Here is a 142,693-nt window from a genome sequence, read left to right as displayed (position 1 = left end):
AATCCAATCCCAGCAATCCCACCCTGTGCCTGAGAGCATTGTCCAAAAGCTTTTTAAATCTGTCAGCCTTGGGGCCATGACCATTCCCTGGGGACATTATTCAGTGCCTTATTCTCCAGTGAGGAACCTTTTCCTAACATCCCTCTAACCCTTCCCTGACACATTTCCAGCTGGTCCTTGGGTCCTGTCAGTGGTCATCAGAGAGCTCCAAGCCAGGAGGCCACCACTGAACCTCAAGGTTGTAGAAGGCTGAGGTTTGTCCCCATTTTGTGTGTGCCTTGTGCCATTGAGTGGTGGCCATGGACGCACTCAGAAGACACCGGGGGATGTCTGGCAGAGCAAGCACCAGGCCATCCATGGCTTCCCCTGGTGCAGGTCCACCAAGGAGACGAGTTCTGATGGCATGACAGTGTTTCCAGGCCCTGTGTTGTGTCTTCCAAGGCAGAGCCATCAAGCCTGGGGAGTTGTGATCTGTGGGAAATGGCAGTAGGTCCAAGGACGAGTTGATGAGGTGTCAGATTAAGGTCAGGGCTAGCTGGGAGGGAGTGTTGCTTTCCCACCATGGCTCCTGAGAGGCTCGGGGGGATTGAACAGCGCACAGAAGCTGTGGGATGACACAATGCTCTCAGGGCAGAGGTCCTGGACAAGGGGAAGATCTCCAGTGGCTACAACTCCACCCACTCTCTGCCTCTCTTCCTCTCGCTGTGTTTGGGCTGGAAAAAACCTTTGAGTGCAAGAGGACCCTCTCAGAACCCTGCCAAGATCAGGGAGGTTCTGGGCCAGGACAGCAGCTGCATCATGGGCCATTCCCACAGTGATGATGTCCTGCACAGGAAGGTGTTTGGGTCCTGGAAGGGCTCCTGGGGTCTCCAAGGTGAGCGACAGGCCTGGCCAGGACCAGCAGGAGCCCTCCCTGCAAGAACTCTGAGCTGCTTCAGCCCTTCTAGCAGCTGAAGAGTAAGAAATGAAATGAAATGGGCACAGACAAGCACAGAGATCAGAATTCAAGGCTCTTCGGCGCTTCTGGCCTGGGATTTGCAACAAAACCTTTTCTCAGCTTTGGCTTTGAAAAGGAAAACCCACACAAGTTCCTTTTGCTATTCAGCCCAAACACAGGGCTGCTACTCATTCGAGCCCTCTGAATGTTCCCTCAGCTCCCGGGTTCCTCGGGCTGTGCCAAGAGCACAAACACTGAGGCCACTGGCTGTAGGTGGGCAGGAAATGTCAGCAGCACAGCAAAGCATTTTCCAGAGCAGGGTAACCAGAGCACATCCCAACACTCTCATCCCGTTTCTTGCTGTGGAAAACGGGGAGAAGTGGTTGGGAGGACATCCTGGAGGCTGCTGGGTTTCCTCCTGTCACTGCTGTTAGGGCTTTGGCTTGGTTTGCAAGGAGAAGCCAAGCTGTTCATCCTTGTTCTGTTCCAGCAGGAGCGGGGCCAGCACTGAAACCTTTCACCTGGGCCATCAGACAGGGGCTGGGGGCTTGGCCAGAGCAGCTCCAGAGCTCGGCTGTTTGGAAGCTGCCCACTGCTGTATGTGCTGTCTTCATCTGCCAGGGAGGCTTCTTGGGAGGAAGGCATGGCACTGGGATCCTCTCCCTGGGATGCACAGCTTGGCTGTGCCTCAGTTTCCTTTCAGCCTCCATCCCTGCCTCACTGGGCTGCTGCATATTTCATGAACTGATCTAGTGGAGGAAAGGCTGGAATTAGGCTCAGCCTAATGCTGAGTGCTGATGTGCTCCAAAACTGTTGCCATTTGATTTGATAAACTGTATTATTAAGATAGTAGCAAACGTTAATAGTTAGCATTAGTTGACATTAGTAGTAGTTATGCTAAGGCTTGGTAGGCCGCAGGTAACCTGCAGATGAACTGTATAGCAGATATTGCAATGTAAGCAGTGTAGCTAGGAGATAATCTAAAGAATGTACCTTTTGGCAAAACTTAAAGGTCAGGGAGATAATTGTACCAAGTAGTGAAAGAAAGTAAGAAATTGTTATGATGAAGAAATCATGTAGAAAACATATAAAAACCCTGTGATTTTTCTGTGAAATGGGGCTCTGTCTTTGGATGCTAGTCCACAGGCTCCCGGGCCCTCAATAAAGCACCACATAAACGACTTTGGTTGTTTGTGTTTTCTTCGGATCGGGCAACAAAACCAGGTGAGGTTTTCAGCTCCCCTGCATGCCCTGGGGAGGTTGTCCTGCCTGGGTTCCCCCCAGGGATGAAGCCATGGAGTGGTGTCCCCTGGATTGTCTGGGGCCATGGCAGAAAAATAAATGGGATTTTAAGCATTGCCTGTGTTTTCTATTCTGCTCAGAAGGAGATTTTGGCCCATCCCCATGTTTTGTGGCCACCTTCAGGAACTCCTGGATGCAGCTCCAGAAACGCTTCCTGGATGTTTTGATTTTTAGCCCAAGGAGGAGGACACAGCTTGTCCTCATGGCTGGGTCAAGGAGAAAGTGTCAGGCTTTCATCTGTGCTCCTCCTTTTGCTTGTCCCTGCAGTCTCTGTGCTTTCCCTTTTGTTATGAAACAGGGGTTACAACACTCCTTTTGCCTTCCTGAAAACCTGTGACCTTCTCAGAGGTGTGTTGCCACATAGGGATTTGTTTTAGCCAGCACTGAGGATTTTGCTCTGTTTTCTACTACAAAACAGACTCCAGGTATCTTCACTTCTCCATTGTCCCAGCTTATCCCAAGGAAATTCCCTCAGAAAACCCCTCCTGCCCTGTAAATGTATTTTCTTTTGATCCCTTCCTCTGTCAGGCATCATCACCTTACAGCACTCGTGCCAGCGCTGCTTACATGTGATTTTAAATCCCGTTTTAGCTAACAACACAGGGATTTGAATTTCTAGCTTGTGAGCATGGATCATGCTAGGAGGGCTGGTCATGCCAGGAAATTCCTTGCATTTTCTTGGCCAGTTTGTTCCTCTGTGCCTCCTTGCTGGAATGGGCTCTGATGCAGCTTTTGTTTGCTGCAGCTGCTGGAGAACAGAGCAATCATGGTTCCTCTCCTTCGTGGGCGAAGCTCGTTGTTTTGGAAGGAGAGCTGGCATTTTTAGAAACCTGCTGAGTCGGCATCCTGGATCCCAGAGCTCTCTTGGAACAAAGCCCAATGGATGGAAATGGATGCTGATATTTTGGTAGCTGAGTCCTGCCTCTAGATTCCAGGTGACGAGGATTTCACCTGTGAACCTGAAGCCCATTCCTGCTGACTCCAAAGGACCTTGCCCACTCCAAGCCCTGAAAGAGAGGAAGCGTTTCATGGGGCTGCTGACACATCTCAGGAGGCTTTTCCTACCTGTCATAGTGCAGGTGACCCATCCTTACTGCCTGCTGTAGATGATCCTCAGCTCACTCACAAGATGCATCCCTTTGGAAACCTCTGTCATCCCAGGAGATGCTGTGACCTGTCCTGGTAGAGGCCTTTGGACAGTGATGGAGGGGGAAGATAAGCAGCACCATGTGCCCTTGTGATGTCTTCATGCACAGAGGGCAGCAAGAAGTGAAAATTCACTTAAAATGTTGGGTGAGGCTTGTTTCACTCTGGTTCCCTTTGGCAGCCGGAGTAAGCTTGTCAGGGATAATGAGGCTAATAAATGTTGCTAAGCAATAAGTGATTCCAAATCAGCTTTATCAGCTCAGCCCTGTGGGGAGGAAAAGGGATCTGAGCAGGGAAGAGCAGCAGAAAACACCTGGTAAGGGAGTGGAAGACACAGCCTATGTCACCTTGGGGACAAACCTGTCCCCATGGCCCTGTTGGGAGAGTGAGGGCAGAGCCCAGATGGGCTGTGGTTGTGCTGGTCCCAGCTCCAGCACCATGGAGAAGCGCAGGGTGACCAGTCCATGCTGACCAGCCCTGAGTGATCCCTGCCATGGGCAGTGCTGGCCTCTGGAACTGGAATGTTGTCATGGGATTGTCTGGTGTTACCATCTGTGACCCTTCATGGATGAGGGGACAGAGAACCTGCAAGAGGCAGAGGCCCAACGAGGTCAGAGCTAGTGGATATCCAGAGAGGTTTTCCTGAGGAAGAACAACACAGGAATTGACCTCTCCTGCTTTTCCGCTCCTCTCGGGCCAGCCGGCCAGCTCTTCCCACTGCCATGAACTCACACTGGATGTTCCCACATCGTGGGGCAGGGAGAGCACTGGGGGTCACACACATGTCCTTGAGAGCTCTGTGATAGCCCAAATGCTTTCCTGCCCTCTCCTGCACTGCCAGAACCCTCCAAGCTCCCAACTTCTGTCCCAGAGATCTTGCTGGAGGCTTGTTTAGCTGTGACAGAGATGCATCTGTGCTCACTGGCTCCTTCCTGTGCAGGTTATGGGGCCAGGAGCGAGGATGGGTCAGGCATCTCCATCCCCACCCCCATTCAAGGCACATTCCCTGCTGCTGAGTCCCTTTCTCCAGGCCTTTCCTGCTGGGATAGGTTCACTCTCGGGTGAAGCTGTCTCCAGCACGGGTGAGGTGCCAGGAAATCTCATGCTGGAATTAAGAACACAGGGGAAGCATTGGAACAGCTTTGCTGTGCCATGGATTGGCGCTGTGTGCCAGAGGAGCTGGAGCTCAGAAAGGTCTGAAAGGACAGTGAGGAAGGTGGAAGCAGGGAGATATATTCCCATGAGGAATAGCCAGGTACGTACTTCTTGTCTGTGAAAGATGGCTGTGGGAGGACACAAGAGCAGTTTATAAACTCATGGATAGTCTGAAGAGTGTAGATCAGGACTCTGCCTCACACAGCTCAAGAATAAGGGGTGATCACATGAAGCTGACAGGACAAACACTTTAAATTCCAGGAAATCCCAGAGATCATTCCCCCACCTTGCTGGTGTTTCGATTACTTGCCAGCTTTTAGAATGAGCCTGATGGTTGACAGGCATCCCATACAGCATCATCCACCTGGCTTGGAACTGCTCTTCCCAGTGGGAAATCTTTTGGGGATGGCTGCAGAGGACTTCACTGTCACTGTGCACGCTGCCCTGTGTCACTCCTCCTCCTCTGTCACAGTTTGGAGTGCGGCTCTGAAGCCTCTCCTGGCTGTCCACAGTGACTCCTGATGATGACATCCTGCTGATGCTGCTGGTGAGGGAGGAATCAACCCCACAGGGCTCCACTTGATCCTGAGTGATGCAAGACATCCGAGTTCCTCGTTGCCCCTGGGCTGCTGACTTCCTTTTTGCCTTCCAGTTTGATTCCTGCTCTGCTTTGCCCGCTCACACAGGAGCAGAGTGTGTTTGTTTCCCAGCAGCACCGCAGGGTATTTTGTCTGAAAACATTTACACTCCTTTCCCTGGCTGATTTGGTACAGCTTTAGTTTTGGTCCCAGCCCAGCACCCCGCTGGGCAACCTTCACGTTGTCCAACACATGTTGTGGGGGGACACCAAAGCTACCTGGAAACCAAGCCCTGGTTCCATGGGATGCCCAAGTTACCCTCACAGATCCTGGGGAGAGGAATGCTGTTCTCAGTGGTGTCATGTTTTATCATCCTGAAGGAGTGCAGGACATGAGAGCTCATCCCTGAGGAGCTGCACTGTGCCTTCCAGCCCAGCAAGCTCTCCCCTGGGTGTCCATGCCCAGCTAATTTGACATGTGACTGTATAGCTGTAGATGGGTTGATTTACATGGAGTTCTCCAGGAGAACAGGCAAAAATCATGGAATGGTTTGGGCTGGAAAGGACCTTAAAGACCATCAAGTCCAATGGGGAGGGAAATCTTCCCCTAGAACGGGTTGCTCCAAGCCTTGTCCAACCCAGACACTTCCAGGGATGAGACACTCAACAGATAGATGTCACTGGATTCCACAAGTCCACAGATGGACTCCACAAAAACGTCTGAGGATCAGAATATTCCATTTAAAAAAACCCCTGGAAATATAAAAAGAAGTGCACCCAAACAAACCTGGTGGGTTTTTTCCCTATTAAAAATACTTGATGTCTACCTGGTCTTTTTGTGACGGTGGTGCCATGTACTGACAAAGGCAAATGTTTAGCTGGATCACAAATCAGGATGAACTCATGTGATCATCGTGGGGAACCTTAATTTTTGTATTTTTTCCCTATATTTTGAACACACAGTCAGTGAACTCTTGCACTGAGCTGCTGCAGATGGTTGGCAGGAGGGAGCAAGATTTTCCACAAAGGTTTCTTTGTGCTCCTGAGTCAACCTCTTACCACGGAGGGATAACCCATGGATGTTCAGGTAGGAGATGTCTCTGTGAAGGAGTGGTGGCCACTAGAGGGTGGCCATGCCATTGACAGCACTGCCCTTGGGGACAGTGACTTCCTGGGGCAGCTCCATGAATCAGGAGCCTCATTGGAATAAGCTGGCCTCTGGCTTTGGGTGTGTGACCTGCCCAGGTACCACATTTCTGATCTGAGTGAGCCTTTGTACACCCTGATGGCTGATGGACAGGCATCATTTCTTATCATGTGTTAGAGGAGGCAAGAGGTGCCTGGATATCTGGGAAGGAAGAAGAGGAAAGGTGTGAGCATTGGGTGGTTGTCTAGGCAAGGCCACGAGTCTCACAAACTGCTTAAGTCAGGGGCACCAAGGTGACTCTTCCACCAGCTCAGAGCTGAAATGCCAGTTTTTTTATGCTCCAATTTTCATCTGTTTGCATCACAACCTGACTTCACACCCAGGCCAGTGCAAACTCTGCTTTCCACAATGGTGTCAGGGAATGTAAGGAGCCTCCAGCCCTCAGTTATTGCAGGTCTCTAGGTAGGACTCGTGCTTCTGCTTGTGAATACATTGCAGAACCTGAAGGACATTGTCCCTTGGCTGGAGGTGGCCATATGCTAAGGCCATTGCTGAAAGGGGACAAAGTAACTTCTCAGTGCAGGGCTCCCTGCAGGTCCCCCAGGCCACCCCACCAGCCCTGGCCACTTCCCAGCCTCCTCTTCCCCTCCTCTGCTGTCCTGCTGTGGGATATCTCGTGATGAAGCTGATTTCCTCATTCATCCTCCCCCCGTTTTGGCTCTCAACAGGAGCTCTCTGTTCCAAGGAGACTTTGGCAGATGAGCACATTTCTTCCTTTCCCTCCAACAGCCCTTTCCTGCCCCAGAACTGTCCCCACCATCCTCCTCACTCTGTCACCTGATGCTCCCTTTTACTTTGGCTCTCTTTTTGCTTACCCTTCCACTGGCTTCTTGTTCTGCTCCTCACAGCCCAAACACATTTTAATCTTTCCCATCTGAAACAACCCTCCCTCAGCTCTGATTTCATCCCATTGCCACTTCTGTGCACACACCATGCCAAGACCCAGCTCATGTCTTCACTAAAGCCTTGGCCCGTGTCTGACAAGACCTCACGGATTTTGGGTTGTGCCCAGCATAGTTAATTTGTTCCTCCTGTGCTTTCTTGATGCCTGAGAACACCACTGGGTCTGCTGACACAGTGAATTTGTCCCCTCCTGCTTACACAGGTCTTATCCCAGCCCCTGAAATCCTGCTGTGTCCAAACCCTGATGGTGCTTGCTGTGCTGTGTCCATCCCACCCCTCTGCACACCCACAGCCCTGGGCACCTGGAACCTTCCTCACTGCATGGATTCTCTGTGGCTGGCCACTGCCTTTCCCTGCAGAATGCCTGATCCCAGTTTCTGTCCAGCCCATGGTGTCTGCAGCCTTTTTGCAGTCCAGCTGGGGAGAATTTCTTTTAGTCATCCTTATTCTCCTTAAATATCTTCTTAAAGCACTACAACACTGGGATGGCAACAAAATGGAAGGTTTGGGAAGACCCAGAATTATCTTTTTTACTTCTTTAGAATTGGTTTTATTCGTATTTATCAGCAGGTGTCTGCTGATGGTATCTGACAATATCTAGCTTAATGTGGACTTGTGGGGTTTTAAATAAACAGGAATTTGAATGCCTGGAATGACAAAGTGAATTTTGGTGGAGTTGTGACATCAACAGCAATAACTTTCATTTCCTGGGGGGTCCCAGGTAGGCAAATCATAGAATAGGAGATCATAGAATATTCCATGTTGGAAGGGACCCACGAGGATCAACAAAGTCCAACTCCTGATAGGCAAAGGTGTGGGATGCTGCCCAAAAGGACATGAAGGCATGGCCTGTTATTGCCAGCCAGCACCAGCTGGTCCCAGACAGGATCTGCTGGTGATTTTGTAGTTCAGTTTGAGCCTCTAAAAGGCTTTTCTGCATTCATGGAAGGGGCTGGTTGTGTTTGAGCACCCCTGAACACTCTGCAGGGCTGAAACACTCTCTAGATATTCTGCTTTTAACAGAGAAGCAGGGAGAGGGGTGAAATGATCTCACACCAGCTCTGCAAGTTTGTGATCTCTGTGATCAGGGCAGAAAATACTCAACAAGCTCTCTTACACTTCCACCTTCCCATGCTGTGGATTGAGATCAAGGTTCCTCCTGCCTTGGCTGTTAAAGGTTCCTGGTGTGTCCATGTCTGTAAAACCAGCCTGTCCCTCCAGGGCTGGTTCCTGTCCCTGCAGACTTTGCAAACATCAGTCAGACATCAGTGTTTGCCCAGTGAAACACGTGTGGGATCTGCCCTGTCCTGCTCTGTGCCGTGGAGACGTCGCTTCCCCGGCACTGTTGGGGCTGGAGAGGCTTTGGAAAATGCAACTGTCCAAGACCATTTGCAAACGCTGTGTGCTGGCTCCAAAGTCCTGAGGGGAGCAGGAAGAAATGTGTCACCAGAGCTGGTGGAGCTGCTTTGGCCTGGTGGGCTTCCATGTTCCAGACTGGGAGAGCTGGGGTTGTTCAGTCTGGAGAAGAGAGAGCTCCAGGGAGACCTTCCAGCACCTTCCAGTGCCTAAAGGGTGATTATGTAGAAGAGGGAAAGGGGCTTTTAATACCAAAGATCTTGACAGGAAAGGGAGAGAGGCTTTAAACTGATTTAGATCAAAAATTGTTCCCTGTGTGGGTGGTGAGGCCCTGCACAGGCTGCCCAGAGAAGCTGTGGCTGCCCCATTCCTGGAAGTTCCAAGGGTTTGGAGCAACCTTGGTAGTGGAAGGTGTCCCTGTTCATTTCAGGGAGTAGGACTGGATGTTTTTTAAGGTCCCTTCTAACACAAACCATTCCATGATTCTATAATTCCCTGCTCCCATGCTGGGGAACCCCTTTGTTTTGAGCCTGCATAGGATAAGCAGACCCTCATGGAAAGAGTCTTCAAGTTCTCATGGTCCCTTTGAGGCAGCATCTGAAAGATGGTTCCCAGGCCTCAAAAGGCAGGAGAACACAAAGGGAACCTGGAAAAGACCCAGGAAGCCAAGATGCTCAAAGCTCATCAGGCTGGGAGGGAGATGGATCAGAAGGGTTGTGACAGAGGACTATAAATCACTGGGTGGTGTGGGAAGGGTGGACAGGAAGAGTATGTTCCCTGTCTCTATCTCTGCAAGAGTTACAGGACATCAGAGGAAACCAGAAATTGTAAATCCAAAACAAACAAGAGGAGGTGGCTCTTCCCCCAGTGTGTAATTAAGCTGTGGAACTCCTTGCAACAGGATGTTGAGAATCGATGGGGGTTCATAAAGCAATGAGATAAATTGATGGAAGAAAAATATCATTGTGGGTAATTAAATATGAAATCGATCTCTGTGGTACAGGAACCCACAAATTAGAAGTTGACTGGATATTTTGGGGAATTATCTCAAATTATTTGCTGTACTGTGGCACTCTTCTCTAGATATCTGTTTCTGGCTGTAGCCAAAATGTTATTGGGGTGAATGGAACTTGATGGGAACTGTTGGGAACTGTTCTGCAGGTCCCATATTTTTGTGCCTGTCTTCCTGGCAGTAGATTAAGCCCCCCCACCCCATTTATTTTTTAGGTCCCAGGAATTATGAGGATGCTGCAGGAGTTTTGGTGGCTTGCTGTGATCATCTCTTCTGGTACATATGACGCTAAGATAAATTACAAGAGGTTTTCCACAGGTAGAGGTTTCAGTCACGTCCACAGGGACTGTACATAAAATGGCTTGGGAACTGTTTGTGCCATCCCTGTGTCCTTAACATTCCATGCTCCCCATGCTCTCCAAACCTCCTAAAACCGAGGTGCTTGTTTAGCTGCATCTGCACATCAGCTGTGGATCCTCTACAGGGGACCCTGGGAGCCATCCCAGCGTAGCAGCACCTCTGCTGGAGTTTGGTCACCTGCAACAAGGATGGCTGTGAGGAACATTTCATCATTTTCCTGATCCTAATTCAGAGGAGTAATCTCAATTAATTGCTAAGCAGGGCTTGGACTAAATTTTGCTAATTCTACGTATTTCTCCATTTTCATTTTGAGCAAACATTTGTTTTCTAGCCAAGGCACATCAGAAAGCTTTTGCTGCCTTTCCCCCAGCCTTGTGTAGACCAGCAGCATTGATCAGATCATCCAACACCTCTGGGACCTGAAGACACTTCTCTGCCCTTGTGTCTGCCTAGCCTGAGTGCCTCATGTCTTGGTTTCAGCTGGGATAGAATTTATTTCCTCCTTAATAACTGGAGCAGTGCTGTGCTTTGGACTTGGATAACATTCCTCAGTACAAGTAAAACACAAATATGCTTCCCCTTCCCAGTGCCCATCCCCATTTTTATCCCTGCCATCTCCTCTCTGTTTACTGACCATACAGAGATGCAATTATGGGAGCTGATCCACCTGAAAAATGTCTAAACATCAACACCATCCATGTGGTGATTTTATGGGTGGGGAAAGAGAGAGCAGCAATACTTTTGGCAGGTTTTTCTGCAAAGACTCTGTGCTGGGAAGCCTCAGATTCCAGGCACGTTGGCGTTTGCACAATGCCATCATCAGGGGTGCTGGTTTTGTGACCTCTGGCTCCGTCTGTCTTGAAACAGGACCTGTGTGTTGGTCAGGAAGAACAGGGGCTTGAGGTAGGCTTTAATTTCCTTGTAAAACTGGCCTCTGGGGGCCAATACAGAGGAATCAGCAGGAATGGAAATCACCACCCCAATTTCAGGAGGTGACCAAAGCACTCTGGGCCCTGCCCTGTGCTGGGTGCTGCCTGTGGTCCATGCTAGCACAGTTTGCCTCAGTGACATTTAGAGACACAGCACGTTCCCAGGGGGTGACCTTTTGAGCAAATAAAGAGGGTCCTGTGCCTGGGAAGCTCCAGGCTGCTGAGTTTCCCCATGCAGAGCCTGGTGCTCCCATTTCCCACGGATCACAAGGCAAAGGGGAAGTCACAATGCTGGCACTCGCTGTTTTGACAGCTCCGTTTCTTGGCTTTTCTGCCGCTGCAAATTCACGTCAGCTTCCCCATCTGGTTTCACTCCACAGGGCCAAGGAGGGCATTTCCAGCAAGCCTGGAACAAGCCAAAATATGCATCTTGCTGACAACTCCCTGCCCTGTTCAGAGCCAAATGTGAGAGGTGACTTTGTCCCCAAGTTGGAGCACGGGGCTGTTTAGTTATCCTCTGACAGCCTTGCAGATTTGCAGCTGGAGGTGAAGGCACAAAACACAGGCTGAAATTTGGAGGGCAGGAAGAATTTTTTACAGTACTTGGTGTCTGTCATGGCATTGGGAGCCTGAATCTCTCTGATGCCTCTGGGCATCATCAGTGAAGCCACAACTGAGCAGAGCTGAAGTGGCATTTCTTAAATCCCAACTATTCCACTGGGACACCCCAGCTTCATGTCCTTCTGTCCCTTAGGCTGCCAAAAACCCGCTTTGATACAGCAGTTTAATTCATATTTACCTTCCCAAGAGCTAAAAGGAAGCATTTCTGCCCAAAACTCTCTGTGCTGCTCTGTGCTGCTCAGACCAGAAATGACTGCAAATTCCCAACCCATTAACCTTTGGGGCAGGGCTGATGTGGGAGCTACAAATCCAGCAATCAGCATGTTAGGAGCTAAAGGACCTTATTGGGATTCAGAGGCACGAGGTTCAGAGGCCACTTTCATAACAGATGGAAATTTTGAATAGCTGCACATTGCAGCAAATGTTATATTTACTTATCATCTATTACTGCATGCCAATTTTAAAACTGAGATATCAGAAGCCTTTGTAGGAGGAGAGGTGACCCAGTGTGCAAAGCTGTGAGTTTCTGTGTATTCCAGACCCATTTCACCTGGCAGCATAAAACACTCTGGAGGTTTTTCTGCTTTATCAGGATGTGAACACCATGAACTGAGGACTCAGGAGTCCAGGATTCTGCACTCTGATCAGACTTTGGCTTTTCTTCTCTTCAACTTGTACAACATGTTCTGCTAAGTGTCACTAAAGAAGCACCTGAGATTGCTTTAATGAATTCTCTGATAGAAAGTTAAACCATCCCTCAAGTCCACCCCAGTTTAGTTGTGCTGCTCAGTCCATGCCCAGGCAGGACTTAGGGGGAGTGTCTGAAAAAAACCCACTTCCTCTCTCAGGCCACATTTTAATTTTGCATGAAACCGAGTCACCAGATTGACAAGAGAGGTTTGTGTAGGGCAGGAGGGACCCTGAATTGCTCTGAAATAGTGGTCCAAAGGCTGTCATGCTTTGTAGTTCTGACCTTTGCTACACACTGTGCTCAAAATCTGCTCTGCTTTGGTGCCCAAGTGAGACCCAGACCCTTCAGGTGATGCAGATGTCAGTGTGTGTGTGCACAGGGTTGCAAAAATGTTGATTCCTCACAAATTTGGCTGAACTGAGGTGGAGCTGAAGGATGGTCATGCCTCTCAAGATGGCCATTTCCTCTTGTTTTCTTTCAAAAGCCCAGAGGATTTGTTTTCACACCTTAGCCAGAAGCCAGACTGCAGCACCCTGAGTCCTGCCAGGCCCTGCCAAGGCAGATGGTACTATTTGACCTTCTGCAGTCACTTCCATTTTCATCAGCAGCTTTGTAAATGTTTCTGGGCAAAGGGACATAATCTTCTTCTATGATACCTGCCAGGAAAATCCTCCTGGAGACAGCCCCACATTACGTACCTGCTCCCTTGTCCATGCTGGGCTCTGCATTAGGAAAAGGATGAATCTGGCAGGTTGTGCATCCTGGCTCTTCCTGGGGAGCATTCAGCCTTTTAAACCTGACTTAACCACACAAAGTCACCCCAAACATGGGGCTCCCAACCTCCCCAGCCTTTTCCTTTAGGCTTATCCTAGTGTGATGTAAATAGAATAACTCCTGCTTCATAAGGCAGCAGAAAGATGAATATACATAAAAAGCTTGAGTAAAAAAGGTACTTTGTGGTAAGTACTTTTAATATTTACATCCAAAGACTTTCCATTAGGATTAATTTCCCTTACTTTGATCCTAAAATTGTTTAAGTTGGAAGGACCCTAAAGACAATCCAGTTTCAACCTTTGCCATGGGCAGGGGCACCTTCTGCTAGACCAGGCTGCTCCAAGCCTCATCCAGCTTGGCTTTGAACACTTCCAGGGACGGGGCCATACTTCTGGCCATATGAAAGTCAGGAATGGAATCTAAATGTTGCCCAGGCTCAGAGGATGGGCTGAGATTTACTCCTGTGCCTGAGACACTGATGAATCAATTCCCTGCTCCAGCTGTGGTCTGTGTTGAGAAGGTCTCTGCCGTGTCCCAGGTGTGTGTCCCACCTCTGACTGCTTGCTTTGGTCTGAGTTTGTCCCTAAGGAGGTGGAGGAAGGGGACTTTTCTCTTTCAACCCACTCACCCCTGGGACTACTGCCTGTGCTGCTGAACCCAAACAGCAGCCAAGGGTCATAGCCTCAGTCCTCAAATGTCCCAGAAGAGGAAGTGCTGTACATGCTGAAACTGTCTCCTTGACAAAACAGCAAGACCAAAGCTGCAGCTGGGGATTAAACAGGCTGACCTTGAGTAACACAGGCTTGGCAGCTTGAAGAGAAAGGTAAATGTATGATTTGGGGTGGGAAGGACATGTGGGAGGGAAAGTTTTGGCTTCCAGAAGGGCAAATCTCTCTGGATCTTAGTAAAAATTTCTTCACTTTAAGAGTGGTCAGTCACTGAAACAGGCTTCCCAGGAAAGTGGTGGAGTTCCTGCAGTGTTCAGAAACATGTAGGTGATGCACCTGGGACATGGGTTAGTCCTGGCTCTGGCAGTGCTGTGTTATGAGTTGAACTTAATGATCTTATAGGGTTTTTCCAACCTAAATGATCCTGTGATTCCGTGGTGATGCTCCACGTGGTGTCAGCACAAGGAGAGATGGGTAGGTGCCCTGCAGAGCACATCTGTGCCTTACATGGACACTGTCAGGACTTCTGGGGCAGCCAGGCTGGGTGGGGGAGCTCCCAGCAGTGGATGTAGCTACTGGATCCGTCCTGGGGGTAGGGAACTGCTCCCTGGATTGAGACCAGCAACCCACTGAGCATGGTGACAGCTGAGAGCTGCAGCTTGTAATGGGCACTGACACAATCCCTGGTCACGGGGACATGTCCTGGCCCATGCTTGTCAGCTCTGGGCTCATGCTGGGGCTGTGAAACCCCTGCCTGGGGGCTGTACACAGCCTGTGGCTTTATTCCATTCCTTCCTCGTTAGGGCATCTTGGCTTAAAGCATTGGAGTTGAAGCCTGGCTCTTGCCAACCCCCAGGGCTCTCCAGCACTACCCCAGCATGTCCTGCACCATCTGCCACGTCCATATGCCCAAGGTTTTGTCCAAGGGAACTCTGCACATACCCTGGACACCCCTCTGGGGGGTTGAGGACAGCTCTCACAAGGTCTTTGAGCTGAAGGAATAACAATATTTTCATTTTGTGCTCAAAAGGAGCAAGTGACCCAGAAGAGACATGCAGCAATCCCAGTTCAGAGTGGACATGGTTAATCTATTCCAGGCAAAAGCCCACAGCATTTAACCAGAAACTGCTTCCTGGGGAGGGTGGCTCTGGCAGTGTGACCATAGTCCTGGTTAATGAGATCATTTGTAGCTGGTTCAAAAGGTGTGAAGGACCTGCTTGACCTTTTGTCATGGAAAAAGTCCAGGGCCTTGTTTTACACAGTGAAATGGGAAGGTCTAAGCCCCGGGGAAAGTAGTTGCAGTCAGGAAATGTGACTGGACATATGGACAGGTGGCTGTAAGGACCTTGCTTGCAAAGAAAGGCTGGACCAGGGCAATGGACTGGCCTGGCCTGACTTGGTTTGGGGGTTTCTGTGTGCTGTCTTGTCCTGGGAGCAGCGGGAACAGGGGCAGGGCGGGGATTTCTAGGGGTAAAAGGAGAACTGACTTGAATGATTGCAAATGGATTTAGGTCTGTTTTGGTCATTGGGTTACCTGACTGCTGGGGCAGTGAAGCTCCCTACAGGGAAGTCCAACATCTTAGGATGGGGTGAATTTGTAGGTGCTCCAGGGCCATGAACTGCCAAGATGATCCCAGTATTTGTCCAGCAGCTGCAGGAGAGACTTTTGGAGAAGTCTTGAGCTCATCAAGTCATCAGCCTGGGCTCCTGCAAATCAACAAGCTTAGCTCCCTGGGAGTATGGAGGAATTGGTTTGTGAGGAGCTCCTCACACCATCCCATCAACTGGCAGTCATATTCCTGATGGAAATTTGTCCTGTCCAGTGGAAACATGTCCCTGGCTGTGCTGTATCAGAAATCCAACAAATGCAATGTGTTTTCTGTGGAATGTCCAGCATTCCACAAATCTGATGGGAAAAAAATAAAAATGTTTGCATGGAAAATTCCCAAGCATCCTGACTGGCCCCGTGTGGTATTAAGAAATGTGACAGCATTATGCTGTCCATCCCACCCCTTGGGTGTAACCTCATCCCAGACCTGAATAACCTGTCACTCTTGGATAAAGGCTCTGGCTCTCTGCCCTGAATCCCCTGTCCCCACTGAGCTTGTTTCCATGGATTTCTGCCATGAACTTGGCTTTATCTTGGTCTCCTGAGGAAACATAACTTTTGTGAGCACAGTTTGCACAAGTATGGAAGAGGCCTGGCTTCATCTGTGACCTTTGTTCTTTACCTTCCCTTGAAGCATTTGACCAACTTCACCAGATTTCATGGTTGACTGGTGGCTGCCTTGCACCAGGGTGGGATCACAAGGCACAAATCCACATGGAATCATTAGGCATTGTCAGCTTTGTTGAATGTTGAACTCTTGTTCTCTCTCCACTTCTCTTTTTGTCCCTGCAGGGTGAGGCTGAAGGGACCAGGGAAGGAGCACATGGCTGGAAAAAGGAATTTGCAGGGTTATTTCCCTTTTGTCTTCTGTTTGGGGTCTGTTGTAGCTCTCCCCAGCCCAAGTTAGGCTGGGTCCTTTTGCTTTCCCTGCTGGATGTTGCTCTGCAGAGCAGAGCCCATGAAGCTGCCCTCCAGGTTCTGCATTGGTCTCCAAAAGCCTCTGAGATTCAGATGCTTTATAAAAGAAGGAGAACTTAATTTTTCATGTTAATGTAGCATTTTTGACTTGGCTATCCAGAAGCCTAAAATGTGGAAACAACAAACATTTCTGCTGTAAAATTCATGTGCTCCTCGAGGGATCACAGGAGGCTCCAAGAGCAGCCTGCTCACACGTTTGGAAGTTGTAAGTCATCTCTCCAGCTGAAGGCTGGAAAATTCAATGGATTTTGGTGTGTGTGTGAGACTTGATAAAATCTGGGTGTCTCCACTGATTGAGTAACTGCAAGGGTGGGGTTTAGGAAGGGTGATGAAGATTTGGACACTCCTGATGACAAGGTGTGAGCTGGCGATGTCCCTTGTCCTAGAAACATCTCAGGTGGACAAAATGCATCAACACAGAAATGAGATGTTTTCTGGCATCTGATGAAACCTCTTAGCTCTGGCATCCAGACTCTGCCCTGACTGTAAAATGGCCACAGCCACCACCAAAAGCAAGTCATGTGCTGTCCACACCTACACAGGATGTCTGGAATAACCTCCAGGACTCACGTCCTACAGGGATGCCAGAGTCATTTGAGGATGGAGTCCACTCTGCTGGGAATGTTTGGGCTAAATGATTCCTGTCCCAGCTGCATGTTGCAGGAAAGAGGCCCTTTGTAATGGAGCAGCAAGCTCCATGCTGCCAGCCAGGGGCATCCTTGGAGAAATCCAGGTGCTGCCAAGCCACCCTCTGGCCCTGCTCTTCTGGAGACACATCTCCTTGCACTCCTGGTTTGGAATAGGAGTCTCCTCCCCAGCCACCCAAATATGCAGCTGTGGTGCCAAAGAGGCTTTCACAACCTCCTGTGTGACAGTGGTGGAGGTGGGGAAGGTGATGATGTCAGGGGTGGTTGCTGCAGCAACCCCAACCTCAGGGTGTGTGCACCCTTTCCAAGAATGTGGCTGTGGAGTGTGGAGTCACAGCTGAAGCCTTCAGACAAGGTGGACAGAACACAGGGAACAAATCAATATTAAACCAGAAAAAGCAGGGGGAGGAGAAGTGTAGGAAAGAGCCACAGAATTTGAGGGGAGCAATGGGAAAGCACGATTAAAGGCCTGATCCTGCTGCTACGTGCCACTTCTGGGAGAGGCCACCAGCTGACCTCGGTGTCAGTGACATTTTGACCACCAAACATTTGATTTCTTGCTGAGTTTTACCAGGCAGGGAGACCCCCATGGTGGAGGGAAGGCCACAGGCTGCTCTTGCACCCTTGACCTATGTCAAAAGCAGGATAGAGACCTCTATGTCATTAGAAGAGTTTTAATTAAAAAAAAATCCAGGTGAGGGACTCTGGTCTCTATCTGGGGGTTGATGGACAGGATCCCATTGGAAGGCAGAGAAAGACAATGGAGCAGCAGAGACTGGTGCTCTCTTCTCCTGGCAGGTTTGAATTTCCAGGTGCAGAGTGTGGTGGGCAGTCAGCACATGGTGATGGATAGCATCATTATGGATGGGTGGCATTACTATGGATTATTGTGGCTGCCCCATCCCTGGAAATGTCCAAGGCCAGGTTGGACAGAGCTTGGAGCCACCTGGGATAGTGGAAGGTGTCCCTGCCCATGGCAGGGGGGTGGAATTAGGTGGCCTTTAAGGTCCCTTCCAGCTTAAACCATTCTGTGATTCTAAGAATAAATGATTCTGTGATCTCCTTGATGGAGTGGCAGGTCTGCAGAAACATCTGGGGATCCTAAGGGATGAACCTTTATGCTTCAGGACCCCACTGCACCCCCTTCTCCTGTGGGAAAAGCACCTTGGTTGCCCTTAATGTGGAAAGGTGTCAAAATTCTCTTTTCACCTGAGGAAGAACCAGGCACAGCACTTACAAAGCTGCATAATTCAAAGAAGATCTCCAGGCTCTCCCCTGGACTGCAGCCCAGAGGTGCTTTGTCTGAATTTAGTAATGTTTTCTGATGTATGGGATTTAGTAAAAAAAAAAAAAGGACATGTATCAAATTCCCTGAGTGCAACAAGGAGAGGGGTCAGCCCGTTCCTGCTTCCCATCCTCACAGCTCAATTCTGTGGAACAAGGATGTGGGTTGGAATGAGAGAGGTGGGCCAAAGGATAGGCCACCAGGCTCACCTTGATTTTAAATCCCTCCATTCCCTTACAAGCCCAGGAATTCTCCAAAGGAATTCTCTGCCTTCCAAACAGACATGACCAACAAACTGAAAGACCTCTCTCTGAGTCTCTCCCAAATGAAAACTTAGCCAGATAAACTGAATATTCCTCCTTTAATTTAATTTTAATAGCCAAACCGTACTGAGCAGGCAATAGATCCGATGTTTCTCGGCTAGCAGGGACGATTAGATCTCTATAACTATATGCTACGAAGTGCTCTTGCTACAACAAATAAAGGTCAAAGGCAAGACACTTCCTGCTACTTTTGCTGACACGTGGCTGCCATTTAGTGATTCATAATCTCTACACACGGCTTGGCACACGCTGGGGATTTTTTTTTTTTTAATAGGAGCTGTTTTCCACTTGTGCAAACACAACAAAGGATTTAAAGGGACCTGCTTTGAGCCACCTCCAGCACCAGCAAGATTCAGCGAAAGGTAACGAAGATGAGCAGGATCATGGGCTGTCGGTTGAGCTCTGCACGAGTGGGAGCTGATTCTCTGCTGGTTTTTAGGGGTCTTCGAGCTGAAAAAAGCTTAAAGCTGTGCCTGGTTTGGATTTTTTTTATAGCTTTTTTATTCTGAATATCCCAGTGCCTTGTGGCACTGATGTGTCTGAGTGGTAGAAATCAAATGCTGGGAGATAAGAGAACCTGATGGTGTTTGGGTAGGATTGTGGTGGATCCTTGTCCCCAGGCTGGGATTTAGTCGTGACATGGACTCTGATGAGATAAATTTCATTATCTGGACAGGACAGGGGAAAAATAGTAGAGGAATTAAGTGTTTTGCCATTTTGGGTCTGCTCTGTGGTTTGTACAATGTGTTGGTAGCAGGCATACAGGGGCAATTGCAGAAAGATGTGAAATCCCCTTCATATTTAGGAAGAAAATCAGGCATAAGCTGCTTGTTTCATCCATCAGGCATTCTTAGTTCTGAAGGGTTAAGTTGCGTAAGACTGCGGTTATTTTATTCAAGACAACTTTTTTTTCTGTTTCTGTGGAAAATATCTGCAAGATTCAAACAAACCTGAAACGTCAGGACGTGGAGAGCAGCTGAGTATTTGGGTATTTGTCCTGAACGCAGTGAAAAGGAATGACTTTTTTTTAACACACTCTCACAATTTCTTAGACTGCACTAAAAATCTGCCTCATCTCCTGTTTTGATTTGTTTCAATGACCTCAGAAGATGTTTCCAGCTGGAGGTGGACTGGGAGATGTGCATCTGTGAGCAAGTAATTCCATGGAGGATTGTCTGCTACCTTTGGTGGTTGGTCCACTTAATTTCTTTCAGTAACTTAATTCTTCTACCGTGTAGAAACTTTTCATGAAAAGTTCAGGGAAGTGGTTTGAATTCTGTTGTTTGAGTGAATTGACCATGCAGTCATGGAATTGTAGAATCATGGAAGAGTTTGGGTTGGAAAGAACCTTAAAGACCCTTTTGTTCCAATCCCCTGCCATGGGCAGGGACACCTTCCACTATCCCAGGGTGCTCCAAGTCCTGTCCAGCCTGGCTTTGGACACTTCCAGGGATCCAGGGGCAGCCACAGCTTCTCTGGGAAACCTCTGCCAGGAACTCCCCATCCTCCCAGGGTCTATCCCATATCCCATCTAAATCTTCCTTATTTCAGTCACTTTGGGGTTTGCATTACAGACTGCTCAGCTGTGCAGCAGGAGCCGGGAGCCACAGCTGAGGGCACAGGAGAGAAAAAGCTGGGAAGGGCAGTCTGAGTGGGAGCCTTGCAGTCCGTGAATCTGACTGAATCATGCTGCTGATGTCATTTATTAGGGCTGTTTCCTGCTGAGGAACAGACTCAGCACCACACAGGTCTCCAGCCACTGCTGGCACGCTCCAGAGCAGTGAATCACCGGTGCTGTTTGCTGAGCTGAGTCACTTGCGTGGACAGAGACCTCACAGAAAATATTCCTTGGTGAACAAACTACTCCAGGAGCTCAGTAAAAAAAAAAAAAAAAATCCAGGTTATTTTTTGGTGTCCTTTGCCTGATGAAAGGAGAATTTCTCTCAGTGGAATATCTCTGCTCCAAGGTGGTGTCTGGGTGCAGAGTGACCTGTGTTTCCAGCTGGCAGAACAAAGGCAGGGATCGTGTTTGAAGCCTGTTTGTTCAGCGTCCCAGTAACAAGACTTTGGGCACCTGGGAACTTTGGCAAGCAAAACCCATATTTCATTATCTTTTTCTTTTTTTTTTCCTTCTGAATCCTAAAGAAACAGAGGGAGAAAAAAGGTTTAAGTTTTTTTTTCTTTTCAACCAAAAAGGAAATCGTGCAAGGAAGGGGGGAAAAGTTGTTTCAAGGCCAAATTATCACCTGCAAACTTTAATATTGGCTCAGATAAGCTAAAGAATGAAGGAGCACACAAAGGAGGTCTGGAAAAATCCTGTGCTCAAGGGACAGGGTAGCAAGGGAACACTGGGAACAGCCAGTGTCTTGGCTTTACAAGAACTAGTGGCCAGCAAATGAAATTAGTGGGATACATCCATGAAGGTGGGTCCTCATGCAGTCAGTTTCCAGCTGAGCTGGAAACATCTTTTTGAAGGATATTGTGGATATGAAAAGGTTCAGGAGGTAAATGGGCAACTGAGAGGTGATGGAACTTATTGAAAGATATCTTCTGGGATTTACTAAGCAGACAAATCCCTTTGGGCTCAGGACATCCCTTGAAGTGAATATAAAGAAGGCAAGGAGAGCTTTGGGGAGATGTGTTTTGTGTGTTTGACCCAACCTTGAGCAACTGCTCGTGGCCACTGGTTTCATTTTTTTTCTCATCACTTTAACCTGAAGCAGAAGGAAGAAAAATGAGCTTGGCCACTAAAGCCATGGTACTTTGCACCATGTGATCAGAGTTGGGAGCAGCTTCTCTGGGCACAAGGGGCAGGAAGGTGTCCTTTATGTAGGTAATCCCAGGTCTGAGGTGCCCCAAATGATACCAGAGAGTACCTTATGAGGATGCTCAGCTTTGTCTAACATTTTCTTTTCCAAGTCCCTTCCCACCTTCATCTGCACCAGCCAAAGCAGCTTCCCAAGCTGGATGGAGCCTAGAGCAGAGCCCTGTGGCTCTTTTTATTCTCTTAATGTGTCCCAGCAACACTGGGCAGCCAGCCTGGCATTTTGACTGAGATTTTAAAGGCTTGTTATTACCGATTTCTCTTTTTCCATTTCTGTCCCAGCAATACTGGGTAATTTTACCTTTTTTTTTCCTTCTTTTTCTTTTTTTTTTTTTGTTAAACTCTTGTTTTTCTCTTCATCTGGGGACTGGGACAAGGGACATAGCTTCTCAAAAATTATTTGGGTGCCAGATCCCTGCTAGCACCCATCACCAGCTGTAGTGTGCTGCTACCTCTCTCCCTCCCTGCCTCAGAGCCAGGCAAACACATTCTGTTCTTTTGGGATTATATCCTGGAGATCTGAATGTCACAGCAGGCTGTGCAGTTTAACACAGGAAACATTTGTGCCTGCTATTTAAGAGAAATAAGTTGCTCATGTTTCCCTGGGAACCAGCCCGTCAATCGGGCTCACTTGACTCCCCTGTTATTAGAATAAAATGTGAAAGAGTAAATGGATATATTGCAAGTTGTGAAAGGGCAAAAATGCTACCTGGGTGTATTTTGTATCCAAAATATGTGAAGAAGGAGCATTTTTTCAGCTTTTTCAGATGGATTGCTGTTCTTTTGGATTACTTTTGCTGGCAGTGCTGTGTCTTCACACACAGAGCTTGGAGCTGACTGTAAAAGAACCCCCTGTAGCTCAGCAGTTGTCGCATGACGTCCGTGTGCAGGTTATACACAGGCTCCCTGGCACCGCTTTCCTGGCTGCCTGTGGCTGTACCTACACCTCTTAGGCTGTTCCTTCAGAGCTTCCCCTCCACCCCAGGAGTGTTTCTGCACCTCATTTTGTGCGGGTTCATAGGAGGGTTTATCTTTAAGACCTTCCACTCGCAGAGGCGGCAGGTTATCCGTGGGGCAAGGCTATTTTTAGGGAGCGCAGTGCCAGGATGGCTCACAGCTCTTGGCAGCGAACGCGTGCAGAGCACAAAGGCAGCCTCTGTGCCCAGGGCTGCAGAACTCAGCACCCCCAGGAGCTGGGAGCCAGGCACGGGTGGGGAACAGGGCACAGCAGGAAAATGGAGCAGCTCTGGGCAGGGAGAAGGGCTGAGAGCTGCGAGGAGGCTGCTGTGGGCACTGCAGTGCCAAGGCAGAGGAGGAGAGGCAGGGATGGAAACAGGGCAGGTTCTCAGGATCAATCTCTGGCTTTTGCAGGCATCAGCCCTTGGCTTTTGAAGGGAAATATCCAAACCAGTGACATAATGCCTGGAAGAGAGAGATATATTATCTGAAACACCTGGCCAGTGCTGGAGATCTAATATGGGTCTACTTTGCATTTTTTCCACTGTGCTTTCCTCTACCTGCTGTGAGATAAAAGCAGGACCTGTACTGCTGTCAGTGGCAAAGCCTCCTCCCAGATTTCCACATTCAAACCTGTTCCTTTGCACCTGCCAAATTTTCATTTCCTGGATTTTTTTTTTTTGTGTTTGGAATAGTTGAAATGATTGTGGTTTCATGCAACCTGTGCTGAATTGGCAACAAAGAGGTGTAAACTTTCATAGCTGCTTTCACAAGAAGGCATGTTGGGTGAGATAAGACTGGATCTCCTGGGAATAACTTGTGAAGGATGTGCTAGAGGTGAACAAAATAGTGATAAATTGCTGAGAATCCAACTGTTCACTGTGTCACACAATAAAAGGACATGGGAGCATTGAGGGCTGGAGCACCTCTCCTACGAGGAAAGGCTGAGAGAGCTGGGGGTGTTCAGCCTGGAGAAGTCTCCAGTGAGAACTGAGAGCCCCTTCCAGTGCCTGAGGGGCTCCAGGAGAGCTGGAGACGGACTTTGGATAAGGGCATGGAGTGACAGGACAAGGGGAATGGCTTCCCACTGCCAGAGGGCAGGGTTGGATGGGATATTGGGCAGGAATTGTTCCCTGTGAGGATGGTGAGGGTGCCCAGAGAAGCTGTGGCTGCCCCTGGATCCCTGGAAGTATCCAAGGCCAGGTTGGATGGAGCTTGGAGTGACCTGGTCTCATGGGAGGTGTCCCTGCCCATGGCAGGATGTCGGAACAGGATGATCTTTCAGGTCCCTACCAATCCAAACCACTCCATGAATCTGTGATTCTATGATGAATGGAAAGAGCCAGCTCCATGCAAATCAAAGGATGTGTCATTGATACTATTCCTTGATTCACTGTCAATATTTACCTGAAGAGAGGAGACCAGCTCATGGAAACATAATCCAAAGAATGTTATTAAATACAGAGGAACCATGTGTACCCCACAAAGTCCCTGACAGAAAATAACTGGGAGCTGAGAGTGGTGAGTCCTGTTTTCCCACTTGTGGTTGTTCCCTGGCCAGCACACACAGGTGTGTGGAGAAGATAGTGCCACCTTTTAATCTGCTTTCTGCCTGTGCTCCAGGGAAAGCATTCCCAGTTTTCCTCATCCAAATGAAACCAAAAGGGCACTTTAGGTACAAGAACTCACAGGAATGGGATCATAAAGGCTTTTTAAATTTAGCAGACAGAAATTTGTGGTAAGAATAAGTAATTGGCACTTGAAGCTTGACAGATATAAGCAAGAAAGAGCAGCACATTTCAAGCTTTTTGGGTGTGTGCTTGCCAATTTATTGAGGATTGCAAAGGATCTTCCACACATGGATTTTTTTTCCCATTGTTGAGATTGGATACTTTTCTATATTCTTCCAGAAATCCATGTAGGAAAGTGTCAAAGCCTGCAGCTCTCAGGATATTAGAAGAAATTACCGCTTGAGCAGTCTCATTCCGGAAATCGCCTTCCTAGAAGGGAACAAGGATGAACCAACATGGGAGGGGAATTTCTCCTTCTCACCTGGACTGATTTAATTTCTAACCACAAAGGTGATCTGGGTGGTTGTTCTGTGTCCAGATTGCTCATCATGACAGGGAAATATTTATGAGAGAGCTCCCTGTCACTTGGACAGCCTGTCAAATGAGGACTGAACAGCAAAGGTCATTGTTACTCATTCCCATGAACTGCTGCAGCTACACTGGGATGACTGGAAGGTCACAAGGGCTTTTTTAGCAAAGGGCAGACTCTCTGAAGTGACTTTTGAAACTGCCTGTAACCTGAATTTACTTTCAAAGGGAGGCTGCTGGGCTTTCAGGTTCTCTTTGTAGTCTTGGTAAAACCTTTTATTGACTTATTGTCAGGGGACGTGAGGAAAAGGGGAAAAACACCCACAAGAGGCAACACTGTTTGATCTCTGTCCTTCCTTGTTGTGCTTGTGAGCTGCAGCCTTGCTTCAGAAAAAAAATTCTGGTGGGATTTTGTATTTATGTTAGGATGCTTCTGTCTCCTGCACTGGACGTGGGTTTGGTTTTTCTCCTGGGAATGTATGTTTTTGTTTGAGTGCTCAAGTGTTCCTCAAGTGGGTGAATGAGTCATGGAAATTCCATATTATGGATGGATGAAAAGATAATAAAGCATTATTTGTGGGCCCTCATGGTAAGTTTGCTTTGCCTACTTTGCAGGTAAAAGGTATTAGTCTTTCTCTAGTAAACAAACAGTGTAGAGGATGGAAAAGCCAGCTGGGCTTGTTTGGAGTTACTGTAGTTATTTAACACAGGTATTTTTTCAGACTGTACGTGGTGTTTTGCTTGGGGAAACACAAGCAGCTTTGTCACTGTGTGTCACCCTGCCCAGAGCAGGAGCCAAAATCAGTACCCAGGTACCCTTAGGATAATAATTCCTGGGTTAGAAAACTGGAAACCCCTCTTCTGACTTACATATTTTCTGTTCAAATCACATTTTAACTTCATGAGGGTCCTGCAGATACCAGTGTGCAAGTGGATCCCCCAAAAACTTGAGCCAAACTCATGAGGCCTTTCACTGCAGATTCTCTCCTAATGCCAAAGCCAAATGTTGGCAAGAGTGGGAAACCTCTGAAGCACAGCACACCCTGTGGCTCATATCAGGAGTCTTTGTATTGAGATTCCCAACTTCAAGTAGGAAACAGCACTTTTTCTAACATTTTTAAATCTGAGGATGAAAAATGCTGTGCAACAACAGTAAAAGGCAAAACCTTTTCATGCCAAACATCAGGAATGTGGTGTTTTGGAGCATAGAGGGGTAGTCTGTGCTGCCTGATTTTATTTGCCACTCCTGCTCTCTTTTTCAGCCAGCTGGATCCTTATCTTCCTAAAAAAAGCTTCATGCCAGGCTTAATGCTCATCTCACCTGACAGTTCTAGGAATGGGGCATTATGTTGATCAATAGGAATCTAGAGAACAATTGCTTAATGGCTTTAAGTCATTATTTGCTTGGCAGAAAATAAAAAAAGAGCAGCATCAGTCAATGCAATAGATCTCCTTGACCAGACTTCAAACATGCCCAAACCCAGAAATGCAGCTCCATAAAGTGCCCAGGTACCCTCCCACATTCCATGTCTCCACCATGAGCTCTCCTGATTTGTTTGCTGGAATTCCTTCCCCATCTGAAGGTGTGAGACCTGAGCTATTTCTGTCCTTTCTGTGGTACAAAAAACCCTTCCAGAAAGAGACTTTCCAGGCAATCATATGCTTTTCTTTCTTCACATCGATTATATCTCTGGATTGCAGCTCTGGGCAATCTTTTCAGGTGTGTTGCACAAGGTCTTTCTCCTCCCTGGTTTTTAGGTTAGGCTCTCCAGACTTTTACCATTTGCTTCACATTTCAGTTATAAACCTGTCCTTCACTACTGCTTCCCAGGAAAGATGCTTTATTCACTGTGTGATCTGCTCATGGAACACAAATGTCAAAGGCACAAAAAGTGCTGATTTTAGGATTTCATCAAATTTCCTTGGGACTACAGTCTGCACAAGGCACCAGCCTCAGTCATATTTATCAATTACCCTTAATGCATCGAACACTGTATTAAACATGGGCTTTCAAGGTATTTTAGCTTTATTTTCCCACAGGTAATTACATTTCTGTGTACCCTCAAAACGCCTCACAAGCATTCCTTGGGTTTATGGCTGACTCTGTTGCCAAATTTAAACAGGAGAAAGAGGGTAGAGCCCAGGGGACTCCTAATACCCAGAGCTTTCTAGATTTAGCTCAAATCCTTCACATTGCAGCCAGGCGAGCTCAGAGCTGGTGCAGCCCTGCAGCACAGTTGTTTATTTGCTGTGGAGGAAATAGAAGTGCCATTCAGTAGGAATTGGCTCACCAGCTTTCCCAGCTGCTGGATGACAAGCACCCCTCATGGTTCAGCTTCTCTGTGGGTACAGGGGGCACCAGTCTGTCCTTTGTGGCTCCTCTTTGGCTAGGAACAAACACGGCCTGGATTTGAGGCAGCCCTGAGGGGCAGGTGTTGCTCTGTGAGATGCTGAGGACTCCAGGCAGGAAATCCTGGCTTCCCCTCCATCCTCTGCAGATAAGTATCTCCAAGCTGGACCATCAAACTGTCCCTATTTCCTTATCACCTCCGACTTTGTCCGGTCTGGTGGGAAAGGCTGCTCTTTCCAGCCGTGTTGCCAATTCCTCTCTTTCCTGATATAACTGGTTAGAACAGGGATATGGCTCATTTCCCTGAAGTCCTTTAATTTTCAAAGCTCTGCTTCCATCTGTAGGCTCGGTGAAGACCCAGTGCTGAGGCTGTGAGGCACGTGTGGGAGGACAGAGCCCACCACCAGGCACAGGCTGGCTCCTGGGGTGTGCTGGATGGGGACTGGCAGGCTCACAAACCACTGCCCAAACAGCGCGTGGCCACAGAATCGTAGAAAATCCTGAGTTGGAAGGCACCCACAAGGACTAATCAGTCCGATTTCTGGCTCCTCTGGCACATGACAACCCCAACAATCCCACTATGTCCCTGGGAGTGTTGTCCAAACTCTCCTGGAGCACTGGCAGCCTTGGGGCTGTGCCCATTCCCTGGGGAGCCTGGGCACTACCAGCACCCCCTGGGTGGATTTTTCCCAACATCCAACTAAATTCCACCTGAAACAGCTTCATTCCATTATCATGGGTCCTGCCAGTGGTCACCAGAGAGCACAGATCAGAGCTGCCTCTCTACTCCCCTTCCTAAGGAAGCTGCAGACCATGGTGAGGCCTCTCTTCAGTCTCCAGCTGAACAAACTAAAGGACCTCAGCCACCCCTTGCAAGGCTTTCCCTCTAGACCCTTCCCCAATTTCATGTTGTTCCTTTGGATGCTCTCTAATAGCTTTATATCCTTCTTATTTTGTCTCTTGTCCTATTCTGATTGTCAAACATTACAGTGGCTTCAGCATCTGGGTGCTTTGAGGGGCTTTGAAGGGTTTTGAGTCCAGTGGTGATGGCAGCACAGATGGGCAGCTGGTGAAGCTCAGGGTCTGGAGGAAAACAGCCTGCAAGCACTGCATATATGAAACTGAAAAGTTTGCACAGCTGTCTGATACCTGATGGAAGCTGGGAACCCCAAATCCATGTTATTCTTGCTGTTTTCCCCAGATGTTTTGGCTGGCTCAGCAACCTCAGCCCAGCCATGCAGGTGCAAACCTCTGGCAGGCGGCTGAGTGTGTTTTATAAAACCTTAAAATGCTTGAAGGCAGCGTGCAGACATGACTGATTTCCATCCCAGGCGCAGTCTTTCCTCCAGACTTTCCCTCCAGGCATCCAAAAGCAGCTTCTGCCAGCATTTAATGGGAAGGCTGCGGGATGTCTGAGTGCTCCAGCTCCACGGTGGACCTGCATCCCGTGAGTTACACGTTGCTCAATCCAGGTCACAAACCTTTTTTGGAAAGAAGCTGTAATTTAATAAAACCTGTGTTTACAGGGCTGCTGCTTGGATAAAAACTGTGCTGCTTGGAGAGGAGACTTTTACCCTGCAGCTGCATGAAAGGCATCAAATTCAGAAGGAACAGGGATATCTTTCCTTTACTTTAGGGCTCTGAGTGCCATCTCCCAAATTGTGACATTGGAACTGGAATTTCTTGGCTTTCCTTTCCATTTGGAAGTACTGTCCAAGGCACAGGCTCTGTGCCCAGAGCCATTTAAAAGTATTCTTATATACAGAATTGCAGAATGGTTTGGGTTGGAAGGAACATTAAAGATCACTTGGTTCCAACCCCCTGCCATGGGCAGGGACACCTTCCACCAGACCAGGTTGCTCAGAGCTTTGTCCAAACTGGTCTTGAACATTTCCAGGGATGAGGTGTCCAATATACATTTAGTATATTTATATGCACACACACATGCAAAATGCTTATTTTTTCTAAATATATATTTATAAACAATTGTGTATTATAGTATACATATAGTGTATATCTATGTATTATGTATACATATATTTACATTGTATATATATTATATAATGTTTATATATATATATGCTGGAGAAGGTCCTTTGCTAGATTTTAGGGGCCTGCAAGCTGAAAAAAGTTTAAAGCTACGCCTATTTTTGATTTTCTATAAGTTTTTTTCCCAGTATATCACACTGCCTCGTGCAACTGCGTGGACACTGCTATCAGTGAGTGGCAGAAACCAGACGGTGAGAGATAAGAAAGTGTGATGGTGTTTGGGTAGGATTGTGGTGGGCTGTGTTTTTCTGGTCCACAGGCTGGGCTTTAATTGTGAGGTGGACTCCTATGAGATCAATTTCATTGTCTGGACAGGAATAGGAAAAAAACAAATGTGCAGGAATTAAGTTATTTTCCACACTGGGTCTGCTCTGAAGTTTGGTGAACGCCCCGCAGCAGGCGTATCAAAGCAGCCTTGAAGTACTGCTTTTGATACTTTGATTCTGCAACCGCAAAAGGCGAAAAAGACCCGTCCCGCTTAGGAAGAAAATTAGGTTTAATATGCTTGTTTCACCAAATAAGCGCTGATACCCTCAGAGTTCCACGTTCAAGGCGCCCAGGCTGAGGAGCGGGGCGGAGGAAGCGGCGCAGCAGACGGAGGCGGAGAAGGGGAAGGAGGAGGAGGCGGAGGCGGGGGATGCTCGAGGCGGAGCCGGGGCGGGCCGCAGGGGAGGCGGCTGGAAAACAGGCCGGCGCTGGTTCTCGGCCCGCAGTGCCCGCAGCCGCCGCTCAGCCGCGCCGGGAGCCGCTCAGCCGCGGGAGGCAGCGAGGCGAGAGCCGGGCGGGCGCCCCGACCCCGACAGTCCCCTCCGGCACCGCACCGCACAGAGAGGTACGCGGCGGGCGGCGGCCCCGGTCCCCTCGGAGCGGCCCCTCGCAGGGTCCCCTGGGCCCCCTCAGCCGGCACCTGCGGCGGGAGGGCCGGTGCCGCCTCGGCGGGGCTGCCCGGCTCCGTCCCCGCGCTGAGCGCCCGGGCAGCGGCGGGGAGAGGGCGGGGGGCTTTGTCTGGGGCACAGAGCCGGGACCCGTCCCACACACCTGCTCTGGGGGCCATTCCCTTTGCCCCGTCCCACACACCTGCTCTGGGGGATATTCCCTGTGCCCCGTCCCACACACCTGCTCTGGGGGCCATTCCCTGTGCCCCGTCCCACACACCTGCTCTGGGGGCCATTCCCTGTGCCCCGTCCCACACACCTGCTCTGGGGGATATTCCCTGTGCCCCATCCCACACACCTGCTCTGGGGGCCATTCCCTGTGCCCCGTCCCACACACCTGCTCTGGGGGCCATTCCCTGTGCCCCGTCCCACACACCTGCTCTGGGGGCCATTCCCTGTGCCCCGTCCCACACACCTGCTCTGGGGGCCATTCTCTGTGCCCCATCCCACACACCGGCTCTAGGGGCCATTCCCTGTGCCCCGTCCCACACAGCTGCTCTGGGGGCCATTCCCTGTGCCCCATCCCACACACCGGCTCTGGGGGCCATTCCCTGTGCCCCGTCCCACACACCTGCTCTGGGGGATATTCTCTGTGCCCCGTCCCACACACCACGCTGAGGGTTCAGCCCGGTGTCCCATCCCACACAGGATCCCGGAGGAGCCAGCCCTGTGCCCCGTCCCACACACCACCACCCTGAGGGGCCGTTCCCCGTGCCCCATCCCACAGTCCCACCTCCCCAAACTACTCCAGGGCACGCTCGCTCTGCCCCATCCCTCGCACCCCAAACCACCCCAGGAATTTTCTGTCCCTCATTCCTCCGCCCCTTGGCACCCCCAGCCCAGGTGCAGAGCAGGTGCCATCCCTACCGCTTTCCATGGGGACCGTGGGAGAAAGGATCTCTCTCGGCTGAGGGCAGAGCACGCACGGCTGTGTTGGGATTTTGGGGTGGTTTGGGTGTTTTTTTTTCCCCCTGCCGTGTGTTGATGTCGGTGGATCTCCCGCATGTGACACGAGCCCGCGCGTGCCTCCGCGTTCCCCGCCTCGGCGTTCCCGGGATGACACCGAGAGGAGAGGTTAAGTGGGGAAGTCACCGTGCCGGGGATGTGAATGACGAGCGGCGAAGCCTCGCTCCCAGCTTGTTTGTGTTTCTGGTGTTTGCGTGTTTATGCAAAGCTGTTACAATACCGGGGGCTTGGCGGTTCACACCGATCTGGCGTTTTCAGTCGAATCCATCGACTTCTGCGGAACTGCTCCGTCTTTGAGATCCGTGTAGTGGATGAGAGATTAGTCCTGAATGCCGGGTAGTAAAATGCACACAGCCAATTGTCAGTTACTGAAACTGACCTCAAAACAAAGCTTTTTTTTACATTCTTAACCCCGTACACAGAGCTGCTCTGCTGCACCCTTGCTCTGCTCATCCCAAAAAATGCTTTCCGTGGATTATAGACATGCTGTCTCAAACCTTGGTGCTGGGACCAGCTGTAATTGCCTGATATATTAGATGTAGACATGAGCTTTACATAAAAGTGAAACCATATGTATCGCCTAACACGTCCACTCTGTGATCCTGCACAAACAAAGTTGAGCCCAGAGCCCTGTCCTTAGCTCACCCTGTTGATCCACTTTTCCCGTAGCCTGTAGGATGCAGTCCCGTTCCCAGAGTTACCAGACAGGTTTAGTGGAGAACAAGAAATCAGCCCAGGAGCATTTCTGTGTGTTGTGCAAGAATGCTGTTATGTTCTCAGTCCTTTACAGATGTTGTTTTATTGACTTAGTGATAACATTTTGCTCTCCTAGGTCCTTTTCCCTTTCCAGATTGTTAGGCCAGCACTTACTAATCTTTTATGGCACTGCTGTGGAACAGATGTACCGTGTTTTTTAGGGAGAAGCAAGCTCTGTGGTTTCAGCTGGCTTTGCCTCTAAAAAAAGCCAGCACTGCCTTTCCCTCGTGCCACTGTTGTGGAGTGGGTAGCTGGACTAGGAAGCCTGTTTGGCTGACTACTGAGCTGGCAAAAATCCAACAGGCTTGGGTCTGACTCAGTGCCTGGATCCCAATCATTGTGTGGCTGTTGAAATGTTTACCTGGACTTCTTTGGGTTTGGAGCAGCATCCAGCTGGTATTTTGGCTGAGCTGTGTGTGGAGAGGGGTGTAGAGGTCTGAGGCTTTAAATGCTAAAAATGCTGGCTGATGTTGGGTGCTGGGTCGTTTATCCCTCTCCGTCCTTTGGCTCCGTGGAGCAGCGGCTCTGGAGCTGTTCCACTTTATGCCACGCTTCCTGAAACGCTGGAGTGTGTGGCTGGAACACCACAAACACGCTGCACGTGTCCTGGGATCCCGTGTGCTCAGCCCTGCTGCTGCGGGCACTCGTGGCTGTCTCTCTCTGGTTTGAGCTGGAAGCGCTTTCTCCCTGTTGTGTCTCTCCCACCAAAGTGTCACGAGCTAGCTGTGGTGTCTCTGAAACTCCGTGTTTTACTGGGATGGAGGAATCTCAGTTGACTTGGTGGCACTGGAGGGGTTGAGGTAGAGTTTGGAGAACTAATCGTTTGCATTCCTTACAGACAGCAGACACGGTGGTTTCTGGGCTCCCTACAGCATCTAAGAGGTGTGATGATGCTTTTACTGACCTCCACCTTAACCAAGTAGTGTAATTTGGGTGTTTCTCACTCATGCATCCTCAAAAGCTTTCAGACCCCTGCCTATCTTTGCCTCTGAAGCTTGGAGGAGTATTCCTGCATCTTGCTGCCAGCCTCAGGAGTGTATCTGCCTGTCTCTCAACCCCACTTCCGTCATTTCATGTTTTCCGTTCCTGTCATCTCACTGAAAAATAATCCCTTCTAATCAAATCTGGGATTCTCCAACTAAATTCCTGTTGGCCCAAGTGAGTGTCTAAGGAAAATTGTGATGCTGACTTCTGAAGTATGTGGAATTACTTTGTATGATTGAGTTATACAAAAAAGAGAAATTATTTTCTCTGTTGTTTTCACAAGTATTAAAGCACAGCCTGCTGTGTTTCGCAAATCTCTCTGCTGTCTCCTTCTCTCAGTAATTGTAATTAACAGACCAGAAAATGAAAAAATGTAGAAATACCCTTTTCCACTGGCCACAAACATTTGTCCTCTCTAGAAGTTAATGAAGTCAAGTCTATGGAAATTAAATTACTGTTTGTTTTTTTTTAGTTCTGTTGGTAAGCTAAAACATTGTGTCAGAGTGGTAAATATTAAAAGAGCTGTAAAGATCTCCTCTTGGAATTGATGTGGGTGAAGAATGGATTTGAACTCTTCTTTCTTAGGAGAGTCTAAACCTCTGGCTTTAAGGTGTGGCTGAGGGATCTGTCCTGCTCTGCTTGCATGCAATAACTGATCTAAGCACAGCAGTAATGTGGGAAGGAGATGGTAACCCACCGTGAGACCAGGGAATAGAAGCATAACCATAAAAAAATCCCAAATGCAACCAATTCATTAAATTACAGAATCCTAAGACACAAGTGGTTTTACAAGTGACACTTCAAAACCACCTTTGTGGTGTTTCCAGACTGCGTTGTCATCTTTGTTGTCTTCCTGTTGAGGGAACATGAAAATTTTCAGCTACCTTGATTTTCTGTCCTGTTTTCATTGGCTGTGTTGGTGTGTTGGCTTTGCTGTGTCTGGGCATTCCGTGTTGGGGGCACGTGGGTGTGTGCACTGTAATAAAACTTGAGTTTACAGGAGTCACCGTGGACATGGATTGAATTTTTTTTAAAATTTTTTTTTTTTTTTTATATCTCTAATATTTCAGTGGTTTCTTTTTGTTTGAACAAAAGATTCCAGAAATGCCGTGGGTGGGAACATGAACCACATGGAAAATAAATCTTTGTGGCAACTCCAGTTACCACCATGAGCGTGGTGACACCTGAGGAGCACATTGGTGTGGTGCAGGTGTTTCACGTGGTGTGTGGCTTTGCTCTGGAGAGTGGCTTTGAAGGAACCTTAGCTTGAGGTCCTGTTTTTGTGTTTCCACGAGAGCCAGTGCCCTTGAGGGGCTCTGGGAGAGGGCTGGGCTGCAGGCTGGAGGAATAGGTGCAGGTGGGTAGCTGAGAGAGCTGGGGGTGTCCACCTGGAGAAGAGAAAGCTCTGGGCATGCCTTTTCATCACCTTCCAGTACCTAAAGGGGCTCCAAAAGAGCTGGAGAGGGATTTTGTATAAGACCCTGGAGTGACAGGACAAGAGGGAATGGCTTCCCACTGACATAAGGGACTTTTAGACTGGATATTAGGAAGGAATTCTTTAGTCAGACAGTGATGAAGCCCTGGCACAGAAGCTCTGGTTGCCCCATCTCTGCAAGTTTCCAAGGCCTGGTTGGACAGGGCTTAGAGCAACCTGGGATAGTGGGAGGTGTCCCTGCCCATGGCAGGGGGTGGGAATGAGGTGATCTTTAGTGTCTCTTCCAACCCAAACCACGCTGTGATTCAGCCAGCAGCCCTGAGCTGTGGAGAGCACAGCACACAGAGTTTTTATAACAATGCATTTGCTGTCTGAGCCCGACAGCAGCATGACAAGGATGTTAGCTCTGGGAGATATGCTCTATATTCCGGTGACCTTTTCCTCTGGAAATCTTTAAATGCAGTGAATGTGGTGTTGTTTGGTGAATTTTAATCATGCCCTTGGCTTTAAGTGCAGTTTTGGTGTTATTTTTCATGGTGACTTGAAGTTTTTGTTTTGTGACATGTTGGGGCCAGGGCCGTGAGGTTGCAAGGATGGGATGGAAGGGAAGTTCTGAGGATGCAGCAGGGACTGGTTTGGCTCTGAGAAAGGCCTGGGTTTCTCTGATGAGCTCAGCAGCAGGAATGTAATGCAAGAGGGGTCAAAAAGCCCCTCCTTGCTTTTCCTGCTGGAGTTTGATCCCTGAGCTATTCTCGGGTAGTTCTCTGCTACCCTGCTCTGCTTTAAAGTCTCTGTTAAACAAGGCACTTATTGTTGGTGCTCTCTAATTCCAAATGATGGTGGCTGGCAGCTTGCTGGGTCTAAGGGAAACAGATTTTGCAGCCCCAGAGTAGTGATTTACACAGGGCTGTTGTTGGATATTCCCTCTCTGGGGCAGTTGAACACATCATGCTCTGAGACCACGTTTCTCTCACTTCCTGGAGCAGAGCACTGGGACGGAGGGAGCACTGGGGGGCCACAGAACAGATCCGTGCCAGAAAGGGAGCGAGGAGATCTCAGCTGTGGAGGGTCCTAAAGAGCTGAACTGATGTAAACCTAGACAATTTCAGCTTATAGGGAATTTTTGGTTTGGTAACTTTCGTTACTTTTATCCAATAGGTCTTTCAAGGACTGCAAAGCCTTTGTAATGGCTTGAAAAGTTCATTTAATTCCACTTTTAGGGTGTGTGCTTACTCACTGAGTTCAAAGGCAGGAACTACCTTTTAAGAAATAAGAAACTATTTGTTTTCCTGGCTGATGAAGTAGAAAACTAAATGAATGTACATAACTTTTGAAGAATGGATACTTAATTATTAATTTCTTCACCATTCATTATTCTGCATAATGCCAGATTTTCCTTAAGTGTGTCCTCTAGATTGAGCTGGGTGGCATGGAATAGTGTGGATTGCTGGCATGCTTGGAATGACTGAAGTATTGGACAGGATATGGTCATGTTTGCACACTTTGAGAAGGGGGGAAAAAAACCATGTTGGTTTTAGATCATTTGTATCGTGAAGTACTTACTCCAACTCCCTTGTAGCTGATGTAGGCAGAAAATGCCTCATGCTAAGTGAAGCAGATAGTCCTAGCCTATCCTTAAACTGGGAATTGCATAGGAAAGGAGTTTATTTTCCTTTATGAGAGTCGATTCAGTTAAATTAATTTGTAAGGGCAGGTGGGGAATGGGCTTTTTTCCAGAGAGTTTGAAGAGGTGCAGTATTCGAGCGTGCTCACCTGATGTTTCTGTTGGACAGGCATTTAGTCTGAAACTGAATTAAAAAGTCTCCTGTCCCATGGGATGCATGTTCCAGGATACAGATGTAAACTCCTGCTTTGATCTCCAGTCTTCTTCTAACAGGATTTTCTTTTTTGCAGTCAGTCACTGCTGTGATCCCAGAGGATTCTGCCAGGAAGATGTGCCTGGTAATCCTTTGCTTGAACTCCTGAAGCTCACAGACCCTTTGGGAAAGCCTGGCAAGCTGACACAAGGGTTGTTTTGCAAGAGCCTGGCTTTAGGAGTGGAGCTGCCCTGAGATGTTTTCTCTGAGCTGTCCTGTCTCCGACTGCTTGTTTCCTCTCTTGCATAACTCTTTCCCAGCCGTCAGAGCGCAGGCTGATGGGTGACTTGAATAGATTTAAGAAGCTACTTCTAGGAAAAGGGGTCATCCTGTTCCTGTGCATGTTCTGTTGTGACTCTGGGTGTGAGATCTCGGTCAGGGAGCCCACATACCTGGCAGAAGGTTATTATTTTTATGGGGTTATTTTTTAGCTGGATCCAATCCCTGGCCCGTCCCATGACTGCTGCTGTCAGCACTACACATACAGTCAGCGCTGTCCTTTAAGGACAGTACAAACTGGGATCTAAGTTTTCTGGGATTGCATAACTGTGCCCTCAGATGTGCCAGGGTGTGCTGACAAACACACACACACACACACACAGGTCTGGTTATAGCTGAGATGTGCTCACAGAAACTTAGCACGTGTGAGTATTTCTCCCTGGGATCACTTCTGTCACCTTCCTCTCTTGTTGTTCCATAGACAGAACTTGTAAGTTGACTTTGGATTTTCAGGAATGAGCCAAGAGGATTGTGGGGCAGCACACAAGGAAGCAAAAATTACTAAAACCTCTTTGATAGGTCAAGCTTTAACCCTGAGCTAAAAGTTGGTACTTGAGTTTGCAGTTTACACTCTGCGGCTCAGATGCTCTGACCCCACGGGACACTTTGTACCATTCATTAATGCTTGCAGGAGCATAAAGTCCTCCCAGCAGACTAAATTAAATGGCTTTTCCTAGTCATGGGGAGCTCACATCATTGCTCCAGTGTCACAGTGGCATCTGGTGTCTCTGTTTGGGCTTTGAGAGAACTTGACAAAGGGCAGAGTGTGACTGTGGGCTTTGGAGTGAAGCACCGGCTCATTATTCTTTTTGTCCCCTGATTCCCTTGGGGTGGGATCCAGGACAGGGATCCAGTCCTGAAGATCTTACACATGAAAATATTCCAGGGAGGAACAGAAGAAAGGCCTGAAGAGAAAAAAGAGAGAACTGCTCAGACTGCAGGGTGAGATGAGAAGGGGACAAATGGGAGGGACAGTCAGGACAGGCTCCTGTTAATAACTGTCCCATGCTGTGGGATGTGAGAGGGACTGTGCTGGGGAGCTCCTCTTCCCTTGCCTGTCCTGTGAATCCAGCTCTTTGTGTTCTCCCTGTATTGCTCCTCTAGGAATGGAGGGAGAAGGTGCCATGTGAGAACAGGCAGCTGCTGCATGTGGGATCTTACAGTGTTTCTCCAGTGTATGATGGAAATATTTGAGAGGCTTGCATGCTTTGGGGCTGCTGCTGACGTGTTCTGTTGTCATATTTCTGTTACAAACAAAGAGCTGCAGGGCTGGAAGGGACCTTAAGTTGTCTAATGTGACCTCCTGCCCCAAGGCTGGGTCAGATCTATCTAAACTTTCCCAGCAGATGTTTGTCCAAAGCCATCGTTAAAAGCCTCCAGTGATGGACTTTCCTCATCCTCCCTGGGTGATCCTTGAAAGTCCATCATTGTTCTTGCCGTTACCAAGATTTTCCTAGTTTCTCACTTGGATTTCTGTGCAGCAGTTGAGAATTGCTGCCCTCTTGCCCTTTTGTTACTGTACAGAGTGAGCTGTTCAATCCTCTGGAGCTGCCTTTGGGAATCTCTGGGCCGTGTCTTCCTTGAGCTGCAGGGTCCAAAGCTTGCCTGGAGTGCTGTGTCTGATACCTGTGTGTACTGAGCCAGCAAACACCATTTTGTGACTCTCAAGTAGACTTCTGAGGTGTGATGAATTCATTTTAGTTTTGGACAGAGCACTGGTGAAGTGTTTTGTCATGCAGAGTTTTATTGTGGCTTTGTCTCTTTACCAACTATAAAAACAGAGCACGTGCTTTCCTTGCCCAAGTGCTGTCTTTTCCACAGGGATGTGTTCTGGATCTCTGACTGTTCCAGAATAATTCCTTCCTGTTGTAAGGTGAAGGAAGTCCTTGCCAGCTGCCCTGACCGAGGCTTTCCCCTGATTAGCTCGATTACAGCTCAGCCATTGTGCTTTCCTGCTCTGATCTGCCAGCTGTAGCTCAGGAGTGACCTTCCCTTCTCCCTCCCTGCTGTGATTACACTCTGTGCATCTGATTTTGTACCTCCTGTCCCTTTGTTCCCCTGAAGGATTCAGCTATTCATGCATTTCTAACGCTGGTAAAAAGTGGATGTGAAGATTATTGTGAGAGGTAGCACTCAAATATAAAACATGACAGAAAACAGATCAGCCAGCACTAGAAGCATTATTTGCTAAGGAAAACTCCTTCACTTTATTTTTTGGGGGGAAAAAATCCCAAACTTGCCTTTGTGTATTGTTCTAGGTATTTTCTCTTCATCTATTAACACCTCTATTATACTTTTCAGTGGGAGAGAGTAGGAAGTGTGTGTGAAAGGTTTGTCTGCACACAGAGAGCCTTTGTCCTGAGACAACTGAAGAAGCTCTCACCAAAATGAAGGCTGGTCTGGACAGGTCTGAAACATCTTTTGGCATTAACTTGTGTTTATTGCTGTGGGAAGAGCAGGTAGGGAGGAGCTGTCTGGCTTTTTTTGTTTGATCACTATGTATCTTTGAATTCTTCAGTTTTCTTGCAGAGTTTTTGTATGATAACTTGTGTAATGTGAGTCCCCAGTTTATCTTGTTCTCTTTCAAATTGCAGTGAAAGCTCTGGTGTTTCATTCCTTACTTTTTTTTTTCTCTGTCAGTTGCAGACACTGGGATCTTTAGTCATGTGGAAGGTATTTTATTGACAGCTTTAGAGTCTGAAGTACTTACATGCACTGAAGAGGTGTAGAGTGATGTAGACTGCTGGGCAAAATCCTTTTTCCAGTGTTCCTTGATAAAGATTTCTTAGTATTGAAGAGTAATTGAGGTGGCACAGGAGATTTGAAGCTCTCTCATCTGACCTTCTGCTCCAGACAGGGACAGGATCAAAGGTAGGTTTCTTGTGAACTTTTTTGGACCTTTTTCAGTCAAGAGTGGCAGGTTGATGTCATCCTTATTTCTCTTGAGGTGAGGAATATTTTCCTGCTGTCTGATCAGTATTTCTCCCACTATCAGTAACTCCCATTGTTTCTTGTTCTTTTGTTTCCTCTTGATCTCCTGGAGCTGTCATGTCACAACTGTCCTGTTACAGAACTCCTGATCAATCTGGTGTGACTTGCTCAGTTGAACTTTCAGTGTGGACAGGGGCAGGACTCATCACCTCTATGGTCCCTTCTAGCATCAGTATTCAGTCTGGCTCCATCTGCTCAGTAAACCTCATTTAAGTAGTTGAAGACAGTAACTGGATCCACCACTAAACTCTGTTTCTTCTCCAAGTTCAACAACCCCGTTCCCTCATTCCCTTCCCACATCAGGTGTTCCAGTCTGTTGGCTGCTGCCTTTCCAGCTAAGTGATCCAAGCAAATTTGAACCTCAGAGTCATGGAATCACAGACAGGTTTATTTGGAAGGGACCAGAAAGTTCATCCAGTCCCACCCCTTGCCGTGGACAGGGACACCTTCCACTATCCCAGGGTGTTCCAAGCCCAGTCCAGCCTGGCCTTTGTACGCTTCCTGGGATCCAGAGGCAGCCACAGCTTCTCTGGGCACCCTGTGCCAGGGCCTCCCCACCCTCACAGGGATTTCTTCCTCATATCCTATCTATTCCTGCCCTCTGTCAGTTTAAAGCTTTGTGTTTGATCCATCCAATTGGTATCTCCCCATTTTTCTATGTTGGTAAGCCCTGGACTCTTGTTCTTTCCACCTGCATTGATGGCTGTTATCTTGTTTTCAAACAGAGATTAAAGCCAGAGAGTTCAATTCAAGGGAACCAAACTCTGAATTTTCCTGCTGGATTTGGAAGGAGAGATCTCCCCCCAGGCTGTGTCCTGCTTGCTTGTCTGCACTAGTCTGTTTTTAGGAACATTTCTGGCTTAAATGGATCCAGCTAAATCTCACACCTGGTGTTTTTTAATTTTGTTGCTCTCCACAGGGTACTCTCAGGTCTGCTGTTCCAAAAAGCATGGCAGTGAGCTCAGGGCAGAGCTTTGCAAGGCATAGCTGAGTGCTTTCCATGGCTCATCCCTTGGGCTTTGCCTTCATGCACCTGTGGGACATTGTTGAATGTCACATTTTACCTTGACCCTCTAAGAGCTTTTCCTGGAGACTTGCTGAATAGAGAGTTGCTCCCTGTTTTTGTATTTCTACCTGGGGCTTCTCTTTCTTGATTATTTCCTGATGCTGATATTGGACCAGTGCATGAAGCTCATTTAGAAATTGAAATCTGTACACCATGCTGCTTGCAAATCCTCCCAGCTGAATCATCTGTTATGTTTATGGCCATACATTCCAGTCTGTCATCCCTACTGGTAATAAAAATATTGCACAGCTCATATGCCTGGCTGGTCCCACTTTCCAGTGCCCCCCCCATTTAGATAACAAACCCTTGATAATTATGCTCCAAGAAGGATGTTATTATGCAGCCATTTTATGGTGATTACATCTAATTAATGTTTTCTTAGGTGGATCTTACAGGAATGTCGTGTGGAACAGCGTGAGAGCTAATAAAGATTGCATTTCTGAATCTCTTTATCAATCCTGTACATTTTTTCCTGGTGATGCACAGATCCTTTATTGCTCCATGGATTTCTGATGATAGAAGGGACCATAGAGGTGATGAGTCCTGCCCCTGTCCACACTGAAAGTTCAACTGAGCAAGTCACACCAGATTGATCAGGAGTTCTGTAACGGGACAGTTGTGACATGACAGCTCCAGGAGATCAAGAGGAAACAAACATGATGTGTTTATGGATCCCAAACAAAATTAAACAATTACCTGAATGCAGTCTCTTCAGAGCAGCCTTTGAACGAATCCCAACCCTTTTTCTGCAAGGGCTGGGAACATAAAGAACGTGTCTAATCTGTACTGATATCAGGCAGCAGTTATCAGTGCCTACGTGCTGTTACTCAGATCTCGTTAGGTGCCTAATTGGATAATAGGCAGGACACTTCACAACTGCATAAGTATATTAAGCTTAATCTGGAGCGGGGAGGGGAAGATGTGCTTGGTGACAAATGGACACAAGAAGATGCACAGTGGGGCAGAGGTGTAAATATGGGGCTGTGTCCCCATCACTTCAGTCCCAGGAACTGAAGGCAGAGCCCCTGTGTCTGCAGCATTTACATCAGTGCTGGAGTCCCAGAGCACAGAGCTACAGCACTTTCAAACTTCATCCACATTGGCCAGGCAACTTCACCTTCAAAAGCACACTTTTTCTACTAGTTAGATCCCTTTCTAAATTCTTTTTAATAAAACATGCAGTATAACTTAATACCTGTTTTTAAATCCAACATGATAGAACAGAGAGAAGCATCCTGTGTGTTTGTGTGATACTGGACTTTGCAGCATGTTCTGGGTCCTAAAGCTTGTTTCCAGTACATGCAGATACACAGTGGACAGGATCAGAAAGCTTCCACATTTCTGTACGAGGAGGAGCTATTTGATTATTAAATACTCTTCCCTTTCCTTCCTGAAAAAATGCAGTTATTGCAGTTACCCAGTTTTAAACTTTTGGAGTGGGTTGCCTCTTTCCAAAGGTGCAGTGAAACCTAAGTCAGATTCTTGTGGAAGATGTGGGTATGAGCACATTTCATGAGTTGGCACCACCTCTTCTGTTGTCAGGAGAAGGGATCTGCAAGGGACATTTCTGGGTGCAAAAGATGGATCTGCCAAGGGGATCTTTAGCTCAAGGTAATGGGAGAGTGACTGTGTGTCCTCTCCATGTATTTTCTGGATTTCCTTTTGACTGATGAAGGTTTTTCACAGAAATCTCAACTTGAGCTCAACTTTTGGCTCTGTAGCTCGTGTGAGATGCCTGCAACTTCTCATTTATTTCTTGCTTAACCTTATAGGAAAAGTATCTTCACCTTCTGCTGTCCAGCATCTTTCTGTAGCTGGCAGGAAGGACAGGAGCCAACCTCTTAATCTGTAAGTGTCTTAAGCAAATGTAAACTGCGTTAAGCGTGTTTATCACCGAGCAGCTCATTCCCAGCTGTGCAAAGCACCTCGTGGCTGGTTTGTGTGGGATGTACAGAGGATCCTCTGCTGCTTTGTCCTGTCATCTGTGTTTGTGACCAGCCAGGGCTAAGAGTGAGACACTTGTCTGTGTGAGGAATCTTCTGCTGCACTGTGAATGTAAAGCGTGCTGACTTTCTCACGGAAAATGTTATTTAGAAACAGAACCCCTAAATTGGTTTTATTTTGGATGATGGGAAGACACCGTGGCGTGTTTGGTCCATGTTGGTGTGGACAAACTCTCAGATGGAGGAACTAAAGAATAGTGATAGAATGCAGAAGAATTTTTGTGGTTATCCACACCTGATCTAGTGCCTGCACTAAAAGCATGATCAGCAGGGAAAACCAGTATTTTTTTCCAAAGGGTAGCTGATATCTGAGCAGCCAAATTCCTGGGACAGGCTCTGGAGAGAGCCTGTGTCCTTGTTCAGCTCACGTAGTCCCTCTGAGGTTGGGGGTAGCTGCAGGTAGCTCTTCCCTTCTGTTGCTTTTGCCTGGGTCATGCTGCAATTGGAAGCATCCAGTAGAAATGAAGGAGAGTGGGCTGCTACAGATGGTCTCCCCAAAGTGTTGGATGTGTTGATAGCATGTTTTCTATAGCTATACACACCAATATTGCCTTTATCTCCTATCCAAATCTGCTGGCTATTGATGTGTACTCAATCAGTCATCAACTTCGAGTCAGGCTCAACTTCAGCCTGTACTTATTAAAGAGTGAAGAATGCTCTGTCATATGCAGTTGATAAGGGAATTCAGAAATAAAAGTGCATATTAAACTGTCAGTAGCATTTTTCCCCCCTCTTTATCTGGAAAAAAAATAATGGCATGGGTTGTTTTCTTCCTCCTGCGTGGGCAATTTCTAGACACACCCAGCACTTACAGGATTGCTTTTCAAACCAAAGAGAACCCTTACGGTGGTCCTGTGTGGCCCCTACCTGCTGCACATCAAACCCACTCCCAGACAGGCAGGAATTAAAAGCAGAACACCTGCTTGGTTGATCTCTAGTGTGTTCTTTCCAGAAAGTTTTAAAGATGTGTTTTTTGAGGACAATGAGGAGGTGAGATTTGTGATGCCGCGGATTCATCTCACCCCTGTGGCAGAACATGGATGAGCTGTCCTTGTAGAGGGAGCCACAGTTGGATTGTGTCACTCTAGGTCTTCATTAGGATCTTTAAGTACTATTTTGAGTTTCCTGAGCTTAAGTCACAGAAGATCTGATGTCTGGAGTCAAGGCCTGGCCTGTGACTGGCAGTCCTTTGGAAAGCTGTGCAAAGATCCTCGTGTCTCTCCAAAGCAGTGCCCTGTATTTCAGAAAGGAACATTGTGAGCGAGGAGAACAAGTTTCAGATCACATGTTCCCCAGCAAATACTGTCCTTTCGATAGGAAGACTTGTTGGAGAATGTTAATTGAGTCCCTTTTTAAATGAAGGAGGCTTTGCTTCCTTCCCAAGTTTTCAAAACAAATTTTCCAAATACAGTGCCTATGTTTCATTCAAGTGTAAATCCTTTCTCTTTAACCTGGAAGTTATCCCAGAAAAAAGCCTATCCATTCACTGCAGGACAGACCTTTGTGGTTGTAGTGGAAAAAAAAGAAGTGGATCAAATTGTCCAAACAGGAAGGGAATTAAGAAAAGCCTTTGCTCAGTGAGCAGAGCTCTCATTTCAGTTTAAATGGTGTCCTACAAATTCCACTTTACATCTCCATTGCTTTTGAAGCATCACACAATGATTGAGGTGTCTGCTAAATTTAGAAATGACAATTTTTTTCCTGCCAACATGCCAGCCTAGCTGGAGGGATTTCAGCATGTAGTTATGGGATGGATGCAAGCAGTGATTTGAAATTTACTGGCTTGTTATCTCATCTGACTTGCACATACCTCTGTCCTGGTAGGGATTTAATACCTTACACTGATGCCTTTTCATCGAGGGCATTAATGGAAATGCTTTTCTGGCACAGCCAGGTGCTTGTGCTGTTTTACATTCGGTGAAGCTGAGGTACTGAAAGGATCAAGCGTGGTGTGCTGAATAAAATGAGCTCCCACCTAAACACATTGAAATTGTGCTTTATTTTGAGCAAGTTATGGGTAGGACTGTGGTTCTTTTACCCCAGTCATATGGGAAGGCTGTGGAAGCAGAGATAAATCACAAGTGTCCCAATTCACAGTTTCTACTGTTCACCATATGACAAATCTTCCTGCTCTGTGAAAAATGTCTTAGATCTAAAATACGTCTTTTTTTCTTTCCTCAGCCTGTGATATTTAATTATTCTCTTTCTGAGCAACATTTTATTTCAGTTCTGTGAAGCTGTTTGAGGCACAGTTTCATGCAGAGGATCAATACTAAAGTAAACTTCCCTTTGTTTTGGTAAAATCTCTTGATTGTTGTGGAGAAGAAACGTTTTGAGTTCAGGTGTGTTGGGGGAAATGAAAGGCACCTTGCAGCAGTGGTAATCCATCACTGGAGTGCATCCCACTGCACTCCAGGCTCCACTTTGCCTGCAAGGCACTTAAAACCTCAAAGCACAAGAAGTCGAGTGGAGGAGGTTTTCTGTTGGAATCTCCAGACAAAAAATAATCCTCGGGCTTTATTTTGAAGTTTGCAACAAGATGGGAACAAAGGTGAAGGTGTCACTGTTGTGTTTTTATCTCTTTCTTCACCCTTCCATTTCTTGTCTTTGGTATTGTTTGACCTTTAAAGGTCTCTTGCAGCCTAAACTATTCTGTGATTCCATGATTCATGGGCTGATTCTGCTCTCTGCTCCATTCCCCTGCACTCAGGAGGAAAATCACTCAGCGGGGGGAATTGTCACTTTACAGCAGGGATGTGGTCCTGTATAAGTGATTTTCCATAGCAGTACTGATTTCCTTTGGATATCTCCAGGTGACCTGAATGCAGACAGTCAGTAGTGATGAGAATCTCTTTGCTTTTATACTGAAATATTTCTTATTGTCATACTCAAACCTATGGGGAAAATTCCCATCTTCTTCAAGGGAAGTTTTTGGTGGGACCAGACAGCCAGTCTGCCAGCAATAATCCAGCCTTCAGGATCTAAGGATTTGCTTCCCAAGCTGAATTCCCCTGCCCTGGGCTCTGTGCTGCTCCTGGGGTGTGTTTGTGCAGACAGCAGGATGGAGAGGGCTGCGTGAATCGCAGCGTGCCGAGGCCAGCCCTGAGTACGTGTCTGCTGCCTCAAAGCTGGAACATGTGGTTTGTTTAATGCTCCAGCAAAGCACAAGCCCAGGGAAAGTCTCTTTGATACAGCTGCACCTGGAGAGACATATTTTTCCTGGAGTCACATCTAGTCTGTTCAGGCTGAAGTCGATCCAGTTACTGTGGGAGTAAATCCATGCGGTGTTTGGCTTTTCTAATTCTGGTTCTCTTCCAATAGTGTTGCTGTTGGATTTAATGATTTTCCCTGTGGCTTGAATGGTAAAAATGTGGTAACTGCTTGGGGATGGCTTAAATCAAAGATTCAGTGTGGGTGTTGCTTTCAAAAAGAGAAGAAATAATGCTATTTTGAGAGCTGTGCTGCTATTTCAGGGCAGTTTGGTAGGTCTGGGTTCTGAGAAGTGGTGAGGAAAAATAATTGCTTTTGGCTATCGTGTCTCATATGGTGTGTCCTGAAATGATCCTCATGTACACATACAGCTGGAACCAGTATTGAGCCTTTCTGCATGGGGATTTGTTCCCTGTCTCACCCTCCTGGTACAGAGGATGGGAGGAGAAGAAAAGATTCCTGTTGAAACTTTTCTCCCAAGCTTGCTGCAACGAATTTAAAACCCCAAACCACAGCAAATTCCCAAGTGTAATATGGGCACCAGTGTTTATTTGACTGAGACACAATTGTGTTCTGAGTTGTGCAAACACAGGCATATTTCCTATTTAATTAAGGCTCGTTTTATGAATTAAGACTCCCAAACAGTTGGAGAGAGAAGGAGGGTGAAAGAGATAAGATCTCAAGGTTGTGTAGATGGGATAGGGTACAGCTCTTTTTGGCAGCTGGAATATGACTTCTACAGGAAACTTGTTTGCAACATTGTTCTATCAGTTATGCCAGTGTTTTTAACTTATAACCTTTTATTTTTTTCCTCTGTAGTTTACTGTCTGTCTTTCCTTCCTTCTACAGTCCTGAAACAACAAGCTTTGCTTCTGCCAGGAGTGTGATACTGGCAGATACCTCCCAATGCTCAGTGTGATTGAGGAGCTGGAAATAGGGAAAAATTGCTACCAAGGCTCCACCAGAGCCTGGCAAGGTTGCAAAGTCACAGGGAAGGCAGGCCAGTTTGGGACTGGTTGTTGCTTGTCCTGTTCAGTCCAACAACTCTGAGTTGTTCCTGAGCTGTCAACCCTTTGTCCTGTCAGAGTCTGACAGAGCTAAACTGCAGCTTCATGCACTGTTTTAGATTCTGACCAGCTGTTGTTAGATCCCTGATGGTCAGTAGGATTTGGAAACCAAAGGCACTGGAGTTCTTGGCTAGATCATGATTTCTGTTACCAGGATTAAGATGGGAATATCCTGGTCACTGCAGCAGGTAGAATACAACTGGTGTCCCCATACTCTGCAGCTTCTCCTGACACAGCAGGAGAGTATTGTGGCAGTAACAGCTGTCTCTGTGGTGGGTAGATATTGTGGGATGTCTTCTGGGTAGGTGGGACCTTCTACCTGTGTGCAGCATTCCAAAACAAGGGGTTGCTGATGTGCCAGCTATGGCATGTGCTTGTTCTGTCTGCAGGGGATTTGCAGAGCAGTGGATTTACTGGATTTGCTCCTCTGTTGCCCAAGGAACGTGCCCAAAGCTGTTCTTTTTGTCACTGCTGTGGAACTCCTTTTAGCTGTGTAATGCTGTAGCCTCAGGCTACAGCCCTTCACTTCTGACCTTGTTGGATGCTGGGGCAGGAGAAGCTCAGTAGTCCAGACTACATTCTCAGCTCATTTCTTTTGAAATCAGATGGGGATGATGACTGCCTCCAGTGAGAGTTTGTGATGGTGGAGAGAATCCTCTGGTCTTTCATTTTATCCCCACACTATAAATCAAGATGCTGCCCCAGTCAGCAAGGTGTGTTCCTTCCTAGCTGCTCCCATCACAGAGCCTGCCACTTTCTCACGGTACTCTTCAGCTAGAGGAACACAATTATTTTCATTTCTTTTCCCTCAGATGAGGAGGATTTGAAAAACACATAATGGTGCATTTTATCAGCGAGTTTTAAATGGTGTGATTCATCCCCTGTGTTCTTGGCGTGACGTTCCTTGGTTTATTTTTTTGGATATCTGTGCAGTTCTGTCAGTGCCAAGCACTGTATGGAAGTGCCCTGTGGCAGACAACCTGCTCTGCCCATATGTTCCCTTTAAAAAAAAACCCAGCTCATAATAGGAAGTCTTTATACTGCATGCCAAGACGCTTGGGGCTTGTTAAATATATTCTACTTGTCAACAACTACCCAATTTAAAAAGTAGCCTTGGTGTGAATCAGCTTTGAACAAGTTCATTTGACTCAGGGGATATTTGCCGGCATTAAAACAAGTTGGATCACAGTGGTAAAAATGTGCAGTGGTTTCTTGATCAAAAGCACCATCCAGTGACCCTTTTTTTTTTCTTTTCTTTTTTTTTTTTTTTGGTTTTGTTTTAATATTGTTCAAACCTTCAACAGTGCAGAGATTTTCCCAGATGGTGATTTTGGAGATGATTTTGGGGCGAGTGTTTCTGGGGACTACTCAGTGTGTTGCTGGAAAATCAAGTGGTAAAGGAGGTGCCTGGTGCCTCAAAAGTTGAAAGAAGTCTTATTCTGGAACTTCTTCCATCATCTTTGGTGATTCAGAGTTAATTATGAAATGTCAAATGTCATGGTTAAGGGTCTGTTTTGGCCTAAGTGGTTCTCTGAATGCTCTGGTTTATTCTCTGCCTCCCCCCTGTGTTTTTCCTGGGTGATGGTGCTGTGGAAAGAGGCAGAGGGGATGGCTGTCCTGGATCATACTTGCAAAAAAATACCGTTCCTCAGAACAATATATTTTGTTGTTGTTGAAGAACTCAAACATTTCTGCTTCACTTTCTGGGCCAGCAGTGCAGGACCCCAGAGTGGTGCTGTGGTGGGAGCCTGTATTCTCCATAATGTCTGATGACCTCGGCTTTAATATCCACCAGCTTTGGCCTTCTTCTCCTTCATAACTTTTGGAATAGTTTACAGAGTTTGTTATTTGTTTTGTGTCCACTGAAGAAGCACATCTTCTTCCCAGCTTGGGAAGAGGAGACAATTTAGTATGGCCCTGTCTCTCCTGAGATGAAGGGAGGGGATATTCCTGGGAGTGAGGGGGTAAGTGAAATTAAGGCTTGGTAAGGTCAACTTCTCAGAGTAAAGGAGACCTGAGTTTGGACAGGCAAAGGTTAATGCTGTATTTCCCTGTCTCTTTTGGGATGTGTCCAGAGGAAACAGAGCCAGCCTGAAAGTCCCTGTTGCCTTTGAAAACCCAATGCTGAGGAGATTTGGGAGCGAGCCGCAGGTTTGGTGTGTGGGAAGAACGGGAAGCATTTTGGCACTCTGCTGTCCAAGAGTACACGTGGTGTGTCATTAATGCCTTTCCTTCCTTGATGTCTGATCCAGCCTGCACTCCCTGTGTGTCAGGCACTGGGGTGGGTCAGTAATTTGTAAATGGAGCTGGTAGATGCTGATGTAAGATCAGTATTTTCAGTGCCTCAAGCCATGCTTGATGCCTTGGGCTTTTACAGGCATAAATTGTAGTGGATGGTAACATTTATCTTCAGTTCCAACTTGTTTTTCTCTCACAGGCACCCCTATAAATTCCAGCAGCTCTCTGGAAATCAAACCACTTCATTTCACGTTCTGCCTGTGGAAACACAAGGCAGGACACAAGTTGCTTCTTGGCACAGGAGTGCTGGATTGTTTTAGTCAGTCTGAGTTCCTTGTACCACCATGGTGAGAAAGATGAGCATGGTCATCATTCCATCATGAGGGCTGGTGGGCAGAGATGAGGCACACAGGATAAATGGTGTGGGATGCAGTAGAGAGGGTGCTGCAGAGATGGAGATGTTCCACTCAAAACCTAGAGACCAGGCAGGATTGCTCACTCAGGCTCACGTGTCCCCATGCAGCGTCTGCAAGGCTCTTTGCTCTGGTCAGGCAGGAAGAGGTGATGGGAGGATGAATTCTCACTGATAGGAAAAGCAGGGATTTTTGCATCTGTTTCCTACATTTCAAGTATTGGAAAACACTGTTTCAAGGGGACCATGCTGGTGATGGTCCTGCTTGGAGCAGAGCCTTTCTGACCCACACTTCAGTTGCTGTAAGAACAGGTCTCTGCCTACACACAGCCTGCAAAAGAGGGGAGCAGAACTGGGCTGGGGCCGAGTGACTTGTTCTGACTGCTGAATTCACCTGGCAAACTTGTTCACACTAAAATCCTGGCTTGGATAAAGGCTGAGCACACCTGTTCACACTAAAATCCTGGCTTGGATAAAGGCTGAGCACGAAGCTGACGAGGAAGTGCCACTGCAGGTGGTGTCAGCCCAGCAGCTGGAGGTGAGCTGCCAGCATGAGCAGGTGTAACATGAGTTAATCTTGATCCCAGTGGTGTAATACTGTCGGTGACACAGGTTTATGAGCTTGGGAAGGGCTCTGGTATGTACAGGGAGGGCTGTAGAGCATCACCCTGCTCCTGCAGCTCTGAGTAAATGAGGTGTGTCTGCTTCCAGTGCTCCTGTGGAGCTGCAGATGCAGCTGGCCCAGGCTGGTGTTTGCACAACGCCTGTACAAAGGCAGCTTGGAACAGCAGGCTGGTGTCACCCCCTGTGTCTGACTGATGTGGGGGACTTGGGATCAATTAATAACACTCCTGAAGGGGTGTAAATGGTGATTTTGAAATGGGTTGTGAGTTTGGCGTACAGCCTGCTGGGTTAAAAGGAGGGAGAAGGGGAAAAAGAGACACATCTTCCAGTTTGACATGTTTGCAGCATGGAGAGCTTGGAAAGAGCATCTTGAAATAACAGGCAGTAGGGATTAATGTGCTTGTGTCTGAGAGGGCTGATGAAAGCAGGAAGGAGGGAGAGGTTACAAAATGCTTGTTTGTTGTGCCAGGAGAACCACAGCTTGGCGTGGGCAGGCATTGACAGGCAGCGCTGGAGCCAGCCCAGAAATCCCTTCCACTTCAGTTCTGTATCTGCTCACAGATATGATCTGTCCTGACCTGTGCCCAGGGAACAGCCTGAGTCTGAAACCTGCAAAGGTGTTAAAGGAGATAAAATTGCTCCAACCAGAATAATCCTTCCAAGCACTTCTCGCTCAGCTTAGGGGAAAGGGTGCATTAGAGATGGTGATTGGAAATTGTTATTACAGTTACTTAGGTGAGGGTTACTCACTACAGCCACACTCAGTACAAGCAGTGCTGGGCTGTGTAATGAGTTAATGGCCTAACAACTGCAGTGTCTTTATATCTGCTGAATAAGTCACCTTTCTGTCATGGAACTTTTGCCTTTGGGCTCAGCTAACAGTGCTTTTAAATAAACACTTTTCCTTATGCAGCTGATGAAATAATAGAGGTTATTACATCTATTGGAAAAAGGCGTTTGAAACTCTTGACCAGAAAGTTTGTTGGTATTATTATGGGGTTTTTTTACTGTTTTCATCATGGTAGATTCCTGAGGTGCAAAGGCCATAAAATTTTGTTTTGCAATTCAAACCTGGCCATCTCCATTGAATTGGCAGGATAATTCCCAGCACCACAACCCCGTCTTCTGCTGGGACTGGAGTGTAAATGTTTATGACAGATTGGTTCCTGAGCTGAAAGCTTCAACCAATATCTGCACTGTCTTTAGAGAAAAGTATTTCAACAGCTGATTAGTGCCCCTGTTAAAATTAGATACTTTATTTTTGTTGTGATTTTTTTTCTAGCTTCTGCTCTTGGTTTCTCAATCTCACTTTGTCTCTGCTTAGATTGAATTAATTTGGTGTCAAATTTTCTCTGTAAACACTTTCAGGCTGTGATGACAAACCTGCATTATAAACACATGTGTGTGCAGTGGCCCTTCATGTGTTGATAGTATTTTGAATAGCTACACTTAAAATAATGAGGAAATAGTAGTGTGTTTATTTCTTGTGCTTCCATTTAGTCTTTCAACTGACTCTTGTTGCTTTTATCTGAGTTTCTTTCAAACACATGCAATATCATTGCTTAGCTTTCTGATTAGGGATGATGCTTAATTCTCATCAACTAAAAACCTACAGGGAATAAAGTGATTCTGGTAATTTTTTCTGCTTGTCTCTGTGGTCAGCAGGGAATTTGTTTGTGTTGATGATGCATTTCTCACCCTCCAGACTGGCTGTTACACTTGATTATGTGAAGGCAGTTGATTCAACACAATTTAAGAGCACTCAGAAAGGTCAGGTGACTGTTTTAAACTGTCTCTAAGCTCCCTTTCAGCTTGGCCATGCTGAGACAGGAATGCCAGAGGTCAGCAGGATGGATCACTCCTCCTCTCCATGCCCTGAAAGGCTGTGGGCAACAAATGCACACCTGAAATAATGATGGGTGAGATGGGTCCCACTGGAATAACCATGAATTTGGTCTGGGAGTGCCAGCAGTCCCAGCTCATGGGTAAATAACAATCTGCTGCATGATACAGAGTCTGAAGGAAGGTCACTTTTTAAAGATTAACCAATCCCAGTGGAAAACCCCAAACCCACCCCCAAACCCCAACCAACCTTTAGCCAAGCCTTGTTTCCAGAGCATTGCCCTGCCCAAGTCTTTGTGTCACCAGGGCTACAACAATACTACCACAGGAGTAGCTGGGTGAGCTAAGAATAGCAGATTTCCTTGAGAAATGCTTTTGTTTATTTTGGTTTTCTATTTTTAAATAGTTGGAGCTTTAGCGACCTTTTTGAAGGGTCCTGGAAGAATTGCCTGATCAGAGGGTATTGTTGTAATAAGGAGGGCAGCTGTGAACTGCCTTAATTCTCTCTGACTTCTTCCTTGTGACCTGCAAGGTTTTACTGGCAAAACAATGGGGAAAAAAAATCATGAAATTGTCAGCACACTGAACTTGTAGCAGGTACAAATGCCAGGAATGGAAGCCCATGATTCTGGCTTGGTAGAATGATGCCCATCTTAGAAGATACATTTTTGTAAAAATTTGTCTGCTGGAAAACAGCGGTTATGTTGAGGGTTTTTATTGGGGGGGGGTTGGTTTTAGGGATTTTTTAAAAGGTGTTTGTTGTTTTTCTTTGAATGAAGGAAAGTGAGAGGGGATGAATGGAGAGTAGTTTCTCCTAAGGAGTCAGGGACAGAATGGTGATAGGGATTAAGGGGGCAAGTCTGGAAGTAGAAGTGATTAAAATATCCTGAGTGAGACACCAGCACACGAGCTAAGAGGATCAAAGCTGCATGTTTTAGACAAAAGGAAGATGTGTATTTGGATATTTTTCTTCTTGTGGGTAACCAGTGCCTGTTGGCTGTGTCACAGGAAGGCTGTAAGCAAGACAAAGCAGGGGAATTTTACTTTCAGTGAAGCTCTGATTTAGTGCTACCCTTGCTCTTAGATGGACACAAAGTAAAATTACAGTCTGAGAGAGATTCACAGTGCAACAGTCAACACACTTCTTACCCTGTGATTAAAAGAGAAAAAAACAAAAATAAAAAAATCCAAAAATCCAAAAAAACCCAACCCTTTTTGGCAATTAAGAAGAAGTAAAAAGCCAAACTGTCTTTGTGTCAGAGAACCTGGTAATACCCACTGGCTCGGGCCCTGACTGGTGGCTTGGCAAGTGCTGAAGGGAGAGCACTGCACACAGTGAGCTGTGTTTTACCTGCTTGTCTCACTCATGATTCTACCAGAAGGAATAATTGATACTGAAGTAAAGTGTAGTGGGGGCTTCCTGTATTTGTATCACCTGTTCATTCCACTGTGGAATGTGGATCATGGTTGGAAAACTCAAGCTTTTGCTAAATTTTAATTGCCTTTCCCTGCTGATCGTATGGTACAGGTTGTTGGCTAATTAAGGGTGGTTTCCAGATCAGGGTTCTGTACACACAAAATACCCTGTTATTTTCTCATCTGTCTAGACAGGTCACCTAATCCAGTATTAAAATAAAAAAGTAAAAAAGAACAGAGGGAAAACCATTTTTCGTGGAGCTTTCATGTAAAGAATTCACAGGAGCTTGCCAAAACCAGGATTAGGAAAGCTGTGCTTAAAAAACTGAGCTAAACCCCTTCAGTTTCTACCGGCTATAGGTGGCAGAAAAGAAGTTCCTGTACTGTGGCAATGAAAATACATGGATCGAAGTGGTACCAGGAGAATGAGAAAGGGAGAGAGTTATAGAATGTCTGTGGGAGGGAATTCTCCCCTTCTGTTCTGCCCTAGTGAGACCCCACCTGCAGTGCTGGGACCCGCAACATCAGAGGGGTGTGGAGCTCAACTGAGTCTGGAGGAGGCCATGGAGATGCTGCAAGGGTTGGAGCCCCTCTGCTCTGGAGCCAGGCTGGGAGAGCTGGGGGTGCTCACCTGGAAAAGGAAAGGCTCCAGGGAGAGCTCAGAACCCCTTGCAGGGCCTAAAGGGGACTTACAAAAATGACAGAGAGTGACGTTTTACACAGGCAGACAGTGACAGGACAAGGAGGGAACAGTTTTAAACTGGAGAGAGCTTTAGATTGGATATTATGGTGAAAGTCTTACCTGTGAGGGTGGGCAGGCCCTGGCACAGGGTGCCCAGAGCAGCTGTGGCTGCCCCTGGATCCCTGGAAGTGTCCAAGGCCAGGCTGGACAGGGCTTGGAACACCCTGGGCTTGTGGAAGGTGTCCCTGGCCATGGCAGGGGATGGGAATGGGATCCATGAGAATTCTATGATCTGTGTTCTGTTGGGCTGTGGCCGTTGGAAGCTGCTGCAGTGGCAGTTGGAACTGATGCAGGGCTGGCTGGGACAAGCTGCAGTGGCAGAATCAGAGTTTGCACACACTGTGCTAATCCCTCTTGCAGGTGAGTCCACAGAAGGGTGGATTAAGCTGAAGCTGTTTCAGTTGAAACCAAACATTTTCAAAAGAGTTATCGGAGCTCCAGTGGGACCACTCTCCTCTTCATACCACTGCCTAAATCCCTGCCAGCTGCACTCTGGTGTCAGCTCCCTTACAGAGAGCGAATTTTGCTTGGTCAACACACATAAATTCTTTAAAATCTTGGAGAAAAAGGGACTGTCCAAATGAAACTGCTGTTTGCTTTGTGCTTCATTAGTTCCTGTGATCGTATACTGCAGTAGGCCAGCAGTGTTTTAAGTCGACCCTTCTGGTGATGGAAGAGAGGAGTAGGAATCTTTGTCAGTGGCCAGATGTTGGGAAAACTGAGGAGGAACTCAGAATGGATATCCAGCATCTTGGCAACAGGTAGAGGCAGCACACTGCGAGCTCCTTGGATATCTCTGTTTGGGGGTGGGAGGAGGAGGAGGCAAGAACTGTGTGTATGCTTTATCCAAATCACTGGGCATCAGCTGATTCCAGGGCTGATAAATCCTGGGCTGTTGTTTATTCTTTGCAAGTTGGGACTTAGGTCAGCTCAGGTCTGGAGGGGTAGGAATCTCTGCAGCCTGTTCTTTGTGTTCCTGAGGGCGGGTGTGAACCACCCAGAACCAGTTAAATACACACTGGCTTTTGTGAATAAAGACATCCCACACTGGTCATCCCTGGTCAGGGCTGAACCTTAACCATGGGCTCAGGCCATGGTCCCACCTACTAAAATGATGTGATGGGACCTGGGAAATAAGGGTAGATAGCAGTTAAAAGGTGTCTTCTAGGAGTTTGCAAAGGAAAACAGGGTCTGGCTTGGAGGAGCAGTTGGATATCTTGGTAGGTGGAGATTTGGGTAGATTTGGACTAGTCAGGACTGGTGTGGGTTTGAACCTCTCCTCATCTAAGCCTGAGGCTGACCCTGATGTGGCAGGACAGTGTTGGCTCCAGGGGCTACATTTTGTGAAATTTTGGACTGGCCCTTGTTGACTTTGATCACTTGAAACATTCTGTAATGGCTGGTTTGAGATCCGATTTCCTTGCTTTGAGCTAAATCCTCCTTACCTCCTCCACTACTTAGAGGATCTGAAATTCAGGCTTTGTGGTTGCCACAGTGGCAAAGTGGAGCTTCATTGCTGGGTTGTGGAGCTTCATTGCTGGGTTGTGGAGCTTGTCAGCACTGGGGACGTGGTTCTCTTTCTTCTAAAAGTCTTCACCACAAAATTACCACTTTTGGAGGTTATATAAAAAGATGGGAGTTTGAAAGTCCTTTGATTTGTTTGGAAATAGTCTACATGGCATGAAAGGGTGGAGATTTCTGGACTTCTTGGTGCTCCGGGCTAAAAAGTTGTTTTGCATCCCAGCTTGACCTCAGTTATCCTTTCTGTGCCATCCCATGTTGAAGGCTGGGTCTAATTCACCAAGTTTTTCTTTTCCACTGGTCTTCTTAATTTTTGATCCTTTTAACTGCGGAGGATAAGCTGGATCTGAGCTCCCTGAACACACCTGTCTGCTTCCTCCCACAGGTTCCTTAGAAAGAGAGCTTGGACGGCATGCAAAGTTGTGAAATATCTGCAGACAGCACGGATGATCCTCTTAGTAGTGGCCTACGGAGAAAGCGACAGCCTCGAATAGTCGTGATCGGTGCTGGGCTCGCGGGCCTGTCGGCAGCCAAGGCGCTCCTGGAAAGCGGATTCACGGATGTAACAGTCCTCGAGGCGACCGACCGCATCGGGGGCCGCGTGCAGAGCGTCCAACTCGGTGAGAGCAGGGGGCTGCTGCTGGCATTTGTGTGGCCACGAGGTCAGATTAACTGTGGAAATGGGGCTTTGCGCGCTGCAAAATGGTTTGAGGTGTGGCGGTGTCGGGAGTGGAAATATGGAAATCATTTCTTGGGCACCTCTTGGGGTGGGTGGGTGGTTCTGTGCTGTCTCGTGCCTCAGTTCTGACCCAGGGCTGCTCCAAACCTGTGTTTCCATGAAATAAAAGATTTGGGGGATTGTTTTCTCTCGCACAGGAAGAGCTCTGTGTAGCAGGTCTGTGATTGAGTAGCTGTATGCAGACGGTTTCCACCCAGGTTTTCCAGCTTGACTCTTTCCCAGGAGCAGCCAGTAAATCTCAGGCTGTTGAAGGGCTGTCTCTCAGGGCTTAGAGCCCTTGGAAAGGGGAAACCCCGAGCTGTTCTGCTTCACAAACAACCCCATTCATTTCCTTAGAACTAATTTACTGTGTAGGGCGCTACCCACCGGGAATCAGACTGCTGGAAAAACATCTTCAATGTATCCCTTTATCCTGATTTTCAGCTTTCCTACCTTTGCAGCCTCCTTTCTTAGTGTGTAATAAAGGTGCAGACTCTGGATATTTGAATGCCAGGTCAATTTTAAAATTTCTACAGGCAAAACTCCTGGAACAACCGTTGTGCTTCGCAGCACAGGAGTCACTGAAGCTTTTCCTGGTATCCTGAAGGACATTGCCTGTTTTTTCTCTGCAGGAGGCTTAAAGCTCTCAGCTCTTCCTGAATTGCTTTCCTGATTTCAGTTAACTAATTCTGGTTTTGATCCCACTCTGGCTATTACCTTTGCCCTCTTGCTGCCCTGCTTTCCTTTTATTTCTTAGGTGCTTACATCACTTACTGTCTTACTCGGTAAACTCAACACAGTAAATAAACAGCAGCCTCCTGTGAACTTGCAGAAGGGAAACCAATGGAAATGCAGTCGGAAAAATCTAATCTCCAGGGGTTTGAGTAGGGCACTTTACATTCTGCTGAGACTTGGCATAGAGGTTAGGATGGGAAGTGTGTCCTTTACTCACAGTCTGCTGTATTAAAAATATCCTGGATCATGCCTGTGAGAGGAGGGAAGTGTGAAAGAGCTGAAATCTTTGGGGAGCAACAGATCATTCTCCCAGTGCACCTGTGAAATAGTTTTGGTGTTTTAGTATGGAGACTGATTCTGTTATCTTTGCCCACCTTCAGTAACTCACATCTTTGCCTTTGCTGGGAATCCACCTCCTCCTCATTAGCACCTCTTAATTAACAGGAGATGAGAGCAGGTGTTTCACTCTGGAGGCCATCTCAGAGTTTGTAGATGTAACTGTTAGTTGCAGAGCAGAGGCTGGCATCCAAAATCTCAGTATTTTGATAATTTTTTTAAAACTACAAACTGTCTTTTCTTCTGCAAGCTCTCAAGGTTGCCTTGTGTGGGTGTGGGCTGCAGTTCTCTGCCAAGGTGGATCTGTGTTCTGGCTCTGGCCTCTCTCCTGTCTGCACACTTCACTAAAGATATGCTTTAAATTTCAGCAGGGCTACTAATTAGGAAGAAATTCTTTCCTGTGAGGGTGGTGAGGCCCTGGCACAGAGTGTCCAGAGCAGCTGTGGCTGCCCCTGGATCCCTGGAAGTGTCCAAGGCCAGGTAGGGCAGGGCTTGGAGCCACCTGGGCTACTGGAAGGTCTCCCCTGCCCATGGCAGGGGCTGGAATGAGATGATTTTAAGGTGCCTTCTAAACCTCAGACCATTCTGTGGCATTGTGGCACCTTCTCAGGGTTATATCTGAATCCTTCCCCCTCACTCAGCCACATCTTGTAGGGGACAGTATTTCCCCTTAAGTACACAGGCTGTTTCTTCTTAGCCCAGGGGAATAATTTGGATATTCAGAGGTTTGATTTTAGAACAAGTGAAACTCAGGGTTTGTGTGCTGTTGCATTGTGTGTTTCCTGCACATGACCTATAACATCTGTATCCACTGCAGCTATTTCACAACAGGATACCCAAGAAATAGCCAGGGCTGCAAAGGGAAATGTGAAAGTTGCCATCCCTATCCAGAAGGCTTGATGTACAATCTGTGTTTCTCTGTTTTTTTTGTCATATGGATGATCCACTCCAAGTAGATTATTATTGAACCTAAAATTCCCTAAGGCCCTGAAAGTAAATTTGCTGTCTGTTTAGAAGAAATTGATTTAATTTTACACTTTTAAATAACAATCATTTAACTTACAACTGGTAAGACGTGGCTTATCTACTTGGTAGTGATGATAGTGAGCATGAACATTACAGGCAAGAATTAGTTTTTAATTTGTTGGTATTTGATTACATTCCACACAGCTAAACAGGAGAACGTGGAGCACATCATCACTGTCACCAAGCACTAAGGCAGCAGCAGGACCTGCTGGCAAATTGTTTTCTTTCAAAGATCAGGTGTCTCCAGCAGGATTGCTGCCCTAGAGCAGGAGCATTCCTGCTGCTGCTGGCATGGGCTGAGAGTTGCAGGAGGGTTGCATTAACCAGGGGACTGCCACTTGCAATATTGATGAGCTCTCTGCCTTTGGCTGCCAGAGGTCATTTGCACCTGGCTGGGTGCTCTGGGGTGCACTGGAGTCGGTGGCACCTGAAGTGTTCATGTTTGTGTATTGCAGGTTTTGAAGTGCAGTCATTATGGCTCTCACTGGCAAAGGGGCTGCTTGGAAGATGAGATCCGTGGAGCTTCCCTCAGAGACAGGGGCTCAGCCAGGAAACAACATTCCTTGGAGCTTTCACCCTTTAAACCTGACTGCAGCACAGCTCAGTGCTGCAGTGCCTCTCTGTCTGAGCATACATTTACATGTTAAACAGCAAATGATAGCTGGGAACTGCACCAACCTTTCTTCATCAGGCAGGATCCTGTTAACTTCCCTGCTTTATCAGACATTCCCACACCACTGGGAGATGCTGGGAGATGCCCAGCTTTGTCAGACTTCAAAACAGCTTTGGCCTTCTGAGAATCTGTCAAAATATGGGGGGAAGGCACGACCCAAGTTTATTTTTAGCACCTCCTTTCAGCTGCTGGGCATCCCCTTATGCTCTCAGCCCAGTCTGGCAGTGCTGGATTTGGGAGGGACAAAGCCCTGGTGCAAATCCTAATAGTTGTAAGGGTTGGGGAGAGTGGGGCTGACCAAACTCTTTGTGTTCTTCAGGCAGAGAGTACAGGTGATGAATACAAAACGCTTTTGGTGTTTAGCCTGTTGGTAGCTCTTTTTAAAGAACCTGAGATATATAAATCTCCAAAGGCATAAATAATAAAATACAGCCTATTTACTCATTTGGGGAATGGAAATGCATGTTTTATTGCAGTTAATCTGAGGTGTATTTGTAAATAACAACCATTTTTAGTCACAGGACAAGGTTCAGTATTCAGGCCAATGTTGCTATCCACATTTTCCTATATCTCCCTGCTGGCAACAACCGTGGTGAGAACTGGGAGCTGAGAAGGGCTGAATTTCTCCTGAAATATCAGAGTTGTGTCATTGTGATGGATCTTTATTGCAACATCTCATCCTTCTGGCAATACCCAAACCTGTATCCCAGAGGACCAGTCTGAAGAATGTTGGAAACTCCTTTCAGGGGTGTTCAAACATGTGCTGTCCTCGGGCAATTCTGTGCACATTTTATTCAGGGTTGAGCGGGAGAAGCTTTCAGGAAATCAGGCTTCTCTAACCAGTTTGCTTGGCTTCCTCTCCTGCAGGGCATGCCACTTTTGAACTGGGAGCTACGTGGATTCATGGTTCACATGGAAACCCAGTCTATCATCTAGCAGAAGACAATGGTTTGCTCGAAGAGACCACTGACAGCGAGAGGAGCGTTGGGCGGATCAGTCTTTACTCCAAGAATGGGGTGGCTTATCACCTCACCAACAGCGGGCAGAGGATCCCGAAAGATGTGGTTGAAGAATTCAGTGATTTATACAACGAGGTTGGTGTCCAGCTGCTTTGTCAAGTGGTAGATTTGCCTGGAACACCGAGACCCCTTGGCAGTTAGAACATTCCAGGGCAAAGGTAGAAAAACAGTGATGTCTTTTAATTTCTTTGGAAAAAAAATGAACTTTAAGTTTTCTCTCATCTGCTTCACTGTGCCCCATTTGTCCCTGATGTGGGGTTAACTCTCTGTGGTGGGGAAGAACAATCTTTCCACATTTGTCATCTATTTAATCACTTCCAGCAACTATTTCTGGGGAGATCCAGTAATTTGCTGGAGAAAGTTGCTACTTAATTAAAAGAGTAGTAGAGGGATCAAATTGCTAAACAAAGTAAAAGCAAAACCTTAGCAACAACCAACTAAATATTGTATCCCTGTGACTTTTTATTGGTTATAAATACTATGAAGTGCTGTGTGGTGTGCCAAAGTCAGTGCAGTATCATAGGAATTGGAGATTTTTTTGCATCAGAAGGAAAGAAACATCTTTTCTGGGAGATTCAGACCAGCATTGACTTCAGTTGAAGGTTATTTTAACTCTTTTGCTTGCCAAAGTTAATTATAATTATTCCCCACATTTTTTCGATGTTGCTTGTGAAGTACATTTGGAGGGGTTGGTGCAGACTGTCTGGCCCTCCAGGTAATGTGATCTCTCAGTGGGTTGTAGAAAATGGAGCAAAACATGAGTATTTTCATCAGGCTGTAGCCGTGCCTAAAACCTTCAGATTTTCATCTGACAGCAAACTTCAGTATTTGACTCTTGGCTGAACACTCACTAGATTCAGGTTACTCTTGCATACTTTGTTTAAAAATATGTCTGGGAGCATTAGAAAAGTCACTGTAGCCTGTAAAGAATTATCAAGAATTGGGTGGGGAGCAGAAAAAGGGATTTTGTTTCATTTGAAAAAGGTTTTTGGCACTGTCCTGTGTTTTCTGAACTGGAATGGGTGATGGCATGGCACAAAATCCTTTCAGTTTTAGGGAGGAGTTAGTAGGAATTTCAAAGAAATCTCATTGTGGGGAGGATTTGTCAACCTGTGGGCAACGTCTTGGACAAATGTGGGTGGATATAACTCATCTGAACAATTTTTCATGTTGCTGAATTAAAAAACTAACAAGAATTTTTCCAGGCAGGGATGAAAGACAGGTGAGATGTGTGTGGAGGAAGATTAACAGCAACTGGGGCTAGAAAGAGTAAATGAAAATACTGCAGTGACAGCATTATTTATGTAAATGGAACACTGCCAAACTGCATGCAGGGCTTGGTGATCATCCTGTCTGGAAGATGATAGGAAAATCTCCAGCAAAGGGAAGGCAGACTCCAAAATGAGGAGGGAATACAAAGATGAGAGCCACTTAGCTTTGAGATAAACCCGGTAAGATAAAGGCCATAACAAGGTACCAGTGTTTTGGAAATGATTAATTTGGTAAATCTACCCTTTCTTTTAAAGGGGAGAGAAAGGGGCAGCCAGTGACATGAGAGAACAGCACATTAAAAGTTAATCTTCTTTACACAACACCTAATTAGCTTATCATTGCCACAGGATATCTTTATCTCTAGGAGACAGAAAAGGCTTTCACGTTTATGGCCTGTAAAAATGTCTGCAGCCACTCCTGGCGATAAAAAATATGTAAGGGACAGCTGGAGCCAAGCAGGGGACATCAGCCAGCCCCTTAATTGCTCTTGCTGGGAGGGGCTTTCTCTGCCTTCCTCCAGAGCCTGCTGGAATTTCTTGCAGGAGCAGCTCATGGTTTTGTTGAGCTGCTTGCCCCAGCCTCTTTGGGGTGCCAGGCTGGAGGATCTGTACTGATTTAAGACATTTGGCTGTGGTTTATTCCCTGCTCTGCTTAGGAAAGGTGAGAATTCAGGTGAGCTATGTGATTTCATAAAAATACACAGTTAAAAAGGCTGTAGGAAATACAAGTGCCCAGGAGCAAGTGCAGCAGGTGTGTGGCTTTGGGGACGTCTTCCTCTGGCATAAAGTGCAGGGGGCACTTTAAAGAGCATGAGTTCCACACATGCTGACTCTGGCAGGGACATTTCTGGTTTGTGTTTTGTGGTGTCCCTACTTCCCCAGCAGTACTGTGAGAGTGGTGAGGCCCTGGCACAGGGTGCCCAGAGAAGCTGTGGCTGCCCCTGGATCCCTGGAAGTGTCCGAGGCCAGGCTGGATGTGGCTTGGATCAGTTTGGTCTAATGGAAGATGGCCCTACCCATGGCAGGGGGGTTGGAACAATACAATCCTCAATGTCCTTTCCAACCCAAATTATTCTGTGATTCTGTGGGGGGTTTTTTTGCATGTTCATTAGAGTTTATTTCTTCTCTTTTTTTTTTTTTTTTCTGTTTTTTGGCCAAAGTTCTGTTGCTTTAACTGGTGGTGAAATGAATGTTGGGGAGGAACAACAGGAATTTTCAGTTCTGCATCTCTGGTTTCTTTTATTTTGGGAGGTAGGTTTTATGATTGGTTTTGTTAAAGCATTTTCAAGTTGTCCAGGATAAAAAGTCACCTTACAGATCATTAAATCTGGTGTCAGGGTCTTCCCTTGTCTCATAGGGGCTCCTCAGGTTTTCACTGCAATCCCACCATCATGTCATCTCATCCCTTCAGAGGAGGCTGAGATAGCCAAGGCTGTGACACACCCTGTCCTGAGCTGAAAAGACAGAACCCCCCACAAAACAGCCAGCAACCCATGATGGATGCAGAGCCTAATCAGGGATGTAGGACTGGCATGAACAGTGGAAAATGTGTTCCTGAATGAGCAGGGCTAAATTTGTCGCCGTTCCAAAGGCACAGCTGGCTCGGTCCCCACACGCTCACACCCTGCCTGGCTTTCCCTGCAGCTGCTGCTGGGGCTCCAGCCTGCGCCTTCAGCCCTGCTTCTCCATCTGGGTCTCTCTAGCCCTGGTTAGCTTGTCATCTGGACACCAAATTGTAGGGAATTCATAGTGCAGGGGGTCTCCCTTGAATTTCACTCGGTCACGTGGAGTCTCTGAAACTGGATTTTAGCAAGGCAAAGTCTGAATTTTCCTGGAGTGATAGGCAAAGCACCCCTGTACCTCCAGTGCTTTGCCTCACTAATTCATCTGGAAAGTCCTTAGGCTTTTTCCAGGCACTTATCCAATCTTTTTTGGCTGGCTGCTTCTACCTCAATACAAGTTTTGCTGCTTTTTTGTTTGCAGTAGCCTGAATTTTTAATAGCTGTAGGGATGTCTCACAGAAGCCTTTATTTGGTTACAAGGAAGCGGAGCAGAGACTGCTTGAAGACTGCTCAGCTCTTCATTTCTCCAGCAGAAAGTTCCTTAGAAGAGGCTGTTGCCCTGCACTGGGGTCAGTCAGGATCTGTCATGAGTTTGTGACTGAGGTGACCTGAATTCTCCTTGTGGAAGGAGAGCAGTGCCTTCAAGGAAGGTCTCCAGTCCTGCAGAGCATCCACCTGGATTTCCAGCCACACATTGCCAAGGGAAGCACCACGAGATGGGGCAGGACTTTCAGGATTGTCCTTCTTTGCTGTGTGGGGCTGGCACTGCTCAGGGTCACTGTCACTCCGTTTGGTCAGTCTCCAAAAGGAAGGAGGCACCAGCACCGGGAGGTTCCCCAAGGTGTGATGCCCACATCATCTATTTGTGTAATCTTCCCACCTTCCTCTCCATTCCTTTTAGGATAACTGGGGGAATCCTGGGGCTAGGAGAGGATTTTGGCTCTTGATTATGCCACATCTGCATGACTCTCAGGAAAATGGCCAGAGTGGGACCTCTGACAGTGATGTCTGCACCTCTGGGGTCTGTGTGTGTGTACAACTCCTCAGAAAATGTGAACAGGGACAGTTTTATCTCAGAGTTGTTCCTCTGTCTCCACTAAGTCCTCGTTTCCCTTTCCAGAGAGGTATTTAAAGCCGATTCCCAGGTATTAGTGGAAAGTGGGAAGGAAGTGGTAAGCTGGACAGGTTAAATGCAGCTGAAAAATCACACAGTCCCTCACCAGCCTGATTTAGGAAAAGTGCCTGCTTTTACTTCAGCTTTTCAGCAAGGATACAGTCCCTGAAGAGCTGCTTCCCAGGAACCCTCGCTTTAACAATCAGCTAATTAATGGCCTTGTTATCTGTCAGCTTTCTCGTGTGTGCTGCAACAGCTTCTGGGGGAGGGATGCAGCCAAAGAATGACAAGGTTTTCCATCCCTCACCCCGTGCTGGGCTTCCTGCCATCCCCAATTAAGCTGCAGTGCCTTGCCTTGCAGTTATCATGGAAAGCAGGACCAAAGGGCCACCGAGAGTCACCGTTCCCTCCCTGCCTCTATTGCACTGACAGATGTCTGGCCTGGGAACAGCACAGCCCTATCTCCGTTGGGGCTTTTTACTGGACAGGGATTAAGTCACAGCAGTTTTTAAGCCAAGTGAGAAAAAGACAATGCTGGGCATCGTCAGCGGCGCTGACAGGAAGGAGTGTGGATGGGGATGTGCTTTCCTGACCTCCTTCAGTACGGAGAAACTTCTTTATTTAGCTTTGTTCTTCCTAAGAAACTGCCTTTTCCTGTGGTGGAGGAGCACGTAGGTAGTAAATAAACACGTGGAAGAGGAAGCCTGTAGGTAACAGAGGGGACATCCCTGCTGGAATCCACGTTCCCTGCACATGTGGGATGCCCCAAAGCTGATCAGAAAGAAGACAGAAGGTGGAAGATGAAGTGAAACTGTTTCAGGACTGTGGACATTCAATTAAACACTTTTTAATTTCTTACCTTCAACCCCTTCTGTCTTGCAGACCCAGGGAGTTGGGGTTGTTCAGGATGGAGAAGAGAAAGCTCCAGGGAGACCTTCCAGTGCCTGAAGGGGTTCCAAGAGAGCTGGAGAGGGACTTTGGGCAAGGGATGGAATAACAGGACAAGGGGAATGGCTTCCCACTGCCAGAGGTCAGGGTTAGATGGGATATTGGTAACAAATTCTTTCGTGTGAGGGTGGGGAAGCCCTGGCACAGGTTGCCCAGAGAAGCTGTGGCTGCCCCTGGATCCCTGGAAGTGTCCAAGGATACATTGGATAGAGCTTGGAGCAACCTGGGATAGTGGAAGGTGTCCCTTACTGGATGGGCTTTAAGGCTCCTTCCAACCCAAACCATTCCATGATTCTGTGAATTCCCTGGAGGATTCTGTGCAAACCTTCAGAATGAGGGAAGGAAAACTGCTTAGAATGAATGGTTACTTGAGATGTTCTGTCTTTTACTTCTGTTTTTTCAGACAGGCTTCCAGGGCCACTTGTTCTGTCCCAGCCCAGGGGAGCTTTAGAGTGAGAAATGTTTAGGTCATCCTGCTGGGATGTGAGATTACCAGTGGTAAGAGATGGGAGTTGATGCAGTCTGTCCTTTGGTTTTGCTCCTTGTTTGTATCAGGTGTGTGACAATAGAAAAGCAAAGGTTGTCTGGACTGTCTGAGGTGTAGCTCTCCTTGCTGCTGGACATGGAACTCTGGTTTGGATGCAGGGAGGTTTTGAAGGGTTAACTAGAAAATCAGCAGAATCTTTCAGGTCGTTCTTGTTGTTACCTTTCCCCAGGATCTTTGAGGGAAGGCCCATTTCTACTGTCTCAGGAACCCTGCTGCTGAAATGCTGAAATGATTGTAGGAGTATGTGGGTTCTCAGATATTACAAGTGCCTGTTCCCAGTGACCCCGGTGGTGATCCCATAGGAATGACAATGCTTTCCCCATCTGGGGAAGGAAAGCCTGGAGAATTCCAACTTCAGACAGCACAATTCTGCTCCTGCTTCATTGGAAATCTGCCTTAAATGAGGTGTCCTAGTGAAGCTTTTCCATACCTTCTTTTACAGGATGTGTTTGCTGCCCATGTTCATTAAAACATACATTCTGAGCATCTTTTTCATTCATTTATTCTGACACTATATCTCTCAATGTTGGACCTGCTGTTGTTTCTCCTTTTGCTTCTTGTCTGCAGCAGCTTTGCCTCCTGTTCTTCCTCAGATGGTTCAGCACCCCCAAGAATCAGAATATCCTGAGATGGAAGTGACTTAGGAGGTTCATCAAGTTCAGCTCCTGGGCCTGCACAGGAAAACCCCCAAAATCACACCTTGTGCCTGAGGGTGTTGTCCAAATGCTTCTTGAACTTGAAAAGCAAGGAAATAACAGGAGAAATAAGAAATCCTGATGTGATTGAACTTACCTGCTGTCTGATCTATGGGATGGCACCTCCAGGAAAGACTTTCCTTGATGGTTACAGCACAGAGAACTCTTGGGCCTTCCTGCTCCCCTCCCTGTGGGGTGGTGAGGAATATAATGGTTAACAAAACCATAGTCAGGCTCACTTCTCCTGTGGGCCAAGTGGTGGCTGGGTTTTAGCAGGGCTTTGCTTGTCCTGTGAGTGTGTTATCTGCTTACAGAGCTCAATCAGCTTATGAAAGCCGAGCTGTTTGTGCTGACGCAAGGTCTGTGCAGCCCAGACCTGCTGCAAGTGCTTGTGGCCTCAGAAATCCACGGACCTGAGAACCAGGGGATGCTGGAACTGCCAAAGTTTCCTTTGCTGAAGCCTTTGTTTGATACAGGGTGTTGGGCCCCAACCTTTTTTCTGGGAACCTCCTTGGAATGGCCGTGTCCCAGGCAGTGTCTGCAATTCTCTTCTGTCTTCTCCAGTCCCACTCATTTTCCTTTTGATTGTTTCTTCTCTGTTTTATAGTTTATTTTTCATCCCCCTTTTTTTTTTCCATTCTTCCACTTACTTTCTTCAATTTCCTTCTCATCCCTTACTTGTCAACTCACCTTCCTCCATTCGCTCAGAGACCTCCTCCCTCTTATTCCTACCACTGCAGTGTGTTTATCCTCCTCCCTTTCCTCTTCCTCCCTCTATTTTGCCTCCTCAAATTCACTTTATTCCTAAAACCCAAGATAAAATCAAGCTCTTGAGGAAAACTGGAGTGGGAAGAACATAAACCATGGTGGATTAGCCCTATAAGCAGGGAATGGGAAGCTCCAGGAGCTCAGTGAAGGCAAAGCTGCCACAGTTTCACCAGCTTTGTACCAGATATTTACTGTAGACTTTAACTTCTTGACACATCCAAATCTGTCTCCAAAAAACGATCATAAACTGTATTCAAACCATCTTTGACAGGAAAAACTCTGTAAGCAGGGATATCCCTTGTGCTTGTATATTGTGCACCCTGTGGCTTGATGTGAATGAGAAGGGGACACATTCTGGACAAACAAGTCATTAATGGGATGTGCTGCATTTCTGAGAGGCATCTCTTGAAAGCTTTCCTGTGTTAAAAGATTCCTCTTGAGGTTTTTTTTTTTTTCCCATAGAAAGGAAGAGCCATGATGCAATTGCAGGCTCTTCTGGCAGTATTTTAGGTAGAAATACAAGTTATCCCAGGCAGCCCCAAGCAGAAGGTCCGAGGTGGATGGTGTTTCCTTGCCTTTAAGTAGCTTGTATGGAAAACTGGGGTTAAAAACCACCAGGAAATACCTTCAAAGAAGAGTGATTTGTTACAAAGGATTTTTCTTGTGGCTCCTGGTGAGGGGCTCTAGAGATGTCAGTTTTCCATGGATTTCTTCCTGTCCTGTGCTCAAGTAAGGTGTGTGCATACAGAATTCCTTTGCTGTTTGTTGCTTCCTAATTTCATGGGACAGCAGGAAAACAACTGAGAAACTGAACTCACCCCACTCTGGTGGATTCCTTCTAAATAATGGAGAGGCTGGAAGGGCTGGTTTCAGATTAGAGCAACCTGGGATTGCACCTGGGACACAGAGGTGGGAGGAGATCTGGTGCTTTTTGGCGGATGTGAGCAAGGACGTGGGTTCTGCTGGGAGGATGAGGAGGTGATCTGAATGCGCTGGGTTGGGACAGATGTAGGAACATCCTGCTGAGAATCCCGTGGCCCATCCTCATGTCCTGTCTCTGGCAGGTCTATAACCTGACTCAGGAGTTCTTCCAACGAGGTAAACCAGTCAATGCTGAGAGCCAGAACAGTGTGGGCGTTTTCACACGGGACGTCGTGCGCAAACGCGTCAAGGCCGACCCGGATGACACGGAGGCCGTCAAGAGGTTGAAACTGGCCATGATCCAGCAGTACCTGAAGGTATGTGTGCACATCATTGGGGTGTTTTCTTTTTGTTTAAGGTAGGAGCAAAACAAATTCTGAACCTCAGGCACCTGGCTGAGCCCTACACAGCCCTGGAAATTGCTTTTTGTGCTCTCTTGCTGTTTGTGTTTCTATTGACAACTTTTTGACAGTGGGCTGCAAGGAAAAATGCCTTTACTCCTTTTTTTTCTTTTTCTTGCCTTAAACCCCCAGTTTTCTTCATAGAAGTGGCTTTCCTAGGCCTTGTTAAATTTTCTGATTTAGTTTGGGTTTTTTTTACCATCTGAAGCTACTCTATTATCAGGTTTTTTAGTAATGTCTTATCTTGTGGCTTACACCTGCACCCCCTGATCCTGCCTGAGTGTTTTTTACCTCTCAGAGACCAGAAGAAATGTAACTTTGATACTAGTAATTTGCTGAAGAAATCCCCAGAAGCATTTTGAAGGTAAAGCAATAAAATTCAAGATAAATTGTATAAACCCAGCTTTCCACATGGCTTCCATAGTTCTTTTTATCTCCTTGGTGCCTTGGCTAAATGAGTTCTCTGTGGGATGAGGACTTAATGCTGAATCAGGCACTCCATGAGTAAAATGTATCAGTCATTTTTATTTCACTTAGAATGACTTAAAAGCTTCTGAGATGAGGCAGGGCAGGCAAGCAGCACTTTGTCATGTGTTCACTGTTTTCAGGTGGGAAGCTAAACCAAAGAGGAGTAAAGACCTGAAGAGTCTCACAGGAGATTTGAGATAAAGCTGAGGTTTGAACCCTGGTGTCCTGAGCCTGATATCTCACCATCCTCACCCAAAACCTTTTATCACAGGGTGTCTCCACAGCTGCCACGTAAAGCTCAGTTATTTACTGTGTTACCCATAAAATAGCACCCGTGCAGACAGGGTTAAGTCATTGGATACAGCTCTGGGTTTCCTGTTCCTCACAGGTTTCTCCTGTGCCTGCTCCAGGCTGCCGCAGTCAGAGCTGTTTCTGCAAGTCTTGCAAATCCCTTCTCATGCAAATACCTGAGAACAACAAAGCTTCTCATGCTTTAGACTATCAGATGACAGAGTGGGGATTAACCTGTCTCGGGTTAGAGTCTTGGTAGTTGGTTGTTTTTCTCCCTGACGTTTTGCCTTCATGGTTGAAAGAATCAAACAGCAGCCAGTGTTTAACTTCATAATGAGAAATGTCCTGTTGGAGCATCCAGGCAGGACGGGGATCCTGCTGTGTGCCACAGGTTTTGTGTTGTGTGACCCTGGGGGAGGGCTGGGAAATGCTTGGGTGGGGTAGAACCACAGCACAGTCCAGAGATGGGTCTTCAGTCAGTCCCCACTGGAGTCATCAGGCAGTGACCAGGACAGGGAAGGCACCTGTTTGTCCCTGCAGTCACAGGAGCAGCCTGGGAGCTGCTGGCACAACCCTGACTTGTTCACTTTGTCCCAGCACAGAGATTCCTGCTCTGCACCACGGTGCTCCACAGCAGGGAGATGGTCTAGGCTTGTCAGGCTCCCAAGCACAGTCATTAAAGTGTGGAAAGGCCTGGAAAATAGGTCGAAGGGTGAGGCAAGGAACTGTAATATTCCTTAAAATGCTGGGAGAATTACAGTGTTCGAGCGATTGTGACTCCGGTGATGCGAAGATTTTAAGATCGCTGTGTCCCGTGCATCAGGATTATCATTAGAAGCTTATCACAAGACAGGCCAAACATCCTGCCTTTGTTCCAGGGATTGTTGGGAGCTGCAGCTATGCCTAATACTCCTACAAACATTAACCAACAGGTTAATGGATCTAAAGCTTTGGTAATCACATCAAACACACGTGGCTCACATCTTGGCATTTCCCTTTCCCGTCTCCTTCAGTTCCTTCAGTGCCGGGTCCTCTCGCCTCTGGCAGATTGTTGGCTGGCTGATTGCTGACTGACAGCAGCCTGAAAGCTGCAGACAGCAGAAATAGCTGCCAGAAGTTTTATGTGGCTCCTCATGGGAACATTTATTAGCACTGGAATGAGCATCTGATTAACACAGCTCCAGGTTCTGCTGTAGGAGCAGCAGACAGGAGGTCCCTGGCCACTGCAGGGGATTTTAAAGGATAGAAAACAGAACTTTAACCCAGAATTGTGCAGAAGCAAAGACATCATGGAATTATAGATTCAAAGAATGGTTTGGGTTGGAAGGGACCTTAAAGACTGTCCATTTCCATCCCCTGCCATGGGCAGGGACACCTTCCACTATCCCAGTCCAACCTGGCTTTGAGAACACTTCAGGGGCTGTGGCAGCCACAGCTTCTCTGGGCAACCTGTGCCAGGGCCTCCCCACCCTCACAAGGAAGAATTTATTCCTCATATCTAATTTAATTTGACCCTCAGTTTAAAGCCATAATTCTTTCCCCTGTCACTCCACAGCCTTGTCCAAAGTTCCTCTCCAGCTCTTTTATAGCCCCTTTAGATACTGAAAGGTGGCAGGATGTCTTTCCACAGCTTTCTCTTTGCCAAGCTGAACAGCCCCTGCTCTCAGCTTGTCTGCAGATCAGAGGGGCTCCAGCCCTCTGGTCTCTGCACTCTGGATGATACAACTCAAACTCTTTACCATGACAAAATGGTTTCTCTGGTTGCAAGAAAGGCTAAGGATTGATTTTTGTCAGATCCTATGGCCAAGCACTTCTTTACTAGCAAAACTAATCTGGTTTCAGAGTGGAATTCAGCACTCTCACACAGCTCCTCTGTGCCCTTGCAGAGCTGTGCTGTGGCTAAAGGAGTTGCTCTGTGGCAATGTTGCTTTTGTGTTGCTTTTCCTTAGGTAGAGAGCTGCGAGAGCAGCTCCCACAGCATGGATGAAGTCTCGCTGAGTGAATTTGGGGAATGGACCGAAATCCCCGGGGCCCATCACGTCATTCCTTGTGGTTTTATTAAAATCGTGGAGATTCTGGCCCGCTCCATTCCCAAGTCTGTCATTCAGCTCCGCAAGCCGGTCAAGTGCATCCACTGGAACCAGTCGGTCAGCAAGGAGATTGAGAGGGTGGCTGACCACAACAGTGACCTCCCCGAGGAGAACAAGGGCTCCAATGTCTTCGTAGAGTGCGAGGACTGTGAGTTCATCCCAGCTGACCACGTCATTGTGACTGTGTCCCTGGGAGTCTTGAAGAAGCGCCACGAGAGCCTGTTCCATCCCCGCCTGCCTGAGGAGAAGGTGATGGCCATTGAGAAACTGGGAATCAATACCACTGACAAGATCTTCCTGGAGTTTGAAGAGCCTTTCTGGAGCTCTGAATGCAACAGCATCCAGTTTGTGTGGGAAGACGAGGCGGAGAGCGAGAGCTTGACTTATCCCGAGGAGCTGTGGTACAAGAAGATCTGCAGCTTCGATGTGCTGTACCCTCCCGAGAGGTACGGCCACGTCCTCAGTGGCTGGATCTGTGGAGAAGAGGCTTTGATTATGGAGAAGTGTGATGATGAAACTGTGGCAGAAACCTGCACCGAAATGCTACGTAAATTTACAGGTCAGCTGTGCTCTGGTGGGAGAGGGAGCGTGGGGCTGGGGGATCAAATAACCACGAGGAAGGAAATGCTTTAAAGTCATTTTTAGTTCTTTGGCATTTTGTGTCCCTTTGAATGTGCCTGTGCTTCCAGCATAGCTCCTGCTTGGGTGTGCCTGGGAGCTATTTTTACAGAGGGGCTGATAAACCAGCTCAGGAAGTGGTGGGCAGAAGTGCTGGAGGATTCCACATCCTCTGCTTTATTGAATCACAAATAACTCTGCAGCAGCTGAAGCTGTCAGGCTCTGAGGGCTGATCTCAGCTGTGGAGAGCATCACAGCCCTGTCAGAAGCTGAACCTGTTTAGATCAGCTGAGGTGTGGTTGAATCACACCCTTGACTTCCATTTAATGTCAACTCTATGGAAATCTCAATGGCCTAAATTTCAAAAAATTGATTGATACTGAGAGTTCCCATTTTCTGGGTTCATCACTGGAACCTTCCTGGACTTCCCAGATTTCGTGTTCTGTGATCACACATCACTTTAAGGGCAGCAGTAGGACCAAGGCAGATCTTAGGTGTATTACACTGAGAAAATCCAGATGAAATCACTTAAAGCAGTAATACTTGGATTCGATTCTGGGCTTTAGTTTGTCCACAGCCACTTCTCTAGAGGTCGCACACCTTACCAAAAAAAGGGATTTTTGTATCTGAGAGTCTTTGACATCCTCTGATGGGAGACACTATGCAAGTGCAGGTGTAAGGTAGTAACACTGAAAGAAATGGTGGTGGCTTTAATAGCAGTTTTGAAATAAGGTTTTTGAATTTATACAGAATTACAAGTAGTTATAAGAGCAGCATCTTCCAGGATTAGATGTGGTTTATGCTGTTTTAGAGATGGCTCCTGTGATTAAATGATACATATCTTCCTGCTAGCTGGTGTTAGCCCCATCTCAGCATCCAGTGGGTTTCCAACCTTACCTCTTGTCCATGGAGCTCCAGCTAACTGGAGAAATTTGCCTTCACAAGTGCAGCTTTCCCCTGTCCTTACTGACCATTTGCTACCAACAACTTGGAGATCCAGAGAGCCACAGAATCACAGGATGTCCTGAGTTGGAAGGGACCCATCAGGATCATCATGTCCAGCTGCTGGCCCTGCACAGGACGCTCCAGCAATCCCCTTGTGCCTCAGAACATTGTCCAGATGCCTCTTGAGCTCAGACAGGCTTGGTGCTGTGACCATTCCTTGGGGAGCCTGTTCCAGCACCTCTGGGTGAAGAACCTTTATCCCTGGAATCTGAGGACTTCTGCATAACTGACTACAGCCAAAAGAGGTTTTACCACTCTCTGCAGGAGCTGTAGGGTAGAGACTCTGGATTCAAAAGCTCTGATTCAGTGCCCAAGCCTGCATCCTTGTTTCAGCTGTGCCTCCTGAGCTGTTGGTGTGCAGGGGTGTTGGGTGTCCCCATGTCCCATGTCACATCAGTCCCTGTGTGCCATCTTTCCCCTGACCCCAGCAGGGAACTGCTGCTCTACACAGGCTTAGCAGGAGGCTCTTCTCTCACAGGCCAAGTTGTCGCAGTGCTGAATGGACAAACAACCTTGTTTGATACAGCTTTTCTTTCTTAAGGCCTATTTAAAAAAAAAAAATAAAAAAATTCCAAAACCCACTTCAAGTCATCAGTGGGAATTTGGCTCTTTAGGTCTGTTGTAGTTTGGCACGTGGGAGTTTGCTGTCCCTCTTCCTTCTTGGGCTTCTTCACAGTTACTGTTTGCGAGTGTTGGATGTTCCTCTCCTCCCAGGATGGAAATGTGTTGGCTCTGGGCCGTGGGTCTGTGCTGCAATTGCAGTTCCAGCTGATGCTGCACCTGGTCACTGTCCATCAGGCTCTTCCACAGAGCTAATCCCAGGTTATCTCTCCCTGGAGAATTCCAGACTGGATTTACCAGGGCCTTGCCCTGCGATGAGCATTTTGGGCATCAGCTGAGAAGTGGCCTCTCAGCTGCTCAAAACTGTGAGAGGAAAACCTGTTCTTGGAGTGCCCAGTACCCAACATGACCTGTTCCACTTCCTGCCCCCAAACCTCCTGTTGGTAGAAAACCTTTTCACAGCTCTTGCAGGATTCCCTGCCTAAGGGAGCTGGGTTTATCCTGTTTTCCTTGCTCCCCTTTTCCCTGGAGGTCCCAGAAGGAGCAATACCTCAGGGCTGATCTGGGCCAGGTGCCAGGCTGGCTGAAATAACAGGAGTTTGCTCAGCTCTCCGTGCACCTCCCTTCTCTGCTGACCTGTTCCAGGGGGAGTGTGAGTGGGGATTAGGCCAGCAGCCTGTGGTACACCTAGAGCCACCTTTGAGCATGGCTTCACTCCTCTGCTCCAATTAGCACCACCCAGCCCAGCTTTGAAAGCCTCTCCCACCGCTCGAGTTCACACAGGTCAGCTAACCAAGTTAGAAAACCTGGTAGTTTGTACTGCCAGGATCCTGACCTCCATGGAAAGCCTGGATCTTCCATAAGGCAGCTCAGAACTTCCACACCTCACTTGGTGCTCTGTGACATCTTCTGAAGCATCTTTTCTCTAGTGAGTATAGAGGGAGCCTTATATTCAATAATGAAACAGATACTTTCAGCCTTTTAATGTTCGCTTTGCCTTTTGTGGCTTTCATGTTCCGGGTATGAAATGCTCCATGCTCTTATTCTTCTGAGAAAGAATTCATTCATTACCAGGTAGGTTCCCGTCTCTCACTGTGTTTTCTCAGTCTGTTGGTCCTGGTGGCCTTTCCTTTGGCTTCAGAGTATGTTATACCAGTTTTAAGTTAAATCCGTTCTTTTAGGCTCACACTGAGAATCTCTCTGAGAATTGACCTTGAATTTCCCTCTCAGGTCGGTGTTGGGGATTAAGTGGCTTTGCTGTGAAAAGCTCTGAGGATTGTTCTAACCTAAGAGCCATCAGCAATTACTGCTTTTCACAACTGGACGGTGAAAAGCAGTGTCCTCCAAATCTGATTAAATGGAATACCTCAGAGCAATTAGGAGCCTTGCTCTGCCTTCTTTGTTGGATAAGCTCCCAGAATTAGAAGCCAGAGGCTCCCTGCTGAAGGGATCACTGGAGCCTGTCAGGCTGCAGCTGGAGATGCTCTGAGTTTTCCTGAGCAGCTATTTCTCTGGAGGGGAACAGATCTGTTTTAGGTTCTGCATCACATCTCCCAGTCCCATGTGGGTGTCTGGGGTAGCCACTCTGGTGTGGGGGCAGTACCACAGATCTCCCTTGGTGGAATCTTAGATCCCTGCTCTCAGGTAGGAAAATAAATTTGAGTGCTTTAATTTAGATTGGTGACTTGATTTTATGGTAATTCAATCAGCCCCATAAACAATAAAGCTCTGTATCCACACCTTCCAGGAGCTGAAGAAAAATGGGATTGTGTGAGGCACAGGGAGTTGTCTTCCATAGCTTCACAAGTGGAAATCTGTGGCATGAAGATATGTGCCCTCCTGTTTTAGTGAAGGCCAATATACTTTTTTTAGCTATTTAATCTCTCTTCGGATGTTGGAAACTGAGAAGTTTCCGCATCTGTGTTGTTACTTTTATCTGTGGACAAAGGCACATTTACCCTGTTTAAAAGCAGAAATGAGCAAGTCCAGTGAAGAATGTTCCTTGAAGGATTGTGGCTCTCAGTCTTTGTAGTTTCTGTCTTCAAACAACAGCTCAGAATCAGAGCTTTTGCTACGTGCTCCTGTCTGACCTTCAACCAAATTTCCTCTCTGTGCCTCCTGGTTTTCCTCTTGGAAACAGCTGCTTGCATTAAAAAGTGCAGAAATGCAGAGTGCAGGGGCACAGTAGCTGCACAGTGGACACTTGGGTCTTAATGATGTGGCCTGATGTGCTGGAGAGCCTGGAAGGAGCTCATGGGAATGGATGTGGATATGGAAATGTGCACCAGCTACGGAAGAGGCATCACCAGGCCACTGCAGAGACTCCTTTTATTCGAAAACCCCTGGTGTGCTGTTTTTGTGCAGTGCTCTGGGATGGGTGGCTGCCTCAACCCTGCTTGGGGAGTGTTCTCTGACAGCTCCCATGGTGTGTTCTCCTGGGCTTTCCCACAGCCCTCAAAAATAAAACATGATAACTTATTTCCTTGACACATCTGAGAGCTCCCAGTTCTCAGACTCCCTTGGGCTTTCCACTTCCAGGCATTCCTGCTTTGAAGAGTCTTGCAGGAACATATTTTAGAGGCCTTTGTTATGTAAAGCTGTTGCTCCTGAAACAACATTGCTTTGTAGGATGTGTTTTATTTGTGGGATGTATTTATTTGCTAGTCTGTGCCGTATTTTGATCTGGGGTCTGGTTTTAAAGTGTTCACAGAGTACTCTGGGCAGGCCATGCAGGAGTCTCTGTTCCAGCCCCTTATTCCATAACTTTGGCTGGCAGGATACTCCTAAAAGCAGAAGCTGAACCAGGACCCACTCTTGATTTTAAGGAGCTGAAGGCACTGCTGAATAATAGTTTATAAGGACTAAATAATGCATTGCCCGACCAATGTTTACATTTGGGTGTGTCCCTCTAAACTGGGATGAAGAAAGTGGGGGAATTTGGGTTGTCTCATGACAGACTGAACATCTTGAGCTGTCACAGAGTCAGGGTCTGAAGCAGGCATAGGATGTGAACATCTCAAAACTCCTACTTTTTGATCTTTTGGAATCACAGAATTGCTTAAGTTGGAAAAGCCCTTTAAGATCATTGATCCCAACCATTCCTCCAGCACTGCCAAGGCCACCACTGCCCCATGTCCCCAGGTGCCACATCCACATGGCTTTTAAATCCCTCCAGGGATGGGAACTCCCAACACTCCCAGCTCTGCCAGGGCTGGACAGCCCTTTCCATAAAGAATCCTAGAATGGTTTGGGTTGGAAGGGACCTTCATGATCATCCAGTTCCAGTTCCTCTGCTGTGGAAGATTTAAACTCAACCCAAGTAGCTGAACCTTGCCTGGATACATGATGTTGCCTCAAGGGTGGATCTTGGCTCCTGCAGAGGGAATTCCTCTTCATTGGAATTCTCTGTGTCCTTCCTCCTGTTCCTCTCCTGCCATGCCAGATACAATCATGGGACTCCAACAAAAGCAGAGGCACTGAGATGATCCAAAACCAGCCTAGCAGGAGGATCTCCAAAGTGTGACTCTTTTGTAGCTGAGGCTCTTGTGCCACCAGCTGGTGGCCTGCAGTCCTGGTGGATCTCATGCTCTCCAAGGTCTTTGGGATGGGGACAGTGGCTGATGATGACCCTGTCGTGGGTGCATTCTTCATCTCTAGGTCCTACACCCTCTTAGCAGTGGAAATCTTACAGCGATCTAGAAATCCCACTTCAGCCTCAAAAGCCTGCTTTCCATGCCTTATGTGTTAAATAAACAGAGTCTCCTGGATTGTAGCTTGATTTTGGAGACAGCTTTATGGGAATCTGTTGGAATGAGCTCATACAGGCTTTGAGAACTTTCTGACAGGTTTTTCAATACCCCCACATAATGAAGATTTGCCTTTCCTCTTTGGAGGCACATCTCTCTCACAAGGCTACCTAAACATCCAATTTAGACTGGGCACTCAATTAAAATACCTAAATTTTGGTGAGATCAGTCATGTTGGTCACCACCAGGCTCCCCACTGCAAATGTGACCAGGAGATTCTTTGTATTTCCAACCAGAATGTGTCCTGAAGCTCCTCCAGTCTTTTAGAACCTAAACATTTTAGTGATCCTTTCCAAAATAAATCAGAGAATAATTTAAGTAGGAAAAGGCTTCCAAGGTCATGGAATCCAGCCTGTGACCAATTCCCCACCTTGTCAAGCAGGCCAGGGCACTTAGTGCCTGGTCCAGTCATTCCTTGGACACCTCTAGGGGTGGGGACTCCCAACACATTCCTGGAAAATGGAAGAGCTGAGATGAAAAGGGAGGTAATTTCTGTTATATAAATAGGTGAAACTTCTCTAATGGAAGAGAGATCTGGTTTGGGGGCTCTGCTGGGACAGATGTTGAATAAATCAGAGAGAATCCCCATCACCCACACCTTGCTCAGGCACTGCCCTCTTCCCTCTTGGACACAGTCTGACTTTTTGCCTTCCGCTTTCCATCCAGGGAATCCAAACATTCCGAAACCTCGCCGGATCCTGCGGTCCTCCTGGGGCAGCAATCCCCACTTCCGTGGATCCTACTCCTACACCCAGGTTGGGTCCAGTGGGGCCGACGTAGAGAAACTCGCGAAACCACTGCCTTACGCCGAGAGCTCCAAAACTCCCGTGAGTATGGCCCAGATGGGGTCTGTGGCAATAAAACTGAAAGGACACTGGGCAGCAGGTTTTTGGGGAGGGAGGCTGAAAGAGAAAATCCCTGCTTTGGCCTCCAGTAGCGTGTTTTCCCTTTTTTTTTTTTTTTTTTTGTACAAATGGTGTTTCTGTAGACAAATGATGTGTGTAGGATTTTACTTCTTTAGCGTGTGGAATGCCAACATCTCAGGGATTCCCTTATCTCTCCCTGAGTTTATCAAGAGCTGCACATGTGTGACTTGTGGAACTGTGATATCTGCACTTGATGACCATCAGCCCTATTGTCCAGTTCAGAATTCCTCAGGAAGGCACGTGCTAGTCTGTTTGAAAGATTATTATTATTTTTTATGACCCTGCTAATGTCTAGGTCTGAACGTGTCAGGGGTGAATATTAGGAAATCTTTCTGTGCTGGCAGTGCAGGCTGAGGGAGGCCCAGTCCTTGGCAGGAGACAATGAATTTTCTCCCCAGACGCTGCCTTTGCTTTCTGAATTTAGCAGGGAGTGCTGGAGCACACATGGAGGTGGTTACACAGCTCAGGAACACATTAAAGCCAAACTCACCCCATCACTCAGGGTTATGTGTCCAAATCCAAAGGCTGATGAAAATGCAGCCTTCCAGCAGCTTCCCAGTCCATTTCCTCCACCAGAGCCTGGTCCCAGCAGAAATAATTTTATTCAGTGCAGAAATCTACTTAAGAAAACCCAGCAGGAGTTTCAGGAATCTTTCTGTGTAGCTCCCAGGGAAATCCTCCCAGAAATTCCTGCCTCAAATCCAAGTTGCAGTTCTTGCAAGCCCCTCACTATTGGTGTGAGAGATACGATGCTGTGTCTCACCCTCTGGGTTCTGAGATATGCCTGGTATTCTTCTGAAGTTGCTGTCCAGAAGAAAAATTCCCTTAATGCCTAAAAGACCAAAGTTTAATTTAGGGGAGCAAAGGGAGGAGATGGTACAGGGCAGATGCTCTGTGCCTCGTGCAGGTTTGTTTAAGATTTTTGGAACTGGCATCTCGTGGTGCATCTCCTGCGGGTTTTGAGGAACAGCACTCCAAAACAGATGGATGCTCCTGGATCCCTGGAAGTGTTCCAGGCCAGGCTGGATGGGGCTTGGAGCAACCTGGGCTGGTGGAAGGTGTCCCTGCCTGTGGCAGGAGATAGAACTGGATGAGCTTTCAGGTCCCTTCCAACCCAAACCATCCTGTGTGGGAGGGCACAGAAATTTTGTCTCCTTTTAGCCTCCCACCTGCTTCCCAGTAAGTTGTGCTGATCTGTGCCCCTTCTGCTGTGCCCTGCAGCCCATGCAGGTGATGTTTTCGGGGGAGGCCACTCACAGGAAGTATTACTCCACAACCCACGGTGCTGTGCTCTCTGGGCAGAGGGAGGCTGCTCGGCTCATCGAGATGTACCAGGACCTGCTGCAGTGCCCGACCTGAGGGAGCCCTGCCTTGCCACCACCACCTCCCAAATCCTCCTGCAGGTGTGTGGAGAGGGCTTCTGTTTTATTTCAGTTCACAGTAGAACAGCCTTTTATCTTTTCTATTAAAATAAATAAATAAATAAATAAAAAGTCCTAATTGTTAAAAACGTTAGTCACCAATAGCTTCATTTCCATGTGCTGTATTGTTAACAGGGAAGGGTGCTCCTTTTGGTCTGGTTAAACTGTTTCTCTGTCATTTTAATTCTAATTTCACTTTTGGTGCCTATCATGTTTGTTTTGTTTCTTTTTTCTTTCTGTATTGTAAGTGCCTTCTATACTAAAATAAATGTTGTAATAAAAAGACCGGGTGCTGTGGTACTTCCTGGACACTTCACTTCCAACTCTTTTATTCAACATTACAAAAATAGGATCTTTTTTCTCTTCCTATAAAATTTGGAGTAGGAGGAAGACAGGTTGAAAATAGGTCAGAAACACATTACACAAATGCTGTTTGCATGGAAGAATCTTTCCAAACCAGAGATTTCCTCTGCCAGCAATACAATCCTGACCAAAAAGGTCTGGTTAGGGCAGAGCTGACAGCACTGTGGTCAGTGTGGTCACTGGCCCAAGGCTGCCAGAGCTCACAGGGTGTTTGGGCAACGCTCTCAACACAGGGTGGGATTCTTGGGATGCTCTGTGCAGGACCAGGAGTGGGATTTGAGGATTCTTGTGGGTCCCTCCCAACTCAGGATATTATTTTGTTGCCTTATTCTTTAACTGAATGTCCTCCAGTGCAGCAGGAGCACTTGTCCCCATCCAAGCAGCCCCTGGACTGTGCAGATGTGTGTCACTAAGTCCAGATGTTAGTGACTCCCAAGGTTTTGTCTGGATCATGTGGAAATTGCCATCAGGAATGAGAAAAACTGTGATTTTTTTTTTTTACTTCCTCTGAGAAATAAATCATGTTCTTCTTTAAAGTCAAGTGAACACAATGTAGCCATCAGCATAGTTTAAAGATATCTAAACAGTTTCCAAAAATAAAAAGTTTTCAGGGTGAAGACCATGGGCGTTGAGCCACTGCCTTATCTCCCTGCATTCCATTTCTCCATCTGGCTGGCTGCTGGCCAGAGCTCCATGTGCAGAGTGAGGGATGTGTCTGCTTTGGCATCTGCTGCCCCTTGTGAAGCCTCCCTTCCCTCTCTGTGCGTGTGGGGTGGGAGTTGTGTTGATAAATGAGTTACAGAGGGGAGGAAGGGGGACAGAGAGAGGGAAAAATCCCCCTCCAGAGGGTGAGTCAGTTCATCCCAGGATAAATGTCTGCAGAGGAGGCACCAACTTTGGCTCTCTCCAAGCTCAGCTGAGCTGTGCTGATCCCCTGCTGTAGTGTGGAGGTGGGATGCCTTCCTGACTGCTGGAGAGCTGGGAAGGATGGTGGTGTGTTGAATTTATTGCTGTTTTTCTCTCTTTCCATCCTGTTACTGAGTTGAGAGGGTGTTGGGCTGCGGGAAGAGAGATTGAGGAGAGATAAAAACTCTCTGCAGCTTCAATCACTCAGAGCTCAGCCTCAAGGAGCCAGAGCTGATTTCCCAGCAGCCAGATCCATTGCAAAGTGAAATCTGAGGAGAAAGCCAAATCCTTTGGGCATGTGAGGCTACGACACAGGAAAAAACAAGGAGTTGCATTTTCTCTTCAGAGAAGAAATTTAAGAAGAAATTCTCACTGAAGGGGTGGTTGGACACTGGAAGGGGCTGCCCAGGGAGGTGGTGGAGTCCTCATCCCTGGAGGTGTCCAAGGAAGAAATGGATGTGGCACTCAGTGCCCTGGTCTGGGTGACAAGGTGGGGATCAAAGGCTGAACTTTGATCTCGGATGTCTTTTCCAGCCTAAATGATTCTGTGACTCCTGTGCCTTCTTTATTCATGGGACATCCCAGGAAAGCTGCTGTGCTGGTGGCCAGAGTTTCAGAGCTGCTTTTTCTGCTCTGTGCAGGTGGAATGACGATGGTTTGCTGAGCAGGGATCTGTGTCAGGTCAATCCATCTCACTCCTCTCCTGCCATCACTCACCAGCAGCCCAGCCTTTAAAACTATGCTCATGTTCCAGAGACACTAAATTTAGCTGTTTACTCAGGGGCATTTAAAATTAGCAGCAAAGGCCACCCTGAGCATGTGACAGGGAGAGGTGGTGTCACCACGGGGCTCTGTGACCCTCCACGCTGCTCTCCCTTCTCCAAGACCTGTGGCATCTTCATTCCAGCTGTGCCCACCAAGAGCTCGGTGATGAAGGTTGGTGGAAAGCAGATGGAGGTGCTGGCAAGGTAAGATGCATCTAATTACTCAGAATTAATTGGGGGTTGCTCCTCCTGGCTGGCTGTGTGGGGAGGGCAGCAGGTGGGAACAGTGGGTGCTGGCAGAGGTGGGGCTCTGAACCCCCCTGGGTGATGGTGCCCTGCAGGAATGGGCATGGCTGTCCCTGCCTGCCCCTCTCCTGGGTGATCAGGAAAAATCATTCACAAAATTTGACTGAGAAAATTATTAGGAAATATTTCATCATGGGAAGGGTGCCCAGGGCAGTGGTGGTGCCCCTGTCCCTGGAGGGATTTAAAAGCCGTGTGGATGTGGCACTTGGGGACATGGTCAGTGGTGGCACTGGCAGTGCTGGGGGAATGGTTGAATGAACAATTCCTTGGTTCTGTTCCTTGAACTCGGTACCAAGAAATGCTTTTAAAAAGAGTTGTTTTTTTTTTTTTAAAAAAAAACAAACTGAAGTGGATGCTCAGCGCCCCTCTTGCACCAGGAGAGAGGTGGAATTACTGGGCAGGTCCTGACTTCTGCCTTCGCCCCCCTCCTTGCCCAAATCCTTGAGCAGAGCACCCCGTTAGTGTCACCGTGTGGCCAATCCCAGAATCACGGAATTAAGGTTGGGAAAGAGCTCTAAACTCTCATCCAGCCTGGTTGGTGGCATGAAGTGACCTGTGGTTGCCCATGGGGACCACCCGGACTCTGCAGCAGCACCCTGAATCCAGCAGGATTTTCTGGCACAGGGCTGTGGATATTTGCAGAGTTTAGGGCTGTGGATATTTGTAGAGTTTAGGGCTGTGGATATTTGCAGAGTTTCGCCCTTTCCCCCTTACAGGAGTGTCCCAGGATCCATACTGGGCTCTGAGCTGTATAAGTGGGCAGCAGCCAGGCTGTTCAGGGATTCTGATTATAAAATAAAGGATGGTGCTTAGTGCCCCGGGAATTCCCTTGGTGCTGAATTATCTGCAAACACAAACCCAAAGCAGAAAAAGGAGCCTAGGACCCACTGGGAGATTCTGAGACAAACTCAGTGAAACAGCAGTGGAACTGCAGGTGCTCAGAGTGATGGAAAACGTGGGTTCTGGCTCTCCACTTGGAAAGGTTGGGATTTTCTCCTCCTGGAGCCGCCCCTGAGGTGAGACCACTGACTTCTCCGTGCGCCTTCTGCAAGCTGAGCACACCCCGGGAAAGGTGATTTTGTGCTGCCATCTCGTGGCACTAAAATATTCTCTGGAAATAGTAAGAATTGGACACACTTGAGAAACACCTGCAAACTCACTCAGGAGTGAGGGGAGAGCAGTGGGAGCCCAGAGGGGTGAGCACAGATATGATCCTTTATCAGTGGTTCTCTTTCCATTCCTGGAGTTCCCTGAGGTATCTCTGGAGGGTCTGCAGGACCTGTGGAAGGTGGATGGAAGAAGCTGGATGATCTCCCAGCTCTCTGAGCCCACGTCTGTGAGGGTTTGGCCACCCTGCAGGCTCCCTGGGACACCCAGTGCCCAGCGCTGGGGATGTGGCTGGCTCAGGAGCATCCCACCCCTCAGGGAATTCGGGTGTCCCTTTAGAGAAATAACTGATTAATCGGGTCCTGGGTGAGGATCCAGCCGTGATGTGGTGGATATGGAGGATTTCTGTGAGTTTCAGGGATGCAGAATCATGGAATGTTGTGGGTTGGGAGGGACCTTAAGGCTCATCTCGTTCCACTCCCTGCCATGGACAGGGACACCTTCCACTGGAGAAACCACAGGGGGTGAGAAACTGATGTGAAACTTCTCCAAAGGGTTCTGATACCAGCTACAACCCGATCCAATGCAAAACTCCCTCCAAAATCCTTCTGTGAAGCACAGGGAGAGATTTCCCAAACCCAGTTATCCTGGTGAGCTCACAGCGGGTGCTTTGCTGTGAGTGCCTGTAAGAAGAGTGACAAGAGTGGGAGAACAGGAAAAAAAAAAATAAATAAGAAAATGGAGAAATTGGAGAAGGAGGACACTGAAGGGGACAGTGTCCCTTTTCTCATGGGCAGTGTGGCCCTGGCCAGCGTGGCTGCCTGAGTATTTGTCAGGTATTTGGGAACTGAGCACAGCCAAGAGAAAAGACAACAACCAAGACAGGGATCCAGGGACTGGAAAAGTTGATTTATAAGGAGAGAGATTTTAAGGAAAATAAAATAGTGGAGCTACATTTGTCATGTTTGGCTGGGCAGGGGGTGAGGGCTGAGCTGGTAGATGCCAGGAGCTGGGAGGGGATTTGGGATGCTCAGGGGAGGATTTTTGGCTGTTGTGGGTGACGTGGATGGGTGCAGATGATGTCTTAGCCAGGAGAGAGGGCACTCACCCATGCTGAGAAGGGAACACGGATATACAGTGGGGCTGTGCTCCGAGTCACCAGCTGAGGGCTGTAAACCTCCAGGAAACTCCGGTACAGCACAGCAAAGCAAAGCAAAGCAAAGCAAAGCAAAGCAAAACTCTCCTGGCCTGCCCTGCCTCGCTTCATTTGCAGCACAGCTGCAAACCCTGGATGTCCCTGCTTATTGGGAACTCGCTTCAAAGTCCCAATGGATGCTTCCTCCTTGCTTCAGAATCCAAATGGATGCTTCCTCCTTGCTTCAAAATCCAAATGGATGCTTCCATCCTGGCCTGGGGATGTTCAGACTGTCTTGGTGACACGGGATGTGCTTGGCTCATGAGTACAGGCAGCAATCTTTGCTTGTTCCTGGTCACTCTCCTGTTCCCTGTGTGGAAGGGTTGAATTTTTGTGATGACAACCATTGTGCTCCTGTGTGGTAGGAACAAAAGATTCCTGCAAAAGCCAGGAAGCATGGGATATCCTGAGCTGGAAGGGACCCACCAGGATCATCCAGCCCAGCCTCTGGCCCTACACAGACCCCCCAACAATCCCACCCTGGGCATCCCTGGCAGCGCTGTCCAAACTCTCCTGGAGCTCTGGCAGCCTTGGTGCCCATTCCCTGGGGAGCCTGGGCAGTGCCAGCACCCTCTGGGGAAGAACCTTTCCCTGATATCCAACCCAAACCTAAGCAATGGTCCAGATGAGAGAAGGTGGCAGGGAAGGACTGTATGGGAGCCTGGAGGACACTGAGGAGAGACTCATTGGGGTCTGCAGCTCCTCCTGAGGGACAGCTCCAGCTGTTCCCTTGGGTTCTGCCACTGTCACAGGGAGCAGAGATCAGAGCTGTCCCTCAGGAGGAGCTGCAGACCCCAATGAGTCTCTCCTCAGTGTCCTCCAGGCTCCCATCCAGTCCTTCCCTGCCACCTTCTCTCCTCTGGACCATTGCTTCCCCTTCCTCGCTAACCTGAGCTCATCTGGACCTCCCTCACACGTGGTGAGGTGTGCTGGCTGTGTCCATCCCCTTGTGCTTCCTGGCTGGGTGTGGTGTTTCCAGACACCCCAGTGCTCACGGGGTGACGGTGCTTGGCCTTCCCAGCTGTCACACAGGGTGGCACAGAGGGTACTTTGGCCACTCTGCAGAGCTGTGGCTGCACTGGGTCTCGCTGCAGTTTGCTGTCAGGAAAACGTGCCTGAGCAAACACCTTGCTTGGGGTGTCCTCCGTCCTGATCATCACTTTGCACCCCTTGGTAGGGTGTGAGAATCCACCTCACCTTGGAGTCTCTGCTCCTGCACGGATTCCTGCTCTCAGTGTTGTCCTGCTGAGGGAACACAGGCTGGGCAGTGGCTTTGTTGATGTGCTCCTGAGATGGTCCCTGGACCCTTGGATCCCTCTGCTGGCTGAGCCAGAGCCTGAACTGGACATTTTAGGGTAAGGATAGATCCCGACCCTTGTTTGGAGGATGTCTGAGGTGACCACCCCATGTCCTGCCTGTTGGTCCCTGTGCTGGTGGCACCCATCCTGCTCCTCCACCTCACTCCATCTCAGCCACACCCTGACACCTTCCTTCTCTGCCCAGGGACAAACTGAGAGCTTGGATCCTTTAATTTCTGCTGCCCACTCCATTACGACATCGATTTAATTCCCACATAGTTCTTACAGGATGCCTGGGAAAGGCAGGGAGATTCTCCACCACTCCTCCACGATGCTGAGCCCAAGGAAACCCTTCTGCCTCCACTTTTAAACAATAAAAAAACTTCTCCATCCCTGAAGAACAGGAACATCAAGCTGCTTCCTGACACAATTGGCTCTAACTCAGCCAGGCTTTCAGCACAATCAGGGAAAAGCAATGACAACTTTTTCAGATGAGGAAAAACCTAAAACCTTTTCAGATGAGGAATAACCTTAGGCCAGCTTTCTCTGCTGCCTGGATCCTGTCTGGAGATGATGCAGTCGGTGATCTGTGCGTGGCTTAGCAAGGGATGGCTTTTCTGGACAAACCCACCTCTGTTCTGCACCTCTTTTGACCACGTTTTTAGGTGGAAAAGTCCTTTTTTGGAATATTTCACCGAACCCCACCTCACAAAAGGAAGCACTAAGGCATCCCCCTTCCAGAGAACCTGTCCTGTCAGGTAACCTGCAGTGCAGGTGGGGACAGAGTCAATAGTGACAAGTCAGAGGTGGGTGGAAAAGTGTGGATTTTATCTGGATTTGCTCTCTGTTGTCACTGCAGCTGAGTCATGGTTTTGTTTGCTTGAACTGAAAATCCTCACGAAAAAAAAGTGTATTTATATAGATACACATACATAAATACACTCCTAACATATGTACTCACACTCATATTCTTTATATATTTTTATATATAAATATATTTTGATCTAAAGTATAGACACATTTTAAGGATTAGATGTAGAATTGGATGTAAAATTTCTATAGACTAAAATTTTAATATAAGATTCTTATACACACGCACATATATATAAAAAATACATATTTATGTTAATATTATATTTATATTTATATTTATATTTATATTTATATTTATATTTATATTTATACTTATATTTATATTTATTATATCATTATATATTATATAATATATTTATTGATAATTATATAATATATTATATATTATAATATTATAATATTATAATGATTATTTATTATAATATTTATATATTTATAATAATATTCTAATATTGTAATATGTATTATATTATTATATATATTATATTATTATCATTATAATATATACTTACATTTATATTTATATTTATATTTACATTTACATTTATTATTTTATATTATTATATAATTATATATTATATAAGATATTTATTGATAATTATATAATATATTATATATATTATAATATTATAATATTATAATATTATAATGATTATTTAGTATAATATTTATATATTTATAATAATATTCTAATATTGTAATATGTATTACATTATTATATATTATATTATTATCATTATAATATATATTTACATTTATATTTATATTCATATTTACATTTACATTTATTATTTTATATTATTAAATCATTATATATTATATAAGATATTTATTGATAATTATATAATATATTATATATATTATAATATTATAATGATTATCTATTATAATATTTATATATTTATAATGATGTTATGATATTGTAATATGCATTATATTATTATATATTATTATATTATTATATATATTTACATTTATATTTAGATCTACAACTATATTTATATTTATATTTATATTTATATTTATATTTATATTTATATTTATATTTATATTTATATTTATATTTATATTTATATTTATATTTATATTTATATTAAAATACACAGATTTTTATATGTATATAAAATAGAAACATATCACTCCCAGAGCTCTCTTAAACTGCCCATGCTGTGGACTTTGCAAAGTGCCCACCCTTTGAATTGACTTTGAATTCCCAGAGAAGTTCTGCACTCAGTTCTGCAGTGCCACCCTCCTCCTGTTCCCTCAGGCTGTGCAGTGTCACATCCTTGCTGTGCAGTGGTGTCACTGGGAAATATTTCCAGTGGGAAATGCAGGAGTGGGAGAGAAGGAGCCTTGCTGAGGAGACTCAGCACTGCTCACCCTGCCCTGGGGACAGCTGGGACACTCTGCACGCTCTTCTCAGCTAAAGGGACCTCAACTCATCCTGGGCTGGGAAAGGTTTCCTTTTCCTGGGGGATTTGGGTCACCATGGATGTGCCAATCCACTCTCCCTGTCCCCTCAGGGAACACAGGAAGGAGAAAGAGAGAGTAAACGAGAATTTAGAGGGAGAGATGAGGTTTTGGAAGAGAGATCTCCAGGAGGCAGGGGCTCTGAACACAATGCCAGGCACGTGAGTTGCTGCCTGAAAATAACACCGGGGAAAAAAGCAATTTTTCACTGGGCAGGTGTTCTTGCTCCACATTTCAGTGAGAAATCTTCACAGAATCACAGAAAGAACCTTAAAGCCCATCTTGTTCCACCCCTTGCCATGGCAGGGACACCTTCCACTGTCCCAGGTTCCTCCAAGCCTCGTCCAACCTGGACTTGGGCACTTCCAGGGATCCAGGGGCAGCCACAGCTTCTCTGGGCACCCTGTGCCAGGGCTCACAGGGAACAATTCCTGCCCAATATCCCATCCAGCCCTGCCCTCTGGCAGTCTGAAGCCATTCCCTGTGTCCTGTCCCTTGTCCCCAGTCCCTCTCCAGCTCTCCTGGATCCCCTTCAGGCCCTGGAAGGGGCTCTGAGCTCTCCCTGGAGCTCCTCTTCTCCAGCATGAAGAGCCCCACCTCTCTCCTCAGGGTCCAGATTGCCTGGGCAGATTTTTAAGGTGTTTTGTTTGATTGGCTTACTAAGGAAAGGAATGAAGGACTGGGATATGAGGAATGTTGCATTTATATTCAAAAAGCCTTGAGATGAGATTGGGAATTGCAGGGCATCCCTCTTTAAGCATATTCTTGGGAAATTAGTTTGAAATGGTATTTAAAACCAGGATAATGATGTTTCAGGGAGATATCTCAACAGGAGTGCATGGACTCAACAGACCAGAGGAGAGAGGTCTTAGAGGGATTAGGAATTAATGACTGCATCAGGAAAGGGGTGGATGGGGGAGACTTAGAGGACATGGTGCCTTTGGATACCCAGGAGCTCTAAAGAACCTCCCAGGGGGGAAAAGAGGCCACAGGGCCGGTGGGAAACTTGTGGTGGCTCTACAGCTGTCCTGGGAGAAGGCAAATGGAGAATGAAATGGTCACTTGTGGCTCAGGGATCAGTCTCAGGTGTGCTGTGCTGCTTAATGGGCTGCTCCGTGGCTGGGAAATAGAGGCCAATGAGCCTCCTGATGAGCTAGAGCTAATTTAGGTAGAAAAGCAAGGAGGAACCTCAGAGACACCTAAAGAGGCCCAGGGAATCAGCAGCAGCACATCAGAGGGAATTAAACACTGATAAGATGAAACTGACACAGAGGAGCAACCAAGCAAATCCTGAGCTGGGCAGAGCTCCCATCTGAGCTGTGCCTGGGGAGGGTGACACCTCTGCACCAGGACACTCAGCTCAACACCAGCCTCTCCCCACTCCCTAACTGCATCATGAAAGCAAACAAACCAGAGGGGTTTATAAATCCTGAGGGCTGACTAATCCTGAGGGCACCTTCTCGTAAAAATCAATGTATTGGCCTCAAAAAAGCAACATCGGGGTCACTCAGCTTTTGGCAGCTGGGATCCAGGGCCTTGAGACAACTGAGCCATGGGGAGAGACTGAAAAGCACTGTCTGCAACACAAGCAAGGGGTTATTTTGCAGAAACACACGGAATAATTCAAGCTGATGGATGTCCTGGGATGGAGCAGATCACAGGAGTGCTGGGACTTCTTGTCCTGAAGCTTCAAAAGGAAAGCAACACTTGGATTAGGTTACCTGGCCAGCTTTCCTTCCAGAGGAGGCCAGCAAGCCCAGCAGAGAGCCTGAGGAAGGTGTTGCTCCTGCAATACCACCAAGGGAGAATCATTTAGCTTGGAAAAGACCTCTCAGATCATCAGTCCAACCCAGCATTGCCAGGGTCACTACTGACCCACAGAATTCTGTAATTCATGGAATGCTTGGGTTAGAAAAGACCTCAAAGCTCATCTCTTCCCAAACTCACTGCCATGGGCAGGGACACCTTCCACTGTCCCAGGTCACTCCAAGCCTCATCCAGCCTGGTCTTGGACACTTCCAGGGATCCAGGGGCAGCCACAGCTTCTCTGGGCACCCTGTGCCAGGGCCTGCCCACCCTCACAGGGAACAATTTCTTCCCAATATTTAATTTAAATCTCTCCTCTTTTAGTTTTAAACCATCCCTGCTGTCCTATCACTATCTACCTGTTTAAAAAGCTTCTCTTTTTTTACAAGCTCCCTTTGACTGCTTTCAGTAATGCAGCACCTCCTGGGCTGTGCTATGACAGTCCCTGCTCCCACTGTCCAAAAGAGCGTTCTTCTTTTAATTTCACATCCCTTCCTGCCACTGGCTGTCATCTCCAAATGCCAGGGGGACATGGGTGGTGGCAGCCCCTCTGGAGCCCTGTGCCTGCCTGGTAGAGGCTGTTTGCTTCTGAGAGCCACAAGTGCTGCTGCTCTGACCAAACACACGAGTTTTAGATGTTTGATCATAGCACTGGCCCTTCTCCAGGCAGTCAAAACCCCTGGTAGAATCAGCCATATGAAAAATTTGGCAGCTTCTCTGCATAGTTTGAATCATTCATGGAAGGTCAAAGATATTCTTTGCTGGATTTTTTTTTCTTTTCTTTTTTTTTTTTTTTTTTTTTTTTTCCCCTGACATAGGCACTTTCTGGTGAATCTGCTCTCAATTTTGTCCCTTCACATGTGATTATTCAGCTTTCTTCACTGATGGGTTTGGGCAGGGAGCTGGACTCGATGATCCTTCTGGATCCCTTCCAAATGCAGATATTCTGTGACTCTCTGTGGGATGCAATCAAAATGTTGAAATCCCTCCCATGTACCTGGCAGGGAACTCTGCCCTCTGGGGTGTCTCTGGTTTAATCTGGTGGGATTTAGTGGTGTCCATGTCACATCAGCTCTCCAGCAGATCCTTCAGTGCCATGAAACACAAGATATCTTTCCAATCCCTGGCTCTGCTTTATCCTCTGGCCTCATCCCACCTCAGTGGCACCTCTGGGCAAGAGCAGAGGTGCTGGTGGATTTCTTGAGGCAAGGAGACCATAAATCATAAATAATGCAAATTTTAATGATTTCCAGGTCGTCAGTGCAGGAGTGGAGGAGGGATGGTGGCCTGGAGCAGATCTTGCTGTGGTGGAGAGAGAAATTGGATACTGGGGAAGGGGTTTGGGAGAGTGAGATTTTCCCAATCACTGCATGAATGGAGTATTCTGAGCCCCACCAAGGTTTTGGAAGGAGGCAGAGGGAGAAGGAAAGGTGCTGATGTGATTCAGAACACTCCTGATAGGGACAGATCTGAGCCAGCCACAGCTGAGAAACACAAAATATTGGGAGAGATGAAGATCAGTGGGCTCAGATATGGGACTGCTCACAGCCAGCTCTCCCAGAGATCAGAACAACACTCAGATTTTTATTTATTTCCTTTGGAGCTGATTTTTCCACTGCTGAGTGGTGCATTTTGTGCCTCTGTTGAACTGTAACTCTGTTAGATCAGAGCAACAGCCCTCCAGTAACTGGAACCATTTTCTTCTCAGCTCAGAATCATCAAGGAAGAGGATAAAGAGGAGGAGAAGGACACAAAAAATGAAATTTTGCACCAGTGAGAGTCAATTGGTGCCACAACACCAGGCACAGGTGACACAGGGTGATGGCCCTGTGTGAGCCAACCTCTGCCTTTACACACCTGAGCAGATATTGCTGCTTGCTCTGCATGAAAACCACGCTTTCCAAAGAGAAAACAAGGAAGAATTTATGGAAAACAAAAAAAAAGAGAGAAAAAAATAAGTTTTCTTTCTGAGTAACTGTGTATGTACACAGGGAATATGGAAGTGCTTTTATCATAAACAACAATTACAATAAATAAGATCATTTTTTGTATCCACTGGGGAGGCGGCGAGGATATATTAGCATAAAAGTGACTCAGTCTCTAAGTCTAGATGTTTCTGAGTGCACCACATTTATTTTCCACTTTCAATGGCAAATTTCACTTCCAGTCATCAGCATTTTTTTCCCTAGCTGATGATATTTACACACTTTTTTTTTTTTTTGGTTGTTGTTTTCTTGGAGAGAGTGAGAAAAATCCAGCCGAGGGAGGCATTTTTGGTTAACTTTCTCCATTTCCTGGGTAAATGCTGTTTGTGCTCTCAAATGGCTCCCAGGCCCTGCTGAGGCTGGAGATGTGAGCTTGATGTCACCCATGTGGGGTGTCCTGGAGAGGGGAGTCACAAGCAGCTCCTGCTGTGCTCCACGGGCTCCTCTCCCCTCTCCTGGCACCCACCTTGGTGGGACTCAAACATAAATATTGGGATATCAGGGTGGGATTTTCCCTTGGGAACACATCACTTGACCTCGGTGCCCTTTCAGCTTCTGACCCTTCTGATGATGGGAAAGATGTAATGAAAAGCTCTGAGCAGCCAGAGTAAAATTTGGGTGATGAAAACTTAGGTCATGCCTGATTTATGAGCTCTGCTGGGGTGTGGGCTGTGCCGACCTCCAGAGCAAATCCTAAGTGAAACATCAGGGACTGCTTTCTCCCCCTGATTGTAAACAAATCAAAACCAGCAGGGGAGAAAAGCAGTTTTACTTCTTCTTTCATTATCTTTTTAATATCCTGGATGGCAGCCAGTGTTTCTCAATTAAGTGTCTTTAAAACTGTGCCCAGCCAAGTCTGGCTGTTTGAGGGGTGTATGAGCAGCTGCTCTGAGGCCTGATGAGAGCTGCTGCTTCTGGGGCTCCTCAGAACCTCTAATCTGCTTGTTTCTCTCCAGGAGAAAATGTAAAGCTCTGCCCTCTGCATGTCGTGGAAAAGGAGATGGCATTTCTCACCGTAGCCTCAGAGGAATTTCACCCAAGACAAATGGTGTCCAACCAAAAAACCCATCTCCTAAAGCTGGAAGCCTCACACAGATGGGATCTGTTTTCCAAAGGATCATAGGAGTGAGGATTTAATGATGTTGAAGGTGTCTAATTCATTTCTTTGCTCAGCCCTGGGCCAGTATGAAGTTGCCCAGGGTCTTGTTCTGGGTAGTTTCAGGTATCTCCAAGGTGTAGCTGCAGAGCTTTTCTGGATCCCTGGTCCAGGGCTGCACTGGACTCAGAGGAAATACTTTTTATTTGTTTCTAGAGGGAATTCCCCTTGTTGGATGTTGATCCCACCACCTCTGAGGGGAGCCTGGCTCTGTCTTCTCTGCCCCCCAGTGCAGCAGCTCAGCCAGGTCTCCACCTAAAACCTTCTTTTGTCCAGAGTGGATGAACCCAGCTCCCTCAGCATCTCCTTGAGAGCATCTTGCACCCTCCTGACCATTACTGTGCTCTCTGGATCCCTTGTCCAGGTCACTGGGCATGGCCTTCAGGCAGAGTGGAATCCTTATCCACACTGTCCTTATCCCAGGGAAATCTCCCAGAGATCTGCTGATCTCCAGGATGGAAGCCCAGATGTCTCCCCTGGATGGGGAAACATAACACTGGTTTAACTTTTCATTCATTAATTATTGATGGCCTATGCAAATGCTAAAGTCTTTTTTCTTTCTCTTTCATTTTCTGTCCCCTTTTCTTTTCAACTGGTGCTGATATTCTGGCTGCTCTGTTTGATCTGAGATTCTCAAAGCAAGAGGTTCACCCAGCTCCTCTTTCAAGCTGCCTCAGAATGAGCTGCAGAGCTGGGAGCCTTCTCCTCCTTTTGTTCTGCACTTGGCTGAGAGATTCCAATTTCATTTGAAGATATTTCAAAGTCCTTTTTCAGTTATTTTGGTGCTATGTCCCTCCATCAGATATTACCTCTTGAAGAAACCTAGGGTTTGGAATATTTTTAAGCTCTGTTAGATATTTCTAACCTAATGCAATTAAGGATTTTATATTGTTTTTCCTATTAACTTAAATTATTAAAAGATAGAAACTTATTCTGAGTTGTGCCTGTTCACTGCCCATGATTTTATTTTTTTTTTTAATTTTCCTGTGTTGCTAGTGGTATTTCCAGGAATACATTGACACAAGCACCATTTTATTTAAAATATTTAAATAAATAAATAAAATATGTCATAATAAATAAAACATTAAATTAAATTTTAATTTAAATTAATTTAAAAATTAAATAATAAGTAAAATATATTATTTTATATATATATAAATATATATTTTATCTTCTTGAATATTATATTTATTTTATTGAATAATATGATTTATTTTATTGAATAAAATATAATTTCTTTATTTATTATTTATTTTATTGAATAATAATGAATATTATTATATTATTACTATATTATTAATAAAATTATTTCTTTATTAATTATAATTATTATTATTAATAATTATTATATTATTATATTATTTTATTATTTATTATATATAGATATTATTTATTAAATAATAAATAAAATATGGCCTTGTTTCTATATTCAGCAGTTTTTCCTGAAAAAGTTCCCCTCCCTCTGAGCTGTCAAGGGATAAGGTAAAAGGTGGAATAAAGGTTTGATAACAGGTGGAATAAACAGAGAAGAAGCAATAAGAAAGGTATGACTAAAGTAATTTCTGACACTGGACAAAGTTTATTAGGTCCCACAATTGTCACTGTAGTCCAAGAAGACCTGGAGCAAGTGTGAGGAGGTTGGGGACACTTTGGTGACAATCCTTGGTTACCCAGGACAGCCAAAGCTAATGCTAATTGTGAATATTTGGATCAGCAGGTGCTGAATTTGATGCTGTTGTGCACTCAGGAAAAGGCAGCAGCACCCAGGGAGGGGCTGCTGAACCTTTGAGAATGGTATGGGGTGGAAAGGAATTGTGAATAAAGGAAAATATCTTTATTCCACGTGCATGATGGTGTTCTGAGTGTAATGACATCCCTGGAGGAGCTGCTGCTGAAATAGTCAGGTTCTCTTTGGCCATGTGTTCCTAAAAAGGAGAGAACAAACCTGGAAATGGTGAAGGGAAGGAGGGAATTGAGAGGTCTGGAAAAACCTCCTGTTCAAATAGGCCAGGATATGCATCCCTGGAATGTCCCAGGCCAGGCTGGACAGGGCTTGGAGCACCCTGGGATAGTGGAAGTTGTTCTTGACCTTGGCAGGGGGGTGGAATTAAGTGATTTTTAAGGTCCATCCCAACACAAACAATTCTGGGATTCTGGGACAGGATTCCTTCCTTTGGAAAAGGGATGGCGAGGCTGGACATGATGGTTTATAATTTGTAAATTAATGACACACATCCATGGACAGCAGATGGGAAGCAGTTATTGCCACAGGATAGCGTGGATCCTGGAAGTAGATGTGGGATGAAAAAGGAATTAGAAATTAGAAATATCCAGAAATATCCCTTCTTCAAATGCCCTGAGTGTTCAAATCCAATTCCTTGGTTTAAAGAGAGGATGGAGTGAGACAGAGACCTCTCAGGCTGCCAGTCAGGTTCTTCTCTCTGCTAATAAATCCCTCCAAAATAAATAACTAAATGAAAAGGGTCAAAAAAAAACCCCAAAAACCCCCTGATCTTGCCAATATCCAGCAGCAAATAGAGCTGAGGGGGCCCTCGGTAGAAAAATGTAATGCAAAGGGAATGGGTGCTCAAAATAAAGTAAAAATTAAAGAGAGGAGAGGGAGAGGGAGAGGGAGAGGGAGAGGGAGAGGGAGAGGGAGAGGGAGAGGGAGAGGGAGAGGGAGAGGGAGAGGGAGAGGGAGAGGGAGAGGGAGAGGGAGAGGGAGAGGGAGAGGGAGAGGGAGAGGGAGAGGGAGAGGGAGAGGGAGAGGGAGAGGGAGAGGGAGAGGGTTCCTTACCTTTCTCTTCAGGTTCCTTTGGGTCAGTGGCAGATGCATTTTCTCCTTTGCAAAACAGGTGCTACAATCTCTGGCCAATACTTTAAGCTCAGCAGGACTTGCCAAATCAGGCAGAAAAACTTTTATTTTTAAGGGCAGACAGCATATTTTGATTATTGAGCCTGACCTCCTCTATAAGCAGGGCAGGAGAGCAAATTTTTATATCAAACCCATTACTTTTCTCTCAGACAGACCATGCATTGCAAAATAATTCTCTTTTTTTTCCCCAAGTCTTGCATTTCAACCCCCCTCCCTCACTTTTTTTGAGAAAATTTGCTCTGTTAATGACTCCTTTTTTTTCATTTTTATGCTTTTAATTTAAATTTTAATATAATTTAAAATTTTTTTTTAAGTTTTCCTCTCCCTGCCAGTGGGTTTTTTATTCCTTTGCCTGCTGAATGACAGAGTCCTGCTTCCCAGATCCTGAGAGTTTGGGATCAGTAGGAGCCTGTGAGACTCTCAGGAGTAAGGACTGTGCCAGAGCAAAGATGATCATTTAGAGGCAGATTGGAGAAAGAGGAGACTGGAAATGAAAGTTAAATCACATCTCCTGGTACATTAATCAGCAGGGGTGCGTTCATTCCTTCTCACAGGCGGTTTCTTGGCACAATTATTCATCTTTGCTCAGTTTGAGAAGCTGGAGGTGGGATAAAAACCTGTTGTGCAAACAGAAATAGATGGCCAAGGCACAAAAGTTGAAAAAAACCAACCCAGTTTCTAATTCCTTGGGAGGATGGTGCAGGGAAGAACCTGTCCAGCCTGGCCTTGGACACTTCCAGGGATCCAGCGGCAGCCACAGTTGCTCTGGGCACCCTGTGCCAGGGCCTCACCATCCTCACAGAGAACAATTCCTTCCTAAAATTCAACCTAAACCTGCCTTCTTGCAGCTTAATTTCCCCCCTGGTCCTGTCACTACGTCCACTCATCTGAAAAGTTGCTCTCCCTCTCTTTTTTAACAAGCTCCTTAAAATAAAAAAGGTGAGAGCAAATACAGAATATGGAATTATGCAGCTCACAAGAGCCTCAGGAGCCTCAAACTCCAGCCCACCTGAAATGCCACCCACGACAAATATTCCCCACTCCAGTGGTGGGGAATCCACATCCTAGCTGGGAAAGTGATTTTGGTAATGGAATATCAGAGCACTCATTGTTGATTTCTGCAGCACTTTTGGGGTGGTGGTTTGGCAGCTGTGCCCAACGTATTTTGGGAAATACGTTGGAAAAATGTATAATGGGGAATAATGGAATTTTGGGAAGTCTGAGGACAGCACAGGCCCACAAGTTCTTTGGCAAAGAGAGCACAGGGAGTGTTAGAAGGATAAATTCTACCCATATTTATCTGTGTTCATGTGCAGATCTGAGCAGACATATCTATTAATACAAATATATGAATATACACCTGCACAAAACCACATTTGTACCATCAAGCCCCCTCCCCTGTCCCCTAAAGCTTTAAGAAGCAGCATTTAAACTTGAAACTCTGAAACAGCTGAGAAATGAGAGCCCCACAGCAATCAAAGCAAAATTGGATTTGCACCGTGAATCATCTGCTGAGGACTGCAGTAATAAACAGGCATAAAACAATGGTAATTTACTCACATATTAACAACTGTGCTGTCGAGGCAGCAAACCTTCTAAACCCATAAAACCACCCTGCTGTGAGAAAAACAGGGCTACCCAAGGGCATTCCCTTTTCCCAAGGATGCATGGAGAAATTCCAGTTTCCAGCTTGCAAATGAGGAAGAGCTTTTTGGGATACCCCAGCCTGAGTTTGGCTCCTCGTTCCTGTTGGCATATGCTGGCTTTAGGGCTTTTGGGAATCTTCTCTTGTGTTCCTGTCAGTTTTGTGGATTTCAAACACCTCCTTGCAAACTTTGGGAAGTCTCCACTGACAAGGAGAAAGACCAAGGTGTTCCTCTCCTAATGATTCCAGCTGAAGCCTCCTGGCCACGGATGGGACGAAGATTTGGGACCTTTTCTTTCCAAAACCACCCTCCTGCCTCAGCTGAGCTCAAATTCCCCATCCATCCGTTGTTCTGTCGGGTTTTAAAGCAACAATGGATGTGCCAGGTGAGAGCAGAGGGGTTTGAACAGCCAGTGCTGCTGCCACTTAATTATGGTCACATTTTAATGAGATTTATAAATAATCTATAGCCCTTAGGGATTGTTTTTATTATTTTTTTAATTTTTTTTTTTTTTTTCAGCCAGAAAGCAGCAGCTGTGAAGGGAAGAAGAGTAAATTTTCAGCACAGGAGATGGATCAGGCCTTGATTTTTTTGTGAAAATCCCAAAAGCTTGCTTTCAGTGAGATTTTTAGCCATGGTGAGCTGGACTAAAATGGGCTGAGTCCCTCCTTGCCTCAGTCTTTTCAAAGGCAAAGGACAGAAGTGAAGAAGTCCAGAAATCTCCAAACTCTGTGAAATGTCCTGCTTGAGGCTGTACTATAAAATTTAAATTGGAGATCTGGGCACAATAAATGCCAGATAATGTTCTCAGAACGTTCATAAAACTTATTTTTGATGCCTGCACCCTTCCCTCAAACCCCAAGACATGTTATCCATCACCATTGCACACAGGAAATCTTTACATTTAGGCAAGTTTGGTTTATTGAACTGAATAGAACTAAACATTTTTGCAATAAACTTTTTTTTCCTGGGACTCAGTGTAATTTACACTCTCTGATTTGTCCTTCCCGGCCTCTTGGCAGGACTCTGTGTCCTGGGATGTCACAGGGGCTGTCCTGGGATGTCACAGGGGCTGTGTGGTGTGCTCCATCCTGATCTGACTTTTGGTGCTGAGTTCAACCACAGTAAATATCCTGTGTCCTCTTTTCCCAAGAGAAAAGGAGGGATCAGATTTTCGGTTTCTCTCTGTTCTTTGACCAACATTTATTTACCCATCTCCCAGCCCAGGTCCTTCTGCCACCATCCTGAGCCAGTTTTGCACATCAGGTTTTCTATTTCCTGACGTGTGCAGATGTCTTGGATAGCCTAGAATGGCTCAAATGGTGTGAAATGCCCATATTCAATCTGGAATCAATTATTTCTTTTTCTCTAATGGAATTTAAATGTGACTCCTACACAGACACCTCATTGGGATGGAGAACTTTTAATCCATGAGCTGAATCCCACAGAAGATCACAAAAAAAACCCGCAAACCTCTCAGTGACTTTAGTGTCACTCTGTGTGTTTTGAGTCTCCAGGGAGGGACCCTTAAAGATCTGAAAGTGGAAAAAAAAATGGAAATCTTCACACAGGATGGCTGAAGTTTCTTGGGACAAATCCCAGTCCCAGCTACAATCCCTGTCGTGTGAAAAGATTGTAAAAATCAGTTTATTGAGGGGATGGTTTTCAATTTCTGAGTGGCAAAAGAAATTTCCCAGCAGGAACCAGCACGCAGGGATGGCGAAATCCTATGACCTGGATGACTTGATGTGCATTTGGAACTAAATTGATTTTTCCATTTTTTTTCCCTCATTTTTGCCCATGGGCAGGGAACTGCAGGGTGCAATTTTGGCATGGATGGGCTGCCACAGAAGGAGGGGACACAGAGAGGTCTGGACCTTTCCCAGAGCCTGGGTCATTCCAGCTGAGTCCCTTCCCTGACCACAGGAAATTCAGGAGGAACAGAGGGAAAGAAAAAGCCAGCAGTGAAATATCCCTTGAAATATCCTCCCAGCTGACAGCAATTGCTGCCTCAGGGATTTCTCAGCTGAGATTATATAAATGTTTTCAACTGCCCTTGATGGGTTTATCTGTCACCAAGGCACCTAATTGCTGTTCTACCCCCTGCAGACAGCTGAGATATCTGGTGGTGATGAGCTCCACTGTTCAGAAATGAGCCATGTGAAGAATTACCTCGCTGGGTTCATTTGGATAATTGGGCTTGATGTCAGTTCTTGCACCATGAGAGGCAGTGAATGCTCATTCTCTGCCTGTCTTCTCAGCACTCCTGGTTTTACAGACCTGAACTCGCAGTCACCAGAGTGCCATTTGGTTTAAATGTTCCTTGGGTGGGAACTAGCCTGGAACTTTGGGCCATTCTAAGTGCATTCTACCCTTTCTCAACTGAATAATCACAAAAGCAAACAGGAGTCAAATTACACATATTCAGAGGTGCAAAGATATTTTTAAGGTCATTCACAGCTTCTTCCATTCTCCGTTTCTTCCCCCAAATTCTCCAAAGTAATTTTCACCTCTGACTGCTATCAAATATTGATCCAGGGTTTTAATGTTAGATTTCATTTTGATTTTCCCTTTTGCCTTTTGCTTTCCAGTCTCAGATATGCATCATATAGATAAGAATCCCAGAATGGTGTGGGTGGGAAGGGACCTCAAAGTTCATCTCATTCCCACCCCTGCCATGGCAGGGACACCTCCCACTATCCCAGGCTGCTCCAAGCCAAATCCAGCCTGGCCTTGGGCACTTCCAGGGATCCAGGGGCAGCCACAGCTTCTCTGGGCACCCTGTGCCAGGGCCTCACCACCCTCACATTTATTCCTAATATCTAATCTAAACTTGCTCTCCAGATGTGGCTGGTGCAATCCCTCTATGCCAGTGTGTCAAGAAACTGAGAGTGTCCTCTCCTGACTTGCTCTAATCATTAATTCTTCCAAGTAGGAAAAGGTTATCCTTGTGAAATTGCAAAAAAATGTGTTAGAGAAATTAGCAAGAGTGGATCTTTTTCCTGATTTTCTTCCTCCTTCATCCCCTATAACCATTGTTTTAAAAATCAGACACAGCAACAATTCACAGCAGTGTTTTAGACAGGTTTGTGCATGTATTTGGTACAAACAAACAAAAATATGTGCATTCTGTTTCATAGAGCTTACATCAATCTGGCAGAACCTGAAACACAAAACAGAAATACTCTGGCTAATAAATACATCTGGGGATGAAAAATAAAAATCTATACATAAAAAATTCCAACGTTCTGCTAAAGAAAATGTACACTTATATACACACTGTAAACAATAGTAATGCAACCCAGCTGCAGCCCAGCTCAGGCTGACAGGGACCTTCCTTCCCTCGTGGACTTGGGAGAGTCCAGTGACACAAAAACTCATTTTCCACCCTCAACTCTTGGTTCCTTGAAGCAGCAAGGTCTGACAATGCAATTGTGACATGGAGCCAGTGCACTGAGGTGGGGTCTGATGGATAAGTGAGGTGCAGGTGCTTTGGGAAATGGCCTGCCTGGAAAATCTGCTGGAGCAGGGCCATTCCCACAGCTGGTCACACCCTTGAGGATCCAGGGAAATCTGTGGGATCAGACTGAATTTACCTCCTGAAAGTCTGAGCCCGTTTTTCCAAACTTGGAAATATTTCAAGGAGAAATGCTCAATTCCAGACACTCTGGTTATATTTCATACAAGATTTTCCTTCCTCCCTGCCCAGCAAAGCCAGCCCTGTCTCCTCTAAATGAAGCTCTGCACGAGCAGCCTCAGAGTCCAGTCCTGGCACTGCTTCTGGTGCAAGATGCCAAATGAAAACAGGGTGAAAACCAAATATTTCACCTGAGTGCAGCACAGCAGAGCTCAAGGCTTTCCTACAGCACCTTCCAGGGCATCCCTTGAGGCCAGATCAAACACAGTGAGCCAGAATTTGGGCATTTATGTGTGTGTCTCATGTGTGTGCTTAAACAGACTTTATTTTCTGCCTTGTAGGTCTGTAAAGACATGGGGTGGAGAGGCAGCAGACCTCCAGACTAATCCTTTTTTCCTTCTTGAAAAGCTTTCAAGGGGCTGGAGGCTGTAAATATAAATATTACAATACTGGAGAAAAAAAAAAATATATATATATTGAAAAGATCAGGGAGCAGCATAAGCAGTAATACCAGCTCATTTATAGGAATGCACTGCTTGCCAGCATTTGCTAAATCTTCATTTATAGAGGGATGCTTGCCCATTTGCAGGAGAATGCCTGTTATTTTGGGAGTGACACGTTTATATAGACACAGATCTGATGTCTGTCTGTCTGTCTGGTCACAGATGCACTCATGGACTGTCCTCTCCCTGCTCCTTTCTCTGCCACATGGCCAGTGCCTTCCATTGGGATCCCAAAACCACCCAGGAAACCCATGGCAGCTGCAGTTCTCAACTTCCAAATGACTTTGTGTGTCACCCCATCATCACTGTAAGGTCTCATTTCCCTCCAAAGCCAAATAAACAGGGGATAAAAGCCATATTTCCCCACAGAAGTTCCCTGCTTTGGTAGGGCAGAGCTGGCAACCTCAGCCTGGTTTAGCAGATGCTGGAGAAAATGCAGGTGGTTGTGAGTCTGAGTTCAGTGCAAGTGCTGGGATTTGCTGCTGGGAGGAAAATATCTGGACAAAATCTGCTGGTATTTGTGCAATAATTGGTCCAGTTTGTCCTGCATCAAGTAAAGGGTATTGAGACAGGGCCAGCTCCAGATCTCTTGTCTCAATACGCACTGCACAAAAGAGTAAAACAATAAAAAAGTCCAACTTCCCTCCTGCTTTGTTGTCCTTTAAAGCAAATCAGAACATCAGAAAGAAAGGTGACATTCTCCTCGCTGTTCCTGGGAGCCTTTCATCTTCCTTTGGCAGCCACCCTTAGTGGGATGAGCTGGATGTGCTGCAGGCACTTCCATGAAAGGCTCCTCATGGGTTTGTTTGAGGGGCAGTGCTGATGTGGAGCAGTTTCCACCCAGGACACGTTTCCACCCCTCAGGACTTCACATTCCTGTTCTTTAGTTCCCTGGCTTGGGGCACTTCACCTCAGATCTGTCCTCTGCCTCCATCACCTACATCCTGCTCATGGCTTCACCTGATGGCCGCTCCTTGGGGCTCCTTATCTAAAATTTGATTAAACCACTCTGAATTTTCAAACCAGTGCCTGCAGTCCAAGGCCAAGCAGAGTTTGGGTGACCATTTCCTGAGCTGCCTGGTCAAGGTGGGCTTGCCATGGCTTCAGCTCCTTGAGTTTCCTGGAGGAGGCCGTGGTGCCCTCCTGAGGGGTGCTCACACTCTGGGGCTGTGAGCAGGGAAAAAACCCACTTTAATTGTCACTACTTTTGACACAACCAAGGCAATTGTTGGCAGCCACCAAAAGTTTGGTGTGTCAAGCATGTGGGAGGGCCCCTGGGAGAAGGATCATGAGTGTGACCCTGACTGGGGAGAAGATCTCTCTTCCTGAGAAGCTCAGCTCCACTCCAGCTTGGACTCTGCTGGCAGTAGAAATGCAAACTTCCAAACTCAGCCATTCCACCTTTCCTGAGCCACAGCACAGGCTGGCTGAGGACCTGCGTTATGGAATCACAGGATCATTAAGGTTGGAAAAGACCTCTTGGATCATGGAATCCAACCATTAACCCAGCACCACCCCACTCACCGTTAAACATCTCCTCAAGTGCCACATTAACACGTCTTTTGAACACTTGCAGGGATGGTGACTCCTCCACTGCCCTGGGAAGCCTGGTCCAGTGCCTGACCACCCTTTGAGTGAAGAAATTCTTCCTCATATCCCGCCTAGATCTTCCCTGACACAACCTGAGGCCATTTCCTTCTGTCCTGAGTGAAGCCCCTGGGATGCATTTTTTATCCTGCGTTTTTTGAGCAAAAACATCAAGAGCAAAGAAGGGGACAGGAAAGTTTGGGGATGACTGACACCAGAAGGAGCTGATTTCTCTGTGTGCCACAGATGGATGTTCACTAAAGCAAGGTGGGTTGCAAGTGTTTCACTGGAAAGTGAAATGCGAAATGCTTCACAGGATGGAATTAGAGGAGAGAGACCTGCACACCCCTTGGCAAGAGTGCACACATCTGGAATACTCCTCTGGCCTGAAACCAGGTGATGTGGAAGGGCCAAAGCTGTGGCCACTGCAGAGATGATGGCTGAGAGCCGGGATCCCTCCACCTTGCTTGGGAATACCCCAGTCTGCTCTCCCTCCAAAGCCAAGGCCTCGTCTGGATGTCCTGCTCAGGACCTACAAGCTCCCAACCCACCCACACGAAGGACCAGCTGCCAGCTCCTGCTTGGCAGAGTCCTCCTGGCTGCTGCCTCGGGATGGAAACATGGCCACGTGTACTAAGGCAGGGTTGGCAACTTTAGGGATTCAATCTTTCCGTTAGAACTCAGTGTGGTGTTTTTAAGGCAAAGGAGACATCCTGGTTTCCCTTAATTGCAGTTTCTTCCAAAGCCAAAGACAACCATCCACCAGAGGAGACAGCTCCAGCCCTAAGGTCATATCCACACCTTCTCCTCCTGCTGTGGCTGTAGAATGGGATATGCCATTGGCTCTAACTTGAGGAACCCATAATCCCACAGATGGGGCTGAGCTCCATGTGGGGGATGCTTGGATAACCTTTGGGCAACTGCATTTAATACCTGATTGCTGCTTCCAGCCTGCCTGACAGACCCACAGCTGGTATCCTTCCATGTTTCTGCTGGATGCCTCTAAAGAAACCATCGACAGCTGCCCCAGAGGCTTCAAATATCTGTTTCTCTCAGCCCACAGCAGTCTGTTAAGTCATGGGTTTGGTAGTCGATGGTTTCTGTGAAATCATGAGGGATCCCAATCGAGACAGACTCCACCTCTGTTTTGTAGGTGGCTGTCACCCCCCCTTTGCTGGAGCCACCCCGGATTTTGTTAGAAAGGCTGTTCATCTTCTCCTTCAGCTGGGTGGATGCTGGTTTCTGGAAAGGGGTGAGCATTTTCCAGCCCTTGAAGCTGAGCGTTCGCCTCTTACTGGCTCTCTCCTGGAAGGAGGAGTTAAATATGAAGGAGCTGTTCAGGGTGTTAATCCTGGGCCTCAGGTCTGTCTCTGAGTCCTGCACTGAGCTGTTGATGGAGGCCCCTCTCCAGTGGTGGTCGTAGACCCTCCAGATGGGCCGTCGCCGCCGCTGGCACTGGCACTTGAGCAGCCGGATGAACGCGCGCTTGAACTCCTTGCTGGAGCACGGGTAGATGATGGGGTTCACGCAGCTGTTGAAGTAGCCCAGCCAGAAGATGATCTTGAAGACGATTTCGGAGGGCTTCAGGGATGGGAAGAAAGAACCTTGGGAGAGATTGAAAGGAACATGGTTAGAGAAAGTGGAAGGGTGTGGCAGAGTGAGGTGATACGGGTGGTGGTCAGTCCACTCTGGAGGAGGTGAGATGTGCAGAAAAGGCTGATGGTGTGGTGGTGGTGAGATTTTGGAACATGTTTTCCCAGAGAAACTGTGTCTCCTCACCCCTGGAACTGTCCAAGGCCAGGTTGGATGGGGCTTGGAGCAACCCAGCCTAGTGGGATGTGACTTTCAGGTAATTTACTGCCTCCAGACTTAGAGACTTCAGCATGAAAGTATGGCCACAGCCCTGCCACCTGCACTGAGAGAAGAGCAACACCCCTTCACCTCCTCCCCTCGTGTCCTTTGGGTCACCAGTGTCACACACCCCCTGTTCAGATTCTGTGGTCATGCTAAGGGGAGCTGTTAAGTGGGCTCAGATAATATCCACTGCCCCAAACCTCCTCCTTGATACTTTAAAACACTTTTGTACACCCAGTCCCTCCTCAGGTTTTTGCAGTTTCCCAGTGGTTTTCTTGGTGAAAAACAGGAGATATATATATTTTTTTTTTGAGCCAGAAGATGTCAGTGTTGCTCCCACATGACCTCAGAACAGCATTCCCCACTTGGATCTGAAATAACTTTCTGACTCAGCCTTAATTTCTTTTAATTTTAGCTCCAGATGACAAATCACGCCGCCATGTGACTGAGCGTTAATTTGTATTTAAGTAAATAACATTAACTCCAGATATCATTATTATTTTCCCCTGTGCTCTTAAGCTTGGTGTCAAAACAGTAAAACAGGTGCCAGGAGCCAGAAATTCGTGACTGACAATACAGAAAAGCTCCCTGGGCTGTTTGCTGGAGGAAAACCATCCACCAGGAAACTCAGAGAACTGGTTCCAGCAAAACTTGCATACACCCATCCCTAAAAAGTGGAGAAATTTCAGCCAGACTCAACATTAGGTAGGTGGGCAGCTCCATCACGGGTATGTGGGAGAAGATGGAGAGATCCCAGCATTTTGTGGTGTCTGGGCAGGCAAAGCAGCTGAAATATCTGCTGGAGGCCCACCCAAGGCAGGCAGGAGCTCAGGCTGGCTCTCGGGGCATGGGATGAGGACAGTGAGCAGGAATGACATCGCTGTGCTGGGAAGACTCAGGGTCTTCCTGGAAATGAAGGCATTTGCAGCTTCATGAGCAGCTCCTGGTGGTGCAGCCAGTGGCTTTGAATGGAGCAATCGATGATCATGGAATCATGGAATGGTTTGGGTCGGGAGGGACCTGAAAGATCATCTCATCCCAAACTCCCTGCCATGGACAGGGACACCTTCCATCAGCCCAGGCTGTTCCAAGCCCAATCCAACCTGGTCTTGGACACTTCCAGGGATCCAGGGGCAGCCACAGCTTCTCTGGGCACCCTGTGCCAGGGCCTCACACCCTCACAGGGAGCAATTCCTTCCCAATATCCCATCTATCCCTGCCCTCTGGCAGTCTGAAGCCATTCCCCCTTGTCCTGTCACTCCATGCCCTCATAAATTCTCTCTCTCCATCTTCCCTGCCAGCTCCCTTAACACGGGGCTCAGTTTGGTAGAGGCAATGACCTCACCTTGGTTGTTTTAGATTAAAGGACTTTATTCTCTTGGGGACGGTGCTGAGATTTCCAGGTTGGCTCTGGGCTGCTGGAATGACCAGTTTTGATTTTAACCCCACCAGAAACACCTCCCTAAGTGACAGCCAGGAGCTTTGAGCCACCCCAGTGGTACTGGGGCCATCCCCCTTTGCCTTCCATAACATCTCCAGTCTTCATCCCACCATGGCTTTGACCATCCCCCTTTTTCACAGTGCCCCCAGCCCACCCCCCCTGGACCTGCAGGAACCATGGGTGTGTCAGGAAATGGGACATAAGAAGATGATGGTCTTCATCAAACACGAAATCCTGCTTATTCCCTTGTCAGGGAGAGGTTTCCTGCCTCAGTTTCCCCACAGAGAAAGGGTTAATGACCATGACCTCTTCACAGTGTTGCTGTGAACCCTGCTTGCAGCGTGCTCTGGGTTCTCAGAGGAGCTGCAGCTCTATGGAGCATTTTTTAGCTTCAAGAGAGAGGAAAAGAAAACAAAAAGCTATGGTAACAAAGCAAATAAAAGAAGGGTCTCTTTTTAAATTCAACTGGTAATTACTGCTTGAGCCAGGCTACTTAGGGGATTGGTGCTTGCCTAAACAGCCTGATGGTTGCTAAAATAATAACTTCTATCTGGTGTTTAGCAGTTCAGGGCACAATGCAGTTTCTGTACTACGTGCTTTGTCTTTTGCATCCAGATAGAAAACACAAATTGAAAAGGAAAAGAAGCTCTGAATTCTCTGAATTTCAACTCTGGCTGGTTTTTACCCAGTGAGAACCTTGTGTACATATGAAGACAAGGGGCCCATTACCATCTTCATTGCCATGCAAATAAGCGTGCCCCTTGGAAGGGACGTGTCCTGAGTGCATCCAGAGTTTCCTCATTTCCTGGCCCTGGGACGAACAGAGCTGGGCAGGGAGTCCCCAGAACAGCTCCTCTGCACATGCTGGAGCATCAGAATCCTCTCATGGGCACTGGGAGGCTGCACATAAGAGGATTTGAGGGGTCTTTTTTAGGGAATGTGTAAAAAAATCGAATAAATCAGCTCTTGCTTTCACATACTCGAATATGCAACAGCACTTTGAGGGTTTTTGGGCTGTGCTTTGTAATATTCCCTATATAAATAAGTGAAAGTCAGTACTGAGTGGTGGACACTTGAAGAGCTCAGGAAACACAGAAGGATGTGTCCAAGGCCTAGAAATAGAGAATGTGAGTAAAATATCAGGAATAGCAAGACAAGAGTGATGCACCAGCACTTCAGTCTGTTATCTCGGTGTAAGAGCAATTTTCAGTCATCTGGCCCCAAAAGCATTAAGATGAGTAGAGGGCAACATCAAAGAACAGGAAACACGATTTCTGTAGGATCTGTGCCACCATCCAACAGAAACCTGGTCTTGTTTAAACTCAAAATCAGCCCTGTTGAGCCCGCTCAACACCTCATGGGGTGAGGGAGGAGGAGATGGTGACACCCACCTTAAGGACATCCATCGGAATTTATAATAATAATGCTGGGGTCTCAACAGTCCTTATGGGGACTTTATTCCTTCCATCATTTTATTAAAGATCATCCCACACCTTGCAAAATCTGAATCTGACAGAGCTTGGTCAGAGCAAGGGCTGTATGTCCTGTTGCAAACCTAAATAATTATCTTCAGAAATTAAGAAAGCTGCAGGTGAGCTCAGGAAAAGCCTGTTTGCACCTTGCAAAGTGACTGAAGCTACAGAGTAAACATGGTTTGAAGACTGAACTTCAATTTTTTTGATGATGCAAAAGTCGAGCCAATAAAATATGTGCTCATAGCTTTTCTTTTAAGAAAAAAATAATTACTTGTTAATTAACTTGTTAATTAACCTAATTAATTACCCTACTAATTAATCACCCTGTTCATATTTGGGGAAAACCAGGAAGGTAAAAATCCCCAGAGCCATGGCATGCTTCCCAAAACTCAGTGATGGGTGGTAGCAGATGCAATCTGCCCTCCATGTATCCAAACACATATCCCTTTTTTTTTAGGTTGTTTGAGCTAACACAATCCCATGATCTTTCCTTGCCTGCCCTTCTCCACCCTGCCCTCCCCATGACTCACTGGAAGGTGATATCACTTGGATTGTTCAGAGCGCTGCTGGTCCCAGTGTTCAGCTATTTATTCAAAAAAATAAAGCAAAACAAGAAGAAAAAAAAAAGACAAATGCACCAATGCAAATGGAGCCAGTCCAATCAAAATTCTGGCCCTGGCTCCCAGTGTACAGCCAGAATTCATGAGCAGGCTTGGTTGGCAAGGGCATCTTTGTTCTAACAGGTCCCTGCTTTGCAGCATGTCCTGAATATTCCATGGTGCAGGAATGCTGCTGCAGACATGGCAGAAGGTGAGCAAAACAAAGGGACAAAGTCATGTCCCAGTGCTGCCACAGCTGGGAAATGCAAGGACCAGCAGAACTGTTCAACACTGATAAAGGAGTTGCTGTGGCTTGGTGTGGGCTTTGTAGCAGGAAAGGGCTGGCAAAAAAAAAGAGCTTTTTGAGAGCTGGATCTTACAGGTGTCATCACAGGAGAGGGAAGGTGAAACCTCCCACAGGAGGAGGCAGGTGAAGAGCTGAGAAGAGGACATGGCTCATCTCACAGCAGGTTGCTCAGCTGTGGATGTCCCTGCAAGCAGGAGGGAAAAATTGATTGGCCAAACTCATGGAAAGTTAAAAAAAAATAAATATATATATATAAAAAAATATATATGTATATATATATATATATATACACACATATATATATATATATATACACATATATATATACATATATATGTATATATATAAAAAAATTACCAATGTGTGAACCACTCTGTTTCTAAGTTAGGAAACTCCAGAAATCCATATGTAGGATTAAGATGGTGGTAGGGAGAGGTGTGCCATCACCTGAACTTCTCCTGGATGTGGCCTCAAAGGTTCAGAGTGCACTGAAGACTGCTTTGGGAGGTATCAGAGCAGCAAGTCAAACGAATTGCAGCTGGTAGAGAAAATTCCCTGGCGTAAGAGGTACCACAGCTGCTCACTGTGGGTCCTCCTGGCCAAAGGAAGTCAGAGAATCGTGGAATGGTTTGGGTTGGGAGGGATCATAAAGCCCATTTCATTCCACACCTTCCACTGTCCCAGGTGGCTCCAAGACCTGTCCAACCTGGCCTTGGACACTTCCACGGATCCAGGAACAGCCACAGCTTCTCTGGGCACCCTGTGCCAGGGCCTGTCCACCCTGATGTTCAAAAACCTTGTATCCTTGTATCCAACCTAAATTTCCCCTCACTCCCTTCTTTTTTTCCTGACTCTCAAAAAGTAAATTAATTAAATCTGCTCCAAAATAATCCTGAGCTGCCCCTTTCAGCTCAATACCCAGCTTGCACCTCTCCTTGCCAGCTCCTTCCCAGGCCCCCAGGATGGACAACCTCGCTGGTGCAAGCTGCCAAGCTGTGGGAGAACGGGCTGGATTTCAGCAAGGCCTTCTCCCAGTGTGTGGGACTCAGATTCTGGCTGGTCTTTCCTGACCTTCTCCTCTGTTCTCTGTTAACCATCTCCACTGGGTATTTGTAGGCACATCAGGGTCCCTAGAGGGTTAACACCTCCTTGGTGTGTCTTGGAGTGATCAGGGAGTTCGCTGCCCTCCGAGGATGGATCCAAGAGCTGCTTGGCCTGGGGGGGAGGACAGCATGTTCACAGCCACTCAAGAATTTTCCCTGGAGGACGATGGCATTGGGATATCGGGTGGAATTGCTCAGGCCTGTCAGCCCTCCAGCCAACCCCATAAACAATGTCACAGATTAGCAGCAGCTTCCCAATGAAAGCCCCAAAGAGCTGCCTTGTGCCTCTCTGCTGCCTGTGTGTCCAACTTCTGCCTCCTGGTCTGGCCCAAAGAGAAGCAGGCAGAAGCCACCACTCTCCTGACCATTGCTGACCTTCTAGGCAGTGTTTTGTCTCAGATCATGGTTGGGAAGATGCTCCTGGAGAGCTCCTGGCCATGCCAAAGTGGTGGGGTGTGCAAAGCTGGAGTGTGGGCCCTGGTGGGGAGGGAGGGAAGCTTTAGGTGTGAGGGACATCAGGGAAACTTTCGTCTGGCAGTGGTGGGGAGATTGAAAAGGGAGGAGAAGCCAGTCAAGGGCTCTGAAAAACACCAATGCTCTCAAGCAGGATCTCAAATCTGAGGTCTGAGTGTGGTCTGTGTGTCAGCAAGAGGAGGATAATGAATCAGAGCCTTGTTCTGGTCATTCACTGTCAAATTCATGGCCTCCAAACCTGTCTCCCAACATTTAGGATTATGTTCCTATCGATGTCCTCAAAACTTTTGTCTAAGGTGCTGCCCATCAGTAGGACTTGGACCAAAATTGCCCTTTATTCCCCTCAAATATTGGAGATCTTCTCTGAGTAATCCTGAGAATTTGGACCACTGGTGGGAGTAATTGATGTGAAGACATTTATGAGGCATCTAATTTCCTGAAAAGCGTGGCTCTTGTGTGAATCGCCCGTGAATCTTGTGTGAATTCTTGTGTGAATCACCTGACTGAGTGCAGGCACCTGAGCAGGTGCTGGGGCTCCTCTGCCAGTCAGTGGGGGCAGGTTTTGTGGTGAGAGTGGAGAGATCCATCTCATCCTGAGTGCAAGTCACCGGGCAGATGGATCACACCAGCTTTCGGACGACTGGACTCAGACTCCTGGCTCATGGGCATCCAAGGTTATTCCTGATGGATTTTACCCTGAATGTCATAATCATCTACTGATCTCATGCTCTCTGAGAAGGTGCCAGAGCTTCCCATGCACCAGGTTTCTCCCCTGTGCAGGACAGGACTTTAATCACAGGAAGAATTTCACCAGTGGAAGGTGAAGTGGAAAGCCACACAGGTTCATCTACACTGTTCCCTGCCAGAAGCTTCACAAGTAATTCCAAGGATTGTGAAAAGTGCTAATTTGCTTAGCGTGGTCCAGCCAGACCCCTCCAGATGAATTTGGTCCAGGGAACAATTTATTCCAGAGCCCATCCCCAAAAGAACATAAGGAATTGGCTTTGCAGCCCCCAGCATTGCCCCAGCAGACTCTACTCCTTTAACCACCTCCAGATGCCCTGGTGCCACATCACAGGGCACAGAATGCAAAGTTTCTGCTCCACACTGCAGATCCAGGCTGGTGGGCTGCCACACTGCACCCCCTGCTCTGCCAGACATCCTGAACTTCACAAGGCAGGAATTACGTGGCAGGACCATGGGGACACTGCATGGACCACAAGACAGGCTTTGGGCAAGACCCTGTGAAGTATTTACTCTGTTCTCCTCTGCTCTACAACTCTTGCTTCAGGGGCTTGAAATCATCTTTTTTACCCCTTTTTTTTTGTCTTTCTTTTTTTGTTTTGTTTTGACAGTATAGCTGCTCTTAGTTAATTTGATTCCTGATCAAGTTGTAGCTAAACTTAACTTGTAATTTGCTGGATATTATTGGGAATGTGCTTTTGTGATATGATTAGGTGAGGGGGACCAAAGAAGGTTCAATCATACAATCAGGGAATGGTTTGAGTTGGAAGGGATCTAAAAGATCATCTCATCCCAAACCCTCTGCCATGGGCAGGGACAACTTCCATCAGCCCAGGTTGTTCCAAGCCAAATCCAGCCTGGCCCTGCACACTGCCAGGGATCCAGGGGCAGCCACAGCTTCTCTGGGCACCCTGTGCCAGGGCCTCCCCACCCTCACAGGGAAGAATTTTTTAAAATACCTAATTTAAACTTACTCTCTTTCAACGTGAATCTATCTCCCTTTTCCTGTCATTCCATGTTTTTGTGAATAGTCTCTCTCCATCTTTCTCATATGCTCCCTTCAGGTGCTGGAAGGCCACAGTTAGTTCCCTCCAAAGCCTTCTCTTTTCCAGGCTAAATAATCTGAATCTTTTTATTTACCATCTTTCTTGGGAGGGCACTGACCCTTCATTCGGGGACTCACAGCTGAAATCATCATCAGGAAATCCCCAGGTGATTTCATCCATTGCATCATCCTTCCAAAGACCTGCATGACCCATGCACAAAACCTTCTTGCCCTGCAAGGAATACACCACATTCCATCTTTCATGAGGGATCTCTAAAGAAGGAAGTCGTGTTTTAAACAAAGGAATAACTCAGAAATCGTGGCCTTCAGAGGGGTTGATAACAAGGTCTGTAAGGAGAAACTGCCAGCAGCACACGGTGGGTACCACCAAAAGAAGCCCTGAGTGGTGCATCTCATCTGACTGGATTTCTCCTAGGTTTTCCATATGGTTTTCCACATGGTTTTCCACAGTCTCCTGGAGAAACTGATGAACTTTGGTCTGGAAAAGTGGACTGACAGGGCTGGCACCCAGGGAGAGGTGGTAAAAAGCTTCTTCCCAAAGAGGCAACCTGTCACCCATGGGATCGATATCGCTCCCAACTCTGTTTAATACCTCCATAAGTGATCTCGAGGATGGGATCGGGTGTGTCCTGATGAATTTTCCTGATGATACCAAACAGAATGAGGAAGTGGACACTTCAGGAAGACCTGCTTCAACATGGGCATCACCAGCAGAGATGAAGAAGGAATTGTGCCACTCCACACATTGTGCTCAGTTTTGGTCCCCACCAGGCTGGAGAAGGTCCAGAGAGTGGTCAGGAAGATGATCCAAGCACTGGGAAGCTGCCATGTGAGGAAAAGCTGAGAGAACTGAGCTTGCAAAGTTCTTGAGAAAAGAAAGCTGAGGGGGAGGTTTCATCGCTGTGTAGCTACAAACAAATTGTGACTCCCTTTTCACAAGGAGCCACCTGGAAAAGATGACGAGTCATGGGTGCAAGTTATTCCTGGGGATATTCCTATTGCACTCAATTTTTCAACATGACAGCAATCAGCCATCAGGATAATTTACCCAGGGAAGTGGTGGATTCCACTTTTATGATTCAGGTGGACATGATGCTGGACCATCTTGTGCAGATTGTGCTTTTGCCAAGAAAAGTTGGACCGGATGGTCCTTCAGGTCCCTTCTAACCTGGTATTCTGTGACTCCATGAGTTTTTCCTGCTTCTTGGTTTTTAACAGGAGCTCTGTGGACTCTACTCAGGCAGGACTTGACAGAGGAAAGGGAGAAAAATTCTGAAACCACACTGGGGCCTGGATTCAGCAAACCAAACTCTGTAATAAATCTTTTAAACTGTTAAGGCAATGCTTTCATGACAGAATCAGAGAATGGTCTGGGTTGGAAGGGACCTTGAAGAGCTCTAATTCCAACCCATACCCTCAAATCATGCTCCCCATTAACTCACTTCACTCTGCCCTGGAATAGCCTTTTTAGCTGCTTGGTTCATCCTCCAAGGAGAAGTCCTGGGCAGCAGATTCAGGACACAGACAGTGCTGAATAAAGCATGGTCAACAGGAAGATGGACTTTGAAATTAATCACAAAATTAAAAGGAAGATAAAGATGTAGGCGTTTGACATCTGACTTTTAGTACAGACTCCCTTAAAGGTAATATTTTTGCAGAGTTCCTTGTGCTTGGGAAAGATGTGTGTGTGTCCAACTGCCTGTTCTTTGATTCACAAGTAATAGCCTGACTCCAGCCCCAGAGGGGACCTTAAAACAAATCTGAGGATCATGGGACTCAGCAAAAGGACATAAATAAAATTAGGAAAAAAAAATTAATTAAAAAAAAATAAAAGATTGACCAGTCTGGCAAATCCAAAGGGAGATATCAGGAAGGTTCTTATTTACCAGATGCAAACAAAGAAAAAAAAAGAGTCTCCTGAGAGAAGGAAAAAGTCAGGGCAACCGAGCTGCATGTCAAGAGCTGTTGTCCTGCTGGCTGAGCAGGAAGGAGACTGGAATCCATGTGCTGATGCATGGCTGAGATCCGTGCCGGGATGGTTCACCACAGGAAACACGCTCGGGGCAGCCTTTAAAAAGAAAATTTCCATCTGGCTCGGGATCTGAACGAACACAATGGCCTTGTGGGGTTGCTAAGCTCCCTCCAGGGCAGTGCAGAGCTTGCTCAGAGAGGAGCATTCCCGGGGCTCTCCGCTCCCCAAACCGGAGCATCCTGAGCTCGTGCTGTGCCCGAGCCTGGGAATCTCTTCCCTGAGCACACCTCGAGGAAACACAGCCAGGATAACCAGCCTGGGGAAAGGAAACATTTACAGACAAACTGACTTGCTCCCGTCTCAGCAGGAATAAACCAGAGGTAGAATGTCTCATGGGCAAAAATCCAGTCATAGGCACTGATTTTACAGGGTCAGTGATAAGATGAAGGGAAATGCTCTTGAACTGAAAAAGGAGGGATTTAGATGAGTTCCCAGGAAGAAATTCTTTGCTCAGAAGGTGGGGAAGCTCTGGAACCACTTGCTCAAGAGAAGTGGTGTCTGCTCCAGCATCTCTGCAAGTGTCCAAGGCCAGGCTGGACAGGGCTTGGAGCAACCTGGGATAATGGGAGGTGCCTCTGCTAATGGCCAGGACTTGAATGAGATCTTTAAGATCCTTTCCAATCCAACCCATTCCATGATTCTATGACAAACTATTAATCCTCAATTTTTTTTTTTTTTTTCTGGCTGGCTCCCTCATACTCTAGTTTTCCATGAACCTTTTGCCAGGCCTTCATGGACTGTCAAGATCTGGAGAGCACGGTTTGGGAATTCCTGTTCCAGACTACTCCTTGCATTGGTTGACAGCAGCTCTTCGTGGTGAGCCCTCCAGTTGCCTTCTGCTGTTCAACTCCTTTTAACACCTCCCTTGAACTTCCCTTTGCAAGGAGCTGCTGTTCTTTGGTGGCTTCTGCAAACACAAGTTTGGCTTCCACTCACCTCCAAGATAAAACGTGCCTTTTCTATCAAAGTTTCTATCAAGCTGCCACCTCCACTCTGCTCAGGAACATTGGGAATGTGTATTTTTTCCCAAATTAAAAGGTAAGCTTGGGGAAATCCTGTGGAAAAGGAATGGAGGGGAATGATTTTCAAGCAAGACATCCAGGTCTCGGAAAAACCACTGTGTTTGCTGGGTTGGGCCCAAGACTACTCTTTGTTTTTTCCAACTCAGAAGTTCTTTTCTCTGCACTTGGTTTTCTAAGAATGTGAACTCACCCGCCCTGTCCTGTTTACAAGCTCGTAAATATGTAGATCAGATTTGGCTGCAGGGTAGGCCTTGGAAGGGCTGAATCCTGCTGGGAACACATGGCATTTTATGTACAGTGAGGCCAGATCTGCACTGCACAGAGGAAAAAGGCAATTTTTCATTGGGACCAACCCAACTCGGGGAAAAAAAAATTGTACCCAGAGCAAAACGCACAAATCCCGGCTTCAATTTGAAGCTCAGGGTGAGCAGAACTCACCTGGGGCAGGTGAGTATTGCCAGGACCCCCACACAGGTGACATCACTGGTCTGGAAGGATCCTAGAGTGAACCACTGTGGTGGCTGATGGCTGGGAACTCATGGGAAATTGGGAAAACACGATATCGAGAGGAAGTGTGGGAGCTTCCTCGGCGCGATTCCACTGTGCCAGCCCTGATGGCTTTTCTGTTTGTATCAGAAGTGGGCAGACAGGACGTCACTGGCCGTGGAGCCTGGCACTGCCAGCTCTGATGGATGCTGGACAGCATCCTCCAGAGAGCCGCACCGCCGCGCCCGGTGCCGCAGCGTCACGGAGGAAAGGGTGGGAGGAAAAAAAAAGGACGGGGGAGGTGGATATTTTCAGCTCTGATGAAAAATTGTGGCTGGTTTCGCAGGCTCAGGAAGGGTTATTCAAGACCAGCCAGCCAGCTTCTTATTTCTTTTCAGGCTTGGAGGGGAAAATCCTCCAACGCCTGCCCTGTTTCCGCACTCTGCTCCAAGGCACAGCCCTTTTGGCTTTAGCTTGCATGGAAAAATCCACGGTTTCTCATCTCTCACTTTCTCTTTCTTTATGTTTTTTTCCTGTGATAAGAAGGGAAACTTAAAACTCCAAACCATATTTCCGTCTTTTCCCCCAACCTGGAAACATTCAGGGGAGATAGCAGAGTTGGTCTGTCTCTCCCCATCCCTGAAAGACATTTTTCAGTTGATATGAAGCTCTAAACACATTGCACTTCAACAAGAGACATTTTTCCCCCCTCTCTTAGAAAACAATGGGTCTGTGGAACTGAGCTCCAAAAATACATCAGGAGTGGTGAGATAACAACATCCTCATCACTCCCAACAGTTCCTGAAGCCCTTAACTTGCAGGGATAGATTCTGCTGTTAAATGCTGCACTGATTGCCTGTGAAGGACCCCTCTTACTTGTTCCTTTCCCTCATCTCCACAGGGAAGGTCACGTCCATCTGATGTGACCAAAGAATTGTGGAATGGATTGGGTTTGAAGGACCTTAAAGATCATCTCATTCCAACCCCTTGCCATGGGCAGGGATGCCATGACTAGAACTGGTTTCCCTTATCTGGTTATTCAGCAGTGATGCACTTAAGCCATGTATTTTGACACAAGAGGCAAAAACTGCCTGCCTGGTTGTCTTACCCATAGAGCTGAGCCTGGGACAAGCACAGAGACCATGCTGGGAAGGACCAAGAAACCTGGGAGCAGACCAACCATCACATCACAGTGGTTCTGTATCAGCTTTACAGCCACAGGGAGTTTTAAGGAGGTGTTTCAGGAGAGGGAATGCAAAAGCCATGCTGCATTTGTCTGGATTAAATGCCTGCACAGGGCAATGGGATCTCTGCTGAGGAGAGAAAGTGTCTCAAAGTGTCTCATTGTGGTAATGAGACTCTCTCCCCACTGATGTGCTTCCTGCCCTGTCCCTATTCATTTCTTAAATTTCTGAACCTGAAGGGAAAGGATGAAGGTTTGCATTCCATTTTTGTGGCACTTTGAGTACTGTCCATGAGATTCTGTCTGCCTCTCTTCCACCTTTTCATTGGATAAACAAGTGTCTTTACTCCCATGCTCTTCACTCATTGCTCAGAAATATCAGACCTGGCACATGGGGTATTCTCCCTGCCTTGATTCCTAATTAGCTCTTGGATATGCAAATTTTGCATGTTTACTTCTCATTCCAGGGAAGTGACTCTAGGTAGGCTTTCAAACTCTTCTTGAGAAAGTGCTGCTTTTGTGGACAGCCCTTATCAAGAAAAGAATAGTCCCAGGAAATTATTATCCTCTCTTTTTTCCTTTATCACCAACTAGTTCCTGACTTGCTGCCTCCCTCTTTGGTCACTTTGATGCGTTTCTTATTCCAAGAGAACAAAATCCTGTGCCATATATGACTGGCTCTGCTTGTGCACTTCCACCAGCAGTGCTGTGTAAAGTCTGGGGGGATTCTGGGGGATTCTGTGGGGGTCCCAGTGGGTCCCCAGCATGTCTTGGCCAGAAGATCTTGGAGCAGAGTTGTTCAGTCCTGTCTTTGTGCGATGAATTTAAGGCTGGGTAAGGAGACTCTTCTCTAGCTGTGAGGCAGGACTGAGCTTGCCTTCAATGCAGACCCCCTACAAATTTCCTCCAGATATCCAAAACACTGAAAAGAGCAAATTCCCTGGCAACTGAAGCCATCTGTCACAGACAACACCACTAACCTGCTTCTTCAATATTATCAACCTGCTCATAATTAAATATCCTGTACTACTCTGTGAAGGTGAGCCGTGTGATGATCTCTAACATAAAGGTCGTGGCACAGATTTTAAAGGTTGTTACACACTGAACTCTCATTAAACTCATGGACATCGAGCATGAAAATATCTTCTGAACATGAGAGTTCCCAGCATCTACCTCAGCACTGCATATATCAGCAATAATGCCAGTTCTGGATCAGTATTTGTGCTCACCCTGAAAAATAACATGTGCAAATAATTTGGTTAAATGATTCATTGGAGGAATGTTTTACCTTCCAGGAACAATTTGATGACTTGCTTTTACAGTCACCTCCTTCACAGAATGGCTGTCGGGGCTGCTGGCAAAAAGACAGGTGTGATTCACCTAGGAGTGACATGTCACAGAGAATTTATAATAATAACTCACACTCAGATCATAAAATGCCAAAAGTGGGAGCAGGCAAACCAGACCAAGAGAGACTGAAAAATGGAGGTACTCATATGGAAAACCACGTCCCTTTTCTGTACCCACAGAGCAGAAAAGAAGCCAAAGGAGACAGAAAATGCTCTGAGGAGCTCTACAAGGTCTGGAAAACTTGACTTAGACCATGATTAAAGGGTCTTGATGTATTTGCATTATCCAGAAGAAACTGAAGTGATTTGCTCACACTTCATGGTGAAATACAGGAGAAGCTGTTGCTGACAGCAAACGTATCTTTAATCTAGCCAAGAATGGTAGAAAAATGTAATGGCTTGAAGTTCTAGCTAGATAAATTTACTCTGGGAAGAAAGCAGTCGTTTGTAATAGCAAGGATATAAAACAATTGGGAAAAGCATAACTGGAGGCAGGGATTCTCCATTATTTGTAGTCCTGAGTTAATGCTGAGTGTCTCTTGAGGGAGAAAACTTTTCTTTGAATTACAGAGGAGTTGAAAAAATTATTGAATGAGGTGCTTAGGGATGAAGGTGTCTGTGAATCACTGCAGACAGTCAGAGCAGTCCTTTCAAACCCTGAAACTCCATCCCAAAACGTGGTGGGTCTTGAATATAAAAGAGTTGTAAAAATTATCCTGACACACAGAACTTCAGACATGATAAGGGCAATAACTATTTAAGAAACTGCTTGTGTGCTCCAGAAACTGCTTTAATTAGGAATAGCAGTGACCTTTATTCCCTGCTGTAGGTTTTTCTGTGTGTTCCACACGTGTGCTGTGATGTCTGAATTTCTGTGCATTTGATTGCACTTGGAGGCACTGACAGTGAGTCAAGCACCCGTGTCAGGGGGTTTAATTTGAGCATAATGAAGGTTTTGCTTGCTGGGGATCATGTCAGCATTTAATTAATTACAATCAACTACACTGTTGATGTTTGAGAGCGCTGCTGTCACGTCCAGAGTTAATATCCTTCGGTGCACCAATAATTACCCAGAGCAAACAAAGCTGGGAAGAAACAAGCACTGCAGAGACCTTTCTGGGCCCTTCCTCACAAAGAAAGCTGCTGCCACAGGTGTCAAGGTCTGCAAGGACCTTGTGAATGCCACGAGCAGAGCCCTGAGCCAGCTGTGAGCAGTTGTTCAGGTCCCAGCAACATTGAAGCTCCATTTTTTTTTTGTGCTGTTGAAGAAATCAATGTGTGACATTCAGGGTACTGGATATCTGGAAGAAATTCCTCTCTTTGTGGTGGGCACAGGGTGCCCAGAGATCCCTGGAAGTGTCCAAGGCCAGGTTGGTCGGGGCTTGGAGCCACCTGGGATAGTGGGAGCTGTCCCTGCCCATGGCAGGGGGTGGCACTGGGTTATGTTTGGGGTCTTTTCCAACCCAAACCATTCTGTGGTGATTCCATGAGGTGCTCAAACTGTCCTGCAGTTCTGGGGACAGCTGTGGGGAGCAGCCTGGGCTGTCCTTGTAGGGTTGGATATCTGACTGCTCATACAGCCTCATATCTGTGGGACACACAACTCCACCTGGGACTGGTTCTAAAGACTCCCCAAGGAGCTGGAAAAGCAGATTTATTAATGGAAAACACCATGAAAAAGAGCTTTTCTATTAACATGACTTTCTCCTGATGTCAGCTTTCCCCTCTCAATCCAGCAGAATATGGATAACCAAGAGCAAGAGAAGTAAAAACCCTCAAGCAATGAAAAGGCTTATTATAAATAAACATCTCCCTTCTCCTCCTCACAGCTAATGCTTTCTTTGGCGACACTGCTTGAAGTTCCACATCTAAATATTCTCTGTTCCCTGTCAGGGCAAGGAAACAGCACCTGCCAGTGTCTCTCTCCTGTGCTTTCCTCCCTGTGGTGATGTCTCAGTCTCAGGGACAGGTGCCATGCCCCAAACTGATGTGGCCTTATCCATGCATAGGGAAAAACATGGATGAATGAAAGACTGGCATGTCAGCCCTGACCTGGAAAAGAAATGGGAATGTCAGCTCAGAGTCCTTCCCTGATAACAGCACATCCATTTAGAACAGGGATAGGCTCCAGGGATCCCAGTTCCATTCTCAGACAGTTGGAAGGGTGAGGATGTTGGAAAGGTGTGGGCTGTGTTTATGGGAGTCTGGGATAAAGAAAGTAGTTTATGGGAGTGGGGAAAGGGCTGTTGGGAAAGAGGAGGCAGAAAAGGCTGAAGTGTTAATCACGAACTGGATTTTGGGTGAATTTATGTCACACACCCTATACTTGCACTGCTGTAGGATGGAAAAGCTTTTCCCTCAGTGATAACCCATTCAGAACTGACTTGAAGTGATGCAGTTTCTGCCTGGATTACACGAAGCAGCAAGAGCAGATTTGCATGCTGCAATCAGCTTCATAACATCAGGACAGCCAGAAATTCCCACCTAACAGAAATACTCCACCACATGCTCATTTTATAGATCCATTTCCTCTGACCTGAGCTCAAGGGAGGGACAAGATCATCTTTTAGGACAGTTCCCATCCCCAATCATCTACAATTCCAAAAAGCCAGTGGCCCAAATCCCCATGATTTTAATGTGATGAGATGGAATTGTTAAGACGTGGTTCTTTTGCAGGACATGTCAATCCATGCTCAGGAACAGAGCAACCTGGAAATCCAGATGCGTGGTTTGGGGGGAATTTCAGAGTTTGATATTTGTTTTCTTTCAAAACAAACAAACAAACCCAGCAACAATTAAAAAAAAAAAGAAGAAAATTTCGGAGGAACAATGAATTTAAATAAAAATGAATTAATAGAACCTCCAATGCACACTGTTGTCTAAAAGGGATTCCTGGGAACCTGACAACTACCAACTGACATGGAAACACTTGTTAATCCATGGAGAAAACCATGGCAACAGTCAACCACCACTAGATGGATCTGCACTGTAGGACAGCCTGCTCTCTCCTTTTTCCCAAGCTTCCACAGCCACAGAGTACAGAAAATGCAAAGTCCTTGGCTAAGTACATTCCCTGGGCTTTCCCTGGACTGAGCCACACAGGAGTTCAGGCAATGGAAATCCTGCAGTCCTTGGAATTTATGAATCTGGCTATCTGGAGTGTCCTAAAATCCTCCAAATTAACAGACTTGTAGCAGGAAGCCTGGGAGCACGAGAAAATCCTTTCTGGAGCCAGGATGCTCAGGGCTTCCAGGTTACTGGAGCTGGATCCAGGAGTCAATCCCGGGTTAGCCTGGAGCTGCCAGGGTTTCACTCTGATGGCTGCATGGTAAGAAAGCCCTGGAAATTTGGCATGGAAGGGCTGCCCTGGAGCTACGAGGAGTGATTGAAGTGGAGGCTGTTAAACCTGGGACGTTTCCGCTTGGTTTTCCAACTGGCATTTCCCAACAAAATCCTCCTTCTCTGGCCAGCATCCAGACTACTCGGGAATCTCATAAATTCTGCATAAATGCTTCACTCCCTTTGGGCCACTGCACCCAGGAGAGTGGCAAGTGCTTTGCAGATGTGCAGAAGGCTGAGTTCATGCCCCAAATATTGCAACAAGAAGACCAAATGTGACAGGTTTGCATTTATTGCTGACTCTGGATTGACACTGGGGAGCACTGGACTTTCTGGAATAACTCATCAATGGAGGAGAAAGGGATTTCACAGATGGATCTGTTCTCCATTCCCACTTTAACCTCTGCTTAATGGTCTCCTTTTCTTTTTTCTAGCTCCTTCCTCACACATATAATGCATCAGTTCCCAGCAATTTAATGCAAGAGATGCAATCAATCACCTGCAGACAGCTAAACTGAGATTTTGGTGATGGAATAGCCATTTTCAGGGTTTGAAAATGCAAATAGAGGCAGGCTTGTGCTCTGCAGCAGTGTGGGTGCCATCAGACATTTCAGCCCTGCACTCCTGGCTTCTGGAAAAGCCAACACTTCCCTCCCCAGCTGGGCTGGATGGGCCACCAAGTTGGCCACTGATTTGGAAGAACAGAAATGCTGCAAGGAATGGCAAATTGAGTCTCTTATTCTTTTGGTTTCTGATGAGAATGGAGGACAAAATGCTTCTACTCAGACAATTTCACCTTCTGTTGGAAGAAAGTTCTTCCAGTCATTGGAGATGGTCAAATCATGCCTTGAAAAGGGGACACTTCCAGGGATGGGGCAGACACGGCTTCTCTGAGCTAACTGTGCCAGGGCCTCAACAACCTCACTGTAAAAAATTTTGCCCTTAAATCCAATCTCAGTCTACTCTCTTTTAGTTTAAAACTGTAGCCCCTTGTCCTGTCATTACAGGTCCTGGTAAAGAGCCTCTCTCCATATTTCTTAATAGAAGAATAATTCCCCTTTAGGCACTGGAAGGGGCTCTGAGATCTCTCTGGAGCCATCTCCAGATGAACACCCCCAGCTCTCCCAGCCTGGCTCCAGCCCTTGGAGCATCTCCTGGACTCCTCTGGACTCTCTCCAGCAGCTCCACATCCTCCTGCTGTTGGCCCCAGGGCTGGGGCAGCTCTGCAGGTGGGGTCTGACCTGGGCAGGGCTCAGGGACAGAATCCCCCTCCCCTGCTGCCCACGCTGGGGGATCAGCCCAGGGTGCTGTTGGCTCTCCAGGCTGTGGACACACATTGGTCATGTCCAGTTGTTCATCCACCAGAGCCCAGTGCTGCTCTCCCTTCACCCCCTGCCTGTACTGACATCCTGCCCTGCCCTTGCACCGGGCTGCGGAAACGAGACGGAGAAGTTGGGTGACATAAAATATTCCCCTGGGTGACAAATCAATCCAGAGTCCACTGCTGCACTCTGCCCTCAGGGGAGGAAGAGGAGTTGGGCCAGCTGGGGGATTGCTCCCTGGAGGAGACCCTGGGGAGGAGGTGGGATCTGCCCTCCTCACACCCTGAACATCCACGATCCTTCGTCCGTTCTTTTCAACCTCTCTCGGTTCCCTCAGAGACCTCCTTGTGGAGTAAAGAGGCCTGCTATCAATTAGGCCTGGGAGACAGCTGGTTATAATCCCCTCTTTGATCTCCTGGCACTCAGAAATCCCTGGATGCTCCCACTGAGAGAGAGGAACCAGCCCAAGCTACGGGCTGGCCCTGCAGACTCTCCTCAGCCTGGGAATCTCCCAGGTCATGAACCTGCCCCTGTTCCTGCTCTCCTGGGGCACTGCTGTCCCAGCTCTGGCCAGCTTGAGGAGGTTTGGGTGATACCCAGAGCACCAGAGAGGGATTTGGAAGTAACACTGGGAGGGATTTGTCCTAATTTTCCCTGTGACTGATCCTGGCCATAAATTTATTGGTTGCCTCTTTCATTCACATATCGGAGGAGACAAAAACAAATTTTCATGTGGAGAAAACTCATCAAATTATTTTTGCCAAAGCAGATGAGAGAGAAAGAAAAAAATTTGGAAAACAAAGGCGAAGTTTCAATATTGAAACTTTTCTAAGCAAAACTTTTCTGTTAGGGTAGGGAGGGACACACATATCAAAGTACTTTATATTAAAATTTGCTTACATTTAAGTTTACAAACCAAACCAAACTAAACCAAATCAAAACTCAAGAGAAAACAGGACATAGTGGGTAATTTTGAAAAAGACAGTTTAATTTTCTTTTGGCCCAACTCTTTCCTTACTAGATTCTAAATCTGTTGATAAAGGACCATTATCAGCCTTCTGGATCTCCCCTGGGTGCTTCCACATGCTCATTATCCAACTTTTCATTGAAAACATCCACATTTTAATGCTTGATATTCTTCTGTGCATCTGCTGTGGAGCACTTGTGGTAGCCCCACAACCTAATGGTGCCCAGAGGTCAAGGATTTGCACAGTTAAACTCACAAAAACAAGGCAGTGAAGTCTTTGGAGTGAGGAATCACCATTTTACAACAGGAATTCCAGCTCCTACACCCATGTTCCTGGACTCAACTGCAGTCCAAATAGATTTCATTAGCAGGAATAACAAGTAACGAATTGTTCCCAAATGATCACATTCTTTGTTTTGCTGTTTGTTTGGGTTGTTTATTTTTTTTTCCTGTTTGTTAATGGTAATAAACAGCTCAATTTGCTTTTCATTTGTAGGCCTTTTCTGAGTGGTTTTGCGGACATTCCCAAATTGAATGGAAACATCTGTCTAGTGGGATGGTTTTTACTCTGTGCCAGTATTTGGGGGAATGGATGGCTCAGCACTGATGTCAGACTTGGTGGTTTCTGCTGAAATCTGCAGGGCCCAAACTCCATTTTACCTGTCAAAACCTGCCATAGTGTTTGTGTTTCCTGCAGGGAATGAAATGGAGCAACAAGCAAATAAGGATAACCAAGGAGAGGATGAAAACAAGAGAAAACTTGCCAGTGCTGAAACTTTACTGAGTGACCAGCCTAGCGCCAGCAGAACGATGACAAAAAATACATTCACAGTGTGGTGGAGACCAACAGCCACTCCAGGAGGAAGGATTTAACCTTGAGAAGGAAGACAACAAACTCTGGGTACAAAGATCTCCACAGGGTGACAACAGTGGTGACCCCAGTGCAGACACCTAAATTCAGTGTCTGGCTTTGCAGAGCACTTAAAAGTGCCCACAGCATTGCCTGGGTGCCTGCCAGACCCTGGAGAGGAGTTCCTCACCTACAGCTGGCTCAGTCCCTCTGTCTCTTCACAAGCAAAGTGATCTCTTGCTGACCCTGACACCTTTTCCAAAGGTGTGTGGTAGAGCTGCCTCCTTGATGATGCGGTTTGGAATAAAATAAAGGTTCCTTAGTCCCCTCTGAACCTGAAATGCAGTCACTCCTTAGCTGGAGAAGAGTGAGAGGAAGGCGTTTAGAAATGTCAAGAAATAAATAGGGAGACAGAAAAATGGACTTTCCCAGACCATTTTTCTGAGGTGGTTGACCCACAGTGGCCATCAGGCAGTGTTGGAGATGGAGGATGACTCACATCTGGCAGGGGAGCAGCATTTCTTCATCTGCATTTCAGCACTGCCAGATGGGGACCTCAGGGCTTCCAGGAGTGACTCCTCCAGTGACCTGGGGAGATGTTTCCAGCTGAGTCTGGAAGAAAGATCCCATGGAAAATCCCTTATGGAACAAAACAGCAGTGAAAAAGATGGGTTTATGAAATTAACCCTGTTGTGAGCCTGAGCTTGGGCATGGCAGGGAGCAAACACTCCTCTTTTAGATGCTTTTCCTTGGAGGTCTCTGTGTCATGACCCAGAATTGTCCAAACCCAGTGCCAGCTTCACAGGCAGAGCACTGAGCTGCACAGCCTGGGCAGAGACAACCACGGGGGACATCCCCCAAGACAACCCAGGTGGTTCTCCCCTCCAGGTGGGAAGTGTGACCTGTCAGGACCATTGCTAACAGGGACATCAGGGTTATTTCCACACAGAACTGCTTGCCCAGACTCCTGTTATTCTGCTGTATCCTCCAGAGTTTGAGTGCAAAGTGCAAGACCGGTCTCCCCGAGCACCCAAACCATCAGTGACCTAAAGGGGAGTAAATCCAGATGGAGCAGCAGGGGAACATGGATGGTAAAGGCAGGAACAATTCATTAGGTGGGATGGATTCAACAAAAAGAGGCTGCAGGGGGAGAAGACCTCTAAGAAGTTGTTTGTCAAAAGGGTGAAATCCAAGGAAAGAATCTAATTGCTTAAGGAAGATGACACGGACACGAAATGAATGAATTTGCAAGGAAGCACAGATATGTTCCCTCTGCAAACAATAAAATTTGCAAGAAATGGATGCAGTAAATGGCCTCTCCCAAGGCACAGCAGCAGAGGTTCAGGGACTGGGACACACATGAAGCCCAAGTGATTTGGAATGGGTTCATGGCTGATCCATGGGGACCTGCAGTGGCAGGCAAACCTTTCTCCAAATGTGACAAATACCGGTGGTATTTGCCTCCAGAGGCACAGAGGGGTACAGACAGGAGGAGAATCAGGAAAAGGGAGAAGAAGATGAAGAGCTGCAAAGGAAGAAGGCACCTGAGGGATTGCCAATGCACTTGGTGGGATGGCAGACGTGATCCTATTTCTGCAGTGTTGCTCTCCAATGGCTGATCTGAATTCTGCTGTGAGTCACCCAGCTCTGCTTTGAGCAGTAAATGCTTGGTTTAGGAACAAATTATTTTTTGTTCCATACATTAGGCTGTTAATTTAACCACCTGTGGTTTCTCTGAGTGCATGCTGAGGGGTGCAGAGCAAGAGCACACAGGGAAGGAACAGACCTTTTCCAGCTGAATGTTGGAATTCATCCTGACAGGCTGATGGCCCCATTTAATGTAAACACTCTCCACTCAGCCCCCTTCCCTCCCTGCCTTTGACTTGAGCAGCCACAGACACTGGGAAAGTTCTGTTTTGAATGTAAATACTTTCCCTTGCCCTGTCCTTGCAGCAGGAAAACGAAACCGCCCACGTCCTCATTCCCCTGACCTTTGGGGGAAGTTCATGGATCCTTCCTGTAGGAGAGCAGCAGCCATGCTGCCCACTGGGGTCGTTAAGGGATGCTAATTAATCCCAAGAAGAGTCTGAGCATCACATGTGTTATGAAATAATGGGACTGCAGAGTGGTTTGGGTTGGAGGGACCTCGGGATGATCCAGCTCCAACCCCCTGCCATGGACAGGGACACTTCCCAGGTTTCTCTGAGCCCCATCCAACCTGGCCTTGTGTGTTTCTGCTTCTCACATCTCAGCATCAGCAGGTGAGCAAAGACCTAAAGCTGTGATGGGACAAGCTTTGTGTGCACCACCACCCTGTCCAACACCTTACTGTCATACCTGTCCTAAAAGGAAAGGTCAAACTGGCAGATAAATCCATGTTTTCCACCTACTGAGAAAGTCAGTGGGGTCCTGCTTTCCTGGAGCACTGGCCAAGTGATGGAGACTACAGAAGAAAGGGTCAGGTCAGACCAGTAAAATCACACAAATGACTTCTCTATCTCTGCCTGTCAGCAAAAATTAAGCCCTTCCTTCAGAGACTTTTATACATATTTCCTACTATTCCTGCATGGAAGCAAATGTGTGCCCTTCAGTGCTTGGCAGCAGTGTGAAGGAAGCAGGGCTGGCTCCTCTCAGGCCATCTGAGCAGGCAGAAGTGACCCCTTAATCTTAATTTTCAGGACACAGCCTCAGAATCCACCTGTGGAAATGTGCATCTGAGGGAAAGGTGTTGACATGCCCAGGTACCAAGCTGCAGGGCACATCCTAAACTCCAGTTTTTGGGGTAGAGAATGAAATGTGGGAGTGGGGAGGTTACTGGATGTATTTCACATGAGGATGTCTGGTTTTAATTTCTTGGGAAAGCAATCCAGGGTGCAACCCAGCCATATGAAAGCAGACACTGAGGTTGCCTCTGCATCTTGTGCCACTGGAGATAAATGTCTTGGGATGCCCCTCCTGAACCCTGGATGTCCTCCCAGAAGAGCATGGAGCTTCTCTCCATCCTGTTTTCCTCGTCTGCCTTAGGGATGGCACTGGGCATGTTTCAGGGAAGGAAATTGCAATCCAAGCCTGGTGAGCAATCAGGGCTCTGTAGGCATGGACAGCAACAGGAGGTGAGACATCCACCTGCTCACAGACAACACAGAAATCTTCACCTGCTGGTCTGGTCCCAGTTTCTTTGTCTACCTGCACACCAGAAGTTATTACACTCCTTGTCTCTAAGAGCCATGGATGAGGAGGGAAGCACTGATTACAGAGCTGTTCAGGAAAGGGGACTCAGGGAGGGATGAAATGCAATGGGAATTGTTCCTTTCTCCTGGGTGGCTTTCCCAGGAGAGCAGAAGCTCTCTGCCAGTATCTGCACCACTCCTTTGCCTAAATGCTGGCAAAACTGCAGTCTGCCTGCAAGCAGATACTACAGGGTGCTCTCCTGCCTCCCACATCCATCTGGATCCACTGGTTTGAGCTGCTTCAGTCTGGGAATAACGCTGCTGTCTGAACAGCCCCTGAGAAGAAGAGGCTGAAGCACGTGACGAAAGGGGTTGTGCATCATGAAGGATGGATCAGTCTGCCAAGAGCACATGGGTGCTGCAACTGTGTGGTGTCACTGGAAGTGGAGCACAGCATGATTTAATCCCAAATAATCCAGCTTTTGCAAGGCAGATGCAGTATCTGGAAAATCCTACTCTTTGCTCCTTCACTCTCATTACAGAGAAGGTGGGGAGGCCCTGGCACAGGGTGCCCAGAGATGCTGTGGCTGCCCCTGGATCCTTGGAAGTGCCCAAGGCCAGGTTGGATGGAGCTTGGAGCCACCTGGGATAGTGGAAGGTGTCCCTGCCATGGCAGGGGGTGAAATTGGATGGTATTTGGGATCCAACCCAAACCATTCTGTGATTCAGTGATAAACCCTGAGTGAGGAATACGAAGAAAACAAACCCTGTGATGTAAAGTCACTCTGCTTTGTTTCCCCAAACCCCCCCAAGCCCGTGGCTGGCTGCCAGCTGGACTTCACACTGTGTCCTCACAGCTTTCCAGAGAATTCCTATGGAAAGAACCCTGGGAACAGAAGGAGCCCATGGCTGAAAAACTTTTCTGGTGCAGTTTGGCAAGAGTCTCTGAGAGAACCTGGCTGCAAAGGCTGAGGTTCAAAGGTTGGAAGCTGCTCTGAACCCAAGTCCTCTGCTCTCAAACCAGGACAAGAGGCAGCTGATGGTGCCATCACTGCTGTGTTTTCTGTGTGCCCCATGCCCTTCCAAATTGTGTTTCTGAGAACACAGCTGGGGAGGGAATACAGGTGTCAGGTTCCCTGCTGGGAACTCAGGGGAGAGGGCAAGAAATAATATAATTTCATCTTCATCTGGTGACCTAGGGGCTCAAAACTGAGTCCCTGGGTTTTGGGGTCAATGCCCTCCATGATCCCTGTCATTACTCATGAGCTGTTTCTCAGTGATTTCTGGATCTGCTCTGAGGAAACTTGAGCTGGAGAACAGCCAGGTTTGAGATGTGACACAAGCCCACTGTGCTGGTGACATCTCCCCTCAGCAATGCCTGGCTCCACATCATCCTCCTGCTGCAGGGGAGATTCCTGTCCCTTTCCTGGTCCTGCTGCCCTAACCCCCTCTTGCCTCACTGCCACAAAGATACCCCCACTCCTCACTGTGCTACAAAACATCAGTTTTAGGCTTAGGATATGATTTTTCCCTAATTCCAAACAAGTTTCTTTTTTATCCTTTCCCTACCTAAATGCTTTCACCGAGGTTTTGCTCCTGACTGACCTCTGGCCCTTCCAGCAAAGCCTGGGGCCAGATTCTTGTGCAGTGGGGGCTGTTCCCTGCCCAGTGTTTGTATAATTGATCCTTTAATTGGAGATCTCTTGCAGGGCTGCCTTATGGCTAATTTTTTTTTCATGTCATGGACATTTTTTGTAAGGTTTGCAGCTTTGTTCTTGGGTTTCTCAGCACTTGCAGTCTTGCACTGCAAGAGCCTTGCAGGGGAGCACAAACAGGATTTCTTTAATTCAGGAGATCAGACAGGGAAACCCCCGTGATTTCCTCCAGGTTCTGACTCACTGGGAGAAACACAGATCCCATTAACCATGACAAATAAACTCCTGGACTCAAGAGGAACAAGTTTGATTCCAGGTCCTGGAAGTGACACCAACAATCCCATGTTGCTACACCTCCAGGAACACTTCTTGGGCAGATTTGTGTTGGAAAGAGCTGTCTGGGGCCAGTCCTGTATTCTCCTATCTCCTGCTGCCCTTCCTTAACTGAATGCCATCAATGTGCTCACTGTGAACAAAGGGGAAGGCTGCCTGGACTTGGCCAGTGCAGGGATTTCTCCAGCAGGAATCCCTTGTAAATGTTTATTTTTATTTTTTATTTTTTTTTCAGCTACTGGAGGGGGTAAAAATAAAAGTTGCATTTCATGGGCCTTGATGACTGAGCTGTGAATTGCCTCAGGTTGGAAACTGCCCAGGAGGAGGAAATGCCCTCTCTTGATCAAGCTGGCAGTTGGTTTTGTGCCACCAAATCTGGTGGTTCTTGGGCTTGGCTCCAAAGGCATCAGCTACAAGCCCTCTTGGAGAAGGGCTATTCATTAGGAGCAGCTAAAAACCATCTCCTGTTCCAGCCACTGCAGTTAATTCATCCCTGGGCTGATCTCTCCCATAAATTATGGTGCAGGGAGAAGTGCAGTCTTCTGCTAGCACGAGACAGTTCCATAGAGCACCAAATCAGAGAACACAGGGCAGGCAGAAGTAGAATCAGGGAATCACAGAGCCATTAAGGTTGGAAAAGCCCCCTAAGATCACAAAGTCCAGCCATTCCAAGTGCCATATCCACATGGCTTTTAAATCCCTCCAGGGTGGGAAATCCACCACAGCCTGGGCAGCCTTTGCTGGTGTTTGACAACCCTCTCCATGAAGGAATTCCTCCTAAACATCATCCTAATGAGTCAACAAAGCTGATTCTATAGAATCATAGAATCAGTACAGCTAGTTATCCCATAAGGAATGATGCAAATAAATCTCCTGCTCTGTACCTACAAGGATAGAGACCCCAAGAACCAAACTTTGTGTTTTGCCCATCATCTTTCACAGGTTTGTCCATCTCATGTTGTCTCACATTTGGCAGAACAAACTCAGCTTGTTACAGAGACACAGAATAGAAAATTTCACCTGATAGACAATGAGAAAACTGGGACTTTATCCCAGAAGGGTCCCATAATATTAAAAGGTGCTATCAGCCCTACCTAGAATACAGCACAGTAATCACAGCAGGTAAAACTCCTATTGATCCATCAGAAGATAATTCAGGTTGCTTTTCCAAGGAAATACACTTGTTTTGTTAAATATAATAAAGCCATCAAACCCAGCTTAATATAGATGAATTTACTGTTATGTGGTGTATTCTGGTATTGGTTCCAAAACTCCTGTTGAGAGATTTTGTAACATTTTGCTCACTGAATCCCAGTAGTTTCAAGTTTTTCAGGGTCTATTTTTTCCCCTGTTTGTGGTACACTCCTTATAGCAAACTCCCTTGAGATGTACCAGGACTCTGCCATATAAAAACGGACATTTGGCTTTAAATAGTTTTATTTGGTGGTGTAGAGGATGGACTGGAAGCAGAATAATCCCTTACACATGGAATATCTGGGTCCTACTCCAAATCACTGCATTGCTTCACACAGGTGACAGGTAGGAAACACTTGGGCTTCAAATAACTGTTTTTGGCTGATTGTTTCCAAACAAACAGGGAGTGTTTCCCTGTTTTTCTGCCACCCTGGTGTCTTCTGCACTCGGGCACATGGTGGGAATCAACACTGTCTAATGCTTTATACAGCTGCATAATTTACTCACAGGCTCGTTATCCATGTGCCTACTTGTAATTCTCTCCTGTGCCCTCCTGCAGGATGGAAATGTGTTTTCCCTGGAGGGAAACCCAGCTCCCAGGTTGTTTTTCTGATGAGTTTCTCTAGGCAGACACAATCCCTGCAGGTGAATCCGCTGTTCCCCCAGTGGGCTGCACATCCCCACGTGTCCCTGTGCCGTTCCCACTGCACACATCCCTGCTGTCATGCCCCAGGAAAGACACTCTGGCAGGCTGCTGCAGAGCCCTGGTGCTGCTGCAGACACTCTGAGAGGGAAAAACAGAAGCACAAATCACATCTGAGGGCTGCTGAAGCAAAAGCAAAATTTGTCAGGGAAAGCAATTTCCCCTCACTTTAATGATTTAAAAATTGTCTTGGAATAGTTCAGGAATGGTTTGAGGCCAAGTGTTGTCTTTGTGAGAAAGGGATATGGGCTGGAAGATCCATCCATCCATCCATCCATCCATCCATCCATCCATCCATCCATCCATCCATCCATCCATCATCTATCATCCATCCATCCATCATCCATCCATCATCCATCCATCCATCCATCATCCATCCATCCATCCATCATCCATCCATCATCCATCATCCATCCATCCATCATCCATCCATCATCCATCATCCATCCATCCATCATCCATCATCCATCATCTATCATCCATCCCTCCATCATCCATCATCCATCCATCATCCATCCATCCATCATCCATCATCCATCCATCATCCATCCATCCATCATCCATCCATCCATCCATCATCCATCATCCATCCATCATCCATCCATCCATCATCCATCCATCATCCATCCATCATCCATCCATCATCCATCATCCATCCATCCATCCATCATCCATCATCCATCCTCCATCCATCATCCATCCATCCATCCATCATCCATCATCCATCCATCCATCCATCATCCATCATCCATCCATCCATCATCCATCCATCCATCATCCATCCATCCATCCATCATCCATCCATCATCCATCCATCATCCATCCATCATCCATCCATCCATCATCCATCCATCCTGCATCCATCCATCCATCCCCTATAATTTAATGAATTTATGGTAATTTTGCATGAGTCCATTTGATGGGATCATCCTGTGGTGACTCTTTCCTGGATGATGTTCAATAAATGCAACCAGAGCATTTATTATATATAATATATTATTATTTATTATCTATTATCTATTATTATTTTTTTACTAGCAGCTTTTGACCCCACCAGTGTCTTTGCTGATGTTTTTAATCTATGTAAGGTTCCTGTGAACCAGGACCAACGGGGGACTTGTGGCAGATAAGCTCTGGGCCATAAATAATTATTCCAAAGAATTTGCATTCCTTTTTCCATGTCAGTTCTGCCACACCCACCACAGCTCAGAAAATTTCAGGAGATACAAGGAACTGCCCTGACAATCAAAGTAATTAAATACACTTTTATCCTTCTACTTTCAAGTCACCTTTTTTTATCAGGTCCTATGCAGAACAACACTAAGGAAGTGTGGGTTTTTCCTGGGATTGTGTCTTGTGGTAGATTTTCAGTATTTTCTGATGTCTAACCAGGTGCTGAGCTTGCTCTGAACCTTCCTTCTGTGAGTGAGAGTACAGAATTTTCAGCCCTTTAACCATCTGCCCATTTTTATAGGAACTTGGGATATTAGAGCACTTTTAGCACTTTTTCAAATGCGACTAAGGTTGATTATGGGCTCCACCCAGAGCGGTGTGACCAGGTCAGGAGAGGGGAGAGGGCTTGGAGCCATCTGCTTTAGTGGGAGGTGTCCCTGCCTATGGCAGGGGGTGAAATGAGATGAACTTTCAGGTCCCTCCCAACCCAAACCATTCTGTGATTCTATCATGAAAGAGTTCATCAGGGGGTGAGTTCATCGCAGGCAGAGTGATAACACAAGCCCTTTATCTACTAGGAAACCATGCTAAATGCTCTTTTATCAGGGTAGAATTAGATTCTCCATTTCTACCAGAACAGATTTAATCTCACATGAAATGTGCTTTCACAGTGTTTTCCCCATCATTTATTTTACAAGTGGCACTTCCTGAAGTTGAGCACTGCAAAGTTTTGTGAAAGGGCTCCTGCCCTGTGTCAACCAGACAGCAACTACAAAGATATCTATATTTTGGTTTGGAGACCTTTCAGAGCCTGGCTGCTGTAGCAGCTGCCTTTCCTTCAGGTGGAAAAGCCAGTTCACTCTTCTGAATCACACCTGGAAATGAGCAGCAGCTTCCTCTGCAAACACAGCAAGTCACCAACCCAAGGCAAACATCAGACTGTCAGTCTGGAGGGTTTTCTCCACGCTCAGGGATCTCCTCAGGCATTCCTTGGCTGGATAACCTGCTGCTTGTAGATGGACAGGGTGAAGGGAGCCTCAGGTGTGGTCTTCACCCTCGTGTGGTGTTTCCTCATTTCTCACTGTGTGTCTTTCTCACACCAGTCTTGATTTCATAACAAACATGGGAGCCCACTATGGGAGACTAGACCATGCTTAAAAAACAGGCACTGAGGTACATAACTCACCATCCTGGGTACTGGCTAGTCTGTCCTTGATCCCAAAGGATGGCCATTTCCTCCTAGGTCCTTCTGAGGTGCTGATGGAGAAGGTCTTGACCTCCTGGGATGGTCCTGTCTGAGGACTCACATTGACTTCAGGTGTTCCCCAGGTGAAGAGTGATGGGAATCAGGCCTCCACCCCCCCTTCTATTCTTATTTACTTCCTTTTGGATGAGGTTTGAGAGAGCAGGTGACAATCTACCTGCAGGGGGTTCTGGCTCCCTGACCACCTGGCATAGGTGTCCTACTGCAAGGACAAAACCAGCACCTAACTTTTAACAGGATTTTCCATTAAGAAAAGAGCCAGTGAAGCCTCTACAGAGTCACAGAATTGTTAAAGCTGAAGAAGCCCTCAGAGATCATTGAGTAAAAAATCCAGACTAGGATATATCCCACTTTTCTGCAAATACCTGCAGTGCAGGCACCATCAGCTCATTATTTGTGCCTGGATGTTTTTGTAGTCACAGAATCTTGCTATGGTTTGGGCAGGAAGGGGCCTTCAACACCACCCATGCCATGGCCAGGAACACCTCCCCCTATCCCAGATTGCTCCAACCTGGCCCTGGACACTTCCAGGGATCCAGGGGCAGCCACAGCTTCTCTGGGCACCCTGTGCCAGGACCTCACCACCCTCACAGGGAACAATTCCTTCCCAATATTCCATCTATCCCTGCCATCTGGCACTTTAAAAACACTGTCCCTTGTCCTATCACTTTCTGCCCACATAGTAAGTCATTCTTCCTCCTTTTATAAACCTCCTTTAGGCTCTGAGGACTCCCTGGATCCTTTTCCTCTCCAGGTGAGCACCCCCAGCTCTCCCAGCCTGGCTCCAGAGCAGAGGAGCTCCAGCCCTTGGAGCATCTCCGTGACCTGAGACAACCAAAGGGAGATGAGCCCTATGCTACAAACCAGCCTTAAACTCCTGGCCCTACATCTCTGAAAAGTCTCCAGGTAAATTCTCTTGAAGGTGTTTGCTCAGGGAAGAGAGACCCTGCCACAAATCCCAGAACCACCTCCCAGCATCCCCAGACAGCAGCCCAGGACAGCTCCACTGCTCCCCACACTTGGCAAAGACACCACCTAAACACGAGCTACAATTTCATCTTTGATTTCATCTTGGGTTGAACAACCCGCTGCTACAGACCCTCATTAGCCACAGAAGCTGTTAATTGTATTTAAACTCCTGGTGGTTGCCTCCAGTGCTCAGGGACTGTGACCACACATCCAAGAGGGAGTTAAATTACTCAGCTGATAAACGGCCTGTGGCGGCATCGGGGCGTTTGAGCTGATTTAAAGAAAGAATCATCGCAGATTATTCGAGCGCGGAGAAACGGCTGACAGCATTTCAAACCCTTGTTATTTGAAATTTGGGGCTATTTCAGCTTTTCAGCACCGATGTGATGAGTATTACTCCAGTGTAACAAATGTGGGAGCTACTCTGCAGAGAGTGGCAGGGATTTGTGCAGACTCAGAGACACCGAGGAAGGCGTTGAGTACGGAAGTTTCCAAGTGCTGAAGAACTTTTACGTGGAGCTGAGAGTCTTTTGTCACTTGAATTATTTAATTTTACTAAAAATTTTAATCAGACATCAGTGAACAGTGCGACTCAATGATGACTTCTTGCAAATTCATGTCAAAGAGAGAAAAAAAGAAGTCAAAACATTTGGATATTTTTCAGAAGAAAATAGATCACTTATTCATTTCACTTTGATGCGTTTTGAAGGCTCAATTTGAAATGTCTCTGAATTTTAGTAAATTCCCATTTACTCTTAAGTTGAAACAATACATTGCTCTTCAATTCAAAGTTACTTTGTTTTTCACGGGAGTTTCACTTCCATTTAAATGTGTATCAATATCATTTTCAGTTGGTCCCAAATTATTTCACCTAATTTTGTCTAATGAAATAAATAAAACCCATTCTACTTTACCACTTACAACCTTCTTTTTTAGCAGAGTTGGCCCCAGCATGTTTCAGCTTGTGGATTTGCAGTAAAATGTACTGATTTCTGCAAGTTTCAGAAACTTTTCAGAACTTGCTCTCTCCTGAGCTATAAAATCCAAGATTAGAAGTTTCTGTTCCATTCTTGACAGCATTGAACGATTCTCAGATTTGAATAGGAAATTGCAATTAATAAAGGGGGTGGGGGGAATCAGAGGCAGCATAATTTGTAGTCATAAAATAAATGAACTTTTGCTGTGTTTGTATTATACATATAATATGGCAGGAAGTAAAGATCAAAGCTGTGTTTATAAAGGACTTGGCCAGTTCTGTGCTCGGAAGAAGCAAATGGGTTCATGGGAGGTACCTAAAGAATGAAGTTTGGATTTTTAGCTGGTGGAAATCATTGTGCCTCCTTTGACTTCTCTGATTAACATCAGCAGAGAAGCTGGCTCAAGGGTTTCAAGGTAGAACAGATATGGTAAAACAAAAGAAAATAATTTTTTTCCTACTGAAAAGTATTTGCCTGAGGTTCCTTCTCTATTTCAAAGTACTGGGAGTAACTCAGAGGAACAGGATCCTGATTTCCAGCTTCACTAGCTGGAAGGTTGTCAGGTGGCTGGAACTAGACAATCTTTAAAGTCTCCTCCATCCCAAATAATTCTGTGATTTCGTGATTTTAAGGTGTAAAGGTGCAAATGAGGTTTGGAGCTGGTCCCTGCCCTGGTTGGCCAAGGAAGGGAGTATCACAGTGGGGCTGCCCAGAGAGCTCAGCCTTCAAGTACTGGCCTCTCCCTGAGCCCCACAATTCCCAAACTCTTTATTTGCAGCTTACACCACCTCCCCTCCATTCCCCCCAATACCTGATCACAAGGGAAACTGAGGCACGGTCAAATGGGATAACTCATCCCAGGTCTTGCAGGGAGAGGAGCTCAGTGCAGCCTCACTGCTCCCTGCCTGAGTAATACCATCAACTGCAACGCTCCCACAGGATGAAAATTCCTTACAGGAATGATTTCACCCCTGTGGAGAACTGAGCCAAACCCCCAAAACCCCCCTGACCCACAGGGAGACACTGGAGCAGGGGCACCAGGCAGCAGAACGGTGAGAGCAGACACACACAGCCCTGATCCAGGGACACCTCAGCTCTCGATCCCCGTGGATTATCCCACTGGAGGCTGTCCCACAGCTCCGGCTGTCCCTGGGGAGACAGGCCAGGGCATCAGCCCCAGTGCTGGAGGGAGCTCAAAACCTCAGCAGGACAAAATCTGCCCGGCAGCCACCATGCTGCTCCCACTGACCTGAGAGGCAGCCCCGAGCCAGAGGGTCTGAAAAACCCTGGGAAAAAGGGAATGCCCAGCGTGATGAACGCTCCCCTGGCCATGGGGTTTGTGGGGACACAAATGCCCCATGGGCTGTGGCACACGTGGGTCCCAGCTGGCAGATGGAATGCCAGACCTCTCTGCTGCGCTGTGCAAAGGCTGCTGCTGCTACTCAGGAATTATTTTAACCTCTTTCTTCCCAGCTCCAGGTTCAGCTGCAGCGTTCCAGAGGGTTAATCAGGTCCCCTGAGCTGGGTGCCTGCTGTCAGCATGGGGAGCACTGGCTTCCCTGCACATCTGGGCCACCGGTGCTGGAAGGGGACGCTGCTTTGGACATCATCACACGACCCTGGTGGGCTCTGTGCCTGCTCAGCCTCCCCTGCACGCAGGGGGGAGCATCCTTTTCACAAACAAACTTGCCAAAACTTTAGACCACAACTGGTGAGACAGCCCTAAATGAGCACACAGGCACTACAGCAGGGCCGCAGCTCCTGGGGGTGGTGGATCAGTGCTGGAAAACCAGATGGGATCTTCACCCATCACCATTATGGATAATAAATACCCTGCCCTGCTCCAGGTCCCTGCACAACAACAGCAACCCGGGAAGTCAAGATCTGTGCTTCAGGCTCTGACACACTCCTTGGAGGGATAAAACCTCACTTATCTCCAGCAGAGGTGGGAGTCCTGGACCCACAGGGGCATACCCAGGTGCAGTTCCCAAACTGGGAGAACGACAAGATAGCAAAACAGTTTGGAGACCCCTGTGCCATAAAATCAGCCCGTTTGAAACACAGCTGCTTCCTCCTTAGCCTGAACTTCGTTAGTTAAAATGCTGAACGCAGAATGAATTAATTAAAGCAATTATTATGCTACTATTTTATTCATTTGCTATCTACTTTGATTGATTATATGACTTTGCTTAATAAATATTGAATAAGTGTTAATTAATTGAATTAATTCATCGCTGGTTTATTCACCTATCAGCCACCTCTCCCTCATTTCCATGCACAAGTTGTCTCTTGTAAAGTTTGTCCCGAGGAGCAGATCCCCGGGGGTTCAGCCCCAGGCAGCGGAGCTGGGATGGGGTCACTTACCGAAAGGCAGGATGAAGAAGAAGGGGAACCAGCAGAGGATGAAAACACCCACGACGATGGCCAGAGTCTTGGCTGCTTTTTTCTCCCGGGAGAACTTGAGGAGCCGCACGGAGAGGGAGCTCCTGAAGTTGTGGCCCTTGCTCCGGGTGCTGGAGAGAGGCTCCTCCAGCACGCTGCGGCAGTGGATGCGCAGCACCACCTCCATGGACTTGTTCCTCTCCTTCTTGACCCCTGCCTCCAGGCTCCGGGTGGTCCGCCTGGCCACCACGTAAATCCTGAAGTACATCACCAGGATGACCATGAGGGGCAGGTAGAAGGAGAAGAGGGAGGAGAACAGGGCATAGCCCGGCTCCTCCGTGATGCTGCAGATGCTCTCATCCGGCGGCGGCGGCTCCTTCCAGCCCAGCAGTGGCCCGATGGAGATGACCATGGAGGAGAGCCAGACCACCACGAGGATGACCCCCGCCTTCCTCTCGGTCATGATGGTGGGGTACTTGAGGGAGTACTTGACCCCGATGTACCTGTCCACGGAGATGATGCACAGGCTCATGATGGAGGCAGAGCAGCACAGCACGTCCACCGCTGCCCAGATGTTGCAGAAGATGCGCCCGAACACCCAGAAACCCAAAACCTCCAGGGTGGCCGAGAAGGGCAGCACGGTGGTGCTGAGCAGCAGGTCAGCGATGGCCAGGTTGACGATGAAGTAGTTGGTGACCGTCTGCAGGTGCCGGTTGCAAGCCACCGAGAGGATGACCAGGATGTTCCCCACGATGGCCGAGAGGATGAAGACGGCCAGGAAGACCCCGACGCCCACCGCCTGCACATCCACGGCGAAAGTCAGAGTGGTGCCGTTGCCCTCGGGGCTCTCCTCCCCTTGCAGCCCCCAGGAGCGGTTGGCAGCGCTCTGGCTGCCTTGTCCCGTCCGGTTCCCACTCAAGCTGCCATTGCTCAGCTCGGGGAAAGTCATTGTAGAGAAAGTCCGGGCTCCATGGAGGGCGAGGAGAAAGCGGTGCCGAGGCGCAGCTCCCCCGGCATGATCCCCGGCTGGCAGCTCCCGCCAAGACGCGCTCCGCACCTCGCTCCCCCGGCCGGGGCGGAGGGATGGAGGGGAGAGAGGGATGCAGAGAGAGACGGAGGGAGGGCAGGACGAGCTGCCCGTCGCCCCCCGCCCGCTTCACGCCGTCCGTCCGCGCTGCCCCCCGTCCCCGCTGTCCCCGCAGCTCAGCCCCGCCGCCGGCCCGCCCGGGGGGGCAGCGCGGTCAGAGCCGCGGTCAGAGCCGCGGTCAGAGCCGCCCCGCCGCCCTCGCATGCTCCGGGGGCTGCGCTGGGCACGGCCGGCAGCGCCCGGCGGCTCCGCGGCTCCGCGCTCCGAGCGGCGGCGGCGGGAGGGGCCGGACGGGCCGGGGGCGGGCGGGAGCCCCGCGCGTCAGGTGCCGAGGAGGAGGAGGAGGAGAAGGAGGCGGCAGCAGCGGCAGCGCTGCTTTGCAGGACGAGGCGAGCCCGGGGCAGAGTGAAACAGGCAGAGGAGTCGGCGGGGAGAGGAGAAATGATGGAGGGGAGTCAAGGCGGGATGATGGAGGGGAGTCAAGGCGGGATGATGGAGAGGGTCAAGGCGAGATGATGGAGAGGAGTGAAGGCGAGATGATGGAGAGGAGTGAAGGCGAGATGATGGAGGGGGTTCAGGCACACTCTGGGAGGAGGCAGCCCCCGGGAGGGTCTCAGCACTGGGGTACAGCCCCAGGAGGGTCACTCAGAACTGGGGTACAGCTCCAGGAGGGTCATTCAGCAGTGGGAAGCAGCCCCAGGAGGGTCACTCAGAACTCGGGTACAGCCCCAGGAGGGTCACTCAGCTCTGGGGTACAGCTCCAGGAGGGTCACTCAGAACTGGGGTACAGCCCCAGGAGGTCACTCAGAACTGGGGTACAGCCCCAGGAGGTCACTCAGCTCTGGGGTACAGCCCCGGGAGGGTCACTCAGCTCTGGGGTACAGCTCCAGCAGGGTCACTCAGCTCTGGGGTACAGCCCCGGGATGTCACTCAGCTCTGGGGTACAGCTCCAGCAGGGTCACAGCTCTGGGGTACAGCTCCAGCAGGGTCACAGCTCTGGGGTTCAGCCCCGGGATGTCACTCAGCTCTGGGGTACAGCTCCAGCAGGGTCACAGCTCTGGGGTACAGCCCCGGGATGTCACTCAGCTCTGGGGTTCAGCCCCGGGAGGTCGCTCAGCCCCGGGGGTGCGGCGCTCCCGCCCGTCACCGCGGGAGGGCAGCAGAGCGCAGGGTTTGTCCCGGGTGCGGGGACTGCTCGGGACGCTCCATCCCCCGGAGAGCCCGGAGCGGGACCCCCGGCTCAGCGGGGATGTGTCCAACGGGAGGATGCCCTGCCAGGCTGCCATGGCCTCCCTCAGCCCCAGAACCCCACCAGGAGGCTGCCCTTCACAACCATCCTGTCCCCGCAAGCCGCAGCACCCCACCAGAACGCTGCCCTTCACAGCCATCCTGTCCCCACAAGCCCCAGAACCCCACCAGAAGGATGCCCTGCCAGGATTCCTTTTTTGTCCCACATCCAGGGTTTCCATCAAGCATCCCTCCCACGCCAGACCCTCTTGTCCCAGTCCCACCACCCCAGCCCGGCCCTCCTGGTGCAGGCAATCCCCCCATGAGCTGCTTCCCAAGGCAGAAGGACCAGTCGGGGGCTGGTGTGCAGGGACAGCTCCTGCCCGTGACTGAGCCGAGCAGCGAGGTTTGGACACAGCAGCGTGTGACTAAAACATACAGGCACATATTTCTGGCTGATTTAAACAGGCCCGGGTATTTTTTTTCCCACTGATAAAAGCAGATCCTGTTTACACTGGTTTCCCCCCGGTGACCTGCCTCCATACATTGTGATGGGGACTGACCCTGCTGGTGAGCAGGGGCTCTCCCTCAGCCTCTTTCTACTGTACACAGGAAATATTTCCTTAGAGTGTGTTTATCCATGATTTTAAAACTTTTTTTCGTTAAAAAAATAGTTGTTATAAAGGGCAGGCCAGTTGGACAGTGGGATGATTTAACTGGTGCTGTCAGAGCATGGGAGATCTGTGGATTCACTGGGCATGAGAGTGGACAAAAAATATTATAGTTTATTTTTTCTTTTGTTTCCCTTGATAATCGTTGCAGGAAATGACACTTTTTTTTATTTTCCTCATTTCTTTAATGTACCTTTTTTTTTTTTCCTTACGATTTCACCCAACTTCCATGAGCTGGGCTTTTGGCCCTGCTGAAAACAAGAAAACTGGAAAATACAAGAAAATAGGAAAAATACTGAACAAGGAAAATGTTGATAAGGAGGGTTTTGCTTAAAATAACCCATCCAACAAACACTTAACAGCTTTTTTAATGTGAATTTAAAAAAAATGCCCAAACACCCAACACTTGAGGTCAAATTCAGTTTCCTTGTGTTTTGATGAAAACATGTCAGCCACCAAAATGAAGGATTGTTTCTTACTGGGATGCTAAACTCAGCATGAGAAGATCTCATCCCATGGAATTTTGTAGCCCTATCTTTGCAGCAACACAGATTGCTGTGGAGATATATTTATCTCATCTAATCTATCCAGTGACACCCAGAGATAAAGAAAACATGTGCCTCTCTCCAAAGTGGAGGCTTGGCTGAAGCTTCTCATGTACAGCGGGATTTTAACCACGTAGGAAGGAAAGAGAGGTTCATTGGGATGAAGATTTTGCATCTGCCCTGATCCTGCCCTGATCCTGAGCTCTCCTCCTCTCCTGATGTCTCCAAACACAGCTTGTCCCTGTTGCTGAGAGGTTTGAGCTGGCATGGACTGCAGGGTTTGAATGGGGTGCAAGGATGGGATGGGAGAGCTGAAGGGGAAATTTTTGGTGGGGATAAGAGCCTGGGGGCTGCCACATCTGCCCCAACCACACAGAAAACCCTTGAGGTTGCACTGATGCCTTTGCCTTCCCCACCAGGGCAGGGAGAGATCACATCCTGTGCTGTCACTGCAGCTCAGCTAAAGCCCATCAGAGCTCTCTGCCATCCTGCCACCTCCTTGCTTTTCATCTATCCCCTCCTTTCTCTCCAAATCAGGGCCATTATGGTTAATTTAAACTAATGAGAAACAGTTTTGTACTGATGCACTTAAGCCCAAAAAAAAAAGTGATGGGGTAGGTCTGCATGGAGGAATTTGAAATAAACACATACAGAGATGTGTGAGCACCTGGGATCTTGCCAGTCAGGAGGAACAGCTCTCCCTCTTGATGCCTTTCATCCCTTTTCTCCCTCTTTTTTTTACCCTTTTTGGAGCAGAGGTTATCCTGGGACTTAGGCAGTGCCATTTGGTGATGTGGGCTCTTTAGACAGATAAAAAGAGACACACACACACCTGGTGAACAGTGTTTGCCGTGCTGTAATTACATGTTTTGCCCAAATCTTGGAAAGGAAAGGCAATTTTTTGGTTCAAAGCAGCAGAGATTAAAGGACTTTGATCAACATTTGCAAACACTGGTGTTTATACCAAGGAGAGTGGTACTCTGGGTGGAAGGAGTCCCTGCCCATGGCAGGGGGTTGGAAATAAATGATCTTTGAGGTTCTTTCCAGCCCAAACGATGGTTCTGCAAAGGAAGATTATCCATGGTGCATCTGCCAGATCCAGGGCTGGGAGAAATGGATCCTGCTCACAGCCAATGAAGAACAGTGGAAAAATTCACAATATTTAAGTGTTTGTAAAGGTGGGTTTGCCTTGCCTTGGGCAGGCCATCCA

The 142,693-nt window shown here is 47.2% G+C and overlaps 2 protein-coding genes and 1 long non-coding RNA gene across 4 annotated transcripts; 2 read left to right on the top strand and 1 right to left on the bottom strand.

The window, feature by feature from the left end:
• The first annotated feature begins 29,389 nt into the window (after nt 1–29,389).
• Nucleotides 29,390–79,326, top strand: SMOX (spermine oxidase). The gene is made up of 7 exons (XM_058838390.1): nt 29,390–29,591; nt 55,509–55,743; nt 59,479–59,705; nt 67,600–67,773; nt 70,566–71,265; nt 77,363–77,523; nt 78,844–79,326. Exons 2-7 carry the CDS (start codon nt 55,536–55,538, stop codon nt 78,979–78,981), a joined length of 1,608 nt encoding a protein of 535 aa, XP_058694373.1. The 5' UTR covers nt 29,390–29,591; nt 55,509–55,535; the 3' UTR covers nt 78,982–79,326.
• Nucleotides 79,327–80,964: 1,638 nt separating this feature from the next.
• On the top strand, nt 80,965–93,201 carry LOC131579022 (uncharacterized). 2 transcript variants are annotated; one of them, XR_009277619.1, is made up of 2 exons: nt 80,965–81,280; nt 92,073–93,201. It is a non-coding gene; the product is annotated as an uncharacterized LOC131579022 (long non-coding RNA). The 2 variants fall into 2 exon arrangements; XR_009277620.1 differs by having other exon boundaries at nt 90,840–93,201.
• Nucleotides 93,202–95,413: 2,212 nt separating this feature from the next.
• ADRA1D (adrenoceptor alpha 1D) lies at nt 95,414–138,902 on the bottom strand. The gene is made up of 3 exons (XM_058838392.1): nt 137,936–138,902; nt 102,458–104,124; nt 95,414–95,764 (listed from the first exon to the last, which is right to left on the bottom strand). Exons 1-2 carry the CDS (start codon nt 138,900–138,902, stop codon nt 103,556–103,558), a joined length of 1,536 nt encoding a protein of 511 aa, XP_058694375.1. The 3' UTR covers nt 95,414–95,764; nt 102,458–103,555.
• Between the last annotated feature and the right edge of the window lie 3,791 nt (nt 138,903–142,693).

This window comes from Poecile atricapillus, chromosome 4 (assembly GCF_030490865.1).
Source record: "Poecile atricapillus isolate bPoeAtr1 chromosome 4, bPoeAtr1.hap1, whole genome shotgun sequence".
In the NCBI taxonomy this organism is placed as follows: domain Eukaryota; kingdom Metazoa; phylum Chordata; class Aves; order Passeriformes; family Paridae; genus Poecile; species Poecile atricapillus.
Note: the sequence above shows the minus strand (reverse complement) of the source record. Positions and strands in the feature narration are given on the sequence as shown.

Coding starts and splice junctions, on each gene's coding strand:
- SMOX (XM_058838390.1), top strand. CDS start 55,536: ATGCAAAGTTGTGAAATATCTGCAGACAGCACGGATGATCCTCTTAGT. Junction 67,774..70,565: donor TGATCCAGCAGTACCTGAAG/GTATGTGTGCAC, acceptor GCTTTTCCTTAG/GTAGAGAGCTGCGAGAGCAG. Junction 77,524..78,843: donor CCGAGAGCTCCAAAACTCCC/GTGAGTATGGCC, acceptor TGTGCCCTGCAG/CCCATGCAGGTGATGTTTTC.
- ADRA1D (XM_058838392.1), bottom strand. CDS start 138,902: ATGACTTTCCCCGAGCTGAGCAATGGCAGCTTGAGTGGGAACCGGACG. Junction 104,125..137,935: donor CTTCTTCATCCTGCCTTTCG/GTAAGTGACCCC, acceptor ATCTCTCCCAAG/GTTCTTTCTTCCCATCCCTG.